The 144179-nt window shown below is 42.1% G+C and overlaps 1 protein-coding gene and 1 long non-coding RNA gene across 6 annotated transcripts; one reads left to right on the top strand and one right to left on the bottom strand.

Moving 5' to 3' along the window:
• Positions 1-17466: 17466 nt before the first annotated feature.
• Positions 17467-19173, bottom strand: LOC144285289 (uncharacterized). The gene is made up of 2 exons (XR_013353608.1): positions 19067-19173; positions 17467-18574 (listed from the first exon to the last, which is right to left on the bottom strand). It is a non-coding gene; the product is annotated as an uncharacterized LOC144285289 (long non-coding RNA).
• Positions 19174-35499: 16326 nt separating this feature from the next.
• YPEL2 (yippee like 2) lies at positions 35500-98647 on the top strand. 5 transcript variants are annotated; one of them, XM_077852446.1, is made up of 6 exons: positions 35515-35657; positions 48843-49020; positions 55504-55817; positions 88904-88947; positions 89937-90045; positions 93932-98647. In XM_077852446.1, exons 3-6 carry the CDS (start codon positions 55701-55703, stop codon positions 94019-94021), a joined length of 360 nt encoding a protein of 119 aa, XP_077708572.1. In that variant the 5' UTR covers positions 35515-35657; positions 48843-49020; positions 55504-55700; the 3' UTR covers positions 94022-98647. The 5 variants fall into 5 exon arrangements, with proteins under 5 accessions (XP_077708569.1, XP_077708572.1, XP_077708573.1 ...); XM_077852447.1 differs by lacking the exon at positions 35515-35657 and adding an exon at positions 36144-36552; XM_077852443.1 differs by lacking the exon at positions 48843-49020 and having other exon boundaries at positions 35500-35657.
• The last annotated feature ends 45532 nt before the right edge of the window (positions 98648-144179 follow it).

Genomic DNA, 144179 nt, shown 5'->3' with positions numbered 1-144179 from the left:
GGGTTAAGGGGGCAGCAGCAATTTTAGATTAAGTGGCCAGGGAAGGCCTCTCTGAGGTGATATTTCAGCCTAAAGTATGAGATAAAACATGAGGGAAGAGTGATTAAGGCAGAAGAAGTGCAATCAGTGGGAAAGTGCTTGATGTTTTCAAGGAGCGGAAGGGAAACCAGAGCAAAGTGAGCTGGGGATGCAGTGTAAGACTAGAGACCTAGGTAGGAATGAGATGTGTAGGGCTTTCCCCATAGGTCCTGGTAAAAAAATTTGCATTTTATTCTAAATGCAATCAGGAGCCACTGAAGGATTTTAAGCAGAGGAGTGATGTAGTACATTTGTAAAGATTATTCTTACTTCTGAGTAGAAATATACTGGAAAAAAAGCAGAAATACAGCAGTGGGAGTGGAGATGGTGAGATGTGGCTGGATTTCAGATCTATTTTGGAGGTAGAACCAATAGCGGAGAAAAGGGAAAAACTCTAGGTTGATTGGTAAGCTTTGCTTATATAACTGGAATAGTTGGATGGCAGAGCTGTTGACTAAAATGGGAAAGAAACATATTTCTGGAGGGAATATGAAAAGTTCTGTGACTTTTTGAAGTAAAAAGTAAATGACTTTGAAAAACACTATCCAAAGCCCAGGTATGGCACCCTTTAAGTTATACAACATAGCTAGACACCTCTGACCCCCCTTTGGAAAAAGGAATGAAGTGAACATTTATCCAGTATATTTCACACCTATCATCTTATTTATTCTTTACCACAGTCCTGTGAAGTAAGTGATAACATTTTTGATTTATAAATGAGGAAATTGAACCTCTGATGGGTTGAGTGGCTCACATAAGATTGCACAGCTAGTGAAGTGAAAGAACAAATCTGATATGCAAACCTAGTTCTTAAGAGACGAGGTTCAAAGCTGTTCAGAGGCTGGCTCTTTCTCCCTAACCATAAGTCACTGAATTTCTTAAATATGACCATAGGAAGAGTGTGGTAAAATGAACCTAATTAGGGGCACTTGGCTGGCTCATTCAGTAGAGCATGTAATTCTTGATCTCAGAGTTGTAAGTCTGAGCCCTATGTTGCATGTGGAGCCTACTTAAAAACAAAAACAAAACCAAAAAAATCAAATTGGCTCTCATGTAACTGCTTTCCTTTATCTTCCAAGCAGAGGTTTGATTAAACAAATTAATATACGTCAGTGCTGGGCCTCTCCCAACTGTTGCATAGTGTTACACAGAGGGCATTTTTTCAATAACTCATTCTTTTATTATTTTTCCTAGAGAGCACACATGCTTGTGGGCAGGGTGGGGAAGGACAGAGGGTAAGAGAGAATTTTTTTAAAAGATTTATTTATGTATTTATTCAGAGAGAGAGAGAGGCAGAGACACAGGCAGAGGGAAAAGCAGGCTCCATGCAAGGAGCCCGAAGTGGGACTCCATCCCAGGTCTCCAGAATCACACTGGATCACACCCGGGGCTGCCCGGTGAGAGAGAATCTTAAGCAGGCTCCACACCCAGTGTGGAACCCAACACTGGGCTCCACCCAGGGCTCAATCTCACGACCCTGAGATCATGACCTGAGCAGAAATCAAGAGTCAGATGCTTAACCAATGGCACTACCCAGGTGCTCCAGGAATTTGTTTTAAGAAATCCAGGAGCTTCTGGGATCCCTGGGTGGTGGAGCGGGGATCCCTGGGTGGCGCAGCGGTTTGGCGCCTGCCTTTGGCCCAGGGCGCGATCCTGGAGACCCGGGATCGAATCCCACGTCGGGCTCCCGGTGCATGGAGCCTGCTTCTCCCTCTGCCTGTGTCTCTGCCTCCCTCTCTCTCTCTGTGACTATCATAAAAAATAAAAAATAAATAAATAAAAAAGAAATCCAGGAACTTCACCTTTCCTGTCCTCTTTGGTCTCTGAGCTCAAATATTAAAATGATAAAGCTATAATTTTGTGTATTTAAGTAAAATTCAGATGAACTATAGAACACTTCACAAGTTCTTTCCTAGCCAATCCCTTCTTTGTGACTGATTCATTTCCTTTTTTCTTGGGTATATTCCTAAAGTCATCATTTTTAGGTCATGTGATTATGAAATAAGAAACATGTAGGCGGCTTTGCAAAATGAAACAGGATACACCTGGCCCTATTAATCACTTAGTGCAATCCCAATTTAACTTATCCAAAACTAGATAAATGATATCATCTTGGAAGAAAAATACCTCTTGGCTCAAGTGGGAAAGAAAGCTGAGAAGAAATACAGCAACATTTTTTCTTAGGAAAAAAGAGGTCTTTTTCCAAAGTCATTGGTTTTTGGAATAACTTCTCCCAAATAATTTGTTTTTAAAAGTTATAAGAACAGGGGCACTTGGGTGGCTCAGTCGGTTAAGCATCTGCCTTTGGCTCAGGTCATGATCCCAGGGTCCTGGGATCAAGTCCCGCACCTGGTTCCCTGCAGGGAGCCTGCTTCCCCCTCTGCCTATGTCTCTGCCTTTCTCTGTGTGTCTCTCATGAATAAGTAAATACAATATTTTTAAAAATTGAAGCAGGTTTTAAAGCAACATGTACACAGTCTCATTTTGGTAAAAATGCATATATCTATATATCTCACCAAAGAAAAATATCTCAAAGGAATATACAGTAAGATAATCTTTGGTTATATTGGTATGTTTCTATATTTTCTAATTTTCTACAATGTCCACAAACTGGTTTTGTAATATCAAAGCTATTATTTTGTTTAGAAATAAAAACTAATTTCTAGAAAAATACAAATTTGAATTAAGCTCATTAAAAAAATGGTATTTCGGGCATCCCGGGTGGCTCAGTGGTTTAGCACCGTCCTCAGCCCAGGGCCTGACCCTGGAGACCTGGGATCGAGTCCCATGTCGGGCTCCCTGCATGGAGCCTGCTTCTCCCTCTGCCTGTGTCTCTGCCTCTCTCTCTCTCTGTGTCTCTCATGAATACATAAATAAAATCTTAAAAAAAAAAAAAAGATGGTATTTCAAACCAATTAGAAAATGGGATCATGAGACGACTAGGTGGCTCAGTGGTTGAGTGTCTGCCTTTGGTTCAGGTCGTGATCCCAGGGTCCTGGGATCGACTGCCGCATCAGGTTCCCCGCAGGGAGCCTGCTTCTCCCTCTGCCTGTGTCTCTGCTTCTCTCTGTGTTGTTTATGAATAAATAAATAAAAATCTTTTAAATAAAGGAAAATGGGATTATGCATATGGTATTGTGATATCTGTTAATTATCTATGAAATAAAAAATAAGAAAGAATCCCACATACCTTTTTACAGAATAAATTCAAAGTGAAGTAAAGATTTAAATGTAAAAAAATGAAACCATAAATTTTTTTTTTGTAAAAATAGGTTAAATTGGGGCACCTAGGTGGCTGAGTTAAACATCTGCCTTGATGAAGCAGTTGAGCATCTGCTTTAGGCTCAGGGTGCGATCCCAGAGTCCCACAACAGGCTCCTCATGGGGAGCCTGCATCTTCTTCTGCCTGTGTCTCTGCCTCTCTCTCTGTGTCTCTCATGAATAAATAATATCTTTAAAAAACAACAATAACAGAAAACATTTGCCTTCAACTCAGCTCATGATTCATGTTCTCCCTCTCCCTTTGCCCCTTTCCTCTACCCCACCACTTGTGCTCTTTCAAATAAGTAAAATTTTGGGGAAAAAAAAAAAAAGGCTAAATTAATGTTACATTGTAAAAGCCTTTCTTCTTCTTCTTTTCTAGATTTATTTATTTCTGACAGACACGGAGAGAGAAGCAGAGACACAGGCAGAGGGAGAAGCAGGCTCCATGCACCGGGAGCCTGATGTGGGACTCGATCCCGGGTCTCCAGGATCGCTCCCTGGGCCAAAGGCAGGCGCTAAACCGCTGCGCCACCCAGGGATCCCTAGCTGATGTTTCTATAGTAAAATATTCCTTCAATCAAAATTAAGCATCTTCTATGTACCAGGCACTGTCCTAGATGTTGCAGGTTTAATAAGGAATAAGATACAGTCCCTACTCTCAAGAGATCGATGGGAATATAACTGAGGCGCAAGGGTGTAAGAAAGAGCACCTGGCTCCTGGGATCCCAAACAGATCAGGTGTGGCCACTTGCTACGGATAAAATCCAAAAGCAAAGAAACAAGTGGTAGTGAAACAAGAAAGGAATTTATTTCTGTGAGGGCAACACTGGGAAGACAGCAGACAAGGGTCTCAAGGACTGTCTCCAAAGTGCCTTGCTTATATGAGGAAAATGTGGGACCAAAGGCCAGTGGGTACGAGCAGGTGGGCATTAAAGGTCAGGTCATCGCTGTCTTGGGATCAGTCACATGAGATCTTGGTGTTTCGGGGCAGTCTTTATTGCTTGAGGGGTAGATTCAGTTCCAATCATGGGATGCTTTGCCCCCAAGGGCAAAGAGATAAGAGATAAACTGGAAAGGAGAACTTAATTAGAAAGTATAGATTGAGGTCAAAATGGAGGTAGTTGAAGTCCTCTTTTAGGAACTTCTAACTTATAAGGCATTTTTATATATATTTCCTTCCTTGATTTTTATAAAAGTTCTGTGAAGTAGTCATGAAGCAGAAGCTCAGTGAGTTCTAAGAATTGCCCAAGGTTGACGATCAAGTAAATCAGAGTATCCAAACAGGTTTTCTCATGGAAGAGTTCATGATATATACAAGGATTAATATTTAGTATCTGAATTTGGAGAAAACCTAGAAATCTGACTTAATTCTCTGTATTTTCTTTCTTTTTTCTGGTAGGCAAAAGGAAATTTTCATTCTTAGCCAATGAACACATTTGTACTTAATATTTTAGAGAACCATTCATGTTCTGGCTATTTATCTCTTGAGACTACTTAAGCAATAATCTTTAAAAGATCTTAAATGATAGTGTGGAGGCCGAGGAAAATTAAGGCCATCCCACCTAAAGTTTAGCATTAGCACAAGTACAACCATCTTAGGCCCCTGTGAATAAGAGCTGAACTTTACCGGGGAAAACTGCAGAATGTCCTCAATGTCCTTGGCAGGGAATCCCATATCAGAAAGACAACAGAGCCCATGCCCCTGGTAGAAATTCCCATATTAGAATGAGAACTGAGCTCAATACCCTTGAAAGCCCCATATCAGAATGTAAACAGAACTTGAGAAATTCCCTCCACCCCTTCTGAAAATCCCCTAGACCAGCCTATAAAAAACCCAGCTGTAACCCACTTCGGGGTCCAAGTTCCTGCTCCACTGTGTCGGGTATACTTGGACCCAAGCTCGAGTTTGCAAATAAACCCTCGTGTGCTTGCATTGGTGTCGGCTCCTTGGTGGTTTCTCGGATTCGCAGTCTTGGGCATAACAATAGATAAAAACTCCAAAGTGCTCTTGTAGGAATTTTTGTTTTTGTCATAAAATTAAATTTCCAGTAGAGCAGAGATTTCTTATATTTTTCTTTTTGTCTGCAATGTGTACTGTAGTTAAGTTTCACTTTCCCTTCGGGTGTTACAGTCATGTATAAAAAGCTTTTATTACATTTAGATTCTGTTGTGTAGGAAGCTCATTTTATTCACCTCTGCTCTTACCCCCTTTCCCATCTTGGCAAAATGCATATGAGGTACATGATAGATCTTCATTAAAACTTCAAGTTGAAAAGAGCAAGAAAAGACAAACTGAATTATGAAAATTCTTTTTGTATGGATTGCAACATTCTTCAGGGTTCATATTTTAGATATTGCAATATTGCAATTCATATTTGCAATTAGAAAAACCAGCTAAGGGACCTATGTACTTTTTTCAGTATTTAGCGAATGAAGATAACATAGCTTTCTTTGTGTAAAAGCATTCTGGTTTAGCTTTTGTTTTGTTTGGGTCAGCATTTTCTTCTCATGTAATCAGTAGCCTGAAAAACACTTGAAGGAGAAAAAAAGTTTTGACTGCAGGAAGAGGTGATCTGGACATTGAGCAAGATTGTAAACATTGGCTCTGCTTTTACTGTCTGATGTTGGCCAACCTGAGAGAGGACTTCAACCACCTCCATTTTGACCTCAAACTCTCCAACTGATTAAAATTTTCCTTCCTATGTATCTCTTATTTTAGGCAAAAGACCCTGCAGGCCAAGCATCTTTTACCCCTGAGCCTCAAGATGCCTCAAGCTGCCCTGAGCCAGCAAGATCTCCCCCATGATTGAGCTCATGATAATGATGACCTGACCTTTACTGCCCACCTGGATGTACCCACCGACCTTTGTCTCACATTTTCCTTATATAAACCTGGGAGTATTTTTGGCACTTTAGAGACAGTCTTTGAGATGCTAGTTCTCTGTCTTCCCGGTATGGGCCGCATTGAAATAAATCCCTTTCTTGTTTCCCTATAACCTGTCTCATTGCCTTTGGATTTTGTCAGTGGTAAGTGGTCACACCTAGTCTGTTTGGGATCCCAGGAGCCAGATACTCTTGCATCCCCATGCCCTGGCTACAATACCACAAAATCCTGTTCAATACCACAGCTTAAAGAAAATATGAGATACAGTAGCCAATTTTGTTCCTAAGTGTGTGTAGAGAGTTTATTATGATGTATTCATTCAACAAATATTTGAGCAGACTGTGGAGACTACAAGGACACAGTAGAGAAAAACGCATGCAGGTCTCTGTTCTGAAAATCCATTCTGAAAGGTTTAATCCAAATGCTTGTGGGTTGACTGAATCACCATTGTGTACTACCTGATTTTAAGCAGACTTTTCTCTCTTCCTAACTCTCCATGGAATAGAACAATCTATATGCAGGAAACATGAATAGCATCTGGTTCTAGCTGATTAAAGGGATTAGTATCCCTTTCCTTTCATGGAAAATCGTTATTCTTCCTACTGCCTGGAAAAAAGGAACACCAAATACTGCGGGTAAAAGCGATATATAATCAACATTAACCAGTTTTGTTTCTGTGCTTTGCCATCTCCAAGATGTGTCCTCAATTGCATTTTGGAAATATAAGTTCCTTCAACTGTTATTTCTATCTTTTACACTTCTATGTGATATCAAGCAGGGAGTTGAAAACATTGGGAAGGAATAGACAGTAAATATTTTAGGCTTTTCAGACTATGGGGTCTCTGTCACAACTACTCACGTCAGCTGTTAGAATGCAAAAGCAATCATAGATTCTACCTAAATTGTTTAAGTGGAACTATGTTCCAATAAAAATTTATTTATGGACACTGAAATTTGCATTTCACATAATTTTCACATATCACAATATGTTCTTCTTCATCTCCTTTTTTCCCCCAACCATCTAAAAATGTAAAAACATTCTTAGCTTGTGGGCCATAAAGAAGTGAGATTTGGCCCATGAATCATAGTTGGCCAATCCTTCATATGAAGGACTGGTTAGTGCAGTTAATTAGGACCTGGTGATGCGGCCAGGTTGTAGATTTAATTTTCACATGAATAATTACATCAGTTTTGCATTAATGAACCTGTTTCAATTTTAACGTCCACCTTTAGTCCTGGCCAGTAGCTGAAGATGTGGGCCATTAGGAGAAACCAGTTGAAAAACATTACTTCCTTATGCTTTCGTTTCTAGCATAGATTATTCATGCTTTTTCTGTCACTTGAAAGTTTCTGAATTCCACTTTTTCAAAGTAAGGTGACACAAATTGTTGTGTGTTCTTCCTCTCTAAATAAGGCAGAAAAGGCAGAAATCTATCTTGTTTTCATGTAGAAAAACTGACTTGTTGGCTAATTCTCTGAGAAAGCAAAAAACAGTTGTGTTGAGTATATTTAATATTAATGTTGGGGATCCCTGGGTGGCTCAGCGGTTTAGCACCTGCCTTTGGCCCAGGGCGCAATCCTGGAGTCCCAGGATCGAGTCCCACATCAGGCTCCCGTCATGGACCCTGCTTCTCACTCCTCCTGTGTCTCTGCCTCTCTCTCTCTCTCTCTGTCTATGATAAATAAATAAATAAATCTTTAAAAAAATATTAATCTTGAACTTTTTATTGACCAGGATCATTTCATTCTGTGAATGAAGCAACACCCTTAGGAATTCCCTAAGCCATTCTGCTTTTGTATTGGGAAATAAGAGTATTTTGGGGCACCTGGGAGGCTCAGTCAGTTAAGCGTCTGCGTTTGGCTCAGGTCATGATCCCAGGGTCCTGGAATTGAGCCCCAGTCGGGCTCCCTGCTCAGCAGGGAGTCTGCTTTTCCCTCTCCCTTTTCCGTTCCCCTTGCTTATACTCTCCTGTTCTCTCTCTCAAATAAATAAATAAAATCTTTTTTAAAAAAGTATTCTTGCTTCATGCTTAGGTCATTTCTAACACTTTTGCAAGACCTAGAGCTCTGTTGACCTTAACTAAGCATTCCAGATAGCTTTGTGCTATTTTCTTATGAGAAGACATTAGTTTTCCTAACCTAGATTCTCTTGCCTCTTTCACATCTCTTAATTCTCTGCTTTTAAAATGGCTTTGTTTTTGAGGTGAAGCAACTGGCCATGGTGCATTTGTAAAGTGTGTAGAGCCCTTGGAGGAAATTTATAAACAAAGCCAATCTTTGTCAGTTAAAATTATAAACTGGCTTAAATTCTTTCAGTAAGAATGATTTCTTGATTACAATATAACTAGGTTCAAGGCTATTCCAGCAAAGCTTTGTCACGTGGACTACTTCTTAAACCTGATATTACACTGAGGTTTGATGGAGTGATTCCTGCTGGATTCTCTGTGTGATCAATCATACCAAAAACTTTGTACAAAAGACCTGGGTTCTGGATGCCTGGGTGGCTCAGTCGGTTAAGCTTGCCTTTGGCTCAGGTCATGATTGTGGGGTCCTAGGATGGAGCCCCACGTCAGGCTCTCTATTCAGCGGGGAGCCTGGTTCTCCCTCTCCCTCTATCTGCCACTCTGCCTAATTGTACTCTCTCTCTCTCTCATTCTCTATCAGATAAAGTCTTAAAAAAAAAAAAAAAAAGAACTGGGTTCAATCCCATCTTCATTAAGTCTGAAAACCTGGAATCATGCTTGATACTCTCTTTCTTGTATCCCAATCCCATCCAAGAACCCTATCATGTCTAATTCAAAACATATCCAGGATTGAATTCCTTCTTATTTCCTCCTACGATGCTACAACCCTGACCCAAGCCCAAACCATCTAGCTCCTGGATTACTGCAAAAGCTCTCCCTGCTTCTCCCTGTTTGCTTCTTCCCTTGCTCTTCCTCAGTCTATTCTTAACAAAGCAGCCAAAGTGGTCCAGTTAAAAACTTAAGTTAGATGACATCTGTCCTCTTCTTAAAACCCTCCAATGATTTCTTCTCTATTGCTTCATAAATCCAAAGGCCTTAAGATGGCTTACTTTATCCCCCCCAGTCCCCATATCTCTTACCTATTGTGTTATCTCTTATCTATTATCTCCTATTACTCTATCCATTGCTTACTCAGTACCAGCACTCCCCTCTTTACTTCCCAGACAACACACTTCTGCCTTGAATCCTTTGTACCGCTCTTCCAGAGGCGAAATATTCCAAGCAGAGCATACTTGTTCAGGTCTGTGCTTAAAATCACTAAACAAGCACAAAAAATGGATAAGATGAAAAAGACTGACGCAGTTAAGTGTTAGCAGGGCTGTAGAGGAGTTTGAACGCCCATACTTTGCTGGCAGGAGTGTAAAATGGTTCCATCACTGTTCATCATTAATTACTAAAGCTAAACATATACCTACTATATGACTCAGCAATTCTACTCCTAGGCAGATACTCAAGAGAAACGAATGCATACCTATCAGAAGACATATACAAGAATATTCTGTTGTGCCCAAGATTGCGAATCCGAGAAACCACCAAGGAGCCGACACCAATGCAAGCACACAAGGGTTTCTTAGCAAGCTCGCTTGGGTCCAAGTATGCCCGACACAGCAGAGCAGGGACTTGGACCCCGAAGTGGGTTACAGCTGGGTTTTTTACAGGCTGGTCTAGAGGATTTTCAGAAGGTGTGGAGGAATTTCTCAAGTTCTGTTTACAATCTGATACGAGGCTTAAGGGCATTGAGCTCTGTTCTCGTCCTTGAGAACAGCGTGTGGATCAGCTGGTCGGACGTGGGTGTAGTGGACCCAGGGGGTAATCCTGCCGACCTTGAGAGCAGTGGGAGCGGTCAGGATCATGGCTGGTCCTCCCCTGCCAACAGGATATCAAATGAGGGTCCTCATTTGGTGTTGGGCTTCATGCACAGCGGGGAGTCCGCTTCTCCCTCTCTGCCCCTCCCCCTGTTTGTGTGGTCTCTCCCTCTCTCTTTCTCTCTCTCTCTCAAATAAACAAATAAGTCTTTTTTAAAAAGAGGACAATGGTTAAATTGTGATATAATCTATGAAATGGAATACTACATAGCAATAAAGAGGATAGCTACTTTTATATGTAACAATATGGATTAATCTTACAGACATTATGTTGAGTGGAAGAAGCCAGATACAAATGGATACATACCTTAGGATCCCATTTATTTGAAGTTTAAGAACAGGTAAAACTCATCAATGGTGACAGAAGTTAGAACAGTAGTTTGCTCTTGGTGGACATTGACTGGGAAGGGGCACAAGGGAACCTTCTGGGATACTGTAAATGCTGTGTTTCTCGACCTGGGCAGTGGTTATATGAATGTGTGTAAAAATTCATCAAGTTGTGCACAGGTGTGTGGTTTACATGCTTTAGAGTATGTTTATTAGATAGTTAAAAAAAGAAAAATAAAGCAAATTCACCTATCTCAAACAGCCTTTTCTACCTTCTCATCACTTCTCACTCTTATTCTATTTTTATATACAGCACATATCACCAGCTGATATATTTTGTATAATTAATATATTGGCTTATTTATTATCTTTCTCCCCCACCAGGATGTAAGCTCCACGAGAGGGAGAAGAGGGTTTCATTTACTGCTGTCTCTTAGAGCTTAGAACAATCCTTGGAACATAGGAGATCTCAGTAAAGATCTGTTAAATAAATGAATTGCTGTATTTTAGCTTTAGCTCTAGATGTACTTACAAATCAATTTTTCCCTGGAGCATGAGATACTCTTCTTTCCCTATAATCAGCACAATGACTCATTTACAAACTGCTTACAGATTGTGAAATGGACTTGGGGACGATGATGTCAATCTTTGGGCTGAGTTGCAGGTTTTTTTTTGACAAAGATGTAAGTCGATTGACTTCTGGGCCCAAAGCTAAGAAGGCAAAAGAGTGGGGGATATCGGTTCATATTTCTCACTCTCCCAAGATTATTGACTTGCTCGGTATTATTTTCTCAGAAGCCAGAAAAGGAAAATAAATAAGCCATTGTCTCCCTAAGAAAATTGCTTGTGGGCATAGTCAAGATTTTTGACCCTGGAATCAGGTAGGAAAAATTAGCCAAGCAAATCTTAAGAAATGTAATACAGTGAAAATGGTCAGGGTGGTGGAGCTAGTCCCTCCAGATCTGGAATGCTCTTGTTGATTTGAAATGTAAAATTCAGGGAGAGGATGAGGAACATATAACAAAAAGATATTTGTTTTAGGGTAGAAGTGCAAGAATGTAGATATGAGAAATGAAATGAGTAGAGGATTTTGAGAAGTACAGGAGCATGGAAATAGTAATAAATGTGCAAACTTTTCAACTATAAGCTTAATCATAAAGGTAGAAACTGGCATGGTTAGAAATACATTTATTGAATATTTATAATGTGTTTAACATTTAATAGGTTTTTTTCACTTAGTCCTCACAACAGGTATTTAGGTAGATCTTTTTAGCTTTGTTATTTTATTAGAGGTCAGGAAATTGAGGTTCAAAGGGCTACAGAATTTGTTCACAGATGATGAGTGAAGGAACTCTGACTTCTGACACAAGATCATTTTCTTATGTGGTGATAATTCCCTCCTCTACCCACAATTATTACTATCTGTGCCATTCATCATCATAGCATATTTTACCACTTTATTATTTATTTGATCTCATAATTCCATTGCTAACAGGTTCAGCTACCTATGGCTTGTAACACCCTTCACAATCTGACTCCCCACTGTCTTTCCTGTCTTCTTTCTTCCCATTCCAAGCCATCCTTGGTGACAGAATAATTTTTGGTGAAAGCTATTTCTGATCAAAACTCCTTCAAGGGACACCTGGGTGGCTCAGTGGTTGAGCATCTGCCTTCAGCCTAGGGCATGATCCCAGAGTGCCGGGATTGAGTCCCATATCGGGCTCCTTGCTTGGAGCTTGCTTCTGTCTCTGCCTCTCTCTCTCTCTCTCTCCTTCTGTGTCTTTCATGAATAAATAACTAAAATCTTAAAAAAAAAAAAAACTCCTTCAAAACCTTTCTTACCCTGTTACTTTTCTGATAAAGTTCAAACTCCTTAACATATTTTCTTGCTTGCCTGCTTTTGTTTTTATTATTAAGATTTTACTTATTTATTCATGAGAGATGCAGAGACATCGGCAGAGGAAGCAGCGAGACTTGATCTCAGAACCTGAGCCAAAGGCAGACATCAACCACTGAGCTACCCAGCTGCCCCACATAGTATGTTTCTACCTACCATTCCAGAATCCACCCCCATTCCAAATAGCCAAAACTTCAGCTACACCAAACAAATGCACTGTTCTCCGTGCAAGCAGCAGTATTCAGCACCTCCCCAGCAATACCCATTTGCCTTCCCTCAACCCTTCCCCAGCAATCCCATTTCCCATACCTTTACACAAGTTCTTTCTGCTCCTTAGAATCCACTTTCTCCTTTCTTTGCCTGGTGAACTTTGTTTACACGGCATCAATTTTTGTTTACACGGCATCAATATTTGTTTACACAGCATGACAAATATTACCTCCTTGATGGAGCTTTCCCTGAGGTGTTATACTGCTTTGCTTTATATTTTTTTACCATCTATTTATTTTCCCAAGAGTCTTTCAGCTTCCCAAGGAAACACATAATTCATCCATATCTTCAGAGCCTGGCATAAGCATATGCTCAATAGATGTTGTGATGGGTGAAATTAACAATTCTTCCACAAGACTAGTACATCTCTCTACTAGATAACATGCTTTGTGCTTACTAAGAATAAGTGGAGACGGATGCCTGGGTGGCGCAGCGGTTTGGCGCCTGCCTTTGGCCCAGGGCGCGATCCTGGGGACCCGGGATCGAATCCCACGTCGGGCTCCCGGTGCATGGAGCCTGCTTCTCTCTCTGCCTGTGTCTCTGCCTCTCTCTCTCTCTCTCTCTGTGACTATCATAAATAAATAAAAATTAAAAAAAAAAAGAATAAGTGGAGAAATAAACCATATATTTCCAAAGGAGAATACTAATTAGTATAAAGATATTATATCATCAAATAAATTCTTTTTTTTTCATCAAATAAATTCTTAGTGTGGACTAGTTTCCATCAAATCCTCAAAAGTTTTTTTTTTAATTTGTTTTTGTTTTTATTTGAGTTTTGAGACCAATTTTTGAAAAGTTCATCTGGAGGGGTTCCTGTCTGGCTCAGTTGGTGGAGCATACAACTCTTGCTCTTCGGGATCAGGAGTTTGAGCCCCATATTGGGTGTAGAACTTACTTCTTAAAAAGAAAAGTTTAGGGATCCCTGGGTGGCGCAGCGGTTTGGCGCCTGCCTTTGGCCCAGGGCACGATCCTGGAGACACGGGATCGAGTCCCACGTCGGGCTCCCGGTGCATGGAGCCTGCTTCTCCCTCTGCCTGTGTCTCTGTGCCTCTCTCTCCCTCTCTGTGACTATCATAAATAAATAAAAATTAAAAAAAAAAAAGAAAAGTTTATGTGGAGTGTTTATTGTACAATTATTTAAACTTTTCTTTATATTCATAAATTTTCATAATTGTAGGGAAAAAAGAGTTTATTTGGGAGGATGAGCAGGCCTACCAGCAAGGAAGTGTTACAGAAGAATTGTGGATGTGGGTAAACGAGGTGCCTGGCTGGCTCAGTTGCTAGAGCATACAGCTCTTGGTCTCAAGGTCTTGAGTTCAAGCCCCACGTTGGGCATAGAGATTACTTAAATAAATAAAATAAAATGCTTTGCCAATAATCAAAATTAGAATGGAAACAAAGACAAATCAATGGAATACAAACAGATATCCTTGAAACAGATCTTAGGATAGATAACTCTATGACACTTTCATTGTATTTATTAAACAAACATTTATACAAAGCTTACTATGTGCCAAGCTCTGTTCTAGATTCTTTACAAATATTGACTTATTTATACTTTAACTAAGAATGAGTCTCTGGAGCCATACTACCTATGTTCAGAGTCTATCTCTGCCATTCACTAGCTGTGTGACCTTAGAAAGATTACTAAAGTTCTCTGTGTCTGTTTCCTTAGTTATAAAATGTGGATAATAAGTTATTTATAAAGTTTTTAAGAGATTAAATGAGTTACTATTTTATAAAGGGTGCATCACAACAGATAAGAAATAATATCATCGGGGATCCCTGGGTGGCTTAGCGGTTTAGCACCTTCCTTCAGCCCAGGGCATGATCCTGGAGTCCCAGGATCGAGTCCCACATCAGGCTTCTGCATGGAGCTGGCTTCTCCCTCTGCCTGTGTCTCTGCTTCTCTCTGTGTCTCTTATGAATAAATAAAAATCTTAAAAAAAAAGAAATAATATCAATAATCTGAAGAAACTGGATATAAATATCTAGTTGGAGTTTTGCCTCAGACCATATATTGAAAATAAATTCCAGAATTTAAAGAAGTATATCTAAAAAAATGAAAATTGATGACTTTCTAAATATAAAGGGGAAAAGAAACAATAAACTTTAATATATCAATAAAAATTAAAAGTTAAAAAAGATAAGTTAACAAAAGAAAAAGATTTAGAAATAGATAATTGGGATAGATGACAGGTGAATACACTTTTGTATCAACTTTTATGAATCAGTAAAGTATTATAGAAAAAAGGAAAATTACATAAGCAATTTACAGAAGAAAAATACAAATAGCCTAATGGGTATAAGCATGTGGAAAAAATGTTCAATCTCACAAATGCAGGTCGTTTAAACCAATGATGTATCATTTTAAACAAATGAATTGGTTAGGATTTTAAACAGAATGCTTAATGCTGATAAATGAATCATAAGATAGGCTCTCCTATAAATAATAAATTTGGTATGATCTTTTGAAGAGCATTTTTGTTTATTATTTTAAAATTTTATTTATTTGACAGAGAGAGAGAGAGAGAGAAAGAAAGACACAGAGCACAAGCAGGGGGAGCGGCAGGCAGAGAGCCCCGAGCGGGACTCAACTCCAGGACCCTGGGATCATGACCTTAACCAAAGGCAGATGCCTAACCAACTAAGCCAGATGGGCAACCATATTTTTTTTTTTTATTTATTTATTTATTTATTTATTTATTTATTTATTTATTTATTTATTTATTTTTAAGATTATTTGTTTATATGAGAGAGAGAGAGAATGGCTGGGGGTGGTGAAGGGAGAATCTCAAGCAGACATCCTGCTTAGCAGAGAGCCTGATGTGGGCTCCATGTGGGGCTGGATCTCATGACCCTGAGATCATGACCTGAGTCAAAATCCAGAGTTAGATGTTTAACTGACTGAGCCACCCAGATGCCCCTTGAAGAGCATTTTAGAAAAATGTACTGAGTTTGAAACTGTTTATGTATGTTGATCTTGTGATCTATTTTTTTTTTTAAGATTTTATTTATTTATTCATGAGTGACACAAGAGAGAGTGGCAGAGACACAGGCAGAGGGAGAAGCAGGCTCCATGCAAGGAGCATGATGGGGACTTGATCCCAGGACTCTGGAATCAGGCCCTGAGCCGAAGGCACGCTCAACCACTGAGCCACTACTTTGCAGTAGTTTGTTATGGCAGCCCTAGGAAAGTAATACGCTCTTTTGGGGGAATAATTAATATGAAAAAAATAAATGTTCAAGGATACTTATTGAATTATTTTTTAAATTTTATTTTATTTAAATTCAATTAATTAACATATAGTGTATTATTAGTTTCAGTAGAGTTCAGTGATTCATCAGCTGCAAATAACACACAGTGCTCCTTACATCCAAGTGCCCTTCTTAATGGCTGCCATCCAGTTATTCCATCCTGTCACTCACCTCCTCTTGATTTTAATTATGAAAATTTAGAAGTGACCACAATGTATAAATAGTGGAATCATTAAATGAAATATATTTATAAGGTGCCAATAAAAATAATATTTTTGAAAATCTAGGTAAATATTACACAATATAATAGAAAAGGCAGGAAATAACACTGTATATTCCATGATTCAAATTTCATTTTAAAAATAATAAATTACATATCTATAGAAAAAACTGGTGGCAAACACTCTAAAAGGCTAATAGCGGTTAGATTATTTTCCTATAATTTTCTACAGTTATAGCAAAGTATAGATGTTAGAAATGTCAGAAAAAAGAGATAGCATATATAAATTTGATGGTCTCAAGGACAGACAACAAAGACAAAAAGAAAAGAAAGAAGCTGCACCTATCCAATTTATACTATTTCATTATTACGTGTACCCAATTTATACTAGTCATTTCTCCACACAGCTGGGACTTGTTTTACTCTGGAAATACAGACTACTAGCATAGAAGGTGGCAAAGACTTTCAGGCCCAAGCCTTTGTTTCTTTTTTTTTTTTTAATTTTTATTTATGATAGTCACAGAGAGAGAGAGAGAGGCAGAGACACAGGCAGAGGGAGAAGCAGGCTCCATGCACTGGGAGCCCGACGTGGGATTCGATCCCAGGTCTCCAGGATCACGCCCTGGGCCAAAGGCAGGCGCTAAACCGCTGCGCCACCCAGGGATCCCCAAGCCTTTGTTTCTTAATGCAGAACCAAAAGTAGAGGCTATCAATTTGACTCTTACGTTTTATTTTCTTTGTATTCTAGTTTACGCAACTGAAGAGAAAGCACTTAGAAGATTCTAATGAGGGGCACCTGGCTGGCTCAATCAGTTAAGCTTCTGCCTTTGGCTTGGGTCATGATCTTAGTGTCCTGGGATTGAGCCCTGCCTTCCTCTTGTTCCTCTGCCTGCAGTTCCCCCCCCCCCCCCGCTTGTGTTCTTTCTCTCTGTCAAATAAATAGATAGATGGATAGATAGATAGATAGATAGATAGATGATAGATACATAAATAAATTCTTAAAAAAATTTTTTATATTGGAGTTCAATTTGCTAACATATAGCATAACACCCAGTACTCATCCTGCCAAGTGCCCCCCTCATTGCCCATCACCCAGTCACCCCAACCCCCTGCCCATTTCCCCTTCCACTACCCCTTGTTCATTTCCCAGAGTTAGGGGTCTCTCATGTTGTCACCCTCACTGATATTTTCACTCATTTTCTCTCCTTTCCCTTTATTCCCTTTCACTAATTTTTATATTACCCAAATGAATGAGACCATATAATGTTTGTCCTTTTCCGATTGACTTATTTCACTCAGCATAATACCCTCCAGGTCCCTCCAGGTCAAAGCAAATAGTGGGTATTTGTCGTTTCTAATGGCTTCTTTATCCATTCATCTTTCTTTTTTTTTTTTAATTTTTATTTATTTATGATAGTCAGAGAGAGAGAGAGAGAGAGAGAGGCAGAGACACAGGCAGAGGGAGAAGCAGGCTCCATGCACCGGGAGCCCGACGTGGGATTTGATCCGGGGTCTCCAGGATCACGCCCTGGGCCAAAGGCAGGCGCTAAACCGCTGCGTCACTCAGGGATCCCCCATTCATCTTTCGATGGACACCGAGGCTCCTTCCACAGTTTGGCTATTGTGGACATCGCTGCTATAAATATTGGGGCGCAGGTGTCTCGGCGTTTCACTGCATCTGTTTCTTTGGGGTAAATCCCCAGCAGGGCAATTGCTGGGTCGTAGGGCAGATCAATTTTTAACTATTTGAGGAACCTCCTCACAGTTTTCCAGAGTGGCTGCACCAGTTCCCATTCCCACCAACAGTGCAAGAGGGTTCCCCTTTCTCCACATCCTCTCCAACAGTTGTTGTTTCCCGTGTGTGATGGTTTCCTGGTGTGAGATGGTATCTCATTGTGGTTTTGATTTGTATTTCCCTGATGGCCAGTGATGCGGAGCATTTTCTCATGTGCTTGTTGGCCATGTCTATGTCTTCCTCTGTGAAATTTCATGTCTTTTGCCCATTTCATGATTGGATTGTTTGTTTCTTTGCTGTTGAGTTTACTAAGTTCTTTATAGATCTTGGATACTAGCCCTTTATCTGATAACGTCATTTGCAAATATCTTCTCCCATTCTGTAGGTTGTCTTTTAGTTTTGTTGACTGTTTCTTTTGCTGTGCAGAAGCTTCTTATCTTGAAGTCCCAATAATTCATTTTTGCTTTTGTTTCTCTTGCCTTCATGGATGTATCTTGCAAGAAGTTGCTGTGGCCAAGTTCAAAAAGGGTGTTGCCTGTGTTCTCCTCCAGGATTTTGATGGAATCTTGTCTCACATTTAGTTCTTTCATCCATTTTGAGTTAGATAAATACATAAATAAATTCTTAAAAAAAAAAAAAGGTACATTCCTTCACTGCGACTTCTCTGAGGAGTGATGAAATCCAAGGCCTTTCTCGCTTTCTTCCCTATACACACTTTTTCCTGGTTAAAGTGATCCCAAAACATTCTTTACCTATAGATTTACATTTTTAGGAAGATAATTTACCATGAAAGCGACATAACCTAATAGAAACTTATTCCTGGGGCACTTGGGTGGCTCAGTGGGTTAAGCATTTGACTATCGATTGCAGCTGAGGTCATGATCTCAGGGTGGAGAGATGAAGCCCTGCTTGGGCTCCACGTTCAATGGAAAGTCTTTCCGTTTACCCCTCCCCTGACTCACACATGCTTTCTCTCTCTCCCTAGAATAAATACATAAATCTTTACAAAAAATGAAAATAAAAAGTTATTTCTAGTAATTAGGCTAACCTTAAAATGACTTGGGGAGTTGTAGTAAATGGTCACTTTTTTTAATGGTCATGTTTTGTATTGCCTGTGGCATTGGAAACTGGTAGTCTTTTAGAAAAACAACATGACAATAAATTTTTTTATGACAATAAATATTAAGAGCCTTAAGGAAAACAGAAAAAAGAAACAGAATAACAACAGTAATTTCTCTATTTACCATGATCTATACAATGTATTTGGCATACACAATTTCGTTTCATCATTATTACCACAGTCTCCAGAGGATCAGAGAGCTTAAGTAAATCATTCAAGTCACATAGGTGGTAATGGACAGAACTGAGTTTGGAACCCAGGCTGCTTAATTCCAAATTCTGTGTTCTTACCCATTCTGTGTTGCCATATACTGTTTACATTTTTTTACCCTGAGAATTGGACTCCTAGAAAGATATCTTTAAGAAATACTTTAAAGAAAAACACTATTGCAATGTTAGAAAAGAGAATGATTTGAAACAATATAATTGTCTAACAATAGAAGAATGACTATAGAATATTTTTCCTTCAAAATGGATTATCAGACTTTAGAAAAGCTAATGGGGACTCTAAGGATATGAAAAAATATTTCAGATACAATATTCAGTAAAAAAGTGGAATATGATAAGTTATATTTATTGTGCAAACATGAAAAAATATATATGTACAGGAGGGCAATTGAAAGTAGTAGATTGTGGTTGTAATAGACTGGATGTAATTTTTTCCCTCAAAATCTAGTTTATTTGTTATTATTTATTTATTTATTTATTATTTTGAGAGAGAGAGAAATCGCATGTGTGTGCAGGCAGAGGGGAGGGGCTGAGAGAGAAACTTTAGCAGACTCCATACTAAGTATGGAGCCCAAAGCAGGGCTTAGTCTCACAATCCTGAGATCAAGACCTGAGCAGAAACCAAGAGTCGGATATGCCACCCAGGTGCCCCCAAAATTTAGTTTTTAAAAAATTATATGAAATGAAGAGTTTTATCACATAATCATCTCAAATCTGGCCCCAGGCCAGTTTCTTTCTCCACTATACTTCTGCTCAGAACAGCATTTATCGTTTGTTTCTGTTCAGTTCCACAGCATGAGCTCTTGCCACTCGTATTCATGTGAACAAGGTTGACCCAAATAGAAATTGCACGTTCTCAGAAGTCACTTGTGACAGTGTTAAGCTGCACATTTTATTGGAGAATCTGTTTTCATAAAACAGGGTCTCCCCCCACCCCATTATAACATACTCCTTTGAACACAGCTACAACCTTATACACCTGTACACTCCCCTAACCACAGGGCTTCTCGACCTCAGCATCCTTGGCTTCTTATTACTAGTTGTCAGTAGCATCTCCTCCAAAAAGTGTGACAACTAAAGACATCTCCAGGTATTGTCAAATGCTCCCAAGGGCTGGGGTGGGGCGGGTGGCGAGGGAGTGGGCAAAATTCTGGTTGAGAAACACTGAATTGAAAGAATGTCAGTGGTCTAAGGTGAGAAATGTGTAGTTGGCCAGCTATGTCCTTGATTAACCACGAGAGGTCTCCCTAGACCTCATTATTGTTTTATTTATTTATTTATTTATTTATTTATTTATTTATTTATTTATTTTAAAACTAGGATTTTTTAAAAGTTTTTATTTATTTATGATAGTCACACACACACACACACACACACACACACAGAGGTAGAGACATAGGCAGAGGGAGAAGCAGGCTCCATGCACCGGGAGTCCGACGTGGGATTCGATCCCAGGTCTCCAGGATCGTGCCCTGGGCCAAAGGCAGGTGCCAAACCACTGCGCCACCCAGGAATCCCCTCATTATTGTTTTAATCTGGAAAATATGGGGCTATGGCCACCACCAAATAATTAATTGTCTTGATTAGGTGGTAACAGCAAAAGATTTACAAAGAAGAGATCAATCTCCCATGCAGAATAATTCTACATAAATTATGTAGATATTCCATTCTATAGAGCAGGTGTGTAAATTCCAAAATTGTGCTGTATGCAGTGACTTCCCGCCAAAGAATGCAGTATTGAAAGGGGAGTGGGAGTAACAATAGTGGAGAAACCTGACAAACAGGACCTCAGCCAGGTGTTCAAGGTCAACATCAACATTGATAAATCATATTAATAGATATGCCCTTGATATGATGTGATAAAAATGACACTTTACCTCCATGATCCTCCCCAAACTCCATGCTCTCAGTCTGATTATGAGAAAAATATCAGACAAATTCCAGTTCAGGGGCATCCTACAAATACCTGACCAGAACTCAAAGCTGTCAAGGTCATTAAAATAAGGAAAGTCTGCTCCACATTGGGCTCCCTGTATGGAGCCTGCTTCTCCATCTGCCTGTGTCTCTGCCTCTCTCTGTGTCTCTCATGAATAAATAAATAAAATCTTAAAAGAAAAGAAAAGAAAAAGGACATCAGGTAAATATTAAGGAAATCTGAATAACTATGAACTTAAATTAATCAAAACCATCAATACTGGCTCATTAAATTATAACAATATACCACACTAATATGAAATATTAATAAAGGGAAACTGTACAGGGGCAGGGTTATATGAGAACTCTGTACTCAGCTTAATTCTTCCATAAATCCAACACTGCTCAAAATTAAGTCTTTCATTTTTTCTTTTCTAAAGTTTACATTATTAATTTTTTCTTTAATTTTAATTAAATTTGCCAACATACAGTATAGCATCCAGTGCTCATCACATCACATGCCCTGCTTAATGCCCGTCACCCTGTTACACCTCCTCCACCTCTCCTTCAATAATCCCCAGTTTGTTTCCCAGAGGTTTTCTTTTCTTTCTTTTTTTTTTTTTTTTAAGATATTCATGAGAGGTATATATAGAGAGAGGCAGAGACAGAGACAGAGGGAGAAGCAAGCTCCATGCAGGAAGCCCGATGTGGGACTTGATCCCGGGACTCCAGGATCACACTCTGAGCCAAAGGCAGATGCTCAACCACTGAGCCACCCAGGCATCCCTGTTTCCCAGAGTTAAGAGTCTCCCATGGTTTGTCTTCCCCTCTAATTTTTCCTCATTCAGTTTCCCCTCTTTCCCTTATGGTCCCTTTCAATATTTCTTGTATTCCACATATGAGTGACCACATATGATAATTGTCTTTCTCCGATTGACTTCTTTCACTCAGCATAATACCCTCCAGTTCCATCTATGTTGATGTAAATGGTAGGTATTCATCTTTTCAGATGGCTGAGTAATATTCCATTGTGTGTGTGTATATATATATACATATATATATGTATATATATATATATATATATATATATATATATATATATATATCCATTCATCTGTTGAAGGACATCGTGGTTCCTTCCACAGTTTGGCTATTGTGGATATTGCTGTTATAGACATTGGAGTATTGGAGTGCAGGTGTCCCATCGTTTCACTACATCTGTAACTTTGGGATAAATATCCAGTAGTTCAATTGCTGGGTCACAGGATCGCTCTCTTTCCTTCATTCTGTAAGAATGAAGGAGACCCAAATTCCTGTTTCTGTTGTTAATCTGCATCATATTAGAAAGAAGGAACTTCTTTTTTTTTAATATTTTATTTATTTATTCATGAGAGACAGAGAGAGGCAGAGACACAGGCAGAGGGAGAAGCAGGCTCCATGCAGGGAGCCCGATGTGGGACTCAATCCCAGGTCTCCAGGATCACACCCTGGGCTGAAGGCAGACGCTCAACCACTCAGCCACCCAGGCGTCCCTCTATTTTTACTTCTTAAGGAACCTCCATATTGTTTTTCAGAGTGGCTGTACCAGCTTGCATTCCCACCAACAGTATAAGAGGGTTCTCCTTTCTCTGCATCCTCGTCAACATTTTTTGTTTCCTGTCTTGTTAATGTTAGTTGTTCTTGATGGTGTAAAATAGTATCTCATGGTGGGTTTGATTTCTATTTCCTTGATGACAAGTGATGCGGAACATTTTTTCATGTGCCTATTGGCCATGTGTAGGTCTCTGTTCAAGTCTACTGCCCATTTCTTGACTGGGTTGGTTTTTTTTTGGGGGGTGTTGAGTTTGATAAGTTATTTTTTTTTAAGATTTTATTTATTTATTCATGAGAGACAGAAAGAGAGAGAGAAGCAGAGACACAGGGAGAGGGAGAAGCAGGCTCCATGCAGGGAGCCCGACGTGGGACTGGATCCCGGGTCTCCATGATCACGCCCTGGGCTGGAAGCGACGCTAAACCACTGAGCCACCCGGGCTCCCCCGATAAGTTCTTTATAGATCTTGTATACTAGCCATTTATCTGATATATTATTTGCAAATATCTTTTCCCATCCTGTAGATTGCCTTTTAGTTTTGTGGACTGTTTTATTTGCTGTGCAGAAGCTTCTTATCTTGATGAAGTCTCAATAGTTCATTTTTGCTTTTGTTTCCTTTGCCTTTAGAGACATGTCTTGAAGAAGTTGCTGCAGCCAAGGTCAAAAAGGTTGCTACCTGTGTTAAAATTAAGTCTTTTAATTAAAATTTTTTTAAGATTAAAAAAATTTATTTATTCATAAGAGACACAGAGAGAGGCACAGACATAAGCAGAGGGAGGAGAAGCAGGCTCCATGCAGAAGCCTGATGTGGAACTCGATCCCGGAACTCCAGGATCACATCCAGAGCCGAAGGCAGACGCCCAACCCCTGAACCACCCAGGTATCCCAAGTCTTTTTATTTTTTAAAAAGCATCTGATCAAGCATTGTCTTGGAAAAATAAATGAAAAAGTTTTGAAAATGGTGGATTTGCTAGGATTATGATTTCTGACCTAAAAGGAATCATTTGGTGACTATAATTAGAAATGTCACCATCATGAACCAGTCAAACCCCTCACTTTATGCAGTGTTAGGTAAGAAAAGCAAAAATTGATCCTGAAGACAATTTAATAGAATAAAGGAGCCCAAGTACTTAAAAAAAATCTTTGGAGATTATTTCTATACTAACAAACAAGTAAATGTGGCACAATCATCTAATCAGAATATCAACTATTATATCTCACTGATACCCCCTTAAGTTGGTACTATATTCCAGTACTATATTCAGATGAGAAAGATTGTCTCAGAGATTATATATTTGTTTAAGATCATGAAGCTAGTACGTAGCAAAACTAAAATTCAGATTTTTACATCTGACTTTAAAGTCTTTGCTTTTGACTCCTGTGTATTATTTTCTGGCTATATTTGGCAGCCAAGGTTATTAACCTCCACTGTAGGGGTAAGTATTGCATAATTAAAAGAGTGCTGAGCAAAAAACAGAAGTCTGGAACCTTAGTCAGCTCAGGATGTTAATTTCCTTACCAGAAAATTGTGGATAATAATACCTGTCCTGCTTACCTCATTGGGTTATTTTAGGAGTCAAATGAAAGAATATGTGAGAAAATGTCTTGCAACCTGTTAAGTGTGGCATTGTATCATTAACACGTTTTTACTTTAGCAGCTTTTTGCAAACATGTCTGTGAGCTAATTGCAAAATGGAATGTGAGCGGATGATTGAGGGGAACTTCAGAGCAGAAGGCTTACAAGAGAATTGTGTCAGCTTCAAATCCTTCTTTTGAATGTAAGATCTCAAGTCTGTGGTCTTCATCACTGACTGCACTTATCACCTGGGGAGCTTTCAAAGGCATCCATGCCTAGGTTGCTCAACCCCAGGCCAATTAAATTACAATTGCTAGGAGTAGGGCATGGTCAGCACTCTGTTAAAAAGGCTCTCCCGGTGATTCTAATATGCAACGAAGGCTGAGAACTTCCATCTTAATTGATCTAACGTCAGCCCAATTCCATGGGACCCACAAGACCCTTCTTGCATAGGCTGCTCCTCACTCCTGGAAATCGCTGGAATCGGAATATTAGCATGAGGCAATGAGGCTAAAATAAAAGTCTGGTCAGCCAAGCTGCTAGGACAGCTGATGATACTGTCATTTGACTAAAGGAAATGGATCATTTCAGTTTCATTCAAAGAAGGAAGAGTCCAGTCATGGGAGGGAGAATGCTACAGCGGCCAGCTATACAATTATTTAGCACTCTGCCACAATCACCAGCGAGGCTAGCAGAGAGGTTGCCCCAGGTCTTTGTAAACTTGGTTCTGCAGGTAAGTTTATCTTGTCTATCATGCTTTCTGAAGAGTCTTTGTTGGGATCCTTGGCCTTGGTGCCTGACAGACCAAAGCAGCAATCAGCTTATAAATTAGTGAATTAATACTGTTCAAAGCCTGGGGCCATAGAAGAAAAAGCTGTTGAGCAAGAATAACTTTAGGTGTGCTACAGAATTCATGTAACGCAGAGCTAGAAACCCCCTTCTTTTAGAAACAGGCCCAGTTTCCTAACTGTATTGTTCTTCAGGATTTTTTGGTGAAAGAATTTAGGTTACTGGCAACCACTGCCAAGAAAGAGTAACGAGATGGAGAGGTCATCTGGAGGAACTGAGGGTCACCATTGTGAGGGTCTCGGTATCACCTTGACAAACCCAGGAACTTATTATGTCATAACACTTAGAGGTGAGCAGTCTTTTGGGGATAAACCCACATTAACCAAGCTCACGAGAAGTCCAAAACTGAATTACACAATGACCAGACAGTAATACCAGATGGTACATCCTCTACTTGTAAGAAAGACAACATTGGGAGCCACATTTGAGCCATAAATTATAATTGAAAATCAAGGATATGATTGAGAAATTAGTTGGGTGATCACAAAAGATGGTACCATCAAGTTATAGTAGCGGGATTCATTCAGTCTCTCTCTGTAAGAGTGACCAGTTAAGTAAAATGAAATACCCCAGACTCTGGCTGAAGCACCTTCTGTCTGGATCATGTTGAAGAGTCACTGATGAATTCTTGCTCTACAGTGGTCATTTTTTCTTTCTTTTTAAAAAAATATTATTTATTTATTTATTTGAGAGAGAGTGAGAGAGAAAGAGAGCACGAACAAGGTGAGGGGCAGAGAGAGAAGCAGACTCCCCACTGATCAGAAAGCCCAATGAGGGGCTTGATCCCAGGACTGGATCATGACCTGAGCCGAAGGCAGAAGCTTAACCGACTGAGCCACCCAGATGCCCCAGGGGTCACTTTTTTGAACCAGAGATCTCCAAACTTCTTTTCTGATTGTGTGTTCCTAACAGGAAAAAAAAATGTAAGCCATTTTTCAAATAATCTGTAGATAATTTTAATTTTTTGGTATCATCTTCTTGTCAGAGCTGACAAGAAGAATATTAGCTGACAGCTAATATTAAAGGTAAGAGAAATGTCAGCCCTACCATTTTATTGTTTGCTTGTGCTGTAATTATTAGTATTATATTTAATTTGTGGTTTCTTTGCAGAAATTTTGTTAAGCCTTTGTCCATTTTGTGAGAGCCAATTAAGTGAAAACTGAATACTATAACATTATATAATCTGCAAATCTGTTGAACGGGGCTTGGTAAACTGCAAGGTGCCACAAGCTGTGCTGACAGGCAAGCACTGAGTAAGGTCGCCATTGTCAACCCTCCCGTTGTGGAATTCCCATTCTGGGATACATCAGTAATGAAGAAGGCTATTCTTCAGATGATTATAATACACTGCATTCACTCAGAGCCTAGAATATTTTATAGGTTTAGATACAATAGCAATATACTGTAGTTCTTAGAACAATACTTTTAACAATAGTTCTAGAAATTATGCCCTAATCCTGAATTGGATATGGCCACTCTTATTTTTTTTAATATTTTATTTATTTATTCATGAGAGAGAGAGAGGCAGAGACACAGGCAGAGGGAGAAGCAGGCTCCCTGTAGGGAGCCTGATGAGGGACTCAATCCTAGAACCCCCAAGATCACGACCTGAGCCAAAGGCAGATGCTCAACCACTGAGCCACCCAGGTGCCCTGTACACAGTTTTATTTAAACTAGGAAGCAAAACAGGTGAACAGAGAGTTAATTTGGTTGAAAGAATCAGGATGAACTAGTTTTGCACCTCTCTCTTCAGAGACTTCACCTACAGGGCTTCCCAGGAACGGGAAGCCCTCTACAGAGTTTGAAAATTATAGCTCTAGAACATTAAAAAATTGGTTGAGATGGAATTTTGCTATAACTAGTGCTGTGTTATAATTAAGTCTTCAGGAACTAGAGACAAAGGAGATTCCATGTACAATTTGCATTGAATTAAGAACAACAGAATTCTGATCCATGTTTTATCCTAAAGTTATCATAGTACAGAGTTTTAGAATTTGGACTCTATAGTCAGACAGCATTGGGTTGTTCTTTTAATTTCCTCCACAGAGAATTTATTTATTTATTTATTTATTTATTTATTTATTTATTTATTTCCTTTTTCCTTTTTTTTTTTTTTTTTTTAACACAGGTCTCATGGCCCTGAGATCAAGAGTTGGATGCTTAACCAACTGAGCCACCCAGGCAGCCCCTCCACAGAGAATTTTATTTTATTTTTTAGTAGGTAATGCATACATATGATACAAAATGGTAAGATTCCCTCTCCTTCCTCAGCTCCCCTCCCTTAGTTCTTCTCCCTAGAAGCAACCAGAGTTACAAACTTCCTGTGTATTTTCCTAAAGGTAGTAAAGGCATATCAAAGCATACCTGTATATATATATATATACATATATACACTGTTTTAAAATATGTATTTACGTTTTATGTATATATATATTTAAAAGTGTTTATATATACAGGTATATATATATTATATATTTAAAAGTGTTTATATATATATATAAAACGTAAATACATATTTTAAAACAAACAGTGGCAAAATTTATACCATTGTTTTGCACCATGCTTTTTTAAAAAACTGAATTCTTGGAATTTGTTCATTCTTTTTTCACTATATATTTATGGAGCACTGTGATAGATTGTAATATTGTTCTCTACTTCTCATGATAGGGTTATACATCTTACTTTGACTTTGGAGACTCTTCTAGTTAAGGAAGGTATAATATACTTTTCTCTCTTGTCTTTGGGTTTGGTAATATTTTCTTTGGCCAATGGATTGTGGGTAGAAGTGACAGTGTGAAATTCTAAGTAGAAGCTCTAAGGGGCATCCTATGTTTTCATGTACTTTTTGTACATCAGTGGTCCCTAAATGAGAAGATACTAGAAGCCAGTCTAAACCTAACCTGTGACCCTCAGCCTAGAGCAGTGCTCTACATGTCAATTAGGGAAAAAAATGTTTTGGGGTCACTTGTTACCACAGCCAGAAGTAAATTAATGCTACTATGTGCTCAGACACTTTTCTAGGTATTTAAGTTCATTAGGGAACCAAAGATCCTCACCCTCATAGAGTATCTACATATAGACCTGCCTCTTTTTTAATGGCTACATAGTATTCCTTTGTATAGAGGCATTGTGATGTATTTAATCTTTTATTGATGGATTTAGATTATCTCAAAGCATCAATCTCAAAAGATGAAAAGCATATTTCTAATATCAATGCATAGAAAGCACATATTCAAGTTTTATTTAACTTACAATGAATAACCCACCAGGATGACAAAGTTGGTTTAAAGGAGAATGTGTGGGGTTCCTGAATGGTTCAGTCAGTTCAGAGTCAGACTCTTGATTTTGGCTCAAGTCATGATCTCAGGGTTGAGAGATTGAGCCCTTAGTCGGGCTCATGCTGGGCATGATGGAACCTGCTGAAGATTCTCTCCCACTAGCCTCTGCCCGATCCCTCACATGTACTCTCTCTTTCAAAAAAAAAAAAAAAAAAAAAGAAAGAAAGAAAAAAGAAAAAGAAAAGAGAGGCTGAAAATTGAAAATTATAGTCAGAGGATAAAAATAAATTCTGAAAACAATTGTTAATTTTTTAAAAATATTTTATTTGACACACACACACACAGAGCACAAGCAGGGGGAGTGGCAGGCAAAGGTGGAGAGAGAAGCAGGCTCCCTGCTCAGCAGGGAGCCCAATACAGGCCTCCATCCCAGGACTCTGAGATCATGACCTGAGCTGAAGGCAGACACTTAACCAACTAAGCTACCCAGGTGCCTCTAAAATTGTTAATTTTTTAAAAAAGATTTATTTTATTTTAGAGAGAAAGAGAGAGAGAGCAAGCAGAGGGAGGGCATAGGGAGAGAATCCTTGAACAGACTCTTCATTGAGTAGGAAGCCCAAAGTGGGGCTTCATCCCACTGAGATCATGACCTGAGCTGAAATCAAGAGTCAGATGCTTAACAGAACAACTCAGATGCCCCTAAAATTGTTAATTTTGATACAAAATTGGATAATGGACTACAGGGTAAAAATAATTTTTGAGGTTTCCTTCTATGGTACAAAAGAAATAATCATCCCCCATTATCAGTTTTAGAGAGTTGTAAAATATCTGGGCTTTCATCAACTGCAAAGTTACATTCCCCAAAGAGAGTTTTTGCTAACACTAACCATGCTACAAAAACATTTTATATTCATTTTTTTGTGCACATGTGTGAGTGTACCTTAAGAATAAGTTCCTCGAAGTGAAATTTCTGAGTATATCAATTTCTACTTTTTAGAGTTTACCAATTGCCCTTCATTGAAATCATACCAATTTACCTCACTGTGAACAACATACGAATGGCTGTTTCTTCATATCTTCTTCAACACAATGTTATCAAACGTTTTACTAACTCACAATCTGATAGGATAAAAATAACACCTCATCATAATTTAGATTTAAATGTATTCTTGTTATTTTATGATTGATTGAATATATTCTTTATATCTTTACAAGTTATTTCTTTTTCCTCTATCATGAATTGTTACTTCATATCTTTGACTTCAGAAAATGAGCCTTTACCTATCATATGTGTTCCAAATTTTGTTTTCATAGTTTTAGAAAGATTTTTAATCCTAGTTCTGATTACTAGCTGCATGACCTTGGGCAAATTAATTAACATCTCTGAGCTTAAGTTTATTCATCTGTTACATAGGGATAATAACATAGTCCTCAATCCCATATTTGAAACCCTGAGATAGAGATGTTTTAAATTCTAGGACTTTCAGTGCATATACTGTATATCACATAAAACGCTAGGGAGCGTGAGCTCTTTAAGCATTAGTATTCTCATGAGAAACATATGAATATACTAGATGGGATTCATAAAGCCAACGAATGACCTCATGTCAGTTGAAGTTTGCCATCAAATGAGCTGCATCAATTTTTTCTTGGAAGGTGGAGCATGGGAAAGTCTTCCATGGTTTATTATATTAGTTCGTTGAAAGTTAAAAATTGTGCAGAAGAGAGACATCCTCAATAACATTGCAACAGATTGGGAGATATAACCTATTGATTAGACAAATATTGAGATTAGCTCACGTGGGAAGGACTGGGAATGAAAAAGAGCTCCGTGAGAGTGCGATTAGTAGCTTGTGAAAATAAAGGAAGAAAAATACAATTGCTTGTATCCTGTCACGTTTTTTTACGCTACAGATTTTACATATTGAATACTACCGCTCTTTTATTATTCCATATGAGCTGTGTCAAACTCACTTTTGATTTTCAGAGCTTTTTGGATTTTGAACTGTGCTTAGGGGACGTAGAACTATGGTATCTTTTGGGCACGTGGGTGGCTGTTAGTTAAGCATCTGCCTTTAGCTCAGATCAGGATTTCGGGGTCCTGGGATGGCGCCCCACGTCAGACTCTCTGCTCAGCCAGGAGTCTGCTTCTCCCTCTCCTTCAGTGCCTGCTCTCTCTCAAATCAATACCCCCCCGACCCCCGCGCCAAAGGGCAGCCCCGGGGCGGGGGGGGGGGGGGGGGGGGCCGCTTAGCGGTTTAGCGCCGCCTTCAGCCCAGGCTGTGATCTTGGAGACGCAGGATCGCAGGATCGCAGGATCGAGTCCCACCATCAGGCTCCCTGCATGGAGCCTGCCTGTATCTCTGCCTCTCTCTCCTCTCTGTGTTTCTCATGAATAAATAAATAAAATCTTAAAAAAAAAAAAAAAAAGACCTGTAGCATCTTTCTCCATAAGGTTCTTGTGAAGATTAGATTAAATGAAACAATGCATGCGAAGTGTCTATACCAGGTCCTAGAACATAGGAGGAGCAAGATAAATATTATTGTTGTTTTCAAGGTTGGAAGTGTTAAGCCCTTCTCAACTCTTGTTTCCAGACCCTTTAGCTTGACAGAGAGTTTGGCTTCGTGTGGTAATTTGATGTTCAGATGCCTTTCCTTGTAAAGGTGACTGAAATATTTGAAGAGAACAGGAGAGAAGCATTTTTATTCTTTGGTAGCATAGAAGAAAGAAAGTGAATGGACTTTGAAGCCATATAGATCAGGGTTCAAATTTCAAATTCTATAAGATCAGCTTTTTAAGAAAAAAAAAAAAGAGAAAATTACCTATCTTCCAGGTTGCTTTGAGGAATAAATATAACTAGATATAGTATAAACTGCTCTGAGCACAATATGTACACAATAAATGATGGTGGCTGTTTTGTTGAGAGTATGTTTAGAAAGGCTTAGGTGCAACACTTACCCATTTACAGTCTGAAAAGCATATAATCAGCCACTTTCATGACTGAAAATGAGGGACTTGGACAAGGATCAGAGAAAGCATTTATTGTACATAAAGAAACAAAGCACTGTTACCATGATCTGTCCAGGGGAAGATGGCACCAGGCCCTCTTCCGTGATGTAATGTCATGGGACTTCACTTGTTGGGGGAGGAGGGGGAAAATTAAGCCTGGGAGGAGCAATTTCCCCTCCCCACACAGGCAGAAGGGAATATTTTCCCAGGTGATGATAGTGGCCTTTAGCCTCCAGGAACTTTCTATTGTACTGTGATTTTAAAATGGAGGTTTTATTATAGAATGTCCTTGAAGTTTCAGGTTTAATGTTGTCATACTACAAAGTAAGATTGCTATCTTGATCAGTATACTCTGAGGACAGGCCCTATCCATTCTTACTTGGATCCCTACTGGATTCAATTCAGATATAAACCTTGAGAGAGGGCCTACCATGTGTCAGTGCTGAAAACACAAAGAACATCTGATAAGGTCCTAGCCTAGGAGGGACTGGCAGAAGGATGGATAACTGACAACTCCTGACGGGGAGTGCAGAGTGTGGAGTGAAATAACAGTGCTATGAATAAAGGGCTATGAGGGTACTGAGGAGAAAAATTAATTTTTCTAGGGAGATTAAGGGGAACTCCTCTGGAGAAGTGACATTTGATCTCATCTTTGGCCTGAGTCATTAAGCAAAAGGCTTTGAGATGAGAGGAAAAAAAGAAGAGGGAGGAGGAGAGGGGTGAAGGAGAGAATAACATTCCAACTGAAGGAAACTGTGGGTCAAGGTTGTGAGGCAGTGGGCATATTCATTCATTTGTTCACTCAATTATTGAACAAACAAACATTGGTTGAGGGGCAGATACTCTTCTTAGCATGAGGAAAACAATAAGAAGAAAGACAGACAAGGTCCTTGGTTCTTTTATGGAGTTGACACTTTAGAGAGTTGGATGGGGCAGACACAGAAAACAAGTAAATACGTGAACAAGGTAATTTCAGAGAGTGATATGTGGTATGAAGAATATGAGGTGAGAGAAGATATGACAGAGGGTACACTGGCAGGGAGGCATGAAGATTGGGTGGTCAGGGAGGCTTCTCGCAAGGAGGCATTTGACTTGGAGACCAAGTGGCAAGGAGGCAGCCTTCTGGGGCAAAGTGTTTCAGGTGGAGGGAACAGCAAATAAAAATACTATAACAGTCTAGGTAGGCCTGGTGCATTTGAGGAAAATAAAGGCAGCCAGCTTGACTGGAGCAGCACGAGCAAAGCGGCGATAGGCGAAGACCAGAGAGGTTGGCAAACTTGGTTAACAGTGCCTTATGGGCCATTGTAAGGAGTTTGTTTTGAAAAAGTACCATTTGGTGTGATGAGCACTGGGTATTATACTATATATTGGCAAATTCAATTTAAATAAGAAAAGAAAAAGAAAGAGTATCATTTGGTGTCGTGTAGAGAACAGATTGGAAGCCAGAAGATCAGTTGGGAGGCCATGCTTCCTCTAGGCAAGAGATGTTGGTGGCTCCAATTAGCAGACAGACGTGTCTGGAACAAATATACAAATATACATTTTTGAAGTAGACCTGACATGACCTGCTGATGGATTAGTGTGGGGGTGAGGGAAAGGAAGGTGTAAACATATCAAATGTGGATGTAGCAACAGTGGGAACATGGGATCAGAGAGAAGATGCTGGGAGAGAATGGCTTTGGAAATGAATGTTTGGCCTCACAGACAGACAATGGTACCAGGCCATTAACAAAGCCAAGCTGATGACCTGTGAGGCCAGGAACCTCTCAAACTTTTACTGCCAAGCCTCTTACTTTTACTGGCAGTAAGTGTTGTTTTTTATTTTTATTTTTATTTTTATTTTTTTTTTAAGTGTTGTTTTTTAGAACTCTTTGGCTAAACTTGAACAAATTTGTGTCTTTCCCTACATTCTCTCCATCTCATTTTTTGCCCTACAGGATAAATATCTATTCTTATACACTCTCTATTGGTCCCAGTTTCTCTCGTCTGTAGATTCTTCAGAATAGTATCATCCGAGTCAAGCAGGAAGCTCTGTTCGTAATAGGGACTGAGTTTATATGTACCTAGGGGCAATGAGAGGTGCTTGCTTTCAGAGAGGGACAGAAGTTGCTTCTACTACTTTGTTCCACTTTTACCTTCACGCTTAGCAACTCACCATACTTGGCGCTTTTGACTGGGAGGCATAATCAGTCTTAATAAATATTTTTTTGTTGTCCTTTGGCTGGCTGGTTGGTTCTATTGTCTCCTGGTCCTACCGACCTGTTCCCTTCTCCTGTCCCCGGCATACACACTGCAGGCCTGCAGGGGTCCTCAGATCTCCCTCTGAGCCACTGCACCAGGCTTGTCCTCCTTAGCTAACGTTATCTCTTATTTAAACAGAAACAGTAGCCACCAATCTTGTTACATAACATCCAAGTATCCTAGGTGTTAAACTAATGCAGCATCTACTGTCAGGGAATGTTGATCTGGCAACACAAATATTCACCGGGAGAATATTGCTGAAACGTAGCAAGTTTGATTTCCTGGCCTTACTTAGAATTTTGGAGGGGAAGGGACTTTAGAAATCATGCTATCTCAATCTTCTTTGTTTTCCACTGTGAAATTTGCCCAGAAGGCACATCAGGGTTAGAAATCAGCCTCATGGTAATCTAAAGAGCCCATCACATTTTAGATAAAGGATTGTTAAACCTTTCTTGTTCATGATTCTTTCTTATCTGAAGAGCTTCCCCGCCCCCCCCCCCAGCTTTAGACTTTCCAAGTTTGTCAAATGTGAACAGTGACAGTGACATGGTGCTCCTGCTTACACCCAAACTGCAAATTTGAGATTGATATGTATGTATGATACTCATGATTTTTTGTTGTTTTTACGAACATTTTACTGACATTAGGACTGGATTCACATCCAACCATGCAACGTCTATCAACTGAACACAACATGAATGCGATGTATAGTAACTGAATCAGATCTATTTTAAAGACAGCTGGATAGACTTGCAGGTGAAGTTAGAGTCACCTGGGGATCTACTACCCCAGTAACAATTCTCAGCTTCTGTGCAAACCAGTATATGGAAGGAGGTGGAGTCAGCTGCACCTCCAGGTGCATCTCACATCCTGAGAGCTGCTCAATAAAACATGGGGTTTCCTACAGCTCTCTGAGGAACTGCAGAACCTTGGTGGTGATGTGAAAAGGCCGGGCCCCTCTCTTCCCCTCACCCCCGCGGGCATTCTTTCTCATCTCAAACTGACCTGTTTTACTACAGGGACACTGCCCACTCCACCCACCTGGTGCCTTCCTGGATTTCCTGACTACCTGGGCTTATTTTTTAACCTTCTCTTTCTTTCTTTCTTGGAAAGCACTGATCCAGAACGTGGGCTTCTCCCTTCTGGTCACTGACCATCCTACTTTTGTAGGCTAACCATCCACATTTCCCTTCAGAAAACTTGGAAAACCAGCAGCAATAGGAGGCTGGGCGCCTTCCAGTTCCCCTACTACATCTTTCCTACTTTTAACTGGTTGGAATTACTGGCAGAACAGAGGGAAGTGGAGATATGCCTTGCTTCTGACTAGGGCCTGGGCTCGTTCGGCATTATCTTGCTAAATTCAACTGGCCCGGGTCCTGGGGACCTCTTCAGGTAACTTAGGCTCTGAGTCAGGAATGGCTAAGGTGCAAGGAGGCAGTTACTGTCCTGGCCCTACAAGTACTAGGCAGTCTCCCCCCTCCTAACCCTAGGTTCTAGGAATCCCGGCCTTGACCTGGGGACAAAACCCAAGCGCAAATAAACGGTCTCCTTCCAGGCACTGAAAGCCAACCGTCCCCATCCGTCTCTCGGCTCCTCGGCCAGTGGCCCAGCTTAGCCTGGCACGGCAGGAGGAGCACGAGCCGCGGCGGGCCAGACCCGGCGCTCGCCGCACTCCCCGCACCCCAGCCGGGCCGGGGCAGAGGGGTGGGGGGTGGGAGGCTGGGGAAGCGGGGGGCGGAGTTCCGTCCTTCGCTGATTGGCTCGGGGCGGATGGGCTGCGGCCGTGCCGAGCCAACCCGCGACGTGTTGCTAGGTGCCGAGGCGAGGGGATAGGCGCGGGGGCGCGTCCGTCACCTGGCAGCCCCCGGCCCCGACCCGGAGGGATGCGGAGTGGCGGCGGCGGCCGCGGCGGAGACTGTGGCTTTAAGAGCGCGCCCGGAGCCCGGGAGCCAGCCGGGCGGTCCGCTGCTGCTGCGCACCCCGGCGGAGCCGAGCCCTGCACTGGCCGGACGGGGCCGCCTGCGGCCGGGTAAGCGAACCCGGAGCGCGGCGCGGGCCGGGCGCGCGTGGGCGTGGGGCGCGCTGTCAGCGCGGGCGCCGGGCGCGGGTCCCGGAGTCGCCCCGGCCCGGCGCCCGCGGAGCCCGCGGAGCCCGCGGAGCGCGCGGCGCCCTGTGCCCTGCGCGGCCGAGGCGGGGCCCGGCGCGGGGTCCCCGCGGGGGCTGCGGGCGCTAGGGGGCGGGCGGCGGGCCGCGGAGCCACGTGACCGGTTTGTTTACAAACACTGCCGGGCCCGGCGGCTCCTGCAAAAAACACCCGGGGTGCTGTGGGTCCCCGGGTCGCGGCCCGGGCGAGTCTAGGGCGCGTGGCTTGGCGGATGGGACTCGGACACCCGGTGGCTGTGGCTCCTCAGCATAGTTTCTGCGGGTTCGGGCTCCGTCGGGGCCCGGGGGCGGGGGGGCGGGGGGCGGCGGCGGAGTTGCTTCGGACGCTCTCTGTCCTCGGTGACGCTGGGTCCCGGGGCGCCGCCCTCGGGGCCCCCGCCTGTGGAGGGGGGGTGCTGGCAGCCCTCGAAACTCCCAGCGGCGGTTGGCCGGCCCAGGGCCGAGGTAACCGCAGCCGAGTTCCTGCCTGGCCGCTTCCCGGAGCCTCGGGCTGTCCTTGCCAAGGGGGTGGGCGCCGACTCTCTCCTGCCCGACGGGACCGAGGGGCCTCCCCAGCGGGCACCTCCCAGGACCTGGCGCCAAGGGGCAGCCCCGACCTCCCACTGCTTCAAGTCCACCCTCCTTGGCCGCTGACCTCCTGGGTGTCTTGACTCAAGTGGTGGCTCTTCCCCCGTTGGGGTAACCACCTGTTCTTTTGGACGAAGCCCAGGAGACTGCCACTTCTGACTTCACTCTCAGCTTACAACCGCCTAAAAAGCCAAGTGAGTGAGTGTCCTCCGTTTTTCTCTGCTGCATGTAGCAGACCCTCCCACAGCCCCACCCGTGTGAATGGCACACAAAACTGCTCCTAGCTTTGCTGGAGGTTTTGCTTTCTGGCCGCCTTGTCAATTTGCTGTCTTGGGGTCCTGAGGATCTTTTAAGCGAGTCCTTGCTTCTGGTGAATCTAAAGGCTAATGAGACATCTAGCTATTTATCTTTTCTTTGCCCTTCCTCTCTTGTTCCTCTCTTCTGGTCCAGTAAGGTGGGCTCCTCTGTCCTAGCGCATTGGGCAACCAGGGTAATTGCTTCCCTGTATCTCATTCAGTAACAGAACATGGGGAGAGCAAGGAAGTTAGGAAGTTTAGAAGTTAAGTGACTTGCCCAAGGTAACTCCTGTCACTGGCTCTGGGGAGGGAGATGACCTCACATGTTTGTTCTTCAGTACTCTCCTGGTTATGAAAACTCCAGGCCTTGTAGTCAGTAGGGTCGGATGACCACTCCCTGGCTTTGCTATGACTTTGTCATTGCCACAGGATGCAAAGGTGGGCCGAATCTTGAGTTCTGTTTCTCTCCTCATTTCCTTAGCACTTATGCTAAGGCTAAATCTTGTCCCTGATGTGGAACATTTTAATTCCCCTGGGCTGTGATATGAATGGCTATAAGTTCTTTACTGAGAAACTGGTCTGGCCTGAGGAGAGTTGTGCAAACTTCCTTTTGGCACCATCCCTTATTCCCAGCTCCATGGTAAGGGTCTCAGGCAAGAGTGGGGGCCTTGGGCTCCTACCCCTCGAGTTATTTGCGTTATTGGTTTAGGATTTGGTAATAGAATTTCTGGGACCTGTCTTGGTATCTGGTGCTTGAATTAAAATAAAACTTGCTGTTAGGGATGGAAAATGGAAAATAAACATCATGCACAAGAGTACTGTTTTCCTTCTTCCCTCTAGGAGAGTGGTTTTCAAACTTTGAGTGGGATCCAAAGTAAGGAATACCTTTTATATCACTGCACTGAGGTTCACAACTGTGATAAGTTCCAGGAAACAATTACCCTTGTTACCTGCTGTGTGCTCTCTAGTTTTTTCTTCTTAATTAAAACAACAACAACAAACCAACTGCTGGTCATGGGCTGCTAATTTGATTTATTGACCAAATGGGTGAATGGGTGATGGCCCACAGTTCAAGAAACGTTGCTCTAGGGCAGAGGTCCTCAAACTTAAATGTGTACAAAGATGACCTGAATAGTGTTGAGAATTGCGGTCTGTCAGTCCACTCTGGAGATGTTTATTCTCAATGGGGTGCATTTTTAATAAGTGGACTATGAGGTTGTGATGCAGGTGGTCAATAAGAAACCCTGGTCTAATGGGAATTTGGGCAATGAACAATGAAAGGCATTAACTGGATATGAAGCATGCAAAGCCTTAGTCATGTATGTGACCCACTCTATGCAAATCCAAGATCATTCATCTGCTAGTCACACTAGCCTAGACTTTGATAGGTCTAAGGGTATAGCATTGTTTGCTTTCAGCTGCTGTGAAGCGTTGGCTTATAAGACCCCCATCCCTCCCATACCACCGTGCCCAATCCATTTGAGGGCTGCTGTTCAGTGTTCTGTATGGCTGGATGTTTTTAGGTGCGTGGGGTTGGGGTTGTGAGTAGTGTTGATGAGTCTGCTGTACTATTCATAGATTATGTGAATTTTCATGGTTTTAATGAATTTAATAGTTTTGAGGCAGTGACATAGTTATTATGCCTGGGGTATTAACAGTTGGTCAGCAGAAAATGTTGATGTTGTTGAATAGCTAGCTGAGTATTCCAAGCCATGTGGCCTGGGGGAAGGGCAGGCAAGCTGGTGATTTTTCTTGGAGGATGGGGGAGTCAGGGTTTGTCAACAGTTTAGTAAGAAGAGGCACAAGTTCACCTGACCTTGCCTACCTCAGGCCTGGTTCTTATGATAGCATGGCTCCTGTGTGCAGGTGAATCTTGTAAGTTACCTCTATCTTCACCTTCAAGTACAAACATACAACACCTGATGCATCCACATGTTAGATGTTTCCCTCTCACTGTGTCTAAACATGTTGGTAGAAGAAATTTCCTTAAATTAATCAAAACTGCATTTAGCTTCAAATAGAACTCTCTCCAAATTCAAATTAAACTATGGTCCTTCCTGCCAAAAGTATGCTTTATATGGGAACACTAACTGTAGGATTGTTTAATGTTCAGTTTGGTCAGCTGCTTACATTTAGGATGTTTAGTGTTTTGAGCCTACAATAAAAAAGAAAGCAACAAATGGATGGCAAAGGATAGGATATCCTAGTATAGAAAAGCAGAGGGAAGAGATGTCTAGATGGGACTGAAATGGAGGATCAGGATCAGTTTCCTTGGTAAATTATCTTGGCATTTCTCTAGGGTCCATCAACAAACCAGTAGGTGAGGGATTCCTAGGTTGAGCAGCGGTTTGGCGCCTGCCTTTGGCCCAGGGCGCGCGATCCTGGAGACCAGGGATCAAATCCCACGTTGGGCTCCCGGTGCATGGAGCCCGCTTTCTCCCTCTGCCTGTGTCTCTGCCTCTCTCTCTCTCTCTCTCTCTCTCTCTGTGTGACTATCATAAAAAAAAAAAAAAAGATTATTAAAAAAAAAAAAAAAACACAGGGATCCCTGGGTGGCGCAGCGGTTTGGCGCCTGCCTTTGGCCCAGGGCGCGATCCTGGAGACCCGGGATCGAATCCCACGTCGGGCTCCCGGTGCATGGAGCCTGCTTCTCCCTCTGCCTGTGTCTCTGCCTCTCTCTCTCTCTCTCTCTCTGTGTGACTATCATAAATTAAAAAATAAATAAATAAATAAATAAATAAATAAATAAACAAACAAACAGTAGGTGCCCTGACAATTGCATTCCCTTAGCACGAAGGGGTATAAAGTTCTGGAAAGGGAATCATCTTTTAAAATTGTAGCCTCCCATTATGGAAAGCCAGAGCTTGCAGGCTGAAGGTATTTTGTTAGAGTAGATAGTTTTCAGTGATCTTTTCCTTAACAAGAGATGTGACTTGTATCTTTTAAGGACCACACCTACTTGAATTTCCCTGGGATTTGTGAATATAGCCCCCTGAGTTTTTAAAATAAATCGGATTATGCTACTCCCCTGTTTAAAGTTTTCCTGTGGCTTCCTATTGCCCTTTAGACATAATCCACCTTGGTTCCCTGTAGGCACTGCACAGCCTATCCCTTTCCCCCAACTTCTCTTGCCCGGTTTCCTACAGGTCCTTACCTGGTCCATTTTGCTTCAGTCTGCTCTACCTGCACCAGCTTTCCTCAGGTTTCTATAACGTTGAAGGTTTGTGTTTGTTTTTGTCATTGGGCCTTTCTATTGGTAGTTACCCTTTGCAGAATGCCATTCTCCAGACGTTTACATGATGGGATCTCACTTGGGTCTCAGAGAGCCCCTCTGGAACAAGTCTTCCCTTCTCTGCCCCTCAGCCTCTCTTAATCCCTTCAAGTCACGTTAATACCATCTGGAAATACATTGTCTATTCGATGGCCCATGGAAGCTTGGGAGCTTCTGTCTCGCTCACTGCTGACAGTCCCTGGCACGGGTAGCACTGGATAAATATCTACCCGTTGGTGGAATGAATGAATGACTAGAGAGCCAAGATTTTGAGTCTCTAAGAGTAGGAAATAATAACTTTTATTTTCAGGAAGAGAAGAGGAAAAGAATTTTTCTCTCCCTTTTCCTGGAGTGTGATAGAGTTCCCTTGGAATTTATTTCAGGATTTCTGCTTTTCACAATATTTTTCACCCTTTCATACTTTTTTTTAAGATTTTATTTATTTTTTCATGAGAGGCACAGAGAAGGCAAAGACATAGGCAGAGGGAGAAACAGGCTTCTCACAGGGAGTCTGATGTGGAACTCGATCCCAGAATTCCGGGATCACCCCCTGAGCCAAAGGCAGATGCTCAACCACTGAGCCACCCAGGTGCCTCAGCCTTTTATACTTTTTAATAGATTTCTAAAAGCTCCTTTGTCATTTTGTTATGGTTGTCAGTAAACAACTCTCGCAATCCCAGTAGCTTTATTTTGTTTTCACTGTTCTGACAAGCATTTCTATCAGTAATCACATTTTTTTTAAAAGATTTTATTTGTTTATTCACAAGAGACAGAGAGAGAGAGGGGAGAGAGAGAGAGGCAGGCTCCATGCAGGGAGCCTGATGTGGGACTTGATCCTGGGACTCCAGGATCACGCCCTGGGCCGAAGACAGGCTAAACCGCTGAGCCACCCAGGGATCCCTCACACTATAAGTAAAGGCTGAGAGCCTGGGCTAGGAACCAGAAAGGTCTGGATAGTTAGCTCTGTGACCTTGGCAATTTGCTAAAATTTTCTCTAATTTCTGTTCCTTATTTGTAAAATAGGGCTAATAGTTACTATCACACAGAATTGATGGGAAGAGTAAATGACAGGATGTATAGGAATGCAAGCACAGAGCCTGACACAAGTACTTGCTGTTAGCTTTTATTTGTTTTATTTTTAAAAGATTTTATTTGTTTATTTACTTACTTGAGAGAGAGAGAGAGCGCGGCGCGCACACGAGCTGGGACGGGGGGGGGGGGGGCAGAGGGAGAGAATCTCAAGGACACTTGGCCAAGGGGCTGAGGCTTAGCCTGACATGGGGCTCGATCTCCCAATCCTGAGATCATGACCTGAGCGGAAACCAAGAGTCCCATACTTAACAGATTGAGCCCCCCAGGCTCCCTGCTGTTAGCTTTTAATAACAACAACACTCATAGTAATAGATTTCCCTCCTCTCTTTGGCAGGAATTCCCGATCTGTTGATTTGGGAGTGTGCGGTAAGAGGAAGATCTTAAATCAGTGCCAGTAAATGAAGACCAAACATGTCACTTATATCTATCAGAACTAGAAAGGAAGTTAGAAATCATCAAATCGGGGCGCCTGGGTGGCTCAGTGGGTTAAGCCTCTGACTCTTGATTTAATCTCAGGTCATGATCTCAAAGTCGTGAGATCTAGCCTAACATGTGGCTCCATGCTCAGCATAGAATCTGCTTGAGATTCTCTCCCTCTCCCTCTCCCCCTCTCTCCCTCTCTCCTCCTCTGCCTTTCCCCCATACTTTCTGTCTCTCTAAAATAAATAAATAAAAAACCCCAGAAATCATCTAATCACAGATTGATGCCTAACTTTTACTAACACCTCTGTGGAAGAAGTCATGGAAATTTTTGGAAGGATATGTTGTCTGGCTCTTCCTCAGGCCATTCTTAGTTTTATCCTTGGATTAAGCTGGGCTGACTGGAAGCTGCATCTTTGGGCCATATTACCTCAGCCCCTCCAGGATTATTTTCACTGAGATGAACTTTGGTGTCCTGCCCTTTGCTTTCATGGAGGGGCAGTCTGAAACAGCTTTAAAACTCTACTACATTTCTCATAAGGGTTGATGATGTTGAGGCCTTAAGCTACAATTTCACTTAGTGTCCCCTTTAAGTGGTTAATAGGAGAAATTGCTTTCAGGAGCGAATGCCAGAAAAAGCTTTGCCTCTCTGAGGAACCAGTATGATATTTCTTTGTAGACAATTGGAAATGGATAACTGATCATGTTTCTCTTTGCTTTGCATGCCAGGAAGCACAGAGCCAAATCCCTCATCCTCATTTTTTTCCTTGTAATTTCTATTTTTTTCTAATTTCAGGTTAATGATTTATAATTCTTTTAAAATTAGGTATATGCTTATTTGGGTATTAAACTCATTTCAGATTTTACATTTTGGAGATACAAACACTGAGTCTTGAATAGGCAAAAAGGACCTGCTTAAGACAGCTAATTAAGTCAAAACAGAGACTATAAACCATACCTTTTGTTTCCAGGCTCTCTGGAAGTAGGAGTACAAAGTCAATATTCTGGAAGAATGTCGACTCATGAATAAAACCCCAAATAACCTGTAATGTCTTGATCCTAGGCAAAGCCTGCCTCCTCTGTGATGAGGCACAGGAACATTCTGCCAGTGAGGTAAACACTGCCACTCGCATTCCTGGTTGGGTCAGCAGCACTATGCTCTCCTGTTTCCTGAGCTATGGCTTTCTCCTGTGGTCTTGAGAATGTGGTATGTCCAGATTTAGTGGTTTTGATCTGAAACTAGATTGCCAGCTCAGAATGAAATTAGTCTCTGTTGTTGGAGTTCTCTTGTCTATATTTCTTGTTAGAAGGGGAAGGTTTGGTATCCAGATGGCAGATAGGTGCTACTGAGGCTCAAACAAGGTCTTCTGGCTGGGTGTGAACAGTAGCTCAGTTTGGTTCTACTGAAGAAAATGGCATCATTTTATCTGATAAGAAATTTAATCATAGGAAATATTGACTTTCCTAATGATTTGTTTTGTTTTCCCATGCTGTTTTGGTTGTGAGTACCTGGGGCAAGAGAGGATAGACTTGGATGGAGCACATCCTGCCTGAGTCAGTAAAATTTTGATTCCTATTTTGAGCTACAGAAGAGGAACCTCTGCCCTACGGCTGAAAATGAACCTTTGGTTTTGCTTTATTTTCCTGGCTAATAATAATTCAACAGATAATATATAAGACCTTTGGGAGATAAAGATGGATTAAGATAGGGCCCCTGCCCCTATGCATATACTCAAATAAGAGTGATTAAGGCATATGTGTCAATAACCAGAGCATAAGGTACAAAGAGTTTATAGTCCTTATGGAGATACAGAAAGAAGGGTAGGCATTTTGGAGATGTGGCTGTGAAGAATGATGAGGATTTAAACATGCAGAAATGCTCCAGGGGGAACAGTGTGTGCAAGGGCTGAAAGTGTGAACCTGAGTGGTACTGTATGGGGAATGTTCAGTAGGCACGTGAGATATTGGAAGAGAACATTGGGATTTTGCTTGGGCTACTATTGCTACAATTATTTTTTTCCAAAACTTTGTTTTAAACAATCTCTACATCCAACATAGGGCTTGTACTCATGACCCCAGGATCAAGAGTTGCATGCTCTTTTGAGCCAGCCAGGCACCCCACTATTGCTACAGTTTAGAGTAATTCCATGGAAATGTACTGTTGCTTCCATTCACAGAACTCTGAAACAGATAATAGGCAGTCTCAAACCTGGCTCCTATGCATAAGAACTTCTAGTCCAACCAAAGGCCTACAATATCAGAATGTTCAGGATAGGGAATCTAATAAAAGAAAGCAAATAATAACCCCCCCTCCCCCCAAAAAAATTCCCAAGTTTTTCTGATGTAGCCCACCCATACATGTCTGAGGTCTGGAAATCCCTGAGGTTGATCGCCTTAGCAGAAACCAACTACTAAGCATCTTTGACCTTTGGCCTCCTTTCCCTCACTGTATTTTTGCCACTTCCTTTTCTTCTCTTGTTTGTATTGCTCCTGCATATGTCATCCATTATATTTGCCTCCTGTTTATCTCTTCTTTTGCTACTTTGGCCTTTTGTCCGTTGGGGGTCCCTCCCTAAATTCTAAATTGATTCTTGGCCAAATGGACCATAAAGTAGAAATGAATTCTTTCAGTATTTGTTGTATTAATGGTATAAACATGTTTATTATTTATAAATGCAAATTAAATAGGGCTTTTGGTTAGTTTTACTTATGGCTTAGTTTGTTTCCTGTAGAATTTGAGGGAAAAATTAATATGACTGCAGCCTTAAAGCTAAAAACCTCTTAGCAGGAAGATGCGACAGGAACTGAAAACTAGCTTTTTCTTGTGCCAAATGTGTTGTCCTATCTTCTGGTTGAGGTTATTCCCTTCTTTCATTTTTGTTTTCTCGTGTTTCTATAATTAAAAGTTGAAGTAGTGAACTTACCCTGAGAGTTTGTGAAGATGTTTTATGAGAATTTGACACTTTTGTTTGTTGACTTAGTCTTCCTCTGGAAGATAATCTGCTTGTTGCTTTAAAGGGCTCAAGGACCAAGGATGCCCATCTTCAGACTCTTCTCAGGATCATCTGGGTTGAGGGATCCATGGTGGGTAGAAGGTTGTCCCAGGATTCAAATGCTGGTTCGGGTACTTTCTAGCGGAGTGATCTTGGGCAAATTGTTTAGCTTCTTGTGCTTTCTCCTCATCTTTCAAATAAGGGTAATCATAATCCTGCCTCCCTGGGTTGTTATGAGGATTAATTGAGATAATGCGTGTCAAGTACTTGGTCCCTCATGGGACCATAATAGGAAATTAATAAACTGTAGAGTTCTGAAGGCTTACTGACAGTTTGCTGCAGGACCTCAGATGACTCCTCCCTACCTCCTTCCCCCACCTTCTGCATTTCTTCAACCAACCTTCCTGAGCTCTTACAGCAAGCTGGGCTTTGCCCTGGGTATGAAGGATGATTAACCAGATGTGGTCTTTGGTCAAGAATGGCTTACAATCTAGTGGGAAGACTGACCCATAAACAACTAGCTTTGTGGATGTTTCTTAAATTATATGAAAAAGCTGCACTGGCAACGTGCATGATGCCCCTTGATGTGTGTGCCATGCCTAAAAGGAATAGAAGCTATAATTTTCACTAAAATCCCATAGCAGGAGAAGTCCAGAAATCTGCTCTAGAACCAGTCTTTCTCTCCCACCCTACTCCTTTTCTTCTTAATGAGATGGCAATACTAGGTGATAGTTTAATAATTGTCAGGACAAAATACATCCATCTTCGAGCTGGTTGGGACTTGGGACTTTAGACATGCAGGCATCCTTTTGAAAGAGCTTCTGCCCTTTTTTTTCTCTTCAGTTTTAAGTTCAATTTCCAACTTCCAATTGTGAAAAGGTGGGGAGCCCAGCCACAGATGTCAGAGTCTAGAGTTTTGGATTTATTTGAATCAGGAGATTAAAGTGAGGATGCCAAAGGCATGCTGACAGCTGAACAACAGAATTGTATTGGCAGATTTGGGATGGATGGTTTGTAACTAATTGGGACCCCAGCTGTGCCCTGAGGGAGCAGCAGTTAAAGAGAAATCAAGGTCACACAATGCCCAGGGTCCAAAGACATTTGTTTATTCAGTAAATAATATTTGATCTTTGAGAGAGTGTGAGATACAGATGACAATCAAATAATCTCAGCAAAAGTACAATTGCAGCTGTGAAGAATGCTCTGCATGCCTGTGGAAGAGGAACCATTAGTGGAGGCTAAGGGGAGGGTTCCCTGGTGAAGTAACTTCTAAAGATGGGCTGCATTGCTTACCCTACTTTCCAAAATGTTGTTTTCTTGATAGATCTTCTAAATGACTGTTTTACATTGTAGTTCAAGAGTAGCCCGGTCTGGGGGACAGACAAATGGAGCAAGTCCCTCTTTGGATTCCAGATCATGAGAAAAATGTATTTGTTTGGTTTTAACCAGGATTATCTTCTCTGAGCATGGCCAAACACAAAACAAAGTACTGATCCTGAGGGCGGCAGCTCTGGGGGCTGGAGGAAAAGAGCAAATGTGGCTTTTTACATGTGGAATAGAGAGGCAGCATCGAGGCACCCCTTTCCTTGCTGGCCGGAACCAAATCTGACACTTCATTTTTCTCATACTCAGACTGCCCTGGGGGTCTGAGGGCAGGGTCCCACCCTGGGAGAAAGAAGCTTCCTGGGTTGGAAGTCTGAGGGTTTCTCCAGGAGTCAGAAGTCAGTGCCAGTCTGGGGTCTCGTGGGAGGAGGCTACCCTGGGTGGCACACAGATGGTGTGAAGGGCAGGGGAGGTGGAATGGGAAATGTCTCTGCCATCAGACAGCACCCAAGTAAAAACCACCAGAGGATCTTGTTGTGTGTCTTCTCAGAGCTTTGGCTCTACGGTACCGAGTGAGTACTGTGCTCCATTTGCTAGCCCAAGCGAGTTAACGTCACAAGAGTTTGCTGGCTTTTTAACTTTGTGGAGCATTAATGGTGTGTGAGTCCCACATAGTCGCCAGAATTAGATATTTTAAATGTACTGGATAGTGTTTAAGATTAAAAATATCAGCTTTATAGGGTGCACAGTTTCACTGAAGGTCACTCATTTTACTCAGTTAATTACCATTTATCAAGACTCTGGAGGGATTTAAAAAAAAAAAAAAAAGACTGATGTGCCCAAGACTGGGAGTGCTGGGGAAGCCAAGGAGTGTTAAAGACTGGACTTGAGCTGCAGGAAGCTCCCAGTGTGGGAGACAGATGTGTGAACAATGTGATGGAGCACCATTCAGGAGAAAATAATTTCTTGCATGCTGGAAAAAGGGGGCTCCCACCTCTTCTTAGGGTCTTATTTGGTTATTAAGGGATGAGCAGGCATTTACCAGGCAGTGAAGATAGGTTAAGGCTTTGCAGGAGGCTGAACCAACTTGGGAAAAGGTAGTGAGTGAACGAGGTCGGTCTACTGGGGAAACAGGTTTAGAGTGAGCTGGGAAGGTGATGGTGAAGATAAGGAGAATCAGCCCCGTTTCTTGGTGCCATCTGAGGGGTTGGACCTTTTCCTATAGGCTGCTAAGAAACCACTAGAGGGGGAACCCTGGGTGGTGCGGCGGTTTAGCACCTGCCTTTGGCCCAGGGCGCGATCCTGCAGACCTGGGATCAAATCCCACGTGGGGGCTCCCGGTGCATGGACCCTGCTCCCTCTGCCTGTGTCTCTGCCTCTCTCTCTCTGTGTGACTATCATAAAATGAATAAAAAATAAAAAAAAAATTAAAAAAAAAAAAAGAAACCACTAGAGGTTTTGAAACATGAGAGATGTGATCAGAGTATTGTATAAATAGAATTCTAGAATGGGCTGGAGAGGTAAAAGCTGAGTCAGGGAGACCAGTTTAGGAAGTTGTCAAGTGAATTCAGGATGAGGGAGGGTAGGGCTTACACACATCCAGGTGTGAAGATGGATATGGGAGACTGGATTACAGAGCCAGAACCAACCATCTAGGGCACTGATGCAGTGTGACATAGAAGGGAGAGAGAATAAAGGGTCGTTCCTGCTTTGGCAACTGGGCCTTTAGGAGAAAGGAACAGAATTAGAGTATAGGTGGTAGGAGCCAGGGGAAGGGGAAAGATGGTGCTGGCTTTGGATGCATTTGGTGTGAAGTGCCTTCCTAGAAGCCAGTTAGAGACATCTTTTAGAAAGGGATCCAGGTTTCAGGAGCAGGAGGCAGAGGTTTAGAAGACTTGGGTGTGGATGGGAATGTGCTCATCATGGGGAACAGGCGGTCAGGCACATGGTAGAAGCACTTCAAAGGAGAGGGAGGAAGGAAGAGCAGCCAGGGAGATTGAGGCTCAGAGAGAGAGAAGAGGCAGGAGAGGCTTGAAGAGGCAGAAGGGGAGTGTTTAACGGAAAAAGCAGGCTGAAGCAGCCACAAGAGAGCTAACTGAATACAACACCAAGGCCAAATTCAAAAGTATTAGTATTGGGACTTGGCATGTTGGAGGCTGCCCATGTTTTTGTAACTTAAAAGCCTGGTTGTGATAAATGATATTCGTGGAGCTTTGCCAGAAGGTTCTGTAGCTCTTCCATTGCTCTGGAGAATCTATATCACTGGATAAAGCCAGATCATCAGAAAGTCATGGTCTTGGGTTGCCTTGATTTGATTCCCATGTAGAATCCCTTTTACTGAATTGCCCTTTGGTGTTAACTGTTATGCCGTGCATTTTCATGGAGGGATCTCTAAGAAACAGACTTGTAAGAGTTTTATGGTAGGAATTATTGGTGTGTGCTGAAGGTCTTGTCTATTGGGTTCACTGCTCATCATCTCCTCTGCAATCATGCATAGGAGAAATGTATTAGAAAATCTGTAGCTTGAATAACCAAGATTTATAGGAATTATGAACCTTATAACTACTGATATTTTCTTTTCTGCTTTGCTTACTGGGAGCTCAAAGCCAAAGATGCAATAGAAATTCGATTAATATTTCGCAACTTAAAGCATGCATTTCTCTGTCCTGACTCTCTTTGTGTTCTTACATTTTTCTTACCCTAATTTCTTTATTTTAAGGTATCATTTATGTTTTTGTAAGTTACCTTAAGTTCTCTTTGGAGTTGGGAGTTGTATCAAAAACAGAAGGAAGTCATTGATGAACTTTAGCCAAGCGTCCTTGGTAATGAATCTTCAGACAGATCATTTGTGCTTTTTACCTGTTTTTTTTATGGAAATGTAGAAACAACCCAAAGTAATATCTGATCTCTACAGAGCCAGCTAGTAACAGTTACGTCTGATATCTAGTGAATTACATGCAAGTGTCAGGATGTTAAGGGGAAGAACCTCTTCTATGCAGATGTTCTAACAGATGCAGTCCTCATGTGGGACCTCCCCAGGCAGAGTGCTGAACTAAGGTCCATGTGGTAATCTATTGCTCTGCTAACAGATGTTGCAAAGGCACCGTCCAGCAGCCATTTCTGAGTGGACTCTGCACGACTGACATGTTCTGTGACCTCGCTGAAACCAAGGTCTTACCACAATGAAGGATGTTGGATGGATACTGTACTCTGGGGCAGGATTCGGCTGGCAGAGACATCATTACAACATGGAATCAGGATTTTAAGGTCCGAAGGAATCCTAGCGATCATGTAGGATTATCATCTGATAGATAATCCCTGTGAAATCAAGACTAGGCCCTGTGTCCAGGGTAGAGATGAATGGTTGGCTTTGTTTATGAAAGACCGTGGTTCCTTGAATATCCAAGCTGGCTTTTATTATCTGGATGAATTTGAAGTACCACCTGGGTCCGGTGCTATACACAGTAGGTAACTATGAAATGATGACCCTGATCTTGTGTGTCTTGATGGTCAGCTCCAGAGTAGTTATTTCAGTTATTTCAGGGGTATTTCAGTGAAGTTTTAGTGGTGGCCCCATCCTGGGAGGAGTTGAGTCAGTGTGGGCTGCAGAGGTAACTTTTCTACTGTGTTACATGATGGCGTGGTTCATTGTTTGGAATGATATAGCAATAATTTCAGATCCCCAGCTAAGCTTAAACCAGTGTACCTTTAAGTGGATCACTGTAGGCCCTAACCACCATGAGTCAACGAGGGAGATAGGAACACTGCTCTTTTGAGTCCTGTGAATAGGAACAGTTCCCGTGCTTTTTTTCCCTTGCTGGTAAGGACGATTATAGCTAATCAAGGTTCTTGAATGTTAACTCAGGTGCCAGGGGCTATGCTGAATGCTTCACTTGCAGTATCTCATTTGAGTCCTTTATCTCCTCCATGAGGTAGGCACTATTGTTATTCCTTTTTGGGTAACTTGCCCAGTGGTGATGCAGCCAGTGAGAGAAAACGAGACTAGATCCAAGTCCATTGGCCTCTAAACCCTATAATCCCTCAGCAGTGGACTACACTTCCAGCCACTTATTTGATGGTCCAGGGAAACTGGGTTTCTCCACTCTTGGGTCTGGGTTCAGGATTCTGGTGAGATTAGGAGTTGGGAAGGAGGACCTTCCTTCTGGGATAGAAGCCTTCTATCCCACAGTTTATTTTTTCTGTTTCCCAGTCCTAGAAATGGCGCACCTGGTCCTTTTCCACTGCCACCTTTTATTGCCTCCAACTAGAACTTCTGTCTTTCTCGATACATGTATATATTTAACCTAGCCTCCCCACAAAGGCAAAGAATGGACCTGGAGGTCAATGACAGGCCTCTGATTAATACCCAGGACTTAGAAATCTCCTATAGCCCAGAAGAACCATAGTTCTTAGCATCTCTGCACAGGATCTGAATGGGGGCTGTCAGAGAATAATATTTCATGGGCCCTGGGGACCCAGAGTAACTTTGTTTCCTACCTCATTACTTGGAGGGGGAAGGGAAGGTCTTCAGTCACGTCTGCTACCACATGGGTTGGTGAACTGGTCTAGTCAGCAGCCTGACGGGAGGCAGAGGGAGGCAGTAATGGCTGCTACTGTGTGTTCTGTGCTGCTGAGTCCAGGCAGTACAAGAATGTGGTCCCTACTCTTGGAGCTTATCTCTAGTAGAGGATCCAGAGTCAGAAAAGGATAATTTTAGTTTCGATAGGATAAGTGTTAAGATAGTGAGCCCAGGGGAAGGACTAGTAAGCCCCATGTTAAAGGGCATTTGAGTGGAGCCTTTTTTTTCTTTTTTTAAAAGATTTTATTTCTTTACTTGACAGAACAAGCTGGGGAAGTGACAGGAAGAGGGAGAGGGAGAAGCAGGCTCCTGGCTGAGTAGGGAGCCCGATGTGAGGCTCTATCCAAGGACCTGATCAAAGGCAGATGCCACCCAGGCATCCCTGAGCTAATGGGCAAGTTTAAGGGCCTAGTGAGGACAGGTAGGAAGAATGCATCAGGCCGAGGGAATGATATCAACAAAACTGTGGAAGGGTGAAATATAAGCATGGTCTTTTAGGGGATACTAAAGGAGTTTGGTTGCCAAATCTGAGCGCTTAGAGTCCCTGACACAAGGTAGACCCTTTAGTGTCAGTTTAAAAGATAGGAGTATAGAGAATGAAGTGGTAAAGATGAGTCTGAAGCAATTCGTGAGTGTCAGTGGTAGATGGTTGTCAGTGGTAGTACACACCTGGAACTTACTGTGTACTTACTATATGCAGGTGCACATGTGGGTATTAGCTTAGCTAATCCTCACAGAGCCTTATGAGGTTGATATTATTATTTTCTAATGAGGAAATCATGGTCCAGAGAGGTTAAGTAAACTTGCCTGTGGTCACACAGCTTGTATAGGATAAAACTGACATTTGAAACCCTTGAATAAGATTCTAGAACCCATCTTCTAAACCACTACCCACTATTGTCTTTCTGAAGGCCATCAGAGTGGTCATGGTTAAATCTGCTTTTTTAATAGGTAACTGGTTGAACTGCAGAGGGTGGATTTAAGGGGGGAAAGAGGCTCAGAAGAAGCCTGATAGGGCTGTGTAAATCAGAGATGTGTTCTTTGTACTTCTTTAGGGCCTGTAGGGAGTATGGCCACTGAGGAAGCCACCTCTTAGAAGGACCTCAATAGCAATTATGGAAACACTCCTATGGTTCCTCCAGTGTCATCATCTCTTTGTCTCATCTTGAGATGAGAAGTCTAGGTTTGGAGAGACCTCACCCCAATAGTACCATCTCCTTTGGTGCCCGAGGACAAGCTAGAGTGTCCTCATGGAAGTGACAATGTAACTCAGGCCTCCTCTTCTTTTTTTAAGCAGCAGCATCTTTTTTTTTTTTTTTTAATTGATCACTAAGAGTAATAATAACTATAATTCTCATGTGTGTTGCATGCCAGCATGTATGTACTCTGACATAATCTCATTTGCTGTTTATAACCCTGTGTGTGTTGGTATCAGTTGGGGGAGCTGAGGGTCCAGTGGTTGAGCAACTTGCCAGAGGTCACTGAGCTAGAATGGAGTAGAGGTGGTTTGTGATTCCATGGGCCACTTCTTTTCCAAGCAGTCTTGGCCCATCCTCTACCAAAACACCTGATAAAAACAACAATGGGATGGTCCCCTCCTGTGGCTGGAGGTGTTACTTCCTCTAGTGAGTTCCCCTTCTGAGTTCTACCTTCCCTCATTCATTGAGTCCCTTCATGGCTTACCTGGAGAATCTGTACCTCCTAACCCTCCATCCTGGGGACACTCAGAACTTTCTCTTTTAAATTTCAGCTGCCTTTACAGCTCTTTGTGGAAAAGGTCCATCAGGTGGGACAGCCAGGTTTGCTGTGTGCTTCCTATGCCTTTGGCTCTCAAAGTAAGATATCTGAGGCCTTTGTTTTTAATCATAATAGTTCACATCTTTTCTTTCAATGTTGATCAGCAGGAGCCAGCTGGGGGTGGTAGCAAATCTTCCTTTAATTTCCACTGATGGATTATTGCTTCACTTAAAATGGTGTTTAATTTGTACGTATGCCCCGAGGCTTTCTAAATATCAAGTTTGTTTGATTATTGTTGGAAATCAATTTGGACTCCACAGTTTGTTGGACTCTATGGGTTGTACTTATGAAGCTCCATGGAGCTATGGCCCTATTATAAGTACCAAGGTCCAAAAATCAAAATGTGGTGAGTTCTGCAGCCCCATACCCTTAATTTTTTCTTTTAAAGAAAATTCAGGGCACCTGAGTGGCTCAGTCGGTTAAGCATCTGACTTCTTCAGCTCAGGTCTTCATTTCAGGGTCTGCTCAGCAGGGAGTCTGCTTGTCCCTCTCCCCCTGCTTCTCCCCCTGCTCATGAGCTTCCTCTCTCAAATCTTTAAAAAAATTTAGAAAGAAAGAAAAGAAAGAAAGAAAGAAAGAAAGAAAGAAACCATCGATTTTTACCCTCTTTCTGAGAATTGACCCAAAGAAGCAGCTTTTAAAATTTTCCCTCAGGAGGGAAGAAGACAATAATAGGTGATTATATTTCAGATCTAGCTGTTACCTCTTTTCTGTGACAACCTACTCTCTCTCTCAGGCACAAGGGCCCTCTCTAGATTCTGCTTCAGCGTGCTTTCTATTTACTCCTCTCACTGCTTCCAGCTTGCCCTGTAGCAGTTGGATGAGATGCATATTTCAACAAGCCACTTGTTCTTTCCTTGCTTTTTTGGAAAAGAGTCACCTTTTGGATGCCTGTAAATTCCTGTTAAAGAGGGAGAAGAGCAGAGTGATCCTGAAACAGCGAAGTCTTATGCGGCTCCTTAGGCACTATGAGGTTTCTCTAGTACCAAGGAGCCTGGGACATTGCTTATGGGGTCAATTTTTCTCTTGTCTAAAGTTCAGACCTATGGTGTGTGATAAATGTGTACATGGGTACGTATTTGTGTGTGACCTGTTCACATTTAGTACAGACTATAAATGCTTATTCCTCAGAAGGTAGCTTTGAACAAGTTTTGGAATTTGGATTTGAAGCTGAGCATAACCAGAAACCCCTGCCAGCCTGCAAACTTCTTTTTCCCGCCCCTACAGAAGAGAAGTGAGAGAAGAAATAATTCTACTCTGGGGAAATGCATAATTTAGACGCTGTCTGCATGTATAAGAAAACAGACTCTGTGGCTATTCTGTAAACCCAGACTGGCAGCCAGGGCTCGTTGTTTCCTTTTCTTTCTTCAGTGTTTGTATAAGACTGATGGGACCCGTGCTCTGAGTGCTCCCCACTGGGCAGCTAAAGCTGTGTGGACTTCAGAAGCTGGCCTGAGGCAAGCCTCCAGCTCATTTTGCTGCCTGTCTTTCCTAGTCCTTACCCTGACCTACCACCCCTTCCTTTCCTGGAGATATTGCCCTTCCTGAGAGCAAAACAGGGGTATTGGAAAGTTCAAGGGTATTTCAGGAAACCTCAAGCAGGATACTTGGCTCTTTCTACCACCTTAACACCTCAACACCCTGAACACCCAACACCATTGATTGACCATGGGTTTTTGTTTTGACCGCATTCATCTTACCTACTATCAGAGGATGTCCAGGGTGAGAAGGAGGGGCTCTGGATCTAAGGGGTCATGTGTCTTCCTTCCTCATCTCCTGTTATGGTCAGGCCTAACTCCCAGGAAAAGCTGGGGAAACTAATTCTCACCTCCATATTCTTCCAAGTACTTCTGTAATGTTCAGTTTCACCTGATTTCACATCTTTAAAAATAGTGGTGGGTGGATCAAGTAGGGAAGACACTGTGCCTGGGCTCTTGTCTGAATCCCTTTAGCAGTTGGACATCTTATGTGTAATTGGTCACCCTGAGTGTGGAGTGCTCTGTGGCTCAGGACTGCACAGAGGGACATGCAGTGTAAGAGTAGTGTGACCACTGTTGTCCTTCAGTCTAGAGCTGGCCAGTGCTGTTGGCAACTCAGGAAGATGTACAGAGACCCAGGGATACAGTACTTTCAGTGACTGCTATGGTGGGAAAGATGTCAGCATCCGTTTGGGAAAATTTGGTTAGTAAGGTTTAGAGGAAAAAGAGAACTATGATTTGCAGCTTTCTCTAAACATCCAGATGGATCCCAGACATAATCCAGCAAGGAAGATCTGATTTTGTTGGTCTTCCTCCCCCATCTCTCTAAATAATTTTATCTTCAAAGCATGATGCAGGCATTAATTAACAGTGTGACTCTCCTGGGAGGTAGGCAAGTGGGAACACCATCCCTATTAGTGAAGCCCAGGGAATAGGCAGGCCCAGAAGCTTCAGGCAGGGGAGCCAGAGAAGCAGAGTGTGTACTGGACCTTGGGGCTTTGCCCTCAGACCTTTATTTGGACATAGTCTGGAAACCACCCACTTTCTCAGTGCCCTGGTGCCCAATAGAATAAAATTACTGAGGCAATGGCAGCAGAGCTGTTTGGTGCTATGGGATGACTAATGGAAACTTTGAGGATTGAGGAGAAATTCTGGTAAAATTCACTGTCCTTGTGAATTTTGGTTGCAGAAGTCTGAGTATGCCATTTGTTTCATTCATTTGCTTGCTTTCTTTTCAAACAAAAAAGTACTAAGCATCTATTTCTGGGCAAGGTATGGCAAAGGAAATAATGAGCTTAAAAGAGCTTGCTAGCTGTGAGGGTCCTTGCTGGTTGGGAACCTTTGTATCATGCTTAGTCTCAAGCAAAGGGTAGTGTGAGGTTTGTGGCCTCTGTAGGTGGTGGTTTTAAGTGTTGGAAGACTCCTGGCATCTGGAGATTGATTAGAAATACATGCCTGTTGATATAATGATTTTGTAGAGGCTAAACTTTTCCTTTTCATTTAGTCCCTTTTCTTGGTTGGCTCAGAAGAAGAGGCTTCTTAGGAATCTTCTCTCTGGGGCTACAGGTGGCATATCCTTAATCCTGGCCTTTTCTAGGGTTCCCTAAGAATAGTGATCATGCCAGTTTCGAAATGTTGGTTGAGGGTACCTAGGGTAACTGCTGAGAACCTTGGGTTGATATTGAACCTCCAACTCTAGAAAAGCAGCAACACTGGGATCTTCAGTAGTTTCATTCTCATAATTGGACATCTTGGCAATGATGGTAAGAAACAGAGAAGGAGTCATTTCTTCCTGTAAATGTTGCCGTCTCTGTTGAGTGGTAGTTGGACTCTACTTGCTTTGCAGGAAGTCCTGTTCCATCAACTAATGATATTCCCCTTATCTTGGTACTGCAGGCTGCTGAGAACCAGCCCTAGACCTCTGCTTGAGGGTCCTTCCTCTGAAGACATCACCAGTGTGTGGAGCCTGCCCCACACCTACCCCCTGCCAAACCACGGCCTTTACCTGTGTCTTTCGGTGTTTCCCCTGCGATCCATCCTGTGGGAGTGCCTCGTGGGCCACTCCAGAGTTCACCCCACGATCAGCGGCGCCAATGGTGAAGATGACAAGATCCAAGACTTTCCAGGCATATCTGCCCTCCTGCCACCGGACCTACAGCTGCATTCACTGCAGAGCCCACTTGGCCAATCATGATGAGCTCATTTCTAAGGTATATGTTCTCTGTAGGCCTTCCTTGCCCTCCTCTGGGTGGGGGGACACTTCTGGTTCATAAGGTTGTACAGGTTTATAGTTCTCCCAAAGAACCTGGGATATTTGTATTTTGTTTTTTTTTTTTGTTTTTTTTTTTTGTACAGGGAGGGCTAACCTGCATGGCTTTCTCACTCAACTGAGAGATAACTAAGTTGGAGGGATGATGTACTAGTTTAAAATTACAAAGTAGTACTAGTTTGTAATTTTGGAAATTAGATGTCATCCCTTTTGGAGGCTGGGGGGCTGGTGGCTCATAGGCTGGAGGGGAGAGGGACTGAGGAGTGATTGGAACCTCTCACTTGGCTGGCTTAGCTAAGTTTGCAGCTAAATGCTATGTAGAGTGCTGCCTGCCTGGAAAATGAAAGGTGGTAGGGGCAGGGTATCTTGTAGGAGGGGCTTTTTTAGCTGAGATGAGAGGATTGCCTTCCAAGCTCCCTGGGAAGGTTATAAGACGGTTGGTTGAATTACTAAAATGAGTGGCCTTTGGGGAGGACCAAAAGTGGCTTGGTAAAGAGCTGACCCATTGACCTCAGGGATCTTTAGGGGTTCTACACTGTATTTTACCTCATGTAACACTTGGTCATAATCAGAAGAATAGAACCCTATCTTCCTGGAAAAGCTTTAGCGACTGTTTCCTACAATTGGGTTGGGGGGATTATGAATCAATAAACCCAACATCCCGGTGGGCAGTCCAGGAAGTGGCTCCTTCAAGGCAGTATTTTCAAGGGAACTCCCTCCTGGCCCTAAATTCCCATGGGAGGAGAAGTGGGTTTTACTAGGCTGCACAAAAAAGAGAAAGATTATGAGGACCTTTTCTCTTTAAAAAGCATCCTTCCTTAGAACTTGGGACTTCATAACAAAAAAAACAAAACAAAACAAAAAACAACTTTATACATACCTAGACTAAATAAAAAATAGTGTTCTTGATCTGCTTTCAAGAGCTGTTAGAAAAGGTGGCATCATTTTCTCAGCCTCTGGCTTGGTACTACCAGCCAGAGAGGTATGAAAGATCAGTAGTTCTAGAACAGTCCTATCCGGCTGGCTGATTTGATAGGAAGTAAAGGAGGCTGTTTGAATAACTATGTCTGTGGTTGTGGGGCTTCTCAAATCAGAACTGAGGACAGAAGTCCTCCTCTTATGTCCATTCCAAGATCTAGGGTTACCACAGAGCTTGAACCCTAGAGCCCTCAGAATCTTAGCCTCTGGACCACTTTCACTTCTCTAGGTTTCTGCTAATTACTCTCTTTTATGCCATTTATGTTCCAGCCACCCTATAGCTTCCTTCTCTGTCGGCCTCATCTTGTCTCAGGTTCTTCTTGAATCTTTTGGGAGCGCCTTAAGTCTGGAATTTGTTGGTTTTTTTTTTTTAATTTTTATTTATGATAGTCACAGAGAGAGAGAGAGAGAGAGAGGCAGAGACACAGGCAGAGGAAGAAGCAGGCTCCATGCACCGGGAGCCCGACATGGGATTCGATCCCGGGTCTCCAGGATCGCGCCCTGGGCCAAAGGCAGGCGCCAAACCGCTGCACCACCCAGGGATCCCAAGTCTGGAATTTGGATGTGGGGAGGCTGTGTCAGTGAGGGAAGAGAAGAGTCAGTCCCCCTTGCCTTGGAAGGGGGCCGGCAAGCTTGCAGGGAAAATGTAAGCTGTCCTATTTCTGGAACTCTCCAGAGAAAATAGAAGCCAAGACATCTTTTTAATACCAGGAGAAAGTGCTATGTATCATAAGAAACTGAGGTAACAATAAAATAAATGTATTTTAGCACCTTCTATGTACTAAAAACTGCTAGTTGACACTTTAAACTGTTATCTCACTTAACCCTCATAAGAAAACTTTAAGGGAGGTGATGTTAATCTTATTTTATGGATGGAGAAGTTGAGACTCCTACAGGCTGTCCAAGAATGCAAATTAGAGGCCCAAAGAAGAGAGAGCAGTTACTTTGAGCACCTTCAGGAAGGATTTCTGGAAAAGGTGGTGTTTAAGCTGGGCCTTGTTAGATGGACAGAACATGTGGAGATGGTAGTGGCCTTCTACACTGAGATTTGAGATTTGAAGCTGGTATTCCGGGCCTCGGACAATCTGGCCTTTTTTGAATGAAGTTTCTTGCCAGTTCCTTGCTTTATGTTCCAACCACTTGGAACTAAACAACGTCCCTGAATATGCAGATGGAGGTATTTTAGGCCTCTGCACTTCAGCCAACAGCAGCCGTTTTCCTTCACCTCTTTCCTCTCTCCCAGGAGCCTTTGTATGTTCTCTCTCACCTGGGACCTTGTCTACTAGTTTTGCGTCTCTGGGTCAGAACCTGACCCATGGCAAGAGCTCAGGAAATTATCAAATAAACAGATGGGTGGAGCTTGAGCCTTGGGAGAAGACAAGTGATGAGCAAAAAAAGTCTTTGTTGGCCTCATGTCCTCCTTCCTGCCCCTTCTGGGGCAGAAAGGCTCATTCACAAGTCCAAGCCAAAGTCAGCACAGGCTTCAGTTTCATTGGCTACAACCGGCACACAGATGGGGTGCATTAGAGCTTGATGATTTAAAGAGTTGGGTTAAATGCCTGGCTGTGGGGAGGGAATGAGAGAACTGTGGCTGGCATCGCACAAAGATTCCTTTATTTCACTCCACAGCCACCCCCAGCGTTAAATAATCTATAGATTCTTATGCAGGTCCCCTTAACGGAAAGATTGTTGCCCCAGCCCCCTCCTTGAAAAATAGGCCTTTCTTTTCATTTTGTTTCTCTCTCCCATTTAAGAAAGTTCAGGGATAGAATGTTTCTCCTGTTCTCCCCTCCTGACACAATCTCCTATGCGGTTTTAGAATCTGCCCAGTGGGAGTTAGAAGCTGGAAAGCAGATAACTGGAGCAGCAGTGTAATTAAATGATACTTTGTACTTGTAACAGAGCCTTTCATCTGGAAGCTTGACATTCCGTTGTTTGGTTTAAAAAAAAAAAAAAAAAAGTGTGTCTGACTTCATTATGGAGATGGCAACACAAAGGTCCAGAGAGCTAAAACTCTATTCGGCTAGTAGAGAACTGGGAACAAAATCAGGACTTTGGGCTCCCATGGAAATGTGTGATTGTAATGTTTTGAACTATTAGGATCTATCCTAATAGGGTGCAAAGAATCCTCCACTAGTTTTTCTGCCTTCCCAGCTTGCTATAAGCCCCAGAGGCCTCATTGCTTGGAATCAACTGTCCAACCTCAAGTCTCAGTTTCTCACTAAAAAAATGAGTGAAGTAATATTTGCTGCTGTATGTAATGCCTAGTAGCTAGCACTCACTGTGTGCTTACTATGTGCCATCTCCATAACAGTCCTATGAGGTAGGCATACCTTATTTGAAGGTAGAGTGAGGAGGTTTACCTCACTGGGTTTTTATGAGACTGGATGAGATCATGGGTGTGTGGGTGGTTGGCAAATCACAAAGCTCCTATGCAGATAGAAAGTAGTCCCTTTGCTTGTCTTGGTTTGCTGTCCAAAGGAGGTTTGGAGGGGGTGGAGGGGATTGTTCTTGCCTGATACCAAGCAAATTTGGTCTAGCCAAGATAGTTTCACTTTAGAATGTAGAGGCCAGGAGTTGGATTTCTCAAAAGGCCATAGAAGCAAAGTTGTATGTGTCTGCAAAAAGGTAACAGAGCATTTTCTCTGTAGGATGGGGATAGGGGGCCTTTTTGAGTTGATGATGGAACTATCTAGGGAATGTGCTGAGACATCCTACATTTTCTTTCTTAGGGGGGTGTTGTGGTCTAAATACTGGAGTGTTTGCAGGCAGAGGTATTTTAAGTTGGCATGAGGAATTGCTCATATTGTTTTTTCTCACTTAATGGTGCAAGCCCCATTATGAAAATATACTTGGGTTATAAAATAATAATAGTTTCAGTTGGACCAGCTAGTTGCCCCAAGCAAGAAAAATCTAATGTTCATTTCAGTGGGAACTGGCTGTTAAAGAAAGCTGGATCATCATAAGCTTTTCTGTGAAAATTTTCTGTCTGTGATCCTTCCTTTGCTTCCCTCCTGCTGACCCCATCACCCTTTGATGGCTTTGTGAAATAGGCTATTTGGGAATGGTGAATTGGATTAATCTCTCACAAACTCACTTTGGGAATGGTGGCTTCATTCCAAGACACAGTTTGCTCTAGTGTTCTAGGTGCAGTGGTGTCCAGTCCAGAGGTGAGGCAGAAATCTCTTCACCATCCAAAGCTATATAAATTACTATATCAAATATTCAAGTCAGATTATCGCCTGGTGACAAGTACAGAATTCCCAGAACTATGGGTCATCTAGTCTAGCCTCTTTTCCTGAGGAAAGAGGCCACAGACAATTCAGTGACTGGCCTGAGGTTCCACAGCCTTAATGCCAGACATCTCTATCTCACACCCCCTCAGCTGTGCTCTGTGTGAGGAGCACTGGCTGTTTATCAAGCCCTGGGCCTCCCTCTGAGGTTGGGCACTTTTAGGAGGACAGTTCTTTTTGTTTCCTCTTGGGTTCCATCGGGTTTACAGTAGTAGCATTTTGGATTTACCTGCCTGCCTAGATGTAAGATGCAGCATTGCTTTGAGAAAAGTGGCAGAGAGGAAGATGTTCTGAAGCCATGTATTGGTCTTCTGGCTACCGAGAAGTCCACCCTGCCTGCTGTTTCCTACCTCTGCTTCTGAGACCTAGTGTTCCACACCAGTGATTCTCAAGAAGACCTATACCCCTAACACAGTGGCCTAGAGGTATTAGACTTGGAGGGGTGCTGGTATGGAGGTACAGAGATCTGTTCCATCCTTTCCATTCTACTTATCGGGGATTTGTTTCTCTTAATTTACACTGTCCACCAGCTTGTCTTTAATGTCTAATAAATATCCTAGAAAATTGATGTAAAGAATACATACAAGAATAGGATTTCTAAAAATCCACTAATTTCTTTTAAGTGTCTTGAAAAATTATAGTGAACTATGGATTGTATGTAGTAGTGTTGATGGCTGCTGTGTCACATCAAGTAGCATAATTCATGAAGAATATGTACAATAAGATATGTCTCTTGAAGATAATTCTGAGCTTTTCTAACTTGCAAAAAATATATGAATTCTAATTTTATTAATTGAAAGATTTTTGGTATCTAGTAGATATGTGAGAATGCCTTTTACAAAAACTATAATTCAATAAAATTAGTATTTCTATTCCAGCAGGAGGAAAAAACCTTAGATTGTATATAAACATATAAATGTCCATATCATAGAAAGTGAAAATTTTGTTTCTACAATACTGGGATCTATAATTGTACCAGAGTGACTGATTTAAGAAAAATGAGGTTGAGAACAACCATGTTGGTAGGACCTACACCATAGTGGGTACCTTTACTTCCTTTGTAATGTTGATAAAACATCATTGAACATTTGTTGATTTCCTAAAGACCATTTCTGAGGTACAGCAAAGGCAGAAATGATAAATTATGAGAAGAGTTCCAGAGTAAGCCAATAAGCTCTGTTTAAAAACACATTCAATTAGTAGGCTCCATGCCCAGTGTGGAGCCCAATGTGGGGCTTGAACTCAGGACCCTGAGATCATGAGATCAAGAGTCGGACATTTAACCTACAGAACCATCCAGGCACCCCCACTTTCAATTTAGCTTTTGTAAAGAAAAGTACGTATTTAATCTAAAGTTACTGACTTCTTTTCCCCAACTATCTGACATTTAAAGCCCTAATCTTCTAATGAAGTATTATTTCTGGAGGAGGGCAAAAATCTGTTGATCCCTCAGGAAGGGGTGACAGGTAAACCAAGTCTATACGGAAAATCTCCAAAGGGATATAGTTAAATAACAGTGTTCCTTGGTGAAAAGAAACCATTTGGAGCTTGTAAGATGTAATATTTTATGCTATCTTCTCTCCATAGGGAGGGAGATTGAATTACTTCAGGTGAGATAAAACATAAATTAGTCTGGGATAATTTGTTTGTATAGCATGATTGCTCAAATAGGGAACCACCTTACCTGGATCCAGAAGCCTCTGACATATGTGGGTAATGGCAGTGGGGACTGTGCCTATACTTGCTGTTTTGTCTCATTGGTTCTGTTCTGTCATTACACATCCACTAAATCTGTACTATGTGTGTATGTAGCACTCTAGTAGTATTAGAATATTACCCTCAGGGGTTTTATCTTCAAGGAACTTGGACTCTAGTTAAGAGATAATAGGTTCATAAGTTATTCTTTTTTGAAGTTTGTATTTCATCTTATGTTTATCTTAGAGCAGTTATCACAGTGTAACAGTGCATGTCTCCATTAGCTTGTGAACTGCTTGAGGAGATAATTGTGATACCATCTTTGTTTCTCTAGCACTCCACACAGCTCCTAAAGACTGGTAGATTTTCAGTAAATATACGAATGAATGACTGTCAGTACTCTGAAATAGAGACAGACATAGATGATCTTAACTTGGGATCCATGGACTGGCTTTAAGGGATCCCTGAAATTGTATGTTTAATTCTGTGTGCATGTCTGTTTTTCAAGGGAGGGTTCCATAGCTTTCTTCAGGTTCTCAAAAGGTTGTTGACAAGACAAAAACAAAAACAAAAACAAAAACAAAAAAAACCCTTAAGGTCCATCTGTCTAGAAATTGAAGTTCTGGGAAGACTTGGTAGAAGAAATGACATTGAGATGTGCTTTGAAGCAAGAATGTAGACACTTGGAAATGGGTGGGGAGGGGCCAGTAAAAAGAGCAGCATGAACAAAGAAGTGGAGGCAGGAAGCATGTGGGGAGCTTTAGGTCAGATACTGAAGAGCTATGAAAAGAGATCCAAGGAGTAGGTTGAAGCCAGATTGTTGGAAGAATAGAAGTCCTGATTTTATACTGCTGGCGTTTGGGTGCCATTGAAACTTTTGAGCAAGTAGTGACACGACCAGAGCTTTGCAGATGTTGTGGTGTGGTAGGTGAACTGCTAAAGAGGAGTTTGGAGATGGAGGAACTAGTGTGTATGCATTGCAGTGGTCTCTGGCTGTTTGGGGCACATGATGGTTATTCAGTGAAGATTTGTTGAGCATTGCTTGAGAAAGAAATACAAGCGTTCTAGGATTTTAAAAAACCTGCCATTTATAGTCACAAATAAGAGGGATTAAGTTCAGGAAGTCACACTCTTTGGATGGGAGGCAGACCTGTCCCATCGTCATGTCTGCTCCCTCTGAAAATGATATAGACACAAGTAGAATTGCTTACCGATTTATTATCAAAGGAGCTGCTAGGGACTAAGTCTGGTGAATCATCTGTGTTTTTTGCTGCGGACTGCAGGCAGCTGGAACATGAATCTGCTCAGATGTGATCCTTTCTATGTGGTTGCTTTAAATACCAAAAGGAAATGTTGACTTGAGCTATGAGGCGTACCCTGAAAACTCTGTGGTTTGCAAATGCCTGTAAGGTTCCAATCCTAAGATTGGTTTGTACATTAATGCCTTGGCATTCAGTAAGGATGCCGATGATTGCAAGCTTGTGTACTTAGTCAAAATCCAAAGAAACTCTTTTCAACAGAATGCCTTCTCTGGGAAACAAGAAGTAGGTGCAGGACCCTACCCCTATGTTTTTATTTGAATGCTGGCACTCGGTCTGTCTCTGGAATAGTAAAGCTGCACCATTGCTGGTTCTGCTGTTTTCTTTTTGGGGCCTGAACAGAATCCACCGTCATATTCTGATTGTTCAGTTTTTTTTTTTTTTTTTTTTTTTTTAATTTCAAACAACATGCCAGGCTTTATGCTGGGTACTGGGGATAGGGATGAAGTCAGTGTGATTCCTGTACTTAGCCTATTATCTTTAGGGTACAAAGGAATGTGAGGCTCACTGTGGAGGGCAGAAGAATGTTTACATATGTGGTTGTGTTGTTGCCCTAAAAAACACAGGATGAAAAATGTACATTGCTGCTTAACTACTATTTATTGAACATATACTATGTTCCAGGGACTCCTTTAGACATTTTTCTTATTACTCCATCCCTTACTTTACAACAGCCCTTCACGGTGGGAATTAGGTGACTTGCCTAAGGACATAGGTTACCAAGAAGCTGTGTGTTGTGAGATCTAGATAGGTCTGTGCCCTCTTTACCATAGCTTGATAGTCATGGCCTTGGGTAGCTTTTTGGCATCAATTATTTTTCTTCTTTTTTTTTTTTTTCTTCTTCTTCTTCTTCTTCTTTTTTTTTTCTTCTTCTTTTTCTTCTTCTTCTTCTTCCTCCTCCTCTTCCCCCTCCCCCTCCTTTTTTTTGTTTTTTTGTTTTTAGGATTTATTTATTTGAGAAAGGGAGAGAGCACTCGTGCGTGCACACCCAGAGTGGGGAGGGGCAGAGGGAGAGGGAGAGAGAATCCAAGCAGACTTTGTGCTCAGCACAGAACCTGATACAAAACTTGATCTCAGGAGCATGAGATCATGACCTGAGTAGAAACCAAGAGTTGGACACTTAACTGACTGCACTACCCAGGTGCCTCAACATCACCTATTTTCTGGTCTCTCAGTAGTGTTGGTGGTAAACCCTACTCTACTGTGTTTCCCCTCCTGCCATTTCCCTTGCCTGAAGAGTCCTTCCTTCTCCCTCTTTCTTTCTTTTTTTTTTCTCTCTCTCTCATTCCTTCCTTCCTTCTCTTCTTTCCCTTCCTTCCCTTCCTTTTTCACTTTCTACCCATTCCTGAAGACTAGTTTAAGTATTTTCTAGGATGTCTTGCTGGACTAGAGGATCCTTTCCCTATGTTGAACTCCTAAGTTCACTGCAATTAATAATGACTGTCTTATAATAATATGGTCTGTGTTATTGTGGTTATATGCACTTTTTACATATAATTGTCTTCCTAATAAGACTCTAAATGACCTAGAGTCAAAGGCTCTTCAGAACGTTAGAGCTAGAGAGGCCTTTGAACCTGGATTTTTTATTTCAGCTCCTCATTTTATAGATTAGGAAACCAAAGCCCAGAGAAACTGAGTACTTCTTGACTTTGTACTTTGCCACCTCCTCTCTGCCACACCACCTACAGCCATGTACATAACTGGTGCTTGTAAATGCTAGAGGAAGGCCTGGAGGAGAAGGCTGACAGGAGCAAAGCAAAAGTATCAAGCTGTATGATCTTGGGCAAGACTGTTCCCTTTGGCCTTCTATTTTCTTCAGTCATCCAAATGAGGCATTAGATGAGACTGTCATTAAAGTGTCCCTCCCCTCCTCCCCCCATCTTCTGATTCTAATATATAGCAGCAACAGATGATACAAGGCAACGTAACTTAGTGGTTAACAATATTAATCTCTGAGCCAGACTGCCTGGGTTCAAAGCCTGACTTCACATAGTAGTTATGCAAAGCAAGTCACCTCTTTGTGTCTTAATGCTGTCATTGGGAAAATGAGAATAATATTAATATTAGATACCTAAAATATTTCTTTTTTTAAAAGATTTTATTTATTTATTCATGAGACACACACACATACACACACACACACAGGCAGAGACACAGGCAGAGGGAGAAGCAGGCTCCATGCAGGGAGCCCGACGTGGGACTCGATCCCGGGTCTCCAGGATCATACTCCGGGCTGAAGGCGGTGCCAAACCTCTGGGCCATCAGGGCTGCCCTAGATACCTAAGATATTTCTGAGGAAATTAGGGGAGGTCATCAATATAAAGTATTTCTCACAGTGCTTGACGTAATAGGAAATGCTCCATAAAGATTGGTAGTTGTTACCTTTGTATATTCACTAAGTAAAACTAAAGTGGCAAACATAACCAGATGCTGGCACCCCTAACTGTCCTGGTATATTGGCCCTTCCTTCTTTCTGAGTCTCAGCTATTACCTATTGGCTATACCCTTGCCAGTGGTCTTCTGAGACCTCTATAATCGCCGAATTTCTTGTTCCTTGTAATTCCGAAGGGATGAGCAGGTCTCTGAAGATAAATAACAGCAGCAGCCTCTACTCTCTGACAGCGGTGGGGTTTGGCTTCCCTGCAGGCAGCCATGAGGGCACTCTAGAATTTAAATGGAAAAAACTGCCTCTGCCCCTTTCCCTTCTAGTCTGTCAGGTGGTGATTTTTCCTCCGACTCACACTGCAACCAGTCTGAGACCTTAAACTGCTGTAACAGCAGCCTGGATTTGACTTCATAGCCAAGAATTGCTTGTCAGTTTGGTTCACCCTGTGATGCTTCCTGATATGGATGGAGTAAGGTTCTTTGAAAGAAGCCATTTTCATTATTTTTAAAAAACAAGGCCCTAAAAGAATCTCTGATATCTTTGTTTCCAAAGCAGTGGGCCAGCTCCTGAGGGGAGGGTTTGACCTGGTGACCCAGAGTATTGTCTCTGGGGTCAGGGCTTCCAAGCCAAGGAGAGCTTTAGCTCTCTGCTTCCCTCCCCTCCCTTGCCTGTTGCTAGTGTCTGGACTGTGACTCAGGGGCAGAAGGGGGAGGAGAGGAAAAGAGGAGGAGACAGCTCCACCAGCTGCTGCTAAAAACAACAACATCTAATCAGTCCATGAACTCCCTCCCCTCCAGACCACAGTGATGTCAAGAGGCGGAACAGATGGCACTGGCTCTCCCCTCCTCCTTAACACCTTTGGGCCTTTGAAAGGACAACTTACATTGTCAAAACGAAAATAATTTAGTCTGGGGGACCAGGAGACTCCTTTTCCTCCCTGTTAGGGCTGGTCCCACCAATAGCATTTGCTTTAACTTTAACTCTCCAACAGATTGATGAGGGGATAGAAAAATTTTTCCTTGCCAAAACAAAAGATCCCAGAATGAAACTCCCTGCACTAAATCCTACCATTTATTCCTCTCTCTTTCTCTCTCTGTCTCTTTCTTTTCATGTATTCAACATTTAGTAAACTCCTCTTACATGTTAGATATTGGGAATATAGTTGCAAACAGATGTATGCTTTGTCCTCACCCAGCTTGTGCCCAGTACCTTTTGGTCACTGGAAAGCCCATCATCTGCAGAAGCAGCTGGTGGCAGAAGTAGGGATTCCCATCCTGAACTTGGTACCCAGGGTTGTCTGGGGCAGCTGAGAAACCAGCATTTCCATATTGCTTTCCATCCAATTTGCCTGATTTCATGAGGATGCCCACCTACGCACAGCTCTTTCCCTGACTGTCCCAGTCCTCCATTGCAGTGTCAGCCTCGGCTCTCCCAGCCCAGTAAAAACTGCCAGCTAGGCTCTTGAAGTTTGAGGTGGCCAGTGGATTAGACCCCCTGTTCTCTGATGTGGCTTTGGAGGAATGTCTGTTCTCAGGAACAGACCTTCAACCATTGGGTGGTAGTTGTTTTGTTTACTTCTGAAAACTGTACAGTTCTACCCTAAGTCCCTCCCCCTTTAGATGCAGAATGTTCCAAATGACAGGTAGAGCTCTGGAGAGCCCTTTAAAGTTTTCCCTAGACAAATTTACCCAGGCAACCAAAGGAGAGAGGAAGCAGGAGAAACCAGACTTACTGGAGCTTGTTAAGCTCCAAGTCCCCATATTTCTTGATCCTCACTTCAGCAGGAGAAAGAAAAGGCAAAGTATATTTGTGGGGGAGGAAAGCTCCTCCCTGTCTGTCTCCTTCTCTGTAAAAACAACAGGCCAGTCTGCCCTGGGCACTGTGGGGGCAGGTGCTGGGTAAATACACAAGGAAGGAAAGCCGATAAGATAAGGTCTGACAAATCTAGGTCACCAGGCTGCTGCCAGGCACCTGTGTGACTGGTCACCTTGAAGCTGACAGGAGGGAGGATGGACTTTTGTTCGGGGCACAGGCTGACTTCCCATGCCTTTGTTTGTTTATTTAATAAACATTTGTTGAACACCATTATATGCCAGGCTATATGCTAGGTATTTCAGGCCCCTGTATGTCTCTGTCAGGCAAAATCTCCTTCTGGATCCCAGTCCTGTAAACAGTGCTAAAAAAAAAGAAATGACATCATGCAAAATCCAGTCGGTCCACTAACTTCCAGGGTGGGGGCAACTAGTCTCTTGGTAGAAGGGAGGGCTCTTTGGAGTCCTTATTCCGTCTTTCTTCAGCTAAACCAAGGGTCAGGCAAAATTTTCTGTGAAGGCTGGATAGTAAATATTTTAGGCTTTGCCGGCCATGTGGTCTCAACTGCCCAACTCTGCAGCCATAGAGAATATATAAACAAATGAGAAGGGCTGTGTTCCAGTTAAATACTTATGAAGCAGGTGAGAGGCTCAATTTGTCCCTTGTGCATCATTAGCTGATTCCTAGGCTATAAAACAAGAATTAGTGTTGTGAAGCGAATGTTGGAGAAATGGGTTTATGTGATTTCAGGAGGACTCTAAAACCAACATGGTGGTTACATTTGGTACGGATAATGTAGGAGCTGATGCAGTGTGCTCATTGACTAGTCCTGTTTGATATTCTGTGGTGTCAGCTACACAGGCCAAACTTTAGCCTCAGCCATCAAGCACCCCCAGATTTCCACTGAAGGTTACAGAGTGACTAAGCCAGACAGTGCACAAAGTTTTACACAATCTCATCACTCTCATGGGAAAACAATGTGGGGCCCTGCAGACACAGAGTCCGTGGCATCATTTTAAAAGCCCTGAATGCAGGGTTAAGACGCCTCTGCTCTAGACCTGGCTTTGCCACTAACCAGTGTGACACTGAGTAAATCATGTAACCTCTCTGACCATTCAGCATATATCGAATACTACTGTATGAGGCATTGGGGAAACAGCAGTGGACACATGAAAATGTTTGCCCTTAAATAACTTATGGTCTAGTGGGGAAGACAAATGGATAAATTATTATGAGATGTAGTGAAACACAGTCTTTGAGGAGGTGATTGTTCAGGATGCTATAGGGGCAAAGAGCAGGATGAGTTTTTTCTAAGAGAATGGGAAAGGGAGAGAGGTTCATTCTGAGCAGAGGCAGAGAAATGCCCTAGAGGAGATCATGCCTAAGGAATCACAGAAAGAGATGGAGAGGGTGAGAGGGGGAAGCAGGAGGTCAAAAAGAGTGCATTGCACTAGGTCCAGAAGGCTCAGCTAAGAAATTTAGATTCAGTTTTGTATGCTCTGGGAAGCCATGAAGAACACTTTTAAGCAAGAGATGTTAATGTTTGATTGAGATTAGAATATTATACCATGGCCTATTTCACAAAATCAACGTATCCAGCTTCTAAAAACTGTATATCCATGAACTTTGTGTGGACAGGGATGTTGATATTGTATAAAGTTAATCAACACCGATAATTAAGCCAGTGCTATAATTCTCTGGTAATGCCTTCAGCTAAACAGCAGCCAGGTCAATCATCAGCAAACACCAAGCACCCATAACTTGGATGGGTTTTCAGAGGAAGGCCTTTCAGAGTTCCCTGCTTTGCTGGGCCAGGTATTCCCTTTTGCTTGGCCCTCTTGGCTGGCTTCTTGAAGCTCACTTAGTCATCATTAGGTGGCAATTGCAACCCCACGTTTATGAGTTTTTCTATTACATTAAAGTGAGAACTGAGTTGCAGAATTCACATGGCTTTTGGTGTAGTCATGGGGCTTGGGACAGTGAAAAGTGAAGGGAAGAAGTAGATGGCTTCTGCACTCTTCCCAAGAGTTCCCACTCTTCCCACTACTATGTCTGAACGTAGTGGAAGCCAGCCTTAGAAAATGGGGATTCTTGGCAGAGATTCTCAAATCTACAACACATCAGAATAATCTGAGACAAAAAAAGCCTATCTTCAGGACCTACCTCCATAAATTCCTATTCTGTAGCTCTAAATGTGACTGGGAATGAAAGCCGTGCCAGGGGAAGGAAATAAGTCACTTTAGCCGCAGGATTTAAGGAGGCATCCACTCTTAGGGCTGTACAGGTGCAGGGGCAGCACCTCCTAGCGAGGCCCTCCTTAAATGCCATGTGCTAGCTTCCTGGCTTGCCTCACCCAAGTCCCAGCTTCCTCAGCACTTTGAAAGTAGCCAGGGCTTGCTGGCCCTACTGTTCCCTGTATGCCTTCTAGCCTTTTCCACTCCCTGAAGGTACAAAAGGGTTTTTTTGTTGTTGTTGTTGTCATTGTTTTAGATTTATTTATTTGAAAGATAGCACAAGTGAGATGGGGTAGGAGAGACCAGAGAGAGAGAGTCTCAAGCAGATTCCCTGCCAAGTCCTGAACCATACACCCTAATTGGGCCACCGAGCTACCTAGGCACCCCACAAAGGGTGGTTTTGACTAACATTTGTTTGAGAAAAGAAAGAGTTCTTTGGAGACCTTCTTCTAATAATGATGATAATAGTCCTCATTTTACTGAGTGCTAACTATATACCAGCACAAGTGCTGGGCACTATTTGTGTGACTCACATCTTTTGTCCTACCGACCAAGGGAGAAATGTACTACCATTGTTATCAGTTGGGGATGAAGAAAACGAGGCTTAGCCAAATTGAATTGGCCAAAGGGACTCAGTTAGGAAATGGTAGAACCAGAATTGGAATTCAGTTTGTGACCTCCAGTTCATACCCCTAAATGCTATGCCACTCTATTTCTTGTTTTTTTTTTTTTTTTTTTTTTTTTAAGGATGTTATTTATTTATTCATGAGAGACACAGAGAGAGGCAGAGACATAGGCAGAGAGAGAAGTAGGCTCCCTGCAGCAGCCCAATGTAGGACTCAATCCCAGGACCCTGAGCAGATGCTCAACCACTGAGCCACCCAGGTGCTCCTCTTGTTCTAAATTAGTAGGCTGGGCTGGGTTTCTCTGCTGTCTTGGCGCTTCCCAGGCTGTCTGCCTGGCTCTGAAATCTTTAGGTAACCCCCTGGGGTCTTGAACTTGCACCAAACATGGTACCCTATGGTCTATGTTTTCTTGTTTTTTAAAAAATAGGGTTTTTTGACCCATAGAGCCTTGGCAGACAGGGGAAGGGTTGAAGGAAGAGCATAGGTGATTCTCAGCAGAGGCAGAATAAGTTATTCTTAAGCTGTTTACTAATTAGCTCCTTTTGCTCCTGAAACCAGAAAGAAGAGGAACTCAAGAGTCAGCAGGGCTCGGAAGCCCTAATTAATTTGTGGTCCAACTGGGTCAGGGAGAGTGACCCTATGCAGTGGCTTTTTTTTTTTTTTTTTTTTTTTAATTCCCCTCAGGGACATGTGTGCCTCAGCTCACTAGAGCAGAGTTCCACAGCACTGAGGGGAGGGATTCCACTCTGGGAGTTAGATCTCCTGTGAAACACATGTCTGCCTATTCAGTCCCTTCCTCCCTAACCTTCTGGCTGGGTTCCTGCTGGTGTTAAGTTGCCCCAAATACTCAGTCTCTTATTTCACATCGTCAGGCAAAGATCCCACAGCCAAGGTGCCCTTTCAGCTTAGCTTTCCCATTGGCTGCTGCTCTCTGACAGATAAGCTCCTCAGAGAGGGAGGAGGGAAGATGGAGAGGTGGGTAAAAACTGGAGCAGACCCCTTTGTCCCTTTGTCATGCGGTGCAATGGGTCCTGCAGCTCCCCAGGATTGTATTTGACGGGGCAGGCTCTGGGGTGGTGGCTAAACTTCCAGCCCTTCTTTTATTGACAGATGGAACCTCACTTGGCTGAGGCACTATTATACATATGTTTAGACTTTACCTTAGGGTCGAAATTGGAGGCTGAAAAATTTTAACTGTCAAGAGACAAGGAAACTTTGTTCAATGTGTGGGCTGGGAAGAATGCAGGGGCTCCTGAGCCAGGCTCTGTTTCTGCATAATCTGCTATGGCTGTGCCTGACTCCCTGTCTGTCCAAACCTTGAAATGTTTCATTCCTTGGGCTGGGTGGAATGGAGACATGAATGCTACTGCTAGTCAGGAGGGGGAAGAAGCCAGTGGACAAAATGTTCCTGTGCCTGGATGACCAGCCACAGCACAGGCTGAGTCCCTAGGAATTGAGATGAAACCTTGCCTCTTTCTTTAGCCAACCCATATCTTGAGTAACAGATGAGTTACTGCCAGATGAACTGGTTTTAATTTACCTTTTTGAAGAGATAGATACACTTAAAAATGAGCATGGGGTTTGCAGGGTTAGCTTGCCTGTCTCACTGCTGTGTGGAATGAACATGTACTCCTGGATTTACACATCTTCTCTCTTCCCTGTCATTTGCAACCAAAACAAGTCCCTGGAATCTAGTTATAGAAATTATCATGTTATGTGGAGTTAGTTGACATTTCAGTCAGGAAATTTCCTCAAGACAAGGTTCTCAACCATGGCCTCTAAACACAACCTTGAAGGTAGGTGCTATCATGATAGAACCCAAGAACTGGGCATGTATGTATAAGTTGGTCTTGAGTATCCAGAGACCATTTTAAATGTGTACAGAAAGGTAGCAATTAAATGTTTGTCTTGGAATAAGCCTGGCCTCTGCATTCTCCCAGGAGCCCTCTCCTAGGGAAGATGATTAAAAATAGATCTGAGTAGCACTTCCTGCTTGGCAGATGGCTGATAGCAAATGCTAGGGCTTGCAGCTGACCTTTCCTTTCTGAAATCTGCTCTATGTTTCCATGATGCTAATTGAGTCCCTCTCCAGACCTAATCAAAGAGCTGGCTGCAAAAAAAACAAGGTTTGCTGTCCTGGCTGGGCTCAGTTCATGGAGCAACTTGAAAGTGCTGGAATTTGCATGGAAACACCCACTCTGTGGTCCAACTGGCTGGTCCTTGTTTAAAAACTAACAAGTTCTGCTTTCAGATTTGCTGCCTGGTGCTGTTAAGGATTCCACACCCTCTCCACCCCCATCAATAAGAAAAAAATTAGTGGAAAGAGGAGTGGTAAGAATTCCCTGTGTTAGATGTGTACACAATAGACAATGCTTACACTCATCCAAAAAAGAGGCAGAGATTTCTTGAGATTTGGCTTCCAGGAGTGGTTCTGTCCCTATCAGCTGTTGTATTTCCTCACTTATAAAACACTGATAATACTTGAGACAATGCCCTGAGGTGGTATCCAAATACGGAAAACACAAGATATGGTTGCAAGCATCTGTGGATCGCTGCTGAGTTCTCATGGAGTTATTCACCTCTCCTGGAAGGGAGATGGGGAGGTAGATGGGTCTTGCTGAGACTGTGCTAAGTGCTCTTGTGTCTTCAGTGGCAAAGCACCCCCACTGTATCCACCCTTTGAGAATGTTCTCATCCTCTTCAGTTCCATTCTCAAAAACTCTTAATGTTCATAATGTGTCACAATGATATACATTGTTTGGTACACATTTTTTGTATTTTTGTCCTGTTTTCTAGTTAGCTAGAGATTACAAGCACCTTCAGAACAGAGCTGACTTTCTGTATTGTTCTTGATGCCTGGCAAGGTCTGGGACATAGCTCCTCATTAGATACTTGTTGATTTATAATTATGGAGGTACGGTATTCCTCATTATGATATATCACAAGATTTTAAGTAGACCCTTATTACTTACTATTAATATTTAGATTTCTCCCCAGTTTTTTAAACCATAGACTATATTCATGTGACACAAAACTGTTTTCCTTGGGAAATGATTTTCCAATGCCTGATATTTCACAATGTGCCTGGGGCTTTTGTGTTGGCCAGGGAAGAATGTTGAGCACCAGAATATGTGAAAAGAGTTTAAGTCTCTGTCTTGAGGATGAGAGCCCTAAAATAGGAATTGTTGGATAAGATAGGCCAGCTGATGAACAGAAAAGGCTTTTTATGCAGATAAACAGGAAGTTTAAAAACATGAGAGAAGAGGTCTAACTCTGAGTCAGAAATGCTCATCTAATGTGTGAGACGTTTACTCTCTTGAGAACGTGGACTCACAGAATGTTTACCCTCGGAAGAGACCTTACTCAACCCCCTCATTTCACAGATGATGCAACTCCCAGTTCAGAGGATCAGGATCTTGCCCAAGGACATCATGCAATTGGAAGCAGGCGATCTAGCCTTGCCTGGCAGGGGTGGGAGTGAGTTGGCTGGTTGTTCTGACCCAGTCATGTTCTGTTTCTAGAAGGAGTACCCTGAATCACCGGTGCCCAGCTTTTACACTTTGGCAAGCACCTTATCCTCATTTATAAGAACCCTTGGGCTGTGATTTCATCAGGCCCCACCAGGGCACTTTTAATTAAATAACATTGGCTCTTCCTTCATAACTATTTCTTATAACTCTATCCCTTAATCCAGTCCTTTGGGTTGTGGAGGTATATGAATCTAGGGGTTAAATGTAGATGTATACTACTATGTTCACTGGAAACATCAGGAAAACCTGATGATTGACAGCTGCCACAGTGGCGGGGAACGCATTAGTCAACCTACTGTAGCGTGTGCAACCTGAAGTCCAATTGTTAAGGCCCTGTGCTATGATTAGCATTTCCAGGAGAGCAAAGTGTTGAAGGTGTTAGGGAACACCAAATAAGAAATGAAAAATGAGGTTTAGAAGATAGTGGTAAACTTGGTAAGGGTAAAACCATGCTATATACAGAAATTTGAAGGAACTGGTGGAAGGAAGGGTGCTGCCATTAAAAAATTTTTTATTGTTTATTTGACAGAGCGTGTGCGTAAGCACACAATTAGGGAAAGCTGCAGAGGGAGAGGGAGAAGCGGGCTCCCCGCTGAGCAGGGATTCTGACTTGGGGCTTGATCCCAGGATCCTGGGATCATGACCTGAGCCAACGGCAGATGCCCAACCAGCTGAGCCACCTCAACACCCTAAGTCCTGGCATTTATGAAAGGCTGTTATATGCCAGTGACTTTACTTTCTGCGAGGTGGGTATTGTCATCCTATTTGGCAGATGAGGAACTTGAAACCAGAAAGGTGAACATATCCAAGAACACATGGTAGAGAAAGTGCCACAACTGGGAATTGAATCTAGTTCATACAACTATATAATTCTTCCACTATACCAAGCTACTAAACCGGGAGAAATTCACCCAGTACAAGGAAACCTTGATGTGAGCAACATAACAGCTTGAAAGCTATCACTCGGAGTTTTATTTGGCACCAGAGAAAATAATGATGGGGCATCCAGGAAGCTCTCAGGAGGCGGAGTTCAGCCTATATGAGGAATTTGGTAGCATTGGAGTGACCAGCAGTAGAATGGGCCTCCTGCGGAGGTAGTGAGTTCCCTCTCCCTTAGAAGAGGTTTGGTAGAAATGTGGATAAAAGCCATGTATCAGATGATCTTTGGAGATCCTTCAAATCCCGGTGGCTTATGAAATTAAAACTGGACAAAGTCATATGCATATTGTTCTGAGATCCTCTACTATAACCAAACTATAGTCTACTGCATGAGATTCCTGCAGACTGCAATTAGTTAAGTCTTTCTTTTCTTTTCTTTTCTTTTTTTTAGCTATCTCCCCAAACATTTTTCTGGGTTCTCTGCTCATTCTTTGCCATGGTGCCCAGGTGCCAAAGAAGAGATTTTAAGTGATTTCTTTTAATTTTTTTCCGCTTGTTGTGAAATGAGAATCATTCATTCAGTTGTGAACTGGGAAGGCTGTTTTCAGGCTGGGTTGCAGAGAACATTCCTACGGTGGTCCTCAATCAGCCTTAAACATTGTAGGCTTACAAATTTAATTTTACCTATTCACTCAAGAGTGGCCAAACTCTGGTGAAACAATTCACCTAGCACAGCTCACAGGAATCTAATTGGTAAACCAGGTTTCTAATTCATTAATTTATAGTGGAACAGGTAATCCTGAAAGCTCAGACTGTGTGTTGCCTTCCTTGAAAGTAAACCCACTTGAGTGAGAAAATTAAATTTAGGCAGTTGCTAAATAAATATGGAATCAGAGCAGAGGAAGCTGAATAGCCTAAGAGATTTTCATCAATGCTGACAGCTTGATCCATCCTTCTTCATCAAAGAGACAGAATTTCCAGGTGAACACTCTCTAGAAAAATCTTGGGACTTTGAATCAAAAGCCAAGGATTTGTGTTCTGACCTTGACTTATAAACTATATGAAACTGGGAAAGTCACTGGAACAGCTCTGAGTTTCAGTTTCCTCTGCTGTGTAGAGAATGAATCATTTAATGTATGTGCAAGTGTTTTGTATAGTCTGATGTCCTGTATACATGTCAGTATTAGTCTAATTGTGTTAGGCTCCTTTTAGGGAGTCACTTGGGACAACACCATTGTTTTCCATCTTTATTCTCCCTTAGACTTTGGAGCCTACTGCCTGAGTTGTTGTCATCTGTTTGTTGTTTGACCATGGGCATAACCTTAAGACCCTGGTTTTAATCTCTCTCTGCCTTAATTTTCTCATCTTAATGGGAACAATGATCGTCCTACTTCATCAGATTGTTAGAGGATTAAATTACTTGGTTTATATAAAACAGTTTGAATCTTGCCTGGCATATAGTAAGCAATATTTACATGGTAAGCACTATATACAACTGTACTGTTGTTATCTCAGTTTCCAGTTTAATGAGCCAACTTAATCTCATCTGTAAACTCTCCGATTTCACTATAGTGATTGGTTGTTAAAAATATTTTAAAGGGCACCTGGGTGGCTCAGTCAGTTAAGTGTCCAACTCTTCATTTCAGCTTAGGTCATGATCTTGGGGTTGTGAGATGGACCCCTGCTTCAGGCTTCGTGCTGGGCATAGAGCCTCTTAAGACTCTTCTCTCTCCCTCTGCACCACCTACCCCCCAAATATTTTATTTTTTAAGAGATTTATTTATTTATTCATGAGAGAGAGGCAGAGACATAGGCAGAGAGAGAAGCAGGCTCCCTACAGGGAGCCTGATGTGGGACTCAATCCCCAGACCCAGGATCACGCCCTGAGCCAAAGGGAGATGGCTCAACCGCTGAGCCACCCAGGCATCCTCCCCCCTGCCACCAAATATTTTAAAAGCAACCTCCTCTATAGTGCATGGTTTCAGTTTAGAAGCCTTTTCTGGCCTTTTTTTCTTTTTTTCTTTTTTTTTGGCCTAGATTGGTTGCAGAGGAAGATTTACCTTGAGAGTCTGTAGGTTTTGCCCCCTGACATCAGATATCTTTTGTAGTGTAAAGATGTTTTATCTGCCAGTGTTGAGTTGGCTTTGGAAACAGAACTATAGATTAAAACAGAAATCCATGAAATTGTTATTTGTTCTTTCGTATATTAACTTGTGTTATCTTTTTACTTTTAGCAGTTTGTAGTGAATTATTTTAAAGGTCCGATGGTTTTGAGAGAAATTTGAGTTCCATTATTTCAGCTCCCTTAAAGTTTTAGTTTTATATTTGAACTGCAAAGGGCCCCAGTATTAATCACTGCCTGCCATTACATTCTGATTCTACTACCTCTGCTCTCTTTACTTAGAAGCCAGTCTCCCTGAACAGACCTAGATAGGGTGATCTGTGCAGCTTTCTTATGTAGAGGTTGGGCCTTGTCTGATTATGGGAATCCTCCACCCCTTTTCTTCCTGAAAAATGCCTATTTTCTGTGCCTTTTCAATGGAGAGCAAGGAGTGAATGCAGGATGTTGAGAGCTGGCAGCATTTGTTTTCCCACTGGCTGCATGTTTACATTGGCATCTACTGTCCTAACCCTTTGCCATCAACTAGGGTGTCTTATCTGCTCATGATTCAACAGAGAACAAACCCACGGCCCCAAACCACATCTGAGGCCCTTAGAACAGCTGGGAGAGGTGTGGGAGAGGAGCTGTGGGGATCTGTGGCAGGAGATTTGGAAGAGAGTCTGGGGAAGCTCTGGTAAGACAGTCCAGAGTAGTCTCACAACTCCCATTTTAAATCCGGAAGGACCGTGGTGGTGAAAGGAAACAGACATTTACTAAGTGTTGTTTCATGAGCCAGGACACTGTGCTTTATGTACGGGCATTTGTTTAAACAACATCCCTTTAGAATAGGGCTTTATGGAATAGGTGTTATGTTTCTCTCTTTTGTAGATGGGGCCCTGCAGCTCCGAAGGATGCAGTGACTTGCTTAAGGTGACACAGCTTGTTCCAAAACCTGCATCCTTTACACTGAACATCCAGCAGACATGGTAGTGAGAGGGAACAGACTCTCCAGCCTCTTTCTCTACTCCATCTTCCAGTTTCCTTTCCGTGTCTCTAGTTTAGGTTCATTCCTAAAAGCAGCCTGTTTCATGTAGGTCTACAGGAAGGTGAATTTGAATGGTCTGATCTTTAAGTGACTTAGATCCCAGAATATCCCCTTTAAGCAATAAAATGTGGCACCCAGATTGCTCAGCACCTTTTGTTTTTGCCATTCATTCCTTGCATCATTTGCATCATGTATGCTCCCATGCCCTTGGAATTTTATGACTCCACACAGCAGATATTTCCTCCTTGAGCCAGTCCCTTCCCAACCCCTCCCTTCATCTGGTTAGGGAATATGAGGGTGAACTGGAACCTTCCAAAGCTCAAAGCCAGGGGAGGAGGGCTCTGAGAGGCTATGCTTTTGTCCCAGGCAGCACACGTGGCTTCCTACCCCATCTCAAAGTTTCTAGACAGATAATGTGAAAGCTTTTTGTAAACCATAAACAAGTGTAAAAGACTTTGTTCTTTCCTCATCTTTCTTAGTGACCCATGTCCTCGTGTGGAAGTCCTACAGAGTCAGGAAATCCTTCCCTTATAATTAACCCAGGTCTCTCTTATTTCCATTTATGTCCATTTCCTCCTCCTCCTATTGCAGAGAAAATGGAAGAAATCTCCTTTAATCTTCTTTTCCTCTTAGCTAAAGACTCACTGTCCCTTTAAGTTGCACTTGGGTTCTAATTCTGGAAGTTTTTCATCATTTTCATTGTTCTGTATTATCACCCTTCCCACTTTTTTTTTTTTTAAAGATTTTATTTATTCATTAGAGACACACACACACACAGAGAGAGAGAGAGAGAGAGAGGCAGAGACACAGGCTGAGGGAGAAACAGGCTCCATGCAGAGAGTCTGATATGGGACTCAACAAGATCAGGCTCTGAGCTGAAGGCAGGCGCTAAACTGCTGAGCCACCCAGGCATCCCCTTCCCACTTTCTCCATATGCTTCCTCAAGGGTAAAATCCAAACAGAATCCAGTATTACTTTGCATGGGTTTCAGCCCTTTGGAATGGAGCCTGTGGCTTACCCTGACCCTAAATGGGAAACTCTACTGGGCCTGACCATGGATGGAGAAAAGAATGAGAAAGGAAAAAAGACTGGGCCCTCCCCAGCAGAATGTCAGACCTGCTGAGGCAGGATGTTTAGCCAGCACTCCAAGGACAAGGGTTTTGCTAATCTTCCTTTATATATCTTACTAATACTCCTACTGTCTTCTTGCTGAAATGATGTATAGCATGGTATATGGTGCCTTCAGCAAACACCTGGAGACAGTAGATTTGTGGATGCCAGGAGCTGCAGCAGGGGACATGGAAGGTGACAGTGGCATGAGATTTTGGAGAGTGGAAGTGAATTGGTGATGATGATTGCACAACCTTATGAATATATCAAGAGCCACTGAATTGTATACTTTAAGAGGATGACTTTTATGGTAAAATGTATTACATTTCAGTTAAAAAGAACTCAACTTTACATTTGTACTAAGTTCTTCTATAGCTATCTAATAAGAAATTGTAACAATGATAGAAATATATAAAGCCTTGAAGTGTATGAAGTGCCTTCTTGCATACACAATATCTCATTTATTTCTCATAGAAAGCTGGTATGAGTGTGAGTACTGTTTTATTGTACCCATTTTGCAGATTAGGAAATCAAGTCTGAGAGTAGTTAATTGGCTTGCTCAAGTTAGTAGCATAGCTGGTACATAGCAAAGCCACGACTCAAACTCTGGCAGTTTGCCTCTTTGAAGCCCATGTAATTCACACTGCTTGTGGATGGTAGGTCAGAGAAGCAAGCACTGAGTGCTTTAAAGGATTCACGGTATATGACTGGAAAGGATCATGGGGAGTGTCAGTCTCCTGTCCATTTTTATGGAGACCTTGAGTTGCAAAGAGTAGAACACTTGCCCTTTGTGGTAATAGTAGAGAAAAGGGAAGATCAAAGTCACTAAAGAAAAGGATTTTGAAAATCCAAGTAGATTAGAATCAGCCTTTTCATCTCTTTCTTTTCTAGGCTCCTGAAAAGGTCAAAGAGGAAAGAAGGAACTGACCTTCCTTTTACTCTGGACTTCATTTACCTTGTTTTACTTATTATCTTTAAAACCCCTATAAAATAGGTGTGGTTTCCATCTACAGATGTAAAAGATGTCAAAGCTGAGAGAGGCTGAATATTTTCTCCAAGGTCAAGGAGCTAATAAGTTGTAAACCATGATTTCATCCTGATTTTCTGATACCAAGGCTAGATCATCTTAGTGTATGCAGATAGGCACTGAGCTCCCAGATACTGCAGCCAGATAGGCAGGTGACATCTGTTTTCCTTCTCTCTCTGTTCACCTCTTGAGGCACATGCTTCATTAAAAATGGTTGACCTTTGTTAGGGTGTCTGAGGAACTCAGTCAATTAAGTGTCAGACTCTTGGTTTCAGCTCAGGTCATGATCTTGGGGTTGTGAGATTGAGCCCTGATTTAGGTTCTGTGCTGAGTGTGGAGCCTGGTTGGGATTCTCTCCCTTGCCCTCTGTCTGCCCCCCCCAACCCCCAATCCTTCTGCCTCACCTAAAAAAAAGAAAAAGAAAATGGTTAACCTTCCCAGTGAGAAGAGAGAGTGCAAGTTGGAGAGGTTCTGCTTCATGCTATGCTAGGAGGACTTCTTGCCTGACTCAGCTCAAGGGTGAGGACCTGTACCTTATAACCAGGGGAAGGAACCCATATGCTTGCTCTTGCCACCTCCCCCCAAAAAAGTATTCATTTTCCAGGGTCCTCCTACTTTTTTTTTTTTAAACATTTTTATTTATTTATGATAGTCACAGAGAGAGAGAGAAAGAGGCAGGGACATAGGCAGAGGGAGAAGCAGGCTCCATGCACCGAGAGCCCGACGTGGGATTCGATCCCGGGTCTCCAGGATCGCACCCTGGGCCAAAGGCAGGCGCCAAACCGCTGCGCCACCCAGGGATCCCCTCCTCCTACTTTTAAACAGAATTGCTGCCTTCAGACTTTCAAAGGGGCCAGAAATCAGTGGTTTTGGATACTAAACAGGAAACTCAAAGCCTTTTCCGTTCCTTTGAGCTGGCTGGAAGGGCTGGGCCTGGAACTATTACTTTCCTTTAAAGGACAGAAGAAAAATATTGTGTAATTTAAAAAAAAAAAAAAAACAACAAAAAAAATAAACCCTTTCCTGGAGTCCTGAACACCAGCCTTGGTTGATACACAACATGGAAAAGAGCTGTCTTGTTGCCTGGCAGTAATGACAGCAAACAAATGTGTCTGACAGTCTGTTTGGGATCTCCTGGTCTGAAATTCTGTTTGCTTCATTCTAATTGCTTCCTTAACTTCCTTTCAGTCTCCCCACCTTTGGTACCACCCTCACTCAAGGGAGTGCCAGGCTGTGCCTGGTTATGCCAGGCTGGGCTGGGCCCCACAGGATACAGTGACCCAGCCGGGGCTATTCTTGTCTGTGTCTATTTGCAAGATGCCTGTTGTTTTCAGTGGCTGTTTTTCCCATCATAAATGTTGACTTGGCGGAGGCCCAGAGTGGAAGCCATGGTGGAAGAGCTTTCAGAGTTCTTCCCAGGAAATTCAGCTGGTCCTGAGTGCCAGGCTGAGCAGACAGGTTCATGGTCACCCAGGAGGGTACCTCAGTGGATACTGCCTCCAACACACCCCTTTGCAGAGTGTGGGTATTGGCCAGGGCACTTTTGTAGAACAGGCCTGGAAGAACCATAGTGGCCCTGGGCAGCACCTCTGGGCCTGGCTGGCATTTCTCTTCTCTGCCATGTGTCCTCCCCATCCCCTACTCTCTAGGAATCCTAGGCTATGCCAGACTAGAGGAAATTACTTGTAGGCCCTGTCCTGAAGCAGACAGAAACCCCCAGAGTGGTCTCCAAACCTAAAATCGCATATGCCTATTAGTAAAAAGTTTGAGTATATACTCCTAATATATGGATACTTATATGTGGTATGCACATACTGCTATGTAATATATACATTATAAACATATATTCAAAGAAATTCTTCATTATTTAAAAGGAAGAAAAAAGTTATAAATTGGTTTTCAAATCTTATTGAAGGTATGTGATTTAATATGTTCTTTTAAAAAATTATTGGTCTATCACTTTCTGATATAGTAATTCTAAGGTATGTCCTAATGAGGGTATATTTCAGTACTTTGACAATTTCCCTTGCTGAAAAGCTCTTACAAAGAGAGGTAGGTTCAAATGCAACATTGGCATGTTTGTACTTATGAAAATCATGATCCCCACGATCTAACCCATTTACCCAGTTACACAAAGGTTTCTGCAGAAATTTGCAGTTGCTCTTTGTTTGTTTTTAAGATTGATTGATTGATTGATTTGACAGAGAGAGAACTCAAGCAGAGAGGAGTGGAAGAGGAAGAGAAGCAGACACCCGCCACCCCCTGGCCCCCTGCTGAGCAGGGAGCCTGACATGGGCTGGATCCAGAACTCTGGGATCATGACCTGGGCTGAAGGCAGAGACTTAACCAACTGAGCCACCCAGGCGCCCCTACAGTTGCTCTTTGTTTGGAATACTTTTAAGTAGATTATGAAATTGTTTCCTAATTGTCCAAATACAGCGTACAGATGGGAGGTTGTAGAGATGGCTTATTTTAAACATTTTTATTGGATTTAAAATTTTTTGATTTTATAAAGTAACATTCACTCTTTGATATACAACCCTATGAGTTTTGATAAATACTTGGTTTTATAACTACTGCCATAATGAAAATAACAATTCTGTCTCCCCTGTTATGCCTTGTGGTCAAACTCTCCCCTTAGCAATGACCTTTGTTACCTACTTATCTTAGCCTGATGCATTTCAGATTCATCCATGATGGTATGTGTATCAACAGGTTGTTCCTTTTTTTATTACAGAGTACTGTAATATGTGAGGTATCAGTTTATCTACTCACCAACTGAGAGACATTTAGGCTGTGTCCAGTTTTGGACAATTATGAATAAAGCCGCTCTAAAACCATTGTCCTGCAGGTTTTTACATGAACATAAGTTTTCTTTTAACTTCGATAAATGAAACCATCAACTCTTGTCCAAAGTGGCTGTGCTATTTTGCAATGTATGAGAGAGTTCCAGTTGCTACACATTCTTGACAGCACTTGGTTTTGTCAGCATACAAAAATTCAACCATTTAACCACAACCATAGGTGTGTAGTGGTATCTCACTGTAGTTTCTGTTTGTTTGTTTATTTGTTTGTTTGTTTTACTTATGATGACCCTTTTATTATAAAGGATACAACTCAAACAGGCAAAGGGTAGAGATACATAGAGCAAAGGATGAGAGTAGAGGGGATGGTGGAGATTTCATGCCCTTTCAGGATACATCACTCACTGAACACTTTGAATTTTTAAAAAGTATTTACTTATTTATTTTTAAGATTTTATATATTTATTCATGAGAGACACATACAGAGAGAGGCAGAGACGCAGGCAGAGGGACAAGCAGGCTCCCCCCAAGTAGCCCAATGTGGGACTCGATCCTAGATCCCAGCATCACGCCCGAGCCAGAGGCAGATGCTCAACCGTTGAGCCACTCAAGCGCCCCTTAAAGCTTTTATTTATTCATTTGATAAAGAGAGAGAGCACAAGCAAGGGGGGTGGCAGAGGAAGAGGGAGAAGCAGGCTCCCCACTGAGCATGGAGCCTGATGTGGGGCTTGATCTTAGGCCCCCAGGATCATGAGCTGAAGACAGATACCTAATTGACTGAGCCACCCAGATGCCCTACTCACTGAGCACTTTGATGTGTTCACCAACCTGGAAGTTCTTAGAATGTGATTGTTCCAGATTTTTTAAAACATTTTTATTTAAAGTCAATTAAACATTTGGTGTATGATTAGCTTCAGAGGTAGACTTCAGTGATTCATCAGTCTTATATAAAATTACATCACATGCCCTCCTTAATGTCCATCACCCAGTTACCCCATCCCTCAAGCCCCCCCCCTCCTGCAACCCTCAGTTTTTTTCCTATGATTAAGAGTATCTTGTGGTTTGTCTCCTTCTCTGAGTTCATCTTCGTTTTATTTTTCCCTCCCTTCCCCTATGATCCTCTGTTTTGTTTCTTAAACTACACATATGAATGAGATTGTATGATTGTTGTCTTTCTCTGATTAATTTCTCTTGACATAATACCCTCTAGTTCCATCCATGTTGTTGCAAATGGCAAGATTTCATTGTCTTTGATGGCTGAGTAGTATTCCATTGTATATAGATATACCACATCTTCTTTATCCACTCATCTGTCGATGGACATCTGGGCTCTTTGTGGACATTGCTGTCATAAACATTGGGTGCAGGTGCCCATTTGGGTCACTACACTTGTATCTTTGGGGTACATACCTAGTAGTGCAATTGCTAGTTCATAGGGTAGCTCTATTTTCAACTTTCTGAGGAACGTCCATATTGTTTTCCAGAGTGGCTGCACCAGTTTACACCTGCACCTACTAACAGTGTAAGAGGGTTCTCCTTTCTCCCCATCCATCATTTCCTGACTTGTTAATCTGAGCCTTTCTGACCAGCATGAGGTAGTATCTTATTGTGGTTTTGATATCATTGTGTTTTTAATTTGCATTTACCCCAGTGACTAGTGATGCTGAACATCTTTTCATGTGACTGTTTACCATCTGTTTATCTTTGGTGAAGTCTGTTCAGATCTTTTGCTTATTTTATTTTTTATTTAAACATTTTTAAGGTTTTTTTTTGGCTGGGTACAGTACATTTTATGATACATGATAAGGTAGGGCTCCCTGAACCCCTCCTCTTCTTTAGGGGGTCTAGGATTGAAACTGTCTGGAGGTCAGGGGATTCTCAGTGTTTTGAGGGATGCGTTGGGGCAAAGACTCCTCAGCAATTGAGGGCATCTCTCTTCCTCTTGCTCTCCCTGTTGCTGGTGGTCCAGGGGTCTCCTACTCCTTGAAAGCCATAAGATCACCACCTGGTTGCTGTAACCAAATTCATTGTCATAACAGGAAATAAGTTTGACACAGTGGTCATTGAGGGCGATGCCAGCCCCAGCATCAAAGGTGTAAGAGTGAGTATTACTGTTAAAGTTGCAGGAGACAGCTTGGTTCTAACTGTATCCCAGAATGTCCTTGAGGGGGCCCTCTGATGGCTGCTTCATCATCTTCTTAATGTCATCGTTTTTGGCAGCTTTCTCCAGGCAGCAGGTCACATCCATGACTGACGTGTTGCAAGGTGGGGACAGGAAGTCCGTGCCAATGAGTTGCCCATTCAGCTCAGGAATGACCTTGTCTATAGCCTTGATGGTGCCAGTAGAAGCAGGAGTGATATTCTGGGAAGCCCCTCAGCCCTCACACCACAGCTTCCCAGAGAGGTCATCCACAGTCTTTGAGTGGCAGTGATAGCATGGACTGTGGTCATGAGTCCCTCCACAATGCCACGTTATCATGGATGACCTTGACCAGAGGGGCCAAGCAGTTGGTAGTGCAAGAGCCATTGCTGACAATCTTGAGGGGGTTGTCATACTTCTCATTGTTCATGCCCATCAGAAACATGAGGCATCCTTAGAAAGGAGCAGAGATAATGGTCCTCTTGGCCCCAGCCTTCAAATGAGCTCCAGCCTTCTTGATGGTAGCAAGGACCCCAGTGGACTCCACCACATACTCAACACTAGCATCACTCCATTTGATGTTGGTGGGATCTTGTTCTTAGAAGATTGAGATGAGCTTTCAATTCATGACAAGTTTCCTATTCTGAGCCTTGAATGTACTATTGAATTTGTCATGGGTGGAATGATACTGGAACATGTAGACCAAGTAGTTGAGTTCAGTGAAGGGGTCACTGATGGTGACAGTATCTACTTTGCCAGAGTTGAAAGCAGCCCTGGTGATTAGGTGCTCAGTACAGCCAAATCTATTTACTCTGACCTTCACCATCGTGTCTCGGGATGTGGCTGGCATTATACCAGAAGATGTGGCTGTCTGTCAAATGGGGAGGAACAGAGAGCCTCTTTGCTCATTTTAAAATTGGAGTTTTTGTTCCTTGTTGTTTGAGTTTTGACAGTTCTGTATGTATTTCAGGTACAAGTGCTTTGTTATATATGTGATTTCCAGATATTTTCTCCCAGTCTCTGGCTTACCTTTTCTCTTTGTTTTTCAGAGAAAAATCTTGAAATTTTGATTAAGTTCACGTTAGCAGTCTTTTTCTTTTATAAATTGTTTCTGGGACAGGATCTAAGAAATCTTTTCTAACAGATTTCCACCTGCATTTTCTTCTCTCATTCATCTTAAGTCATTTTTTTATACAGTCCTATCCATTCCAAACTACAAAGATCATATAAAATGAACACATTGCTAGATACCAGTTCTCTCCATAGCCCAAGTTCCTTTTGAAAAAAAGTTATATTCTCATTCCCTGTTAAAACGTCACCTTTACTTTGAAGGGAGATTTAGTGGGCTTATTCTTTGGAAAATATTGCAGAATAAGAGTACCATACTACTGTCAGCTCCCTTTTACAGCAAAGGCCAAATACTTTGGAATGCTCATCTTTTTGCAAAAGAAAAAATTTAACTTCTGTACATTTTTAAGTACTTTGATGTAAATGAACTTCTTTGTGGTGTGCTATCCTATACAAAAAATTGCAAGGATCCTACTGTTTGAATATCCTGTTTTTTAATAATTTATTCATTTGAGAGAGAGAGAGGGAGGGAGAGAAAGAGAATGAGCAAGGGGAGAGGGAGAGAGGAAAGGAGAGAAAGGGAGAGAATCCTCAAGCAGACTCCCAGCTGAGCACAAAGCCCAGTGCAGAGACCAATGCAGGACTCAATCTCATGACCCAAAGATCATGATCTGAGTTGAAACCAAGAGTCGGAAGCTTAACTGATTGCCACTCAGGCACCTCAGGGAATGAGCTTTTGATAAAATACAAAATTCATCTGTGTTGAATCTTGAAAGAATTATGCCATGTGAGAGAAGCCAGACAAAAAGCACTACATACTGTGTGATTTCATTTATTAAAAAGCAGAAAATACAAGTGATAGTGACAGCAGTGGCTGCCTTTGGGTGAGTGGAAAGGAAATGAGGGAAGGCTATAAGATGGAGGAGGGACAGGAGGAGACTTTCAGGGGTGATAATCATGATTGTGGTGATGTTTTCACAGGTAGATACAAATAATGCACTTCAAATATGTAGAGTTTATTACATCAGTTATACACCAGTAAAGCCACTTAAAGAAAGAAAAAGAAATAAGAGGCAGTTCACATCTGGAATAAATATTTACTAAATGCCTACAGATGCCAGATTCATGGGCTCTGTGCGAGGGGGTCAGAGAGAGTGAGGACTTGGCCCACACTTTCTGGGAGCTCACCATTGAGTAAGGGAGTTAGAAAATAAACCTATAACTTAGATCCAGTATGTGTTAAGTGCTAAGAAAGAAGAACAAATGGGGAACAGGAGGAGTCGAGAACATGAGTGCCAGTGGGTGCCTTTTCTGGGGGAGGTCAAGGAAGACCTAGGAAAGAGGAAGCTGAGCCGAGGCCTAGCATTGGTCAGGTGGATGAGCCTCCCCATCTGGGGGAACATCAGTGGCAAATTGGTGAAATGCAAGTTCCAGGAATTGCATGTGGTTTGTCCTGATTAGAGCAAAGGACACTATAGCAAGAGAAGAGATGGCAGAGGTTGGGGCCAGACCATGGAGCTTTTGCTTTCATGGCAGTGCCTGGGTGCATTTGTGCTCCAGGCTTGAACTAACAGGTTGTCCAGATCTCTGGTCTGTATCACAGGGACACTGTCTCTGCCAAACACTTGGCACAGACCTCCAGGCTTTTGAGGCTGGGACACTCATATTCATGCTTAGCTCTAGTCTGAGAGTTCTTATGTTCCTCAGGAATGTTTCAAAAGCCAAAGGAAACAAGCTGGTTTAGGTCTGAGCAGCAGCTGGGGAACATCTGCTTGCTTCTTACAGCTATACCTGGGAGCAAAGGTCTTTGGTGCATTTGTATGTTGGAGGTAACCAACAATCCAGCTGCCCCAAAAGCAGTTTTTCCACAAGTCAAGAATTTTGCCTTTCTTTCTGGCTGGCAGCACTGATCCCTAAAGTCCTGTATTTCTGACAATGGCTGTCTGGGGTGCAGTGATCTGTGTCCTGTTTGGTTCTCTCCTACCCTCTGGTCATCTGTTAACCAGTCACCACTGGATTTCTCCAGCCACTAAATAATAGAGGTCATGAGAGAGTCCCTAATTTATTTGTTTATTTTTAGAGTGGGTTTTTAGAGGAGACTAGGATGTTTGATTCAGAGTATGATTGTGATTGTCAGACCACATTAAAAATTCAGGCAGCAGTACAGAACATGGATAGCTCATGTCAGCCAGACATTTCAGTGTAACCAGAGGAGGAAAACACAGCGAGGGCCCATGTTAATGGAAGTAGATGCCAAACTGCATGGCAAGCACTGGCTCACCTTTCTCCTGTTACCTGCCACCCTTCAGCCGGAAGAAAGCAGCTCATATTTAAGCTAGAATTTAAAATGGGATTGCTGCTTAATGAGCATTCCTGTGATCTCAAGATCAAGTTGCTTATGCTTCAAAAGGAGAGCTCCTGTCCTTCCATTTAGGATTGTTACTGATATGGCAGTTAGGATCTACAAGAAGCGAGAAGCATAGGTGTGGTGGTTTATCTTTTTTCCTTGGGGAATTTGTGCCATCTTCTGCAGGGTTGGACCAAGAGGACGAGCAAAGGTGCTCACACTGATTTCCCCAACCAACTCGAGGAAAGCTGTGGCCACACAGATGCCTGAGATCAAGTGGGTCCAGCAAAGGCCAATGTGGATGATCTTGGGTGGATTAGTAAAACAGATGGTGTCAGGAGGGAAGAAGTTTTCAATGATATTGTGGACTTTGGTTTTTGTATCTTCTCACCTGGGCTGGAGAAAACAGTCCACATGTGGGCTGGCCTAAACTCTGTAACTCTGTTTATCCTGCCCTCCTGTCCTCTCCCATGCTATCTACCAGCTGGACTGTTAAATGGCTGAGTCCCTTTTTTTTTTTTTTTTTTACTGTGTCAATCCTGGAAGGTCATGATTGTTGTGATTTGGGGCTGGTTTCTTGAATGGGTGGGTGAAATGGATATCTAACTATTGATTTGTTTTCTTGCATTTCAGTCGTTCCAAGGAAGTCAAGGACGAGCATACCTCTTTAACTCAGTGTGAGTATCTCTGAATGGTACACCCATGATTTGGTGCAAGTCTTGTCAAGTGGGGGGAAAAGCAGCAGTCAGTGATAATTAAACAATGGACCCTGTCCCCTCGGCGCCAATAAAAACGCTGCAAAGCATTGCTCTCCACGGTAGGTAGTCGATTATCTTTAGGGATTTTTTTTTTTTTTTTGCTGAATCTTTGGCTAAAAATAATACATTTACTACCCACAGTAGGGACATCAGAGGGCTATAGACTCATAGGGAAGAAGTTGAAGTGCTTCCGAGAGCCTCATCAGGAGGCTTCAGAACCAGGTATGAGATGAGTCATCAGGGAAGAGAGGAGGTCAAACCAAAGACCTGGAGCTCTGCTGCAGGAGCGGAGACTGGAGGAAAGTCCTGGTTAGTGAGAAGCCTCCCCTCCCCCACTGCAGTTGTAGCCCGATAGGGCTCTGCATCACTGCTGGGAGCATCCCTGGGTGCCTGTAACCTGGAAAAGGAAGGTGAAGTTCACACAAGTATGATGAACTGTGAGAGTGGCAATCTAGCATGTTCAGCTTGATACGATACAGGGCTTGTTCATCCTTGTAATTAGGGCACGCCTGTGCCAATGTCATGTTTGACATTTTCAGCTGCATCCAGTCCTCAGTAAGCTCATGGTTGTGGTCTTTACAGTGTAGCCGTCACTTAGTCCCCTTAGCTCACAAGATGGGGAGCATCAATCAGAAACATTCCAAGGAAAATTTCAAACCATAAAGACTGTTTATCAGTAGACTCACTGAATCAGAATTTGCAGGTCTCAAATGCATTTCAATGGAGATGTTTCCATGTAGCTGCCTTTTTTAGGGGCTGTTAACACTTTTGGTCATAAACAACGCCCTTCTCAGTGTTGGCTTCCCTTGTGGCATCCATGCTCAGTTATTTTCTCACTGCAAGCTCAGCTTGAAAGACCAATGATGAGTGTGTGACTAACTACCCGTTCTCTCTGTCCCTTGGCACAGAGTTAATGTGGGCTGCGGGCCTGCAGAAGAGCGAGTGTTGCTAACAGGACTCCATGCAGTTGCAGACATTTACTGTGAAAACTGCAAAACCACTCTGGGCTGGAAATATGTGAGTACTAAGGAGTCTGGTTGGTGGCAAGAGGGCTGTGAAGGCAGTAGTTGAGAGAGCCTTCTGCTAGAGGATTGCTTTCTTCCACTGGCTTCTTCTGGCCCTGTGCGATTATCTTAGTTCAAGAACAGGCAGTTGAACCCAAAGAGCACTTCCTGGCACACTCCTGACTGCCATACTCATTCTTCCTTTTTCTCCTACTCATTCCTTCAGAGTTGCCCCTGAAACAGACAGATACACACATCTGCTTTTCAGCTTAATTAATAACAATAATAGCACATAATATTTCCTGATAGCCTACTGTGTTCCAGGCATATATTATCTTATTTACTCTTCACAGGGTCCCTAAGAGGTTAGGTCATATTTTAATCCCTATTTTATGGATGAGGAAACTGAGGCTAAGTGGGGTTAATCGTATTTCCAATCTTATCTAGCTGTTGTCTGGCCAAACCAGGACAGAGACGTCCAGGAGCCTAACTGCAGAGCCCATGCTCTTTGCTCCAGTAAATGTCCCCGGAACATCTCTCAGGTCCTAGGCCCTGTGCTAGGCATCATCAAACATATTAATGTCCACTGTTAGATACAGTCATGGCTGGACTCTCCGTATTGGATGTTCATTCCTTTGCTCTTTAACTCAACAAATAATTTTAACCTCTTCTTGACACCTGGAGTGAGCAGTTCTTTGCTAGGGTGAGATGAGGTATGGATGTTCAGTGAAAACAAACTTTTGTTGTTGTTATTGGCAGATATATTTATGACGGGCAGATATTTTCACGGGCTTTATCCTGCCCGTCATTGTGAGAATATTGGAAAATGAGTCTTCCGGTCTCTGGGAGGACAATTTCTTCCATGTAAATGCCACAAATTCCATGTCCTGTCAGTTGTACAGGGTGAGTGTGGGGCTGGCTCATATGACCTGTGGTTAGTTAGCTGTTAGTTAGCTTCGGAAGAGCCTGGAGGAGTAGTCAAAACTGCCTGCCGAGTGATAATGATGTGTCAGTGTAGGCTTGTTGATTGTGACAAACACACCACTCTGCAGAACTCCGGTAATGGGGGAGGCTGTGCGTTATGTGGGAGCAGGGAGTACAGGGGAAACCTTGCCTTCTGCTCTTTTTTTTCTGTGAACCTAAAACTGCTCTAAAAATATGAAGTCTATTTCAATAAAAATGATGCTGAATAAAAAAGCCCAGCATAAAAACATGATTCCGTTTAACCAAAGTTAAAAACATGCAAAACATAACTACCATAGGTGGAGTCTGCAATGGAGCAGCATTGCCTTTAGATTCCATCTTTCACATCTACTTTGAGATATTCATCTACCTAGATGGCATGTTTCATGATGCCAAGATGGTCACAGATCCCTATGGATGCCTTGATTGCTTCTAGTGGGAAAAACTATCCTTTGATATTCTGTTTCCTCTGTATGGCCAGTGCCCCCCGACCCCAGGTGATCTGGGGGCCACAGTTCTGGGTTTGATTATTCAGAAATGTTCTCCTCCTGTTCTTCCAACTTCTTGGTCATCTTGTTCCAATGAAGATGTACAGGATTACAGATAGAAGATAAATGTGAATTTATTGGTTTTGCTCCTTGAGGTAAAAATGAATCACTCCTTTGACTCAGGTTTATTAAAAGCCTTTGTGTTGGATACAAAAGTAAATGAGATCTAATACTTGCCCTTAGTTGGGTGTTTACAGTCATGTTATCAGGGAGGAAAGCTACAGGTAAACAGATAAAACAGCTTGACAAGCATACTGATATGTACACGACAGTAGAGAAACATCCATCTCCCCAAATATTTATTGATTACCTCTCATGTCCCAGGTCAGGACTCCAATCCTTCATTCCATTATTTCTTCAGACCTTCACAGTAATCCTGTGAAGTACTTTTAATTATCCCAGTTTTGTAAATGGAAAGTTGCAATTGTAAACAAAAGTGGTTAAGTGATGCTTCTGGTGCCAGGAAGCAAAAGCAGGCTTCAGTCTGGGGTGTTTCTGTAGACTCTAGATCTAGTGTTCTGTCCACTAGAGTCCAGTTAATGACATTTTTCAAGTGGCTTGGGGGCTGTTGAATTTTTTTTTCTTTTGGCTTTTTTGCTTGTTTAATACAGATATACTCTTACTTTCCTAGTTTTCTTTTTATTTACCTCCCCCCCTATCCTGAGCACACTGCCACAGAACAATAGGTCTTATTCTCGAACCACATTCCTTTGTTGTGTACACATCACACAACACACACACACACACACACACACACTGAGCTGAGGAATAATGAAGTGTCAGGGAAATTACTGCTGAGTCCACAGCTCTTGTGTGTGTGTGTGATGTGTTTGCACATTCTCTCTCAGTGCCCTTCCCCTCGCCTCTCCCCTTTCCCCTCTCCGCTTTGTGGAATGATTTGTCTCTCAACACAAGACTCAACTCTGAACTCTTGTCCCGAGACCCAAACCTCTGGAGCTTGGGAACAGAAGATACAGTTCATACAAATGCCTCCCAGAACCTATGGCCAGTAGGGTTGAGTTACTAAGTTGGAAGACTCCGAAAAAGAGTTGTTGTCCACTGCTTCTGCACATTGGACTCAGCCATCTAATGACTGTGATAATACATGTTTGTTTGTGTGTGTGTTTTAAGATTTTATTTCTTTACTCGTGAGAGACAGAGAGAGGGAGGCAGAGACCTAGGCAGAGGGAGATGCAGACTTCCTATAGGGAGCCCAATGCAGGACCCATCCCAGGACCCCAGGATCATGCCCTGAGCTGAAGGCAGACGCTGAACCACTGAGCCACCCAGGTGCCCCTGACCTGTGTTTTTCATATAATACACCAGATGTTTTTATACCTCTATGCCTGGGAATACAATATCCGTTTGAGCCTATACCTATGCAGGGCTCTTTTTCTATGGGGCTTCTTAGCCTGCAAGCCCACACACAGCGTTATAAATTTAGGATGGTAATCTATCAGGTGATTTATATTGAGTTTTCTCTCTGGAGGCCTGGCAGCTGGGTGGGGCTTGAGGGCTGCCAGGTTCTTCAGCCTGGAGTTCACGTAGCTCTGATCTCCCTGGAGAAAGGCAGTGAAGGAAAAACAGACTTAATACACTTGACATAGAAATAGCAAGATAAATAAAAAAGAGACCTATTTGGCCTCACAATACTTTCTCTCCCTGAGTGTTTTTTCTCTAGGTGTAATAAAGTACAGTTGAGGATTATGACATAGAAACTTCATGGATACATCCACAGAGCACATTTCTGGTCAACGTCAGAAACCAAGTTCCCCTGATTTTACATGTGCATGTGCATGTGCCCACCCGCACACAGACACACATTCACTTAACAGTTATTTATTGAAGACCTATTAAGTGGCAGGCAGTCCTCTATGAAGTGAACAAAATGAATGGAAACTTCTGCCTGTCATGAAATTTGTCTTAGTAGTGAAAGACGATATGTAGAACAGATATGCAGCTTGTACTGTGTATTTGAAAATAAATGTTGTGGAGAAGAATGAAGCAGGTAGAGAGGGGAAAGGGAGTTCTGGGGTGGAAGTCATGCTATTTAAAGTAGAATAGGAAAGACCTTACTAAGATGGTGACATTTGGGCAAAGACTTAAAAGCAGAGATCCTGAAGAAATTCTGTTGTAAATATTGAGAAAATTTTTAGAATATTTAAATTGCAAAGTGTTTAAACTCTGTTGTAAATATTGAGAAAGTCTTGGTGCTGCCTCAGCGCTGGAGCTCAGTGAAGAGGACGTAGCATGTTCGAGTGGTAGGAATTCTCTCAGGCTGGGCAAAGCTGGTCCTGATCCCTATCATTGGCCTGCCTTTGCTCCTGTGCTACAGAAGTCACCTATTTGTCTTTGGTCATTTGGTGTCGTTTCCTTTCTGTCTCCTAGGAACATGCCTTTGAAAGCAGCCAGAAGTATAAAGAAGGCAAATACATCATTGAACTAGCACACATGATCAAGGACAATGGCTGGGACTGATCGGAGGGTATCCACCTAACCCAGTGTCTACATGAACACCATCCAACCGAACATTCTACCCAAGCGTGAGAGAGTGACTGAACACTTGGTTCCATCCATTTAGGGGCCTTGCCATCTGGGGCATTCTCCCACCCTGACGCCGCCTTTCTGGTGACCGGCCTCTAAATTGCTGTCTCTCTGTCTCTTTGCTTTGTATCTGTTTGTGAGTTGATCCTGGCTTCTCTCTCTGTTCTCGTGTTGGCTGAAAACAAAACAACAAAAGGAACAGATGCTTGACCTCATGGCAGCAGCCCACCTTGATAAGGGCCCTAGGGCCCATGTAAGCGCTGCCCGATGGCCTCTTGTCAGGAGAGCAGTGGCACAGCACAGGGGTGTGCGGAAGAGGGAAAGGGGGAGCCTTTGAGGATCCCGGGGGTGGGCAGGGGATGGGACGTGAGAGGTAGGAACAAAATTGTGCTGCTCCTGGAGTCCTGGTAACTTAGGCTTGAAATAATCGACTTGTCTCAAAGGACAAAGAGAAAAAAAAAATACCTCATGACTGCATTTCTCTCTGATCGGAAGTTTCTGTTCCTGACACCAACTGTGCCAGGTTAGCATGTGAGCGCAAGAACTGGTCCTAACTCTAGTGGGGGCAGGGGACTGGTTCTCCTGGGTTGAGTTGGGAGTGTCCTGAAAAGAGAGAATGAAAAGCCCAGGTGGTTTTGATAACTCTGATGCTTCACTGCTCCTTCTGGTCATCTTCACCTCTTCAGCCACTGTAGGTGAGAGGAGGGGGGTATTTGTAATGGGTGCAAGATCCAAACATCCCAAAGACCTTGGCCACCAACCAATTAAAATCAGTAATTGAGGACGACAGGGAACAAAGGGGACTGTAGTTTGGGAGCTCCTGTAGAGATGGCTCAGATATTGGGCCAGAAAAAATAAAAAGTAGAACCAGCTAGCAATTCTGATTGTCTAACCTTTTTTTTCCTGACCCCTAATAAGAGCATTATGGCAAAGAAGGGGGCGGGGTGGGACAATGCTGGGAATAGTTTAGAGTTGAACCGTTACAGGTTAGTGCATCTTCCCCTTTGGTATGCAATGGCTTCAGAGAGATCAGCAATTCTTTGTACATAGTTTTGGGTGTTTTTCTCCAGTTCTATCATTGTAGAGTGTGGAAAACAAAGTCCCAAGGCTTTGAGCTTAGAGGTAACCTGGCCAGTAGATTCCTCATACCCCTAGCTATTCTTGGATTTGAATGCGTTGTGTGGAGAGAAATTGTCAGAGTGGTCCAGCAGTAGGGAGGGCTTAGATATGATTGTCAAACATCAAGTTAAAAATTCCAATATTAGCCCCTGCCTCCCATCTCCCAAAACCAAAGTTCATTATATTAGGGAAGCGGAGAACAAATCCTTAATAAAGCTCATGAGAGAGAAGAGTTTGTTACAGTTAACCAACAATGTGAAGTGTATTATACCAACAGTTCAGCCAGTCCACGGTGCATAACCGAAACTCATTTAACTGAGTTAATTTTATGGCTTAGACCGAAAATGTAATTATTAAGGTATGTGCAGGTTATATTAGGTAATTCTCAGCATCTCCTTCTCTAAGTAGGCTGATTCTGTAGGAAAATTCACTGTAAAGTCACAAAAGAGTGAGTTTGTAGAAGCAACAATCTGTAAAATTGAATCAAGATTTAAGCAGCCAACCCGGGACATTTCCAGAATTTGAATTTTCATAGGGAGTAGATCATGGTAGAAATGCCTTTTCATGTCTCTGTGCACTGATTGCATAAAGGGGACCTGAGCTAGGTGTGGTCCTGCCCTGGAGGTGATGGACAGCAGGACTGACAGGAAGCCAGGTGGCTCTAGGTTTAGCAATAGACCGCTTCTTTAACACAAAAGGATTCTTAGAAATTGAATCTTATTCCCAAAGGCTTTTTACCCACATCTTCTGGTACTTCAGCAACCCTGGAAGATTAAGTTCTCCCCACATTACTAAAAATCAGACTGAGGTTCAGAAGAAGCTTTTCATTTCTGCACCCAGAGAAAGAGTTCTTCTGGCTTCCAGGGCCAAGATCTCAATAAAAAAGCATTTTCAACTTTCACATTCCTAAGCTGGCTTGCTGGCACAAAAATCATAGATCCCCCTTTCTGTCTGCCCCGAAGTAGTGGCTGTCACTTAGAGATTTTGATTAGCACCTTAGCTCAGGGAATGTCCTGGCTGTTGATGCTCCTTTCCATAGAAAGAAAATGGGGGTTAAACACAGGTAGGTGTTTTGTCTTTGAGACTAAAAATTGAGTGTGGTGACAGAGAAACCAGACACGGGGTGCCCTAAAATTTTCGAGGGGCAGAGGAGACCAATGTGCCACTGTTCTTCCTTGGGGATGAGGCCTCTGACTGCCGCATGGATCAGAACAGGCTTCAGTTAGACCCAGGTTCTAGTTTTTGGTTTGTGTTTTTTTTTTTTTTTTTTTTCCAGTTAACCGATTGAGCATCCAATGGGTGCGTGGCACCATACTTGGTGCAAAAGATCTGAGTAGAATGTTGGTTTTTCCACAACTACAGGGGAAAAAGAAAACAACTCATTAGGCTTTCCCTTTGTGTCAATGAAACCAAAAGTGCTTCTTATAACTTTAGCTCCATTCATGGCTTGTCTACCTAACGTCTAGCAGTATTGGATTGACCGCAGCTGAGTGATGAAGACACATCAACTCATGGCCTCAGTCAGTTCATTCTTTAATTTCTTCACCAAATTATTGACTCAGAGTATAACCAAAGACCTCATCTATTCACCCCTGACAGGTTCAGGGAATTGGAGTTGGATGGTAAAACCTAGGCAGGATGCAGGGAGGAGGGCAGGGGGAAAAGGAGAAGCAAGAAAGGGAAAGGCATGACGTTCTATACCTCAACCAGCAGCTGCCTTCATGTGCAACTGAAGTCCGGCTGGCAGACTCTCTAGGTCCATCTTCCCTGTGCTGTCTTAGGTCATGTGGCCTCAGTGGCCCTGGATTACACCCAGATCCCCGAATGCTAACCTTAGGCTGCTGATGGGTTGATTTGACATGAATCAAATACAGCCAGACTTGATGCCCACAGAATGTCAACTGGGCCTGATAGAATGCTGCCCCCACTCCAATGACAGCAAGACCATGGAGATAGGATGAGCAAATCTTTACTGGTGGGTCAGTGTGTGAAAAAGAGGTGTCCCCTTTATAAAAATATCTTCAAGTGGATATATATATATATATATTAAAAAAGTTGCTTGTGAAATATTCTTTTGTAAATAATATTTAATTTTTTAAATAATATATTTGGTGCTGTTTTCTCAGATCCCCTGAGAGCACTTTTTATTTTCATTTTTAAATTCTATGGTTTATTCTGCATTTCTTGAAGTATATTTTAAGGGAAACAGTGATCACCAATATAGTCTTCCTAAAAAAAAAAAAAAAAATCTGTATCCCTTTAGTCTGGACAGAGGCAATAAGGCAATGCCTCTCTGCATTTTTTTTTCCCTGATGGAACAGACTCTGCAGTGCATTACCAGGTTGAGAACTGAAATATTTTCTTGCACCAATATTGACTAGAAAATAAAATAAATAAAATCAGATTTAGTAACAAATTAGCGATTCCTCTTGTTGGAAGAATTTCCAACAATTTGGAATCTTGTTTTTAATTTTTGTGCGTACGTGTGTGTGTAAAGCACTTTGTGTTGTGCCTCCTGTTTTCTTCTTTACTGAGGACACTATACAGTTTACACCTTGGGCACATAAGGCTTTCTTCTCTTTCTCTCGGCTGGTCTTGTTTCGAGTGGACCAATAGCACAAACCATGAGGATTTTGTTTTTCTGAGCATGGAGCTATTGCCAGTTTGCTCCTTTTTCTTTGTGTGCTCAACTTTCACAGATCGTAAAGGAAATCTGTTTGTGAAGATTAAGCAGAGTCAAATCTGTGTATTTCTGAGATGTGAGTGTACTCCTTACATACCCCAGGTTTCCACTTGTGGAAGCCACATCATTAACTGGTTTGGGTTGAAAGGACATCAGTAAAATAATTCACATACCTTGTAGGTAAAACAGTTTTATTTTAAGTTCAGATTGCCTCAGGTTCAGGAAGAGGCTGGGAAATCAAATCTTGAATGCAATCAAGTTACATATTTTAACAGAGTCTGCCTCGAATGAGAAAACACGCTAGTGGTCAAGGTAGAGGAAAGAGATGTTTAATTTTCTTAAGCAAAATACGGTCATGAAATCTGCCAGCAGTGAAAGGTAAAGCCAAGAAGAAACAAGCTATTCCCATTACCAAATTTAATCTGCCTGTATATTTTTATGTAACATTTTGGTGAAAGTGAGAGTCGGTTCCCTTTTCCAACCTGCAGAGACGATCTTTCAATACAGAATCTGTCTATGCTTGTGTTTACAAACTGTATTTGTTGGGTTTGGGTTTTATTATATTCCCTATTTTTTTTTTGTGGCATTTTTCAGGTCACTTTGCTTCAATAACAAAGATAATTATTTTCAAATAATTTGTCTTCACCTTTTCCTGTATTTGTACATAGTGATTCAGTATTAGAGAAAAGTGCATTGTTTCTGTCATATTTCCAATCTGTGTTGGTGCTCATTTGAGAAAATAAAGTTTTCAAATATTCTTTGGAGGGCTCATCTGTCTTAATTGACCCAGCATGTTTTATCTTGACTTTAACGTTTAAAGTAACCGAAAAGCCTGTAGGAGGTCATCTGTCTAACCCCATTCACCGAGCTGTCAACTGAGACCCTGCAGGATTGTTTTCTCCAAGGACAGTTGGCCAATTAATGAATAAAAATCAGGTCTCCTGCTTATCTGCAAATGCTTCTCTTATCTTTAGATATCAGAAATGCATGAGTGACCTTTAGGATTTTGGTCTACTAAACCCCATATTTTTAAACTGCAAACTTTTCTGTTTACACCAGTTGCTTTGGGGAAAATTGGATTGCATTAGGCAGAGAAATAAAAGAATCATAAAATAACAAAATTCAGTCACAAAGAGGCAGCATTATCTCTGAGTAATTAGCTAACGAAGGGAAAGAAGTATTCACAGTTATAGTATATGGAAAATCAGGTCTTCTCACTCACTAAACAAATATTTATTAAACAACTGTTAGGTTCTAGGCTCTGGGTGAGGCAGTTCGACCATTCTAATAAATCAGCTGTTTTTCCTCCAGTATCCTCCATATGCATAGCCTTGCATACATAGTTTTGTATTCTGGTGCCTTCATTTAACAGACTAAATATTTTTGCCTAGACATCAATTTATACCATAACTTTTTCAAAAGCTTGCCCCCACAACTTACAGGGTTCTCACCTTGTATAGGCAACTTTAGTGAAGACAGAGGATATTAAAACTGCACAAATGCGTGTGTGTATGTGTGTGTTTTCACACTGGTTAAAGTATTTTTAAAAGCCTGTTCTCTATAAAACAAATACCTTATCTTCTTCCCATGAATTTTCACCTATCCATTCTGGGCTGCAGTTGACTTTTATTTGTCCTTGAGCATATTATCTTATTCCTGTGACCTGTTTTGCTTCAGTGGATGTGTCTGTTATCATTTCCCTCTTGTTTGCCTTTGGCATACCAGGGGGAGAGAAAAGATAATATGTGCGGGAGACAACCAGTTCCAATCCAGCAATCCTTGGGTCCTCCTTTCCAAGCTCTTACAGCCTACTGGCTGTCCAGGAGATCAGGCCAGATCCTGGGTAGGGTCCGTTGCCTACGTGACCCCTCTTAAGATCCTGGCAATGAGGCATTATCTCACGTCATCCCAGGAGTCCTCACCACCCCAAGGGAAAGCGATGACAGATGCCGATTATACCCATTTTGTAGATGATGAGGTCAGGAAGGTTTCATGGGGATGACAGGGTCAGGAATCCTAGCCTGACTTTGCAGCCGTGTTTCCCTGCACTGTGTCCCAGATGTCAGCCTCTCTCTTCCTCTAGCCTTCTTAATTCTTCTGTGGCTTCATAGGACACTTTCTCAGTCTGCCCATCATGACTGCTTAAAAAGTAAGGATTCGGGATGTGAATCAGCAAATTATTGTAGGCAGAGCCACAAAAGTCACTGCTACCTGAAAAGTATTATGTATTTCATAGTTGAATGTAAGCAAGGCTTTGTTGGTTTTTAATACTTTGTAGTAGATCACATGTGTAATCCTTGGCCCCTTCGTTAATAGTAGGTACCTAACAACTGCTTGGTCAACATTGAATTGATGTGGATAGTGGAGAACTAACTGCTTTTCAAAATCCGTTTAATATGTTAGTATCCCTAAGAGGAGAAGAGAGGAGGTTAACATTGAATGTTTCCTGCACAAGATAAATGGTTACATCAGGAACAGTTTACTATTTGCATTTATTTATTTGACAAGTGTGTATATATATATAAAATATGTAAGTATATATAATTATATATAATATGTACATATATAATTATGTAAGTGTATATACAGTATATACTATATTATATATACACTATATATAATATATACTATATAATTATATACATAACTATATAACTATATATGTATATTTTTTGAACATCTATTATGTGCCTAGTCTAGTCAGGAAACTAACCCCAGGGAGCAGAAAATCAGTGGTACTAATTGTGCAGAGTGAGAGAACAAAGGCTTATGCATGATCCTCCCTAGTTGGCCAAATATCCCCCCACATCAGCCACCACCCTCACTGGCAGCTGTTTCCTGCAGAAGCAATTGCTCATAAATCCTTTAATCTGAACCGAGAGCAGGGCACAGGGCAATCTCTGGAGTTAGTGCACCTGCTTTCAAATTCTGGTTTCACTTAGTAAGAAGGTGATCTATGGAAACGGCTCAGCTCAGTGCCTGGCACGTAGTAAGGAGTCAGTGATAAAATAGTGGTGATGATTACCAAGTGTCATATTGAAGTGGGAGTGGGATGAAGAGGACTATTATATTTGATCTTTATGTACATTATTTGCTTAATTTAGCAACAACTCTATGAAGCAAATACTCCAATTTTCAGAAGACAGAACTGAAGTGCAGAGTGTAAATTATATGCTCGTGGAAAAGCTGGGATTTTTAAACTCTTGTTCTGATTTGAAGCCAGACCCCATGCCCCAATCTGTGGCCCCAGCCTGCCATTCAGGAAGCAGGAATAACCACCAAACAGGAAACTTTCTGGCAGATCAGACCAAGAGTATAACCAAACTGTCATGGCTGTTTTGTTATCTCCTATTTTACTTTTTTTTTTTTTCCATGAAATAGAAATTCTGCTTTTTCCATTGGAAGCCCAGAGCTCAGAACTGAGGAAGAGTTTGAGTTGTATCATTATTTTATATGGTTTCAGGCATGTTGATTGCAGGGCTATGATTTTAAGGAGGAAAAGTGTTGTTTCAATTGTTCAGACTGATAGAAAAGATGAAAATGCAAATCATGCCCATGTGGAAGTATCCTAACATACACCTCCATCTCTGTGGGGACCTTTTGAGGGTAACTCTCCAGGCCAGCTTGGAACAAGCCAAATATTAAAAGTTCATGTGGCATGACGGTACTTCTAATCACTGCCTTTCCCCGCCCAGGTGATAATGGGATCATTTTAATGACAGGATACCTGGGAAAGCTGAATTTACAAGATGTTAGCAAATCATTTGAAAACAATGACAGAACTATTGGGTTATATTTATTTTAAATTAAGATCATGCTAATGGTTTATTCCAAGCTCAGAAATCAGCAGGGTCAAATAGAAAGAATGTTGGCTTTGGAGTTGGACAGGTGGGGATTTGAAGCCTGACTGCTTATCTTTTGATCACTTTGAAGAAGTCACTGCAGTTCTCAGGACTAGTTTCTGTCTTCTGTAAAGCAGGGACCAGCAACCACACTCAAGTTAGTGTCAGCATCAGATAACAGCCATGAAGTGCCCAGCACATAGCCTTGATCACATAGGCCTTAGCACGTGTCACTCCCCGCTCCCCCCCCCCGCTCTCCCCCCCCCCACACACACAGAGCACTGCTCTCACATAGGATAGTTAGGATTCAAAATTCATCCTCCTAACACACCTCTACAAAGGAGGAGAGGAGGTTAGGTCATTAACCCCTGGTCATGGGCCTCAGAAGTAGCAGACAGACATTAGAACCCGGCACCCAGCTGGTGGCCCCTGCACCATGCTACTTGGTTTTAGTTCTAGGGTATGTACATTTATGGGAAGAAAAAAGGACGGACAGAAAAACATCCCTGAATTTTGGAATCTTGCTTTAGAATTTTTTTTTAAGATTTATTTATTTATTTATGATAGAGAGAGGCAGAGACACAGGAGGAATGAGAAGCAGGCTCCATGCCAGAAGCCCAACGCAGGACCCGATCCCGGGACTCCAGGATCGTGCCCTGGGCCAAAGGCAGGCGCCAAACCGCTGAGCCACCCAGGGATCCCCCTAGTATTTTTATAATAACCATTTTTGGTGATCTTCAGTAAAGTATAATTTGCTCTTGATTGTTCCCCCCTAGTCTGATAGGCAACATGCAGAGGAAGCAGAAATCTTCATTCACCTCCCCAGCCTCCCTTGGACTGTCTGCCTCTAATTCTAGTTCTCCAGAGCGAGGCCATACAAGCACAGCAACCAAGCCTGGATGTTTTATTTATGGCTTTAATAATGGAGTCTCTTGGGAAAATTTTGGTTTCCCATTCCCAGAAGCAAAAACTCATCCACAGAATGTTCTTAACGTTTATTACCATTTATGTTTTTCTCCTACCATGTTCTTTGAGCCACCTTAACAGACTTTAAAATGTCCCTTCAGGGCAGCCCCGGTGGCACAGCGGTTTAGCGCTCCCTGCAGCCCAGGGCGTGATCTGGAGACCCTGGATCGAGTCCCATGTCAGGCTCTCTGCATGGAGCCTGCTTCTCCCTCTGCCTGTGTCTCTGCCTCTCTCTCTCTCTCTGCATCTCTATGAATAAATAAATGAAATAAAAAAAATAATAAAATAAAATGTCCCTTCAAAAAAAGTAGTATAATTTGAGCTGCCGTTCATTTGCCTGGTATGTTCTGTACTAAACCAGCACAGTGTCAAAAAATTTAGAATATAGGTTGATAATGCCGCCGCTGCTGACATCATCCTACGTTGAACATGCTGTGTTTATTACCAAAACTGCCACCGACCCAGCAGGAGCTTGTTTTAGCTTCGTCCAGTTCCCTGGACTGATTGCCACTGCCATTGGAAGAACAGCACCCACTTCTTCTGAAGGCACTCAGGCTTGAAGTTGTTTCCATGGTGATGAGACAGACCCAAGACCCGGGTTTCATTTCATTTTATATCTCAATGATATAAAGAAATAGCACCAGCAAGAATACCAGCCATCTGAGGGAGGAGGATGGAGGAAAGGAAGAGCCACTGACCTTCTGGGACCCTACCTATCAGAAGGACCCGTGGGAGTTTCTATTAGCAAGGGGGAGTGGGTAGTCATCTGGCAAAGGAGAAGTGAGAGTTACCACAGACCTAACTGGTTTGGACCTGTTGTGTCCAATGCATCAGGTGTTTCATCTTGCCTTGAGTAGACCTAGGTTTAGCTGGAGGGAGATTTGCCCAAAAAGGCTGTGCCATAAGGTAGGCAGAACTCAACAGAATGCCTGTAAAGATCCTTTCTGCCTATGGGCAGGACACTTAACTGGCATGTGGGCACCAAAAAGCAGGTTTTCAGGCTCCATTTAGCTCTGTGACCTTGGATAGGTTGGTTATCTTTTGAGGCTCCACTGACTCGTCCGTAAAAGAAAGTTTTGGTGGGGTGCCTGGGTGGCTCAATTGGCTAAGCATCTGTCATCAGCTCAGGTCATGATCTCAGGGTCCTGGGATCAAGCCCCACGTTGGGTTCCCTGCTCATCAGAGAGTCGGCTTCTCCCTCTGCCCCTTCCCCCACCCATTCCTTCTCTCTCTTAAATAAAATCTTAAATAATAAATAAAATTTAAAAGTTAAAAAAAATAAAGTTGTGATAAGAACTAAGTGTGATAATGTACATCAAGTGCTGAGGGTGCCTGGCACCCTGGAGCTTAAGAAATGTCAGTTATTGTTGCGATAGTAGTGGTGAGGCAAGGCAGGGATGTGTGTTTTTCAAAGTGGAAAAATGCATGTGAATCACCAAATGGGAAGAATCATAGTAGGATGGTTTATAACTATCCTTTTTCTTTGCATGCATTTAACAAGGGGGAGTGGGTAGTTGCCCATTGAAGAAAAGTCAGAACCAACACTGTAGTTACTGGTTTTGACTGTAAAGCATAACTGTAGAAAGGTTTCCCACAGGCCCTTTGCTGCCTGCCTTCCACTGGGTCCCTCCAGCTCTTGATCTAGGCCTGTACTATGGTCCTTAACAAATTATATTACCTGTCTCCTTCCCTAGGATTCCTTCCAGGGCAGGAACCCAGACTTTTTACAGTTGACCGCACTTGCAGCTCAGTGAATGTTTGATGAACAAACATTCGTGTGGATATAAGGATGGTCATCAAACAAAAGAATTATTCCTTTCAACCCCAACCCAAGAGGAAATAGTAAAATTTATTGACTGTTGTGGGGGCGGGGGAAGGAAAGATTGTTTTAGCTTTCATCTTCATTCCATTGGAAACAATAAGGTAAATGAGAGAGAAGCTTAGAAGATAGGAAAGGTCACTAAAGCAGGCCTGTGTTTCACATCTCATGGTGGGAGTGAAGGTTCTCAAATGGTTTCATCCACTTCAACCTAAGTACAAGGGGTGGGCAGCATGGGATGGTTGGTGGTCATTCATGTAATAGCAAGGGAAATGGGGTATGTTGGACACACCTGAGCAAAGTTTGGGGGGCACAAACATGAGTCATTTTAGCCAGCTGGTCAGAGAGTGATGTACTATCTGCTGCTCAAGGAAAGTCCTCAACAGTCTGGCCTGGTAAGACCATGTAATGGGCTCATTCAGTTATGGGTTGGGCAGTCAGTGAACATGGACTCTAATTCTTTCCATGGGGTCTTTCTAGCTTTAATCTTCTTGTCTCCAGACCTAATTAATCTCTCTGATCTCTTTCCCTCTTTCATCCCTATCTCTTTAAAGTCTAGGGAATCCCCTCCCCTTTTTTAAAGATTTTATTTATTCATGAGAGACACAGACTGAGGCAGAGACATAGGCCCAGGAAGAAGCAGGCTCCCTGTGGGGAGCCCGATGCAGGACTCAATCTCAGGACCCCGGGATCACAATCAGAGCCAAAGGCAGATGCTCAATCACTGAGCTACCCAGGAGCCCCTAAGGAATCCCTTTCAAGTAAGAGATAGAGGTGAGGAAATCTTGCTTTCTTTTACAGTAGTTTCTCCCAAATGCTTTGTTCTTGATTAGAATCTTTTTTTAATCTTTGATATCTTAGGATTTTTTTAAAAGAGTTTATTTATTTATTTATTTATTTATTTATTTATTTATTTATTTATGTCTCTGCCTCTCTCTCTCTCTCTCTCTCTCTCTCTCTCTCTCTCCCTCTCTCTCTCTCTCTCCTGAACAGAGAGTACCCCACATGGTACTCAATCCGGGGTCTCCAAGATCAGGCCCTCGGCTGAAGGTGGCGCTAAACCGCTGAGCCACCCGTGCTGCCTGGCTTAGAATTTTGAAACTCAAAAGCCCCCAAAATACAAAGTTTTTCAAGTCAGATATAGCTTACGGATTGCAAAATTCACCCTATTGAAGTGTATAGTTGAGTTTTAACCGATGTATAGTCATGTAACAACCATCACAGTTAAGATATAGAATATTTAAATCACCTCAAAAAGTTCCTTTATGTCCCTTTTATAATGTGACCCCTCCTATTTCCAGCCCCCAACAGCCACTGATCTATCTTCTGTTAATGTAGTTTTGCTTCTCCCAGAATGCCATATAACATGTAGCCCATTCAATCTGTCTTCTTTTATAATGCTTTAACATATACTTTGAGATTCATCCATGTTATTGCATGAATCAGTAGGTCATTCCTTTTTGTTGCTGAATAGTATTCCATTGTTTGGATATACCGCAGTATGTTTATCAGTGATGGACATTTGTGTTGTTTCCAGTTTCTGGCTATTAGGAAAAAGCTGCTACAAATGTGTGGACAGTTTGTAGCATATTGTGTATATATTTTGACTTCTCTTGGGAAAATCCTTCAAAGTTAGATTGCTGGATTATATGGCAAGTGGTTGTTTAAATTTAGAAGGAACTAACAAACTTTTTCCAAAAAGGTTGTGCCATTTTGCATTTCTACCATCAATCCATGAAAATTCTGTTTGTTTATGTTTCAATTTAGCATTCTGATAGATGTGGATACTCTTTCTCTTTTTTCCCTGGTTTCTTTTGCCACATTCCTCCCATGTAATAAATGTACAAAAATTCCTATCTGACCAAACAAGGAAGAGAGTGCAGAAGAAATTTAAAAGTGACTTTACATAATAAGCAAAAATATCTCTTTTGCTTCATAAGAAAACAAAGACAAGAATGAAAAAATGGAGCCAGAAAGCAGGTGTTGGAAAGAGGGACCCAGGTATAGGATCTCATAAGCTCTCCAAAAGAGCTTTTTGTCATTCATCTAAGTAGGAAACAGTTTGTCCAAATTTTCTGATTTATCCATTTAGAAAAATCTGCTTCTGCTCTGGGCATAGATTATAAAACCAACTCCTATTAACTCTTGTGTTCTAACCTAGTCTCCTTTAAACCAGAAATGGGAGCTTTTGCAGAAAGATGGCTGTGGTGACAGCATTGCTAAAACAGCCACACATAAAATAATTATGACGGATTGCACATTCAAAGGAAACCTCACCTTGATCCCAAATTATGTTATTAGTTCTTTAGAAAGTGATTTGCCACGAAGGCTTGAAATCTTTTGAGGAATCATCTTGTTCTTTTCCTCGTTACTCCTCATTCACTTCATTGGCACACACATTTACTACAAGAGAATCTTGCAATTTATAATCTTGGCCATTTAGTTCAGGGCCCTAGTGAAACTCTTACAACCTCTAAAAGAGGATGCTAAAATCAGCTTCTAGAACACTCAGACCAGAAATAGAGACTACAACCCCTTCCTTATACATGGGAATTGAAAGAAGGCATTTCTTCCAGATGTGTATGGAATACACACTGGGAGACCTGTTCCCAGAAGTTGTTTCTTGTACTTCTCTGTGGCCAACAGGAGGAACAAAATACCCCATAGTCTACCCTGAGAGTCTCTACATCTTCTGCTTTTCCTCCTTCCTTCTTTTGCTATTCATAGTCAGAACTGCCTCTACCAATCACCTCTTTTTCCAAATTCGAGAGAGCAAGAAGCGAGACGGGTGGGAATTTTGAAGAACTGAGGTAATTTGCTGACTGGTTGGCAATGCTTACTTTTGGTTTCTAGGCAATAAATCATGACTTACAAGCAAAAGGCCACTCCTGGTTTCAGCTACCATCTGGATCCATATTCCCCAAGGCCCTGTATCCAGGGTGACCCAATACTTTGGTAAATGCAAAACCTGCTGAAATCGAGTGTCCATGTTTGAGAACCAGACTCTAGACATTTGGTTCAAAGAGTGATGGTGACACAATGGGGTCAAGTGAAGCTGTCAGGAAAAGAGCTACTAATAATAGCTCATATGTATTGAGCACTAGCTCTGTACCAGTCATCAAATGCTCCACATATTTTTTTCATTAACCCTCACTAACCCTATAATGTAGGTTCTATTATTAACTCAAAAAAAAAACAAAAAACAAAAAACAAAAACAAAAACCCCTGAGATACCTGGCTGGCTCAGTCAGTGGAGAATGTGACTCAATCTCGGGGTTGAGTTTGAGCCCCACATTGGGCATAGAGATTACTGAAAAACTGAAAAAAAAAAAACTTTAAAAATAAATAATAATAAGTTAAAGAACCCTGAGGCTTAGTGAGATAGTGATGGGCCCCTGGCTAGTAGATGATAGATCTGAGTGAAACCTAGGCAATGTGACTCCAGAATCTAAATTCTTAACCATTCTATATTATAACTACTATTAAAGCCCCATCGCAGTAAAAATCCCCAGGTAGATCAGTCTGACAACAGAAAAGTGTGAGAACAAGATGTTTCCCAGATTTTGAAATCTACTTTGAAAATCAATTCAACAGGTCGTACATTTATTTAACAATAATTTTTGAACATGTACGGATGCTGGGGATACAACACAGGGTGACTATGGTTCCTGCCCTCATGGACCTCAAACAATCATAAAAGAGAGTTTGTGAAGAGAAAATTGCAATTTAAAAAATGATGAGTTTAATCAGAGGTATGAAGAGGTAATGCCAAAGAAGAGAAAGAGGTACCTAAATCTGGCTGTGAGAGAAAGAAAATGTTTCGTAGAGGAGGCATGTAGGGAGCCGGGTCTCAAAGAATAAAGAGGAATCACGAATAGACAAGGTATGCGCACATACGTGCACGTATATAAGGGAGGGCTAGTGTTGCACCCAGGAGAGGAGGAGGAAGCATTGTGGGTAGAGAGGGCAGTCCAGCCTCACTATTCCAACCTGAAAGAGCATGTTTGGTGATGCCTGCCACACCGAGTTCAAGGTAAACAGCAGGAGAGGAGGAAGAGGCTACATAAGATGGGTGGGGCCAGGTCTTGAAGGGTCTTATATGAGTTTGGATTTTAACTCCGGCAGCAAGAAGCCATTCAAGGATTTTGAACAGACACATGACATAACCAGGTGGGCATCAGATTACAACTTGGTCAGTTCCAGAAGGAAGGATGAGACAGAGAGAGGTGAGATGGGAACAGGGAGATAATTTAGAAGGATGCAGTATTATTGCAGATGAGAAAAGATGCAAAACCTTGCCAAGGGCAGTAACCGTGGGGATAGAGAGGAAAAGATGAATGAGGCTATGACTAAGAAGGCCAACTCCACAGGACTTGAGGATTGTTCAGTGAGGTAGCATAGGGGTTAACCGCCCAGACTGTGATTTCAGACTGCATTGATTCCACATACTTCCTAGCAGTGTGACTTGGCCAAGTTATTCAAGCCATCTGCCTCAGCCTCCTCATTTATAAAATGAGGATAATAATAATATTTACAGCATAGAGTTATGGTAAAGATCAAATGAAATCCATGTGCCTAGAACATGTGTCTGGCATAGTAAGTACTCAACAAATTTTCTCTTTTCATTATTTTAGTGATAGAAAGAGAGGGATCTGGGCTGGGTCCCAGGTTTCTAACCTGGGTCACTATACCAACACCAACTAAATGTAGGTTACTCTCTTTGAGAGAGCTGTAGTTTAATAGAGCACCTATTAGAAACACTGTGGAACTGATCCTAATAGACTACAACTTAAGTTTGCTGTACTTGTTTAGCCATGGAAGTAAAAAGTGACACTGCTGAGTAGTTCCAGGTTCTGGGCTGCCTGACCTGACTCACAGCAATATTTTCTGATCAAGTTTCAAGTTTTTTAAACATCAAAAACATTTCATGTGATCCTAATTTTCTAAAAGTCATCTCAGATCCCTGAAAAAAGTATTAGAAAAATGCTTCCTGAAAAGATAATTTCTTCAAATTTATGTATATGTATATATATATATATATTTGATATTTGATTTGATATAATATATATACATATTTTAACAAAGCTTTCTAGGACTTTCTATATGTTTTTCCTCTAGACACTGTCGTATAAATAATTTTCATTCAATAAGTATATTGCCCTTCCATCCATTCTTTGACCCACCTATCCACCCACCCAACCCTTCATCTACTCACCCATCCATCTACCCATCCACACTATGTGGTGTAGTGATGAAAAGCATGGGATTTTGAGCCAGACACACCACTATTAAGCTTTACTACTTAGTAACAGTGAGACCTTGAGGCTATCCTGTCACCTCTCTGAACTAGTTCCTTGTTTGTAACATGAGGATTCAAACAAGTATCTCCTGGGGCGCCCTGGCACCAGTCGGTAGAGCATATGACTCTTGATCTTAGGGTCCTGAGTTCAGGCCCCATGTTGGGCTTGGAGCCTACTTAAATAAATAAATAAATAAATAAATAAATAAATAAATAAATAAGCAAACCACCAAGTATCTCCTCACAGTTCTCCTGTGAGTATTAAATGAGACAATGAATATAAAGTATGGAGCACAGCATAGTGTATATACTAACACTTGATTACTGGTAGCTGCTTCTATTATTCTGCAAGCCAAGCATCCTTCCAGACACTGAGCATACAGCAGTGAACAAGAGTTAGGGGCCCTGCCCCCATGGAACTTTCAGTCTAGAGGAGGAGAAAGGTATGGATAAGTGATTTCTCCCACCAAACAATCCCATCTCATTATACAGCACTACTATCCTCCCAATTTTTTAGTTTCATAATTGAGGAGTCATCTTTGATTCCTCTCTTTTCTATCAACTCCCACCCCCACATGTAACCCATAGGAAAGTCTTTTTAGCTCTACCCCTAAAATATATCTCAAATCTGGCCAGTTTTCACCATCTCCAATGCAACCTGGTCCAAGCATTCATCTCCCTTTCTGTGGTCTCCTGCAACAACTTCCTTAACTGGTCCCCTTACTTTCACTCATGCCCCTTATAGCACATTTCCAAAAATAGCCAAAAGGATCCTTTAAATCAGACTTTGCTGGTCCTCTGCCTAAATGCTGTAATTAGAATCAAATTCAACGTTCAAGGCCCTACATACTCTGGCTCCTGCAGCTTCACTACCCACAACCATGTGGAAATTCTTTCTGTACCTTGAATGCATCAAGCTTGCACTGAGGTCTCCGCTGCTTAGGATACTCTTCTCCACATCCTCCCATGTCTGACTCCTTCTCACCCATCATTTCTCTGATCAGATGTCAGCTCAGAGGTCTCCTCTGGCAATCCTGTCTCATTACCCTTGCCCCCCACCACTCTATTCTCTTACCTTGTTTTATTTTCTTCATATCATTTCTCTCTCTGCCCTCCCTCCCTCCCTCTCACTCTTCCTTCCTCCCCGCTCCCTTTCTCGCTATTTTTCTTTCTTTCTTTTTTTTTCAATCTCTACACATAGCTGGTCTCATGAGGGGCGGAACTTTGTCTTCTCGCCTCCATATGCATGTGCCTTGGATAGTATTCAACACATAGTAGGTGCTCCGTAAATATTTTTTAAATTAATGATTGAATGAGTGAAGTAGTTCCAGTAAAATGTGTGTGATCACAAGAACAATACTGCTGGGGCAGCATGGTGACAGCTGCTCAACGATGTATTGGAAAAGATTTCCATCTGTCTGAGAGTTAAATTCAGTCCTGCCTGATAGCAAGAACTTGGACCAGAATTTTCTCAGGATTTCTTCCAATCTGAGATTCTGGGATCCATGCCCTTCATCATGTCCTGAAGTGTCCTTTTACCTGGTTCTTAGCAACACACAGATTAAAAAGCTATTGTGGCCAAGTGTTTGGTGAAATGAAGACCTGGCCACCATTCTTAACCAAGCAATCAATTCCCTTCCTAAAACATGCACTGCCGAAATTCTACACAGGTTATTTTATAGCTGACATAATAACAAAGACTCCTACTTGTAGTGCACCTAATATATTCCATTCATCTTATATATTCTTTTTTTTAATGGATATATTTTTTAAAGGTTTGATTTATTTATTCATGAGACACACACACACACACAGAGAGAGAGAGAGAGAGAGAGAGAGAGGCAGAGACACAGGCAGAGGGAGAAGCAGGCTCCATGCAGGGAGCCTGATGTGGGACTCCATCCCAGGTCTCCAGGATCACACTCTGGGCTGAAGGCGGCGCTAAACCGCTGAGCCACGTGGGCTGCCCAATCTTATATAATCAACTAATTCTTTTATCAGTTCTGCAGAGTGTATTAGCCTCCTTCTGATCTTGAATATGTGGAACCTGCAGCCAGGAGAGAGATCCTTACTTATCTAAAGTCACAAAGTTGGTAAAAGGGGGAGCTGGGGTTCAAACCCAGGTATATCTGGCTCTAATGTCTAGGCTGGTTCTGTAACAGTCTAGGGGGCCAGTTCCTTAAAGTGAGGAATAGATGGTATGGATATCGCTAATGCTAATTTAGAAGAACAATCCTGAGATAAAGAGTCATAGAAAGAAGTCTCTGTAATTAGCCTGCTGGCCCAGCAGGAATGGCGAGTTTAATCTCCTATAGGTCAGAGCTATTGGGCATCTGGGTATTCAAGGGCAGGACTGTAGGGACCATGGAGAAAAGTGTTTTCAAAGACAAGAGGGGCTTCTCTTGCCTGTGTCAGGGAGGGCAGTATGCTCAGAGTGACAAAAACATGCTGGGGGACAGTAACACAGAAGAGGTTATAGGGAAGCAAAAGGTTTACAAAAAGGCCCTGGACAGAAGGCAGATGGGGGTGGGGGTGAGCTGGAGTAGAAAAGGAAAAGAAGTAAGTGCATCCACAGCAAGAGACTTGGAAGGATTTTGTAGCCCCTGCCCTTCTCCCAGAATATTCGTCATTGCATTTCTGGCTGAGATACACTTTCACTCTCATTAGAGCCTTTCACTAAGAGGCAAGGAAACTCTGCAGAGTGAGGGAAGACCTTCATGGGCAACTACCACCAAAATCCCAAGTCCTTAAATGTCACCACCTCAGAGATCCTTCCTTCACCTAAATGAGACACACACACACCCCATTCTCTATTACTGCACCTGATACTTCTCTCAATAGCATTTCTCACAGTTTATAATCATATTTATTCATTTTCATAGTCACTGTTCCCCCTAGGGCAGAGACCGTCTTTGTTTTATTCACCAGTGTGTGTATTCAGAACCTAGAATGGTGTGAGGGAAATGTTCAAAAACGATTTGTTGAGCGTCTGAAGGAGTGAATGTTGTCCATGCAGCTGATCCTTAAATTGGGTGGTCTTCATGGCCTGTGAATAAATTACAGGGTTCTCATCCCCCTTAACATGTGCATATCGATAAAATCAGGTTAGAGTTAATACCAAGGATAGGTTCAAAGGGTAATTAAGGATCACTATCCAAGAGGTCTCAGAGAAGTCTTGCTTCTTTGCCTACCTTGAGGTGAAGCGATTTCTGGGCTGCCTTTATGGAAATGAGCCTAAGTCATTTTAGCCCCAGCTCTCTCCCCCACACCCATCCCCAATCAGTGCCCAGTTGGGGGCAGATCACGGTGGGGCAGGTCATGCTAGGGCTTGCCCCACTTTGTGCTGCCAGAAGCTCTGGCTGGCTCCCATCAGGTATATGCTGGCTGTTGGCAAGAAGGAAGGAAGCAAGCTGTAGCAGGAATAAAGTCCACCACCCCTCAGACTCAAAGCCGTTGTTGGCTGAGGGAAGCCAGCTGGTACCAGGTTAAAGAGACCATTATTTGCCATCTAATAAGCAAGTATTTGGTGGGGGTGGGGGGTGCAGATTATTTCTCAGCAAGTTGGAAAACAGGGCATACATGATATTTTGTTTCTCCTTTGGCTTTGCTGATAGTAGAGTTCACTCTTGAGGTTTGGTTGACCTGGTTCTTTTCAGGGAGACCTTGAAATATAGATAAGCACACGATAGTGGAACAGACATATGCCTTCCCTACTTGTCACCTACTCATTCTTCCTGATGCCACCCTTTGTTCATGAACTATGATCATGGTTACTAGGGAAGAGAAATGGAGCCAGGAGAGTCCTCACTGTGGCCTTGGCAAGATAAAGAGCGCCGGAGGCCAGATAGGGCCTCAGTTTGGGACTTCTAAGTGGTATGAATCTAGAGAATGAAACAAAGTTCTACTTGTTCCTGTGAGCCTTCATATCTGAGATGTTTACGTCATGAGTCTACAGTTAGAGATGCTGTCTTTTTTGTTCACTAGTAAGTATGAGAGGCTTGGAAGGCCTTGGTTTGCCCCATTTCCTGCCTTTTATTTTTCTGGAAAGAAAATTAGGAGTTTATTAATCACCTACTGTATCCCAGGTATGGTACTAGGCATATTTTTCAAAGTTGTCTCATTTCACTTGTATTATAATCATTTATGGAGAGGGCAGCCCCGGTGGCCCAGAGGTTTGGCGCTGCCTTCAGCCTGGGGTGTGATCCTGGAGACCTGGGATCGAGTCCCACATCAGGCTCCCTGCATGGAGGCTGCTTCTCTCCCTCTCCCTCTGCTTGTATCTCTGCCTCTCTCTCTCTGTCTGCATGAATAAATAAATAAAATATTTAAAAAATCATTTTGGGAGAGATTATTGTTCTCTTTATACACATGAGAAGATGGAGGTTTAGAAAAGTGGAATAAATTTACTAAGCCCTCTCAGCCAAGAGGCTGAGTCATAATTTGAACCCAGGGCATCTCACTCCTAAACTCGTATGTTTTTCTCATCCAGGGTTCACAAAGAACAAAAATGCTGGAACACAATACATGGCGGCCTAACTACGTTGCTTAACAATATGAATCTACACTAAACATTGCTTAGCACATTTGCTTTTACTGGGGAGAGACAGAGGAGGGAGAGACAGGTGTCCTGAAAGCAATTTTTTTGCTGGGGTTCAGTCTGCTCTCAGCACCTTGTCTCATCCAGACAATCAGAGCCTCTCTAAATAAGCCACCATGTTATTACAGCGTCAGATTACAGCATCGGAAAAAAAGCGACCTCGGTAGCTTGGATCAAACCCCAGCTTGGACCAGAACTTCCGTCCAGGGGAGCTGACTACTCTTATTGCAGAAGAGCCACAGTTTTGCAGCTCTGTCCAGGAATATCTGTGGGAATAAAGGCTCCAATAAAATGAAAGCTATCCTGCATGCTTGTCTCCTACCCTAAATCGGAGGCAGCCCAGCAAAACAGAAATCCCAAAGCAGTGACTTGTCCTGGAGGCCCAACCTGTATCCAGCTGTTCTTTTTGCAGAAAACAAGCCCCCAGCTCCGCCTTCCGGGACCGAGTGTGAGCTCTACACCCCACCTCCAGGAAGTTTGCTGCTTCCTTATTTGAGATGTATTATTAAACTGTAATCATACTGTGAGTGGAGCCAGCCAAAGCAGTGGCTATTAATAGGGAGGTGAAGAAAGCTGACTCAGGAGGAGGCTGACTTAGGCTGGAGGAGAGAGCCTGGCCACCTTGGCCTACAATCCTCAGCGAGAGGTCAGACAGAGAGACAGAGAGAGAGAGAGACCTGAGCTCATTTCGCTCCCAGGCCGGAGTCAGCACTCTCTCAATTTCTCAACTTTGGAAATAGAAGCCTGAAGCTGTCCTGAGCCAAGGTCTATGCAGCCATTTCCCCCAGGTCCTTGGGGAGCCTCAGAGTCCTGAACACAAATAGTTTGAATAGCTCTGCTGCAGCAGAGTTGTAACTCTTCCCTCACAACGTGACCTGGACTGGGCTGTGGGGGCTTTACCTCCTGCTGCTCCCCTCAACCCCGAAACCGTCTTCACCCAGCCCTGAGCTGGCCAGAACTCCCCACTGGCAGAGATGTCAGAGTAGGGAGATTCTATTTCTGGCTTCTTGATGAGGCTTGGGGAAGTGGATATTTGGAGAGGTGGAAGCAAAGAAGTGAAGGTCCACGGCGAAGAAAGGGCATGGTGCAGAGAGGCTTGACATGTGGCAGGTCATTTTCAGTAATTTCTGTAAATGCAGTGCATTTCTCAGGGAGCTAAGACTCCAGCCATTTGGTAGATTCGCCATCACCTAGCAGCTGGGAGCAGGATAGACTCCAAAATCTGGCCCATGCTATGCCACAAGAAAAAAATAGAACTGCTCCCAGACACTGGGTTCATAGTATCCCTTACCACGTACCAGGCACGAACACATGCTCTATATGCTGCTTCACTGTGTTCTCACCAGCCCCAATAGGTATCATCACCCTCTTCTCAGAGGGAAAAAGTGAGATTCAAAAAGGTAAAGAGACAGTCACAGAGCTAGAAGGTGACAGAGAAGGGACGAAAACCTAGGTCAGCCTGAGGAAAAGTCAGGCTGCCGCAAGCGGCCTTTGTGCCCAAGGCACTTCCCCATCTCTTGGGCTTCTTCTACATGGACCCAGTTGTCCCTCTGCTGCTACCCTGGTGCTCACACTGAGTCAAGGTGATGGCACTCTGTGTGTGTGTTGCTGGGAGGTGCTGTGATCTCCTCACTGTTCTTTTAGTTGGTTAGGCATGCCTACGTACATCTCCTCAACGTGAAAGATTCTGGATCTCTGAGGAAAGAGGGTCAGATGGAGATAGGACATGAAAGATTTTTTTCCTGTCCCTCCTAAAAACATTTACTAAGCACCTATTAGACTCAGCTCTGGGTGGCTTGGGCACATTCAGACTATGGAACAATTTAATGACACTATCGATCTGGTCTTTTTCTCCACTATTTTTCATATATCCTAGGAACTATCCGCTGGAGTTTATCTCTTCAGTTACACAGGTGTCGTAATAGACACCTTAGTCACTCAGAGGTATCTACCAAATACTTTGCCATGGAAAAGTGGGCTTTCCTTCCACTGATTGTCATATGGGTCACTTCCTAAACCTGAGAAAGATCCCCAGGACCCTGGACCACAGCTCCCAAGCTCTAGCAAGTTCATGAGGGAAGAATTTCAGCTCCCAGTTGTCAGGGAGCCCAGACACAGAAGTGGACCAGATCAAGCTCATGGGGATTTGTTGATCATTTTATAGCCATGGTATAGCCCATCCTGAGAGGGTTGGAGAGTAATCTTCATGCCCTCAGCAGTAGATAATCAAAGGTATTGGTTTTGGGTCTTATGAACTCTTATGGCCAATTCTTTTTTCTTCCTTTTTTGAAAGACAAACAGATAACCTAACAGTAATAATGGTCAACAGGGTGGTGGCAGCATCCAGGTTCAGACAGCTGCCTCCTTTCACTATAGTCAAAGTTAATTAATTCCCATTGTACCTTGAACTAGGTCACCTGCAGGTCTGTGCTGAGTCCTGACCTGGCTGTCAGGGGAAGGCATTTCTAGTCTGGCTTTTGATGTGCTGTCTTGGGCAGACGGGTGGAAAAGGGGGTATTTTTCACCTTTGCGTGGGATTGTCTCTCCTCTTCTCCCGGGAGGTGACCATTTTCAGATCTGTGGGTGGGGAGGAAAATCTTCTCTTCCAAAAATAATCTCTTTCTGCAGTGGGGTTTGAAGCTGGACCAAGCTGCTAATGCTATTTTTACCCAGCTTGCAATTCAGGGTGTAAATAGCAACTCTGGCTGTTTTTTCCCACAGCTGACAACAGAGTCAACCTCTTCAAGGCAAAGGCATCCTGGCATTTTGCACAAAGGAAACAGAACAAAGTTAGCTCTCAGGCCTAGGGAGTGATCCTTGACCATTAGGTCGGTATACAAACAGGGGTGGCATCTCCATGGTTGTGTTATCTCAGTCACTGCTGTAAACACCAGGCCTCTTGATAGCTCCTCGGCCGAGACCAGTTTAAAGAAACTCCATGTGGAATCACGAGGGAAAGGCAGGCCCATAAATCTCGCCTGAGCATGCTGAGGGTTCCAGGAGCTTGAGCAGCTCTAGGCTCCAGCTGGCTGTCTCCCTTGCCCTCTCTCTCACATTAGCAAGCATTTCTTCCAAGGTTGCTGTCCCTGGAGGGTTTCTTGCCCCAAACTTACCAGATGTAGGAGCTGAATAAAGACAGAAAAAACACCTACTCGAGGCTATCCAGACAACAGGATGTCTCTAAAAATATATGCCTCCTGTCTCTCAAGTGATAAGAGACCCCACCATCTTCAGTATTAGAAATATCATTTAGAGGTCATGGTAAGAGGACTGGCTGCCTCCATGCTGCGTATGAGCAGAAGCTGCGAGAAGCTAACCAGAGCCCTGGAGTGTGTCTCCAACTGGCTTGGGTGAGGCAGGAAAGTTTAGTGTCACAGAGGACCCTTTATTGGGACTGTCCATGAGCGGGGTGAACCAGCAAAGACCGGAGTGAGTTCACGCCCCTTCCAGGCCAACTCTCTTACCCAAATCTTTCCCTGGGGCCCTTGGATTGAAATTAGAAAGGAGCTGTGAGTCAGCAGGAATGCCCTTCATTCTGAATTACACAGCAACTCTTCATGGAACCGCCCATTCCCTTCCTCTAGGTACACATTAGTCAATCATCAATAAGAGAATTTCTCAAATAACTCCTGCATCCTCCTAACTGGGCATTTAGGCACATGCTTCAAGTTTCAGGTTCTCCCAGCAGATGATGTGTGAGGTAAGAAAGGGATTGGAGGGCAGGTTAAGCAGTGGAGTAACCCCCAAATTTGCTTTTTTTGGAAGCGGTTTCTGTGCAGCTCCTCAGAATTGATTCTGGGCAGCTGTTAAATTGCAAAACTAGCTGCCAATTATCAATGGCTAAAGTGGCAGTGGAAAGCTCCCAATAGTTAAAAATAGGGGCAGGTAACAGATGAGAAAAGAGCTTTGCATTTGAAAAGAGAAGATGGGGACAGATTGTCTCACTCTGCCATGTTGTGGGTTTCCACTGATAGCTTGGGTTCCCGCCCAGAACTGGCCAGCAAAATCTACTTAGTGACCTCCAGCAAAAAGTCCACCAGGGAGTTGGGCAGGATGAGTTCAAAGCTTTGTCTTAAGCAGCCGGAGGAGGCCAGTGCTGGGTTCAGGGTATCCTGGTTCTCACTATGCTCAGTCACATGAAACAGCCAACACTACAGGTTCCAGTAAAACTTGTTGAATTTTAAATATACCCTGATGTACCAAATGTACCACCTGCCAAATGTCTAGTTGATCTGGTCTGGTAGTTCGTTCGTCCGCCAAACTTCAAATTTACAAACAATGGTTTTTGGGGGAAATCCTCTTGGAGCCTTGATGGTAGATGTTTACCTTAAAGAACAAAAACCAAAAAAACAAAAAACGGAAGGAGGAAAAAGTGCCCTGGTGAGTGAAACTAAAAGCATGTGGCAGACAGTCATATTTGCTAGACTGACCGTTTGTTTTGAAAAGTGTTCCCAGCCCCAGCCTTGACACTGAGGAGATTTGGAACATGGTAGCAGACTTCCTGTCTAGTATTTCCCTAGATTTCCTGGAATCCAATTTGAAGTACCATTTCCCCTGTGTCACCAAGGAGTTAAACTTTGGCTCTGCTCTCCTGGTGACTAATAGGCACCGTGTGGCTCTGAGATCAGCGAGAAACTGACAGTCCGTGTGGGAAGCGTGTGAGGTTTCTGTGCTCCTCAAATGCCTTTGATGGGCATGGTGAGCAAGCACAAGGATGGTTGCCACTTAGTGCCCCTGATTGTGTAATCTCAACGTGAATTCTTATTTCTTCCTATGAATTTTTCATGATTTAATTTAATTTAGTTTTTTAAAGATTTTATTTATTTATTCAGGAGAGGCACAGAGAGAAAGGCAGAGACACAGCAGAGGGAGAAGCAGGCTCCCTGTGGGGAGCCTGATGCAGGACTTGATTCCAGGACCCCAAGATCACAACCTGAGCCAAAGGCAGATGCTCAACCACTGAGCCACCCAGGTGCTCCAAATTTTTCATGATTTTAAATGAGAATCTTTAACTCCTTCTGGAGCTTGATATTACCGTGGCGTGTGGTTATTCCACAGAGAATGATACTTTAGACAGCTAATTTCTCTACTTTGAAAAATAATCTGTTTTGACTGAAACGAGGCAGAATCAACTGACGTGTTAGGAAGACTTGGTCTTTCTCCTCTTGCTGTTTTCACCCTTGTGAAAGGAGCGCAATGAGCCTTCTTCACCTCCTCATTCTTCCCTGGAAGGAGGAGTGGTGTCATATGACTGGTGAGTTTGCAAGGAGAAGCTGTGTCTTATACTTTTCTCTTCCTTTCTTCTTGGAGGTCAACACTGCTCCTCCAGGGTGGGAAGGGAAAGCCCTCCTGGTCCGGCTGCCTATTACTGAGTGGCCAAATCTGTCTAATTCTGAGGTTGAGTATTAGGAAGCTCATTTGTCTGACAGTATCAGCCACATTCTCTCTAATATGAGCTTTATTAGTAATAAAGTTTATTTTTGCTCCTCATCTAGCTTACGACAGTTCTCTACTTCAGTTCAAAACTCGCAGATAAGTGGGGGGACTGCTGTGTTGGGACCTCTACAAAGACCCCAACATATTTACTGGGAGACTTCCTGGTGGCTAGGAAAAGCCTTGTTTTGAAGTGAGATCCTGGTTTCTAGATCCAGGTCACTACTTTCCTGTAGAACACCAGGTTCTTTAGTAGTCAAGTAACTAAAAGGGGTTTATAGAAGGTGTTCCTCCAAGCTGGAATGTATCCATTCAAAACTTATTTATTGAATGCCTATTATGTGCCAGGGGTATAATGATCAAGATAGATACGGTCTCTGCTGTCGCGCAGTTTATTATCTAACTAGGGTATATCAATTAGAAAGTTTAACATTCCAAGTGAAATAAAACAACCTCAAACAGGCTTAAGCAATAAAGAGAATTTATTGGCTCTCGGGAATCCAGGCACAATTTGATCCAGGTTTCAAACAACAGGGATCCATTTCTTGGTTCTGCTTCCTCTGGGCAGTTTCATTTTTTTGTTACCACATGATGCAACCCCTCCTCTCTCCTGCCAGCTTTAAGCTTTTCACTATGGCTGCAGCAGAAATAAGCCATGCCATTAACAGGCTAAAAAGAGTCCAAGTCCCAACATTCTCTCCCAAAGTCCACTCTGATTACACTATTTTAGGTTACAGGCCATCCTTAAAGCCACAACTGGGCTCAGTGTGAGAGGATGCATGGATGAGCTTATAGCCAAAGGAACTCATCCCTAAATGAAAGAAAGTTGGGCCCTTCCCACGTGGCTCAGAAACTTGGAGACATATTAAGAAAAGAGAAGGTGCAGCAACCTATAGTTGTCCATGACAGAAGGAAAAGAAAATAAATAAAATAATTCTGCTCTGAGGGAACAATTCAATCTGCAGAAAACGTAGACATTTATTATTACCTGGTGAGTCAAGCACAATTCTGGGAATCCAGAGATTTGGGTTCCAGATTCTCTGCAGGATCCCTATATAGGACAGACCTGTAGAAAAGTTCTGGAGATTAAGTAGCCTTTGCTTCTTGATCAGTCCCCTCAGGAACTGCGGTTGGGTTGGATTCTCCTATTCTGATTCCTTTTCTCTTTTTGGAAAGGAGGATGACACGTGTCTGAGAGGAATGCAAAAAGGATAATTGAGGTGCTTTCCACAAAGCACCTGTCACTAAATAAACCCAAGCTATCTATTAGCATGTGCTTGTTATTCTTTTAGTCTTAAGGATATTCAACCTGTGGTTTAGAGGCCAAACATTAACCACACTGGGGCAGATCAGCACTAAGGGAGCTATAAGCCATGAAGATGCACAGGCCTTCAGTGTTCTAAGTTCGAAAGATCTATGTGAAACAAGATACAATCCAAGTGAATTGAAAATGGACAGAAACGCAGTCAGACATGCAGGATAGAGAGGGTGTTTCAACTTACTACCAGAGCTAGTTCTCAAGAGATATGAGTGTTTGCCACGCAACTCAAAAGTACCAGCTGGCCTAGGCAATCCTTTAGATCTTCATTCAGCAAACATTTAGGTACCATCTATACAAGAAGCTAAAGTAGGAACCCATAAGCAGTTATGAGGTTGCCAAACATATCCTTTTTAGAAAAAAGAAGGGACCTCCATTTATAAATAGGTAAATTATTATGAGTCCAGATTATTATATGCAATATTATATATGTTATATGAACTAAAGGTCTATTACACCAGAGCCAGAAGGTAATTTTAGGGTCATTTTGGAGTGGAAGTTGAAGAAGGAGTGAGCCATGAGTGAATCCTATATTAAGACATAAACAAATATATAGGATTAAATTGAAAGATTACAATCAATTATACTTTTTTTTGTCTCCCAAATAAATATGACTCAGTACCCTGAGCACCCTATGGCAGCAGTTTACTTGTACCTTACTGCTCTTATTCTGACTCCTATCATAGTCACTTATTTATTCATTCAATTATTCAGTCATTCATTGAATATTTAAGACAAGCTTGACATGCACCAAGTACCGTGGCAAAGGCCAAGATACAAAACAGAGTGACACATGGTCGCTGTATTCTAGGAGTTCAATCCAAGAGAAGAGGAGGCATATAAAAGATAATTAATATGACATGAGAAGTGCTCATAGAAGCAAGCACTGAGTGCCTTAAGGTGAAGTCTTCACAAAGGAGATGATATTTGAATTGACCTAAAGATAACAGGAGTTTTCTAGGCTGAAATTTTAGAGCATCTGGAAAGTCCCTGCATGGTGTGCTGAGAAAATGGTAAATGAGTTTGGTCTGGAAGGGTCTTAAGGTATGTAGGGAGAGTGTCAGAAGGGAAGTGGGGTTAAAGGTAAGTCACGTAGAACTTTGTAGCTCTCAATGTGGGCTTTGGACTTTATTTTATAGATAAAAGGGATTTGTTGAAGGACTCAGTAAAGGAAGGGCAATATTAGACTTGGGCTTTAGAAAGACATTCTAATAGCAGTCTGCAGGAAGGGTTATCCTGGGGAAGGACTGGAAGAATCAAAAGCAACAAAAAGGATATTTCAATAATCTAAATGAGAAGTGATAATGTCCTGATGGTTTAAAAAGAGGGAACAGAATGGGTTTAAGGAAGACTTGAGAGGTTGAACCAATAAGACTTGGTAATTGATTGATGGGAGATGATGTCGGAAAGGAAAAAGTTAAGAATGACTTAGGAATCAATAGCCTGGGTAGATAAGGAAATGAGGGTTCCATTAACCTGACTGTCGAGTAGAAGAAGAACAGGTTTGTGAGGAAAGATAAGGGCATACTGTGTTTAAGGTGGGTGCATGACATTCACTTGGGCAAGCTCCACTTGCTGTTAGAAACATCTCTCTAGAGTTGACGGGAGAGATAGAGGCTAGAGATTGACCAGGGCCTAGGTGGGTACTGAGACCATGAAATTAAATAGCATGGACCAGGCCACTAAAGGGCAAAGATTTTGAGGGCAGTAGGAATTTGATAATCCCCATAGCCCCTGGCATAGTACTTTGCATAAAGCAAGCAGAAACTATGTAAAAATCTACAGATACATACATAAATAAACCAATTTGGAGGTTGCTAGTAACACCCAGATGCCCTGAGACCTCCAATTTGGAGCCTCTGCAATTTTATAGATTTATTTTAGGGTCAAACTGGCCATAAGAAAAATGCCACTAGCATACTAATATTCAAAGAGATTCTAGCCTTCCACTAAATTCCATTAAAAAACTACTAGTATCACCTTGTGTATTTCTTTGCATTTCATCTTCCAGAAAAGATACCATAAAATGAGGAAGCTGGAGTAATACAGCTTATAAGAATTAGGGGAGTTTAGTTGCAGTTGCTGGAACACAGAAATTGGTGTCAATGTGTTTGATCTTTAGAAAAGTCATTCTGAGGGCAGCTTCATGGTGTTTTAGGAACTAAGTGATGTCTTCTTCAAATGTCACTCAATGTCACAGTTCTTTTGCATTTGCTCATTCTTTCAACAAACATTGTTTGAGCACTTCCTATGTTCTAGACATTGTGCTAGGGACGAAAGACATCTTCCTATCTTTCAAAGAACTCAAGAGTCCAACAGTTAAAATATACTGGAAAGTATTATAGATAGAGGTAAGCACTGTGTGCAGATGAAGGTAGAGAAAGACAACCCAACACAGAGTGGAGGAAATGAGGGTGGCAACATGGTTAGTGAAGTCTTTCAGAAAAGACAACATCTGAGCCAGATGATATGAGAGGGGTAAGGGTTCCAGATCAGGAACAGAGCAACTGTAAAGGCAAGGAAGAATAGAATTTATTCTCGTTGAACACGGAGGGGATTGGCAAGACATGAACTAGGAGTGGGGGGAGGGACCTCATCAGGCCCTGATAAGCCCCTCTATGGAGTCTGAACTTTTAGCTTGAAAACAATGGACAGTCACTGATGGATTCTTATGGAGGACTTCAGAACTCTTTGATTTTTAGTTTTTGTCTGATTTCCTATTCTCCCTCTGTCTGTTTTGACAGCTTATCTTCCTTCCTCCTTCCTTCCTTCCTTCCTTTCTTCCTTCTTCCTTCTCCCCTGTAAGCATGATTTTGGAAATTGCAGCTGCTCTGGCCAATGCCTAAAGTGTGAGTGATTTATTTATGTCTTGTCCATGCTTGGATTGAGGAAAAAGGAGTTGTAGATCCCTGAGACCTGAATTTTGATGGTAGTAAGAAGCAAAGTGAGAGGATCCCAGAAATAATTAATATCACCCAGAGAGTCTCCTTTTACTCAAACCTGGAGATACCTATATTCAGGTTTGAGGAAGGCAGGAGAAGTGATAGGTGTAGACAGGAATCTTCTTTTTTTTTTTTTTTTTAAGATTTTATTTATTTATTTATGAGAGACAGAGAGAGAAAGAGAAAGGCAGAGACACAGGCAGAGGGAGAAGTAGGCTCCATGCAGGGAGCCCAAGGTGGGACTCAATCCTGGGTCTCCAGGACCAGGCCCTGGATCGAAGGCAGCACTAAACCGCTGAGCCAAGTGTTTTTGTTTTTTTTTTTTTTAAGGTTTTATTTATTTTTTAAAAAGATTTTATTTATTTATTCATAGAGACACACACAGAGAGAAGCAGAGACACAGGCAGAGAGAGAAGCAGGCTCCATGCAGAGAGCCTGACGTGGGACTCGATCCAGGGTCTCCAGGATCACACCCTGGGCTGAAGGCGGCGTTAAACCACTGAGCCACCCAGGTACCCTTTTTTTTTTTTTTTTTTAAGATTTTATTTATTTATTCATGAGAGACAGACAGAGAGAGAGAGAGAGAGAGAGAGAGGCAGAGAGACACAGGCAGAGAGACACAGGCAGAGGGAGAAGCAGGCTCCATGCAGGGAGCCTGACGGGAATCTTCTCATGAGAGATTTACACTCTCGATACTTAAAATTGGGCCCCTGGACCAGAGAATCAGCAGTGACACCTGGAGATGTTTAGACAAGTGGAATTTCAAGCTTCAAGCCCAAGCCTACTAAATCAGAGTGTGCATTTTTTTTAACACCTAGGTGATTCTCACACACATGGAAGTTTGAAAAACCCTGATCTACAGGATAGGAAAACTGCATAGCTGGTAAATCTTATGTCACCATGTTGCAATCTTGTTGTTTTGCATGGCTGATTGATATGTAATCAGTTTGTCAACCTCTATGATTATAAATTTATGTCCTAAAGTAAACTTAATCAGGGGTTAAACCACTTGTACTCCACTGAACATTTCCAAGAAATCTCCTTGGAACCAGTGATGTTGAGATTCCTTTAAATAAAGGGTTTGCTGAATGATGGATAAAAGATTCATTTTCCCCCCTTATTGTGACAAAATATACATTAACATAAATTTACCATTTTAACTATTTTTAAGTGTACAGTTCAGTAATAGTAAGTTTATTCACACTGTTGCGCAACCATCACCACCATCCATCTCCAGAACTTTCTTATCTTCTTAAACTGAAACTCTCTGCCCATTAAATAGTAACTACCATTGCCCTCTCACCCCAGGCCCTGGAAACCACCATTCTACTTTCTGTCTTTAGGAACTCTACTCTAGGTGTTTCATATAAATGGAATCATACAGTATTTGTCCTGTTCGTATCTGGTTTATTTCACTTAGCATAATATCTTCAAGGTTCATCAATATTGTGGCTTGTATCAGAATTTCCTTCAGGAAAAGACTGAATCACATTCCACTATATGTATCTGCCACATTTTTTTTTTCACCATTCATCCATCAATGGACACAGGAGTTACTTATGTTTTAGCAATTGTGCATAATGCTCCTGTGAACATGGGTGTAGAGAGATTCATTCCTATCATCAGCATTCATACCAGGCATGCAGCTCCTCTTCCTGGCATCTCCACATTATTTCTAGAGGTGTGACACAATAAACATAAAATTCACAGTTAATGGATGTTCTCAATGAATTTTCTTTAACATATCTAGTCTCTAGTTGACTCCTCATTAAGAAAAGGGAATTTGCTATTGCTTGGAATGAAATGTCTGTTCCGTTTAGTGTCTCTGTCTGAGAGCAATGGCCTCCTGAATATAAACTCAGAGCCAGAGCCAAGACATTAATCTGTGAAGCTTAAGTATTGATTTGGTGACGCCATTCTCTTCCCCTGATGCTATTCCTATCAACTCAAATTATCTCTGTGAATGTAGGAACCATTTTTTTCTGGGTGCACTGGGCAGCTGGTGACAAGCTGTTTGCTGATGGGCTGTGACAGAGATGAGCAGTCAGCTGCTCCTGGGCATTAGACGTCCTCCCTCCCAGTGCTGCTGGTCAAAGGAATTTGCAGCCCTGAAGCCAAGGGGCAAACACCCACTTGGGCAGACTCAGGGCTCCAGCCTGATTTCAGAAACCCCAATAGCTCTCAGAGAAAGGGGAAGAGTCCCTGAGCTTGGTGAAATTATTCTAAGGAATTATATAAAGGGTATTATTTCCCCATATTGATCATATTTCTTTTGTGGACTCTCCAGTTTAGGTGTGCTGCTTCAGGGAGCTGGTGGGACTGCTTACCCTCAGGCATCCAGTGGGGGCGCTCTTCCACTTTCCATTTCATGCCTACTGTTTCACCCCTGGGTCAACTCTTTGGGTTATCAGATGTGTGTGTGAAGAAGAGAGGGTTACAATCACACCAGCTCATTTGGAAAATAAACACTGAAACTCTGGATTTCATTTTCTGTGCAATCACTTTTGCTTTGAAACTAAATCTAGACCTAAAGACAGGAACAACACAAGTTTCCAATTTTCATGTTAATTCCTGGCCCTCAAGGATGATTAACTTTATCTAGAAACTGAAAACACATTTGGGCTAATCTTTTATGAGATCTGATTAAGAGCTTTACAGCAAAGATTTGCACCACATTAGAAAGGCTCAAGCAATTTAGGAGAGTGCACATGTAAGGAATTTTCCTTTTACCCGATTATAAAAGAAGAGCTAGAAATCACAGCCAACTAACTGCACAAGAAGGGAAAGGGTAAGGACCGGCCTATTTGAATCCAAAGGAAAAAAGTTTGCATGTTGGTGAGCACATTTGAAGACTTTCCATGAGAACCACTGACAAAACCAAAAGGCATAACATGTGATGAGGTTATATGCATGCAGAGTCACAGGAGCATGTAATGTGCTATAAGGATTCAAGGAAAGTCTGGGGACATGCATAAGATAATAAAATATCTGTAGGCCACTGTCTAGAATTTATACTTTGCCTCTTCTGGGGTTTTATCCTGATCTCTCCACATCATATGCCTTCCCCTGTCTTTTGCCCTCCCCATTAATACATGCTTATCAAAATCTCACCACCAGACACCTCACAGATTGACACCTCTTAGCCATAATCGTTCTTTTGCGTCCTGTCAAAATGTGTTGTATATGCTAGGGCAGCCTATCTGGCATTAATGACACATTTCTTAGTGGTCACTTTCAAGACATTTTTTCACATGGGTGGTTTGTGCTCCTAAACCAGTCTGTAAGTTCTTTGAAGTAAGCACTATTTGAGGGTGTATTTATTAGAATGTCCCAAAGCAGTGCTCCCTAAACTTTAATATTCATGGGCATCAATAGGGGATCTTACTAAAATGAAAATGTTAATTCAGCAGGAGTAGGTTGGGCCTGAGATTCTGCATTTCTAACCAGTTTCTAGGTATTGGTGCTGGTTGGAAGACCACTTTTTGAGTAGCAAGGCCCTAAAACACCCAGGATGGTGCCTCAACTAAACAAGTAATGCTTTATATTGGTAGTAGTTCCCAAATTCCTCTCGTGAGGCCAGATCCATTCAAGTAAGTGCTACCTCATGATCAAAGGGTAAGTCCTCTTCCTTTCGATCATGAGACTGCCCTCTAAATTAATTGAAACCTGAGGACGTAATTTTGTTATAATGCAATTGTTTGAATTTGTGTTTAAATTCGAGGAGTATGAGTGGTTTTACTAATGTAATTTGAGAGGACTGATGAATTATTTGGCTGTGCGTGGCCCAGCCCTGATGCTAGGCCACTCTTGATAAGAGCCACAATTATACTAGCTGATCCCAGAAACAAGAGCACCCACTAGCCTGCATAGTGTTGAGAGTTGTAACTCCCCTTCTGGACAAAGGGCCCTCACTTTTCTCCAGATGGGTTAAGTAGGTGGAGGCAGAAACAAAGCTTACTTTTGTTGACCTGGGTCCAGTCTATAGTCTCTGTTTCCTATAAGAAGTCCTGCTCTGTCAGAGACAAAGAACTCCATCTTAGTTTCACCTTCAAAACAAGGAAAATCGGTCTTCACTTTTTTTAAAAAAGACAATTTTTTTTTAAGTTTTAAAGATTTTTATCTATTTATTTGAGACAGAGAGCATGAGAGAGAGAGAGATCATAAGCACGGGGAGGAGTATAGGGAGAAGAGGACTCTCCCACTGAACAGGGAGCCCGATGCTGGACTCAATCCCAGGACCTGAGCTGAAGGCAGATGCTTAACTGACTGAGCCACCCGGGCACCCATAACTAGTCTAACTATACAAAGCAGACTTCAATAAATGCTTTTTAACTAGGAGGGATAGACCAGAAGGGCTGGCAGCACAAGTGAAGCTGTGGAAATGTCTGACTGGTCTCATGGCCTAGTACCAATAGGTGGACAGGCCAGCCTCTCAGGACCTGGCTTTATTTGTCAGTAAAACCAAGGTGTGGGAGTGGAAGATGTTTACCAGCACCAAGAATCTGTGATTCTGATCATCATATCAGGGAAAGGCACAGAAGGAGACAAGAACTCCACACTTGGCTATTCGACAGCACAGTGGGACTGGGAGCCTCTTGGCATGTGCCTATCCTCTTTCTGGTCTCAGCCCCAGTGCTGGTCCTGACAAGACACTAAGTTGTCCTCTCCTAGATAATTCGGTGCCTCCCATCTGCCAGCCTGGTATAGAAAGACTTGAAAAGATATGCCCTGTGCTGCCACCTAATGGCTCTGATTCTATCAAGGTGATTCGTCAGCACCATTCGGCTATTACAGAATCTCTAGGCCCTTTATAAAACGTAATCCACCAGCTATGAGAACCTAGCAGGAAAGAATAAACATAGGGGATTTCCAGGTGCCATTGCATCCCCAGAATCAGGAACCATGATTGTTAAGGACCATAATTTGTTTTTTGAACTTTGTGATTTCCTCCTTGTCATTTCCTGTTTCCCTGTAATGATTAACAGTAAAACTCTAAAAACAGAAAGAGCCCGAGGAAGCAGGGGACTGGGGGGACAGCAGTCCAGGGGTTGGGGTAAACAACTCTAGGGGATGGAGTGGGTGGCAGGAGCTGAATAGCTGGAAGGAAAGTAGGTTGAGTCCTCAGGCTTGTTTGAAAATGGAAGGAGGGGGTGGAATAAAGTTGTGTTCTAGTGGGAATGAAGGTAACAGTCTTAAAAGCATTGTCATTCTTTCCTGTTTTGCCTTTAGATGTACCAGTCTCTTTTTCCATACAAGATGAAGCAATAGTAGTAGTCCACTAGTGTTATAGTTCAGGGGCCTTTGTAGGAAATGATTGTCTTAGAGTGAAGATCTTAAATACAAGTATCCACAAAAGGGCCAAGCAGATAAGGCTGGGGTCAGCCTTGGGTAAGTCTATAGTGAGTGGGGGACTGTGGTGGGCTGGACAGGACTTACCTATCCTGAGAGGCAACAGCTGCCCAGCCCTTGGTGGTCATGGCCCTAACCAAATTGTGTGCTCACATTGCTTGATCTTTCTAATTTTCGAGAGAAGCTGGAAATTTACATTAATATGTGAAGTCTCTTTAATTTTAAATGTTGGCAGCTAATGCTCCTTTGAAAACAAACAACAGCAACCTCATGTGGGCCAAATAAAGCATGTCAATGAGATATTTTTAGCCCAAAGGCCAACTTTTTGAAAACTTAGACCTAGAGCAGTTTGCATTCTGGAATCTCAAAGCATTAATATGCTTTTTGTGAGGCATATGATCTGTCAACAATAGCAAACTACTATCAAACAAGCAAATATTGGATAAATCATATCTGAAGGGTTTGAGTATATTCATTCAATAAATCAAGAAGCATTGATTGAGTGCCTAATATATGCTAAGTAATGATAAATGAAACTTTTTCTATAACAGGCCATATAGCAAAAACTTTAGGCTTTGAGGGTCAAATAGTCTCTATCATGACTACTCTGCTCTGCCAGTTATAATTACAAAGTAGCCTTAGACAATACATAAACAAATGGGTGTAGCTGTGTTCCAATAAAACTTTATTTACAACAGGCAGCAGTTCAGATTTGGCCCGTTGGCTATAACATGCCTATCTCTGATCTAAAAAATCTCAAGCCAATTTGAAGTCTAATGCAGCAGCTTTCTTTAAGGAAATCTACATGTTTATGCTTGGCCTATTCAGACAAGGAATTAGGGTGGTATCACTAATATTTTTAAGTTATAGGGCAGCCCGGTAGCTCAGCGGTTTAGTGCCGCCTTCAGCCCAGGGCCTGATCCTAGAGACCGGGATCGAGTCCCACATCAGGCTCCCTGCATGGAGCCTGCTTCTCCCTCTGCCTGTGTCTCTGCCTCTCTCTCTCTCTCTGTGTGTGTCTCTCATGAATAAATAAATAAAATCTTAAAAAAAAAAGTAAGTAAGGGGTAAGTAGTTTACCCCAAATAGATCTCTGTTACCATTTAGTATAATGCAAGGTATCATAATTATTCTATAAACATAAACAAGTTACCATAAACGTTGGAAACAATGCTGGTCCAACTAAGCCACTGAAGTTAATTTGGCAAGACTGAATACGAATTTAATTTAGGATAATTTTTCAAAAAGGGAACCATTTATGTGAGAACATTGAACAGTTGACTGAGCTAGTTATCTTAATGGAGTAATTCAATTCCTTTTTTTTTTTTTAATTTATTCATGACAGAGAGAGAGAGAGAGAGAGAGAGGCAGAGGAAGAAGCAAGCTCCGTGTAGGGAGCCGACATGGAACTCAATCCGGGGTCTCCAGGATCACACCTCCGGGCTGAAGGCGGCGCTAAACCGCTGCGCCACCAGGGCTGCCCCAATTCCTGTTTTGATTGCATTTGAAACTGTTGTGAAGAAGCAACGTAAAGCTGAGCACACCTACTTGTCCCCTGAGTCCTAGGACTCCCTTACTACTTGGAACTTTCTTTAAAAAAAAAAAAAAAAGGAAGAAGAAGAAGAAAGAAGAAGAAGAAGAAGAAGAAGAAGAAGAAGAAGAAGAAGAAGGAAGAAGAAGAAGAAGAAGAAGAAGAAGAAGAAGAAGAAGAAGAAGAAGGAAGAAGAAGAAGGAAGAAGAAGAAAGAAGAAGAAGAAGAAGAAGAAGAAGAAGAAGAAGAAGGAAGAAGAAGAAAGAAGAAGAAGAAAGAAGAAGAAGAAGAAGAAGAAGAAGAAGAAGAAGAAGAAGGAAGAAGAAGAAGGAAGAAGAAGAAAGAAGAAGAAGAAAGAAGAAGAAGAAAGAAGAAGAAGAAAGAAGAAGAAGAAAGAAGAAGAAGAAAGAAGAAGAAGAAGAAGAAAAGAAGAAGGAGAAGAAGGAGAAGACTTCATTTATTTATTTGACAGATCACAAGCACCAGGAAGGGGGAGAGGGAGAAGCAGACTCCCCAGTGAGCAGGGGCCCTAATGTGAGGCTTGATCCCAGTACCCTGAGTTTATGACCTGAGCTGAAGGCAGATGCTTAACTGAGCCACCCAGGCACCCCCTACTTGGAACTTTCAAAAAGATGTTATGAAGAGAACAAATGAAGCAATGTATCACATCTATCTTTATATTCTCAGCAAAGTATTAATAGGTAGAAGATTCTCAAAAATTTTTGCTTTATGAATGGAAGGCAACAGACTCTGGCCATGTTAGCTTCTTTAGATGTCACTTTTATGAAATATTAACTAAAGATACCTAGCTATTTACATGCCTGTAGAGACTGTGTATTGGGTGCCGAAAGCTATTCGTAGCTCTCTTCTCTTTCACTTTCTTCTACCATAGACTGCCTTGCAGGGAAGGGGACCATGTGTTCCAATTCTGGCCAACAAGATATAAACACAAGTATCTGCTTGGGGCTTCTGAGAACATTTCCTGAGAGGGACTGATTCAGTTTGGCCTCTTATCCCTTCCTTTTTCTTCCTGACCTAGAACACAGATACAATACCTTAGAAGTTCAGTAGCCATCTTGTAATATTGGCAAAAGTGACACACTAAGAATGGTGGAGTAGAAAGAAAGAGGAAACCTTGACAATGTCATTGAGCACTTCATTAGCCCTGAACTGACCACATTTGGATTTATTAAATGAGAAGAAATACAGTCCCCATAGGGTAAAGCCATTGTCTGGCTTTCTGTTACTTACAACCCAACCCAATACTATCTATTTGGGGGTTACTTAGAGTTTTCTTCTATTCTTATACTCCATCAACATTGCTCAGGATATGAAATTTCCAGCATCCAATGCAGTTGTATTAATTTTCTGCCTCTTCCCATGCCACTTTGAAAAATTGGGTTAAAGACATTTATTTATTTTATTTATTTTTTTAATTTATTTATGATAGTCACACAGAGAGAGAGACAGAGGCAGAGACACAAGCAGAGGGAGAAGCAGGCTCCATGCACCGGGAGCCCAACGTGGGATTCGATCCCGGGTCTCCAGGATCGCGCCCTGGGCCAAAGGCAGGCGCCAAACCGCTGCGCCACCCAGGGATCCCGGTTAAAGACATTTAAAATCTTGTTGTAAACTCAAATAATATATAAAGATCAAAATTCATTGGTATTCTCAGGAAGAAGTCTTGTTATAATACATCAAGTTCAAAGAAAACATTCTACAACATAGCTTCTAAGAATATCAAAGATATTGTCAACAGATTCCTTCTGAACTTGTTTTACGAAGCAAATATATTATGCCAACAAACTGTCCAAAAATATTTAATAAAAACTTTTAACAAAAGTATTTTTAATATTTAAAAGTATTAAAAGTATTTAATAATAATGAATATGGTCTACTTTTAAGAGTTTCATGGCCCCCAAACCATTGTATTTTGTGACATATACATTAGCTTATTATAAAGACCTTTCAAATCTTGGGTTTTAGGAGCACCCAGTTGCCAAATTTTGGGCAATTTGGCCATCAAAAAAATTAATGATGGTAATGGATTATAACATATTAAATGAAATGTAAAAAAAAAAAGATCTATGAGTTCACAGTGATTCAGAAGCATGCCAGCTAGTAAATGTAGATGAATAATTGAGTTTGTAAATAGTAATTGCTTTGGATACCATTATTAACAGACGCTAAAACTATTGAGTGAAGGATGTTAGGGAACGAGATAATCACATGGCTTCAAAGTAGCATCTCAGAAATCAGCTAATAATTCCAAAAGGAAAATGTGTCTTTACTTTGGTGAGACCTGGTAGACATGGTCTTAACCAATCAAACTTTGGCATCACCAATGATAAGACAGTGGGCAGTCTTCTGATTTTATGCCCTAAGAGGTACACAGTACCCTTTATGCAGAATTCTTGCCTGAATCTAAACAAGGAAATAGGCAATCCAGAATTTGAAAAAAAAAACTGTAAGACAACTAGCTTATATTCTTAAAAAAGTTCAATGTCATGGAAACCACCAAAAGGCAGAGATTTTTCTTGACTAAGAGGGTGTAAGCAACCAAATGCAATGTGTAAATCTTCATAAGACTGCACAATAGAGGAGGAAAAAGTCTGCTTATAAAAGACATTTTTTAAGATCATTGGAGAAATTTGAATATAGAGAGTATATTATATTCAATTGTATTATTGAATTAATGTTAATTTTCTTAGGTGTGATAGTAGTGGTATTGTGGTTATTTATTAGAATGTCTTTTCGAGAAGATCAATATATTAGGCATTTAGGGGTGAAGTGTCATGATGACTGCATCCTGCTTTTTTTTTTAAAGACTTCATTTTTAAGTAATCTCTATACCCAAAATGGAGCTCGAACTTACAACCCTGAGATCAAGACTTGTATGCTCTGGGGCACCCAGGTGTTAGACTCTTGGTTTTGGCTCAGGTCATGATCTTGCAGTGGTGGGATGGATGGGATTGAGCTCCCCCACCCCAGGCTCCATGCTGAGCAGAGCCTGCTTCAGATTCTTTCTCCCTCTCCATCCCTTCATCCCTCTATCCTCCCTCTCCCTGCCCCTTCTCCCATGTGGGTGCACTCAGTCTCGTGCTCTCTCTCTCTCTCTCTCTCAAATAAATAAATAAATAAATAAATAAATAAATAAATAAAATCTTTAAAAAATAAAAAGTGTTGTGTGCCCTACCAACTGAACCAGCCAGGCAGTCCTGAATCCTACTTTTTTTTTTTTTTTTTTTTTTTAAGTATGGTGTATGTTTGTGTATGTGTAGAGGCAAGTGCGGCAAAATTAAAAATTAAAAATTGGTAAATCTATATAAAGGATTTAGGATGTTTACTCAGCTATTCTTTTAACTTCTTTGGAGGTTTAAAACTTTTCCAAAAAAAGAGAGAGAAAAAGTCTTGGACTTCATACTGTATCTAGGAATTTTTAGAATACTGTGAACAATTGTCATAATCACCTCCTGGTAGATACTAAGATATGCTAGCTAGACATCCTGATGCAAGGTCTAGGTGTCGCATAAGGATTATCAGTAAAAAAAAAAAAAAAAAAGAAAATAGTGTTACTACAAGCCAGACACTATTTCAGGCAGCTGGGATACCTGAATGAACACAACAGCAATCTGTCCTGTGGGGAGACATGGCATTGGGAAGCAGGCAGGTAGAAACAGTAAACATAATAAGTAAGTAAATTGTGCAGTGCTATGGAAAAAAATAGTAGAGAAGGGGTTGGGGAACATATATATTTTTTAATTTTTAAGCTGGGCAATATTAAAGTAGAGACTTAGATCCGTAAATGAAAGGAACATAAGGATTGATTTAAGGGATATACAGATAATGTTCAAATTTTCTATACTATTCTAGAATATGCTGGTTTGTTTTCACATGAAGAATCCTGCACTCTTATGTCACATAAAACCATTTCAGTTGTATCACCCACCTAGGGTGATCACCAGTCCTGGTCACTTTTTATCACCAGGACCAAGGGATTTCCCAAGAACAGGACATTCAGTGCTAGAATTGGTACTGTCCTGGGCGAACTGGAATGTTTGGTCACCCTAATATTGCTACTTACCACTGGTGTGACCTCGAGCAAATCGCTTAGCTTCCCAGAGTCTGTTTTTGTTTCCTCATCTATAAAAAGGAGATGATATATGTGCTACAAAATGGATGAACCTTGAAAATATTGTGCTAAGTGAAAGAAGCCAGACACAAACATCACATATTTATTATATGATGATTCCATTTATTTATTTATGTATTTGTTTATTTTTTTAAGATTTTATTTATTCATGAGAGACATACAGAGAGAGAGAGAGGCAGAGACATAGGCAGAGGGAGAAGCAGGTTCCCTGCAAGGAACCAGATGCGGGACTCGGGACTCGATCGCAGACCCGGGATCACAACCTGAGCCAAAGGCAAGCACTCAACCACTGAGTCACCCAGGTGCCTTGATGATTCCATTTATATGAAATTTTCAGAATAGGCCAATCTGTAGAGACAGAGGGCAGATTAGTGGCTGCCAGGGCCTGGAGGGAGGGAGAAGTAGGGTATGACTGACTGCTCAGGGGTATGAGATTTCTTTTGAGGGTAATGAAAATGTTCTAGAATTAGATAGTAGCAATTGTACAGCTCTGTGAATATACCAAAAACCACTGAATTGTACATTTCAAGATATTATGATATATGAATTATATCTCAATAAAGCTGTTATTTTAAAAATTTTAGTAAAACAGTATTACCATATAACCAACAATTCCACTCTTAAGAATAGGCAAATCTCTAGAGACAGAATCAAAATTAGTTGTTACCTCAGGCTGGGAGGAGTGGAGGAAAATGAGGAGTGATTGCTACTGGGAATGAGGTTTCTTTTTGGAGGGATGAAAATGTTCTAAAATTGATTGTGGTAATGGTTACATATCTCTGTCAGTATACTAAAAATAATTGAATGGTACACTTTATTTTCAATTTTTAAAAAAGACTTTATTTATTTATTCATAAGAGACACACAGAAAGAGGTAGAGACATAGGCAGAGGAAGAAGCAGACTCCCTACAGGGAGCCTGATGCAGGACTGGATCCCAGACCCCAAGATCACAACCTGAGCCAAAGGCAAATGCTCAACCACTGAGCCACCCAGGTGCCCTGAATGGTACACTTTAAATGGGTGAATTGACTTGCATGGCATGTGAATTATACCTTAATAAAGCCATGAAACAGGTAATATAGTAAAAGTATTTTAGGTTGAAAAAAGGAGATGATAATACCTTTATCATCTAACTCTAAATGAGTTTTTGCTCTCATAACACTCACACTCCCTCCCCAACATACACTATTTATCACACCAAATCATCATTGCGTATGCTTTTTTCTTGCCCAGTGAGCTGAGAATGCTTTGATGACAGAAACCTTCTAATTCCCTGAGGGCCAGTTTCCTGGGCACATAACCTACACGGTCATACAAGACCCCATACTCAGAAGAGCCTCACATTTGGTTTAACGCTCTGTCACTGTTTGAAATTCTTACTTTCTGAGCCAGGTGCAGGTGCCCCTCATTTCCATTTTGCACTGGGCCCTGCAAATCTTGCAGCTGTACTGAATCCAACTTTGTAGCCCAGCATTTAGCATAGTATTGATGCTCATTGGGTGTTTTCTTTCCCAATCCCGGAACCCTGAGGACAGCGCATTGACCTTCAACACAGATTTATGGAGAGTCTCCTATGTGTGCCAGGGAGTGTGTCAACAGCTGGGGACACAGTGGGGGGTTGGGGGGGCGGCCAAAGCAGGCAGCAGGCAGCAGCAGGGGAACTGCTCAGAAGGAGGCTATTCACGCAGGTAAATGTGCCCACCTAACCACTTGTCTCAAATGGCAATGACAATGTTTGACTCATTTGTACTTTTAGTTCGAGAAAAACACATCACCTGGAGATCCAATTTTGTGAGTTCTGCTTTATTACAGGAAATAGAGGACTCTGATGAATGAGGATGGGACTTTAGTTCTTTTCCACAGTGTGAATAAAAAGTCAACGCTGCCTTTTTTGGTCTATCACTTTGTCATCTATTATTAAAGAGATCTGTCAGCACCTTTTAATCCAATTTAGTTTCTATGTACAAAACACTGTGCTAGGCACTGCTGCTCATGGGAAGATTGTAGTTGGATCTTTTTAAGCTTGTCACACAAGCTCTTTGGGTAATGATTACGGTGGGCTGCAACGTCGTGGAAAGTCTCAGTCAAAACTCTGAAATTCCTGATAGACCTGGCTTCTACCTGCTAGATCTTCTTTATTATGGCAAATTCCAAGGATGACTCCTTAATCTCTCTACATTTCAGTTTTCTAATTGGTTCATACAACCCTGGTGTCAAAGGGCTATGGTAAAGATTAAATGAGGTAGTGCAACACATAACTTTTGGCACAGTGGCACTTAATAAGAAAGCCACAGTAAAAACAAAACCCGAAACATCCTGTAAAACTGTGTTGCTCTACATCTTAATGTAGCCATCTTAATGGCTAACTAGGACTGTTCCTGGCATACAGCCATACGTCATAAACTACATCTGTCTGCAGCCACTGTTCTACTAGCTAGAGGTGAAGGCAGATGATTCTAACCAGTATCTACCTATTTTTTTTTAAGATTTTATTTCTTTATTCATGAGAGACACACACACAGAGAGGCAGAGACACAGGCAGAGGGAGAAGCAGGCTCCATGCAGGAAGCCCGACGTGGGACTCGATCCCAGGTCTCCAGGATCACGTCCTGGGCTGAAGGCGGGCACTAAACCGCTGAGCCACCCAGGCATCCCTCTACCTAACTCTTTAAAGTCAGTAAGGTCCTCTTCCTCTCAGCCTTGTGTTGACCCCACACCTGGGTCCCATGCTCCTGGGCACAGTGTCTATTTGGAGGAAGGCTAAGTGATGGGGCTGGAATGCCTGCAACAGCTGGTGGGGCCACCGAGGGGTCAGTTTGGCCTGTCCTGGCATCTTTAGCTTCTTTAGAACCTGGAGCCCACACCTAGACTAGCACAATCTACTCACTGGGCACCTAAACACTTGGGTTCTCTCCCACCACCACCCCTCACTGGCCAGTCATCAGAAGTGGCTGCCACCAGCAAGAGGGGCAGGACCCCGCGACAAGGCAGCTTCTGCTGAGGAAAGGCAAGTCTTGGAAAGATGTTCCTCTGCGAGCTGTCAGCCGACTCTCCCAGCAGGCAGAAGGATGACTGCCACAGTTCTGAAGCAGGGAATTCTAGGAAGGCAGCACACCACAGAGTCCATAACAATAACTAAATGGTAAGAATTTCTGTTGTATATACCAATCATTTCTAGGATTTCCGGAATGAGGATGGGTTGAGGGGATGATAGAGAATCATGAGATATGCCATCAAACTTCACAATTATCTGGGAAAACTCACTGAAAACTATATATATTAGAGTTATGTGTACTTTACCAATCTTAGCATTGATCCAAGCAAAACATTTCTAAACAGATCTACAAAAAGTACAAAGAAGTCTTTACCACAAAATATCCACCATTTACAAGATTGTGGTTGCTTTCTTTAAAAATCTTTATTGTTTACAGGCATAACATTTACATAATCAAAAAAACAGCAACAAAAGGACTTGGTTTCTGGAAATTGACAGGACTGTGTTTGATCCCAGCTCTATAATTTATTCTCTGAGTCACTTCTATTTAGTGACCAATGTAGTGAAAATAATATTACCGACCACACCGTATTAATGAGATAATGTACCTGGTGGACCCAGCACATTCAAATTTCTTAATCTTTCTTCTTCTTGTCCTCCTCTTTCTCGTTATTATTATTTATTCTGCATTTCTCTGTCTGAGCACAGGAAAAAATACTGGGTTCTTACTCTCTAATTACTATTCCAATAATCCACATGTGTAGTCTATGTTCTAGTACATTGATGTTGTTTTGTTTAGTATTTAATGAAATTCTTACCCTATATCCATTTTATGATGTTCCCATCTCTTAACCTAATTAGACAATGAAGTGAGGCCTCTTTGTTGACAAATTTTAGTGTCACTTGAAAAATATGTTCACTGGGAAATATCTGTAACTGACCTCGATTCCATGGGCTATTGTATCTCTTAACACTGAGTAAACAGTGGGGAGATTTAAACCACTTGGACCACTCACCAGGAAATTATTTTCAGAGATCGTCTTCATTTCATTTCCCCAGTAAGTCAAAACTATGTCGGGTGAAGATCATAGCCCTATTTGGGAATGTCCTTGAGATCTTATATATGGCAGGATTAACCCTAAAGGCAACATTCACTGAGAGGCACTCTGCAATATAAACAAATCAAACATAAATCTTATCTTCAAGGAGTTGGAAATTTTATAGAGATAAGACATGTATATACAGAAATTAATACAGTATAAAAAGCAGTAAATATCTATTATGGACTGAATGTGTTGCCCCAAAATTCCTATGTTGAAATCCTAACCCCCAAAGTGATGTTATTAGGAAGTGGACTTTTGGGAGTTGATTCAGCCCTTGTGAACGGGATTAGTTCCTAAAAAATAGTTCCTTATATATTAGTTCCCCAAAGAGCTCTCCCACCCCTTTTGCCATTTGAGAACACAGCAAGAAGGTGGCCATCTATGAACTAGGAAGCGGCCTCACCAGACCCTGAAGCTGTTGGCAGCTTGATCTTGAACTTCCCACCCTCCAGAACCATGAGAAATAAAGTTCTGTTGTTTAAGTCACCCCACCTATAGTATTTTTGTTATACCAACCTGAATGGACTAAGACAGTGTCATAAGACAAATACAGAAAAAAACACAGTAGAAATTCAGGAAAAGATTTATTTCTGACTGAGAAAGTTAGGAAAGGCCTTGAGGAAAAGAAACCTTCATACTGATCCTCATACTTGGGCCTGGAGAGATGGGAAAAAATTGGACATGCGAAATAAGAGTGTCATGGAAAGGGAAAATTACTATCAGTATTAAAAAAAAATGATGATGGCCACCTGGGTGGCTCAGCTGGTTAAGCGTCCAACTCTTGGTTTCAGCTCAGGTCATGATCTTGTGGTTATGGGATGGAGCCCCGCATCGGGTGGGCTCTGCACTCAGTGCAGTCTGCTTGAGATTCTCTTTCCTTCTCCCTCTGCCCCTTCCCATTCGCAGGCTCTCTTTCTCTTTCTCTCTATCAAATAAATAAATAAAATCTTTAAAGAAAAAAGTGCCAGTAACAGTTTCCACATCACAGGAAATGTTGCGATTTCCTCTTTATTTTAGGAAAAACAACTGATGGACCTTTTGGTTACTAAAAGCAAGGTCTAGGACGAAGAGGAAAAGTAGAAGTCAAGAAGCAGCTGAACTGCCCTGAAGAATCCAATAAACGTGTCTCCCTTGAGATACAGAGATTGTTCCAGAGTAAAATGATATTGACTTTCTTTTGAGAAGCCCCAGGGCAGGCCCCAGGGGCTTAGAACTTCAAGTAAGGAGGCAAGGAGATTGTATGAAAAGAGTGCAGTTAGCAATAGGGCCGCAGGTTGTGGGTCATAAGAAATGGCCAGTAACTAAATTCTCCATGGCTGGAAGGGCCAGTCAACTCCAGCATCAGCAGGACCTATTAAACACCTCCATTTTTCCCAAAACTTCAGTGGAGGTTATTGATTATTCAACTGTCTATTGTAAACAAAACCAATCAGGCTCTCATGGGCTTGCGATCTACTGGGAGACACAGATAATGAATAAATCATAAGAGAGCAACAATTGCTTCATACAGCTTTAACGTAGGTTGATATGATAGAATGTGTTGATAGATACTTAACACAAGTTAGCCAGAGAAGGTCTGTCTAAGGACATGATTTTATGCTGAGGTCCAAAGGACAGGCAGGAGCCAGTCAAGTGACAATAGGAGGAAAGAGCATTCTAGGGAGACAGCTCAGCTGGTGCAAAGGCCTTGAGGCTGAAACAGGTTTGGCTTGCTCAAGGAATCAAATGGCCAAGTGGCTGGAGCATTAGTGAGGAAGAGGCTGAGGAGCAGGCAATATAATCGGAGGTTAGTTTACCATAAAACCAATGGAACGGCATTTTGCAACATTTCCATAAACAAGTGAGAAGTTATAGATTCCTGATTTGGATGTTAGGGCACCTTCTCTTGAAATCTGTACATTTATTGATTAAGCAAATAAAGATTCAGATTAAAATTTAGTAGAATATAAAACAAAGTGAAAGATGAGCGATTAAGGCAATAGTAAATACTCTGACATTGTAAAGTGAATTCAACAACAAAAACTTCAAATCCTATGGAAAATACTAGTGTTAACAGAAGACACAAAACTTAAATAGAAGTAATAAACTTTTAGATTGTTTGATGATCCAGTTAATGAAGATGAAAGAATCATGGGTACTTAACAGCAAAAGATTTTGAGTTCTTGCTGATTTGACACAAACTATTGATGTCATGAAAGTAACATAATCCTCAGGATTTACCACTCAAAAAGGACTCAGACAACAAACCAGTTAGGTGGTTATTGCCAAAGAATATTTACGATGAACTTTTAATAAGAAAAAACAAAATGCCTTGAAATAATACAGCTCATCTGTGATAGAAACTTGATAGGTTTCACCAAATCTGACAACAGTCCTAAAATTTTACTGAAGAAACTCTGCTTCATAAAAACCAAATTCTTAACAACAATGTTGGAGGAAAGATGATCTTTCTTTCCTCTCCTTAGAAAATAAAATGATACTAAAAATTGTCACATAAGGAGACAAAGTATTTGCAGCCAGAAAAATGTAAGAAAAAGTATTATAGTTGTGAGCAGTTAATTCATAGAAATATGATACTCTGCTATTTTTCTGAATTTGATATTTGTAATATTTGTCAACTTTTGTAAATATGAAATTTTGTGGTTGCTTCTCAGATTCAAAATAAATATTCATTTTCAATTTCTTTTTTAGAAATAAAAAAAGGACTTTTTTAAAAAAAGATTTTTATTTGAGAGAGATGAGCAGAGGGGAGGGGCGGAGGGAGAAGGAGGAGCAGACTCCCCGCTGAGCAGGGAGCCCGATATGGGGCTCTATCACAGGACCCTGAGATCAAGACCTGAGGTGAAGGCAGACACTTAACCGACTGAGCCACCCAGGTGCCCCTAGAAATACATTTTTTTTAATTTTTTTATTTTTTAAATTTTTATTTATTTATGATAGTCACAGAGAGAGAGAGGGAGGCAGAGACACAGGCAGAGGGAGAAGCAGGCTCCATGCACCGGGAACCCAATGTGGGATTCGATCCCGGGTCTCCGGAATCGCGCCCTGGGCCAAAGGCAGGCGCCAAACCGCTGCGCCACCCAGGGATCCCTCCTAGAAATACATTTAAAAAATAATTCAGAGTTAGGAGGTGAAAAGCCCCAACTGAGAGAATTCACCCAGAAAAGCTTTGGGTGAATTCAGAAATTTTGAGGAAGGGTTTGAATTTCCTCTAGGACCCGGGGGTGGGGGTGGGGCTCTAGTTAAGGGAACTATGCTCTGTGAGGGACATGGGGAGTTCATGACTGGCAGGAAGAATGAACACACTGAGGGAGCAAAACACAGGACACACCATGGTAGAGGGACAAGTGAGAAATTGGTTGGACTGAAACAAAGGTTAATAATAATAAAAAATAAATAATAATAATAATAAAAGGTAACACACCCAGAGTGCTCATTGTAGAGGAAGCACTGTTCTGGGCATATATGAACCCATTCATTTTAGAAAGATGGGCTGCAGTGAGAACATGGTACACTCTGTATGCCAGGCTAAGGAATGTAGACATATTTTACTGACAGTGGGGAGCCACTAAAGGTTTTTGCACAGCTGTTGTTATGACACAAAAGAGAGGAATCAGAATTGCTTTGATAGGAGAGCCTGAAGACCCCCACCCCCGAAATTTTGAGTAACTACTTGTGTGAATAGCCGTGTGTTTCTTTTCTGGGGAGAGCCGATAACTTCCGTCCAATCTTAAAGGTGTCTGAGACTTCAAAAAAGGGCTAAGAATCACTGACTTAGCAATTTCAAGCCTAGATGACCAGCAGCATAATAGTAGCATTGAAGAAAAAAAAAGGGGTCCCAGGGAAAAGAGTAAAGGAGGTGAGGTTGGCTGGAAGAGTAGACAGGATCACTTCCCCCTGCAACTTCTTGCTTTTATGACACTGTAGGTGGATCTTCCGGTGGGCACCAGACATAGAGAACCCAGCCTTCTAGAAACTGTAAGCTGCAGCTGCAGGCTGGCACCTGACCTCCATCACAAGCTAGATGTTGAATGACGTTGTCAAGGAACACAGAGAAGAAGGCCAAGGACAGATCTTTGAATATATTTAATCTGTCTGCTGGGCTTTTTCCTAAGTGCTTTCTGACAGATTATTTTTCTCTACCCAGGAAATTCACATTTTGAATTTTAGTTCCTAAAATACATTAAATCACAATGTGGAGGGGCAGGAGGGTATGCACATAATGACTACTTATGTGGTTCACTTCTCATCTGAGGAAACATGATCAGGTGCTCCTGACCCTGTTAGAAAAAGTGTGGGTACTTTTGAGCTAAGTTAGGAAGTGTGTGGGATAATTGTTATCACTCAGATGATCTACTTCTAGCCCAGTGTTGGAATCTCAGAAACCCACAAAATTTCTCCTCTCCCTAGAGAGGAAGAAAAAGATACCTGTTACTCTTTTCCTGTTTATGCCACGAAAGCTACTTAAAATGTTTGAGCCGATCCAAATTGATAGCTTCTGTCCTCAATCAATGTCCCAACCCAGTTATTCTACTGTGTAGAAATACCTCGAAGAATAGCCAGCATTTTCCTATGAGTTTGTGGAATTTTGTGTGGGTATGTAATTTCAAGAAGAAAGGGGCAGCAGTTCTAATCTGTCATACCCAGAAACTACTTAGTTGTCAACATCATGGAACTTTGTAGAGGCAGTAAAATGTCTGTAAGTGGCCATCATAGTCACCACAGGTAACGTATACTGAAAGCTTACTTTTGACCAGACACTGGGGTAAGGCCATATATTCATTATTCATTTAATCACCACCAGATTCCCATAAGATCACTTCTGTTTATGGGTCTGATTTTATGGATGCAGAAATTGAGGCTTAGTGAGCAAAATTCATGTTCCTAACCACTCCTAGACTATTCCTGCTTTACTCTGGGGTAGGAGCCATCTGCAGACCT

This window comes from Canis aureus, chromosome 16 (genome assembly GCF_053574225.1).
Source record: "Canis aureus isolate CA01 chromosome 16, VMU_Caureus_v.1.0, whole genome shotgun sequence".
NCBI classification, from domain to species: Eukaryota; Metazoa; Chordata; class Mammalia; order Carnivora; family Canidae; genus Canis; species Canis aureus.
The sequence above is the reverse complement of the archived record's forward strand: the minus strand, read 5'-3'. Positions and strand labels throughout refer to the sequence as shown.

Coding starts and splice junctions, on each gene's coding strand:
- YPEL2 (XM_077852443.1), top strand. CDS start 55,701: ATGGTGAAGATGACAAGATCCAAGACTTTCCAGGCATATCTGCCCTCC. Junction 55,818..88,903: donor ATGATGAGCTCATTTCTAAG/GTATATGTTCTC, acceptor CTTGCATTTCAG/TCGTTCCAAGGAAGTCAAGG. Junction 90,046..93,931: donor CCACTCTGGGCTGGAAATAT/GTGAGTACTAAG, acceptor TCTGTCTCCTAG/GAACATGCCTTTGAAAGCAG.